Source organism: Ammospiza nelsoni, chromosome 3 (assembly GCF_027579445.1).
Source record: "Ammospiza nelsoni isolate bAmmNel1 chromosome 3, bAmmNel1.pri, whole genome shotgun sequence".
NCBI lineage: Eukaryota > Metazoa > Chordata > Aves > Passeriformes > Passerellidae > Ammospiza > Ammospiza nelsoni.
In genome coordinates, this window is record NC_080635.1 from 6020481 (window position 1) to 6158629 (window position 138149).

Here is a 138149-nt window from a genome sequence, read left to right on the forward strand (position 1 = left end):
GTGGTGTGAACACTGAGAAGGACTGTCCATTCAGTCGGATTCCTTTCCTTCCAATGTCACTCTCCTCCAGCTCCAGAAAATTCAGACCAGAATAAAAGTAATGCCATTAAATCAGCCAGGATATATTGGTTGCTCTGGTGTTTCTTTGGCTGCTAAAATCTAACTGTGTGATTTATCCAGGAAAGAAGGAGCAGCTCAGTTACAGGACTGGGGCCACCTCTCCAAGCACAGAGAATGTGCACCAGGAATGGCAGTACAAGCTGACAGCTGTCATGTGTTATCTTTAACCAAAAAAAAAAAAAACAACAAACAAACAAACAAACAAAAAAAAAAAGCTATGAAATGAGCAAGAAACTTTGCCCAACCTGTTACACCAGCTTTGTGAAAAACACCAATCACTTGTTTTTAAAATTTTAAAAGTTTAATAGTAATAAAATGGTTATAAAAATAGTAATACAATTAGAGTAATAACAATTTGGACAATTTGAATTAGGACAATATGAGACAATAAATACAAAAGTTACGGACAGTCCGGGTACCTCTTTCTGGGCAGCACGAAAACATTAACAGAGGATTAACCCTTAAAAGCAACAGCCTGTTGGATATTCATACACCTCATCCATGATGCATAAATTCCATTCAAACACAGGATTCTGTCTGGTCATCGTCAACTTCTTCCTCTGAATCCTGACAGCGCCTTCGAGGTGGGAAGAAGTTCATTTCTTCTGATAAGAGGGCACTAAATTCTTTTTCTCTGAAAGATTCAGGTGTCCTGTGGCTGCTATCTCGCTGTGAGTCCTTTCTTTAAAAAAAGTATCCTACACAGCATGGTTTCTATTTTAACATTTTTTATAACCTAAAACTCTATTTAACACAGTACTTAAGAGAATTAATACAGCGTTACTTTCTAACACAACACATATAATATTCATTTGAATATTTGCAAAAAGCCAATCATAAAATACATGCATTTTTCACAAGCATCAACCCAGAGGATTGGAAACACGAAGAGGCAGAATCACTAATTTCCTGCTGAGGGACTCCATCCTCTGCCTGTCCTGGCCGAGGAACTTCGCGCTGGCGGGGAGAAAGTCGTTCATCCAAATTATCTTTTTTTTTTTTTTATTCATGGGCCTTCCTTAACAGCAATGCTAAGAATAACAAATCCTGTGGGAGCAATGTAACTAATTCACGCGCGGATGTGCAAACGGGCAATTTGCAAACTGATTGCTCCTGCACAATGCTCCGCGCAGACAGGTTGTCCAAACACCGGCTCTGCGCACTCTTTGCCTGGCAAGAGGCGGTTGAAATACTTTCTGCGCAGACAATGGGCTTGCTCAAGTGTGCAACTATTTCGGAGGGAAGCTATCCCGCCCACCCTGGGTGGCGAAGGCTTGTTCTGCCTCCGTCCAGCTGCCGCCTTGTGCCAGCAAAATGCAGGGGCCATGTGCGGGACAAAACAGTTTTTGCCTTATTGCCTCTGCCAGCTTGGGAGGACGCAGGGAGTATCAGCAGCATATGGACCCCGGGGGATTTCGGCCATTTAACAAACATTATATGCTCCATAACAAAACAACAATATTTTGGTACTTGGATCGACCAAATAACTAAATTAGATTCTCTAGACGGTGAGGACTGGTATGCTAATTGGCTCGCCTTGTGGATTTTCTCTATGTGGCTCCCCAAGAAACAGCTTGGCCCATTTTTCAGGCAACTGATTGTTAATTGGAGTAATGAATAGCGGGCTGGAGGGTCCATCACTTGGCTTGGTAAATTCAAACCCCTGTTATTCATGGGGATAAGCGAGTGGTTTTCATGGGTGGTGGGCAAACGGCTGGCCCCAGGTCAGCTCCAATCGTTTCCCTTTACTCCAGGAGCACAAGGGGAAATTCAGCACTTGATTCCACCATCCCCAAGGGATGCTGTGCTCCCTTCAAACAGCTGAATTATCCCCAAGAAGGGCTGGCCCCTCTGGCTGCAGAAGGCCAGCCGGTGCATTTACTGAGCAGGTTTCTGCTGATCTCCTCTGGCAGTGCTCCCTAACACAAGCAAGCTCTGCTGCTTCTGGGAAAGTCCATGGTTTTGGTGTCCTCTGCTTCCCTGGTAGCTCTGATGTGACCCAGCCCTCAAGCCCACACCGGCAGGGATGAAGGCCTTGTTTCCCACCCCACTCACCCTCTCCAGTGTCTGCCTTTGATTACAAACAAAGTGTGGAAATGGTGAGCTCTCTCTGTTCTCACAAACTTTGCTGTAAGCCAGCCTCGCCCATCTCCCTGGGGCTGAGCAGGGCTCTCCAGACCAGCTCTGTGGCTGCACACAGGACACCTGCCTGCTCTGCTGGGCCACCTTCCCTGAAACTGCTTCCTGCACCACAACTCAACACACAGACTGCCTGAAAACCAACCATTCACCAAAGACAATGCTATGAACATTTCAGAAATGGTTCATTTCAACTACTATTCCACAACTGATGAGATTTACAATTTGTCAGCTGAACCAAAAAATAGCTTTTTTCAAATTTACAGAGATAGGCAACTAAAATATTTTAACTTGTTAAAACGCCACCTTTCCAGACAGCTATGGTTACACACTCTACTAAAAAGTAGAGATTGTTTTAGTTATTAATTTTTTAAAAATTGCTCAGTTTCTGTTTCATGTTGAGCATGAAGGTGGCTGAAACCAGCATATAGGTGACTGACATCAAAGTCTTTTCCTTCAGGAAAGAAATGGAAATCTTGCAACATAATTTTTCTGCATCACAGTGTCAAAGTAACTGAGCTCATCAGAGAGACTGAGATAACATTTTGCAAGAAAATACTTATTTTGATAAGTTATGATAGAAGACAGATGGGTTGCTACTCTAGGACACAAAATAATACAATGTGGACACACTGCTCTTTTTTAAGGTAAAAGGGACTTTTTAATTTTTGAATCTAACATTTATAGATTTCCAAAAGTGACAGTGGATTGGAGGGTGAAAGTGCCACCTCTCCAATGACACTGGACAAACCAACAGTTCATTAAATTCATTTTCTTTCATAAAAGAATGCAAAACAATAAGTTATTTACATAAAGTGTGTGAGAAAACTTATTATAAGAATGTAAACATCAGAAGGCTTAGAAAATCTTTAAAAAATCAGGGCGACAATGGGTGACACTATTTACTGAGAAAACAAATGTAGCACAATAGACTGCACTTTATATTCAAAAGAAATTAATGGATTTTGGTGTCTGCATTTCTGAGTGGATAGGGTGAGTGCTCCTAAAAGTGCAGTAAACATTTCCAATGTTTACTTCTCTGAGCATCATCACTGTTGCTTAATAAGCAACAAAGAAGAAAATGGATTATATACATAGGAGAGAATTGGCAGCCAGCTCTACTTCCCTATTTCCATTTCTACACGTATCTAGCAATGGAATATTATGAATATTAAGGAAAGACAGACACTTTCAGTTTTCTGTTTTTCATAATGACTTTAAATTGCTTCAGACATGCTTTACATAATAGTCATTGAAAATATCACAAGACTCACACAGAAAATTCACCATGAAACTAAACAGTGTGAAAACAAGTAATCATCTGAAAATGCAAATCGTTTCCAAAATCCCAGGACTACTGTCATAATTTAGTCATAATTTGGTGACAGCTGAATAATAAGAGAGGCTTTTCCCAGAGATCTTTAGTGGCAGCATGAGAAGTGAAGGTCACAAATTAGAACATGGCAAGTTCCTGTTAGGATCACACAACATATTTCACATTATGGGTGGTTCAGTCCTGGGACAGGGCCCCAGGAGTCTCCATTCTTAGAGGTACTAAACAGCTGACAAGACTTTGAGCAATCCAATCAAACATGAAATTTGGCCCTCCTTGAAACATGGGAACCTTAAGAAGTCAACTCAAAGCTAAATTATTTTGGGTGTCAGATATCATGTTCAAAAAGTTTGTTTGGGTTTTTTTTATCAGAGCATTTTTATCAAAAGCTGAACCTTAACATCATACATAAGCCAGTAATAGCTTTTAAAATCTCTGTAGAAGAGGTCACGATCAATCTTCTGCAGAGGAAGCAGAATGATAAGGCGAGAAATTACTTCCTTCTCCCTCAGAATATTCACAGTTGACTCCAAGATTATGACAAGATCATAAAAATCTTTCTTTACAAAAGCTTGTTCAAGCCATGTCTATTCCAACAGACAGACCTGTGCCACTCAACAACCACTCTACCAAATTAATAATATTTCAACAAACACTTTGCTCACCAACCCACTGGTAAAACATATATTTTTGACTGCCTGGAAATTCATCCCCAACATGAAACACAAGTTTCTGAAATTGCAAACAGTTAAAAATGGCAGCAATTCATTTTCACTTTTTTCATCCTCCCCACCCAATTTTTGCCTCCGAAACCATCTATTTGCAGTCAGCGCTATGTGCCAGCCCACAGATGGGTGCATTTATGACGAATTTGGAGAAGTTAAAACCACAGTGATAGCAGACACAAAACAAAAATCTGGGGAATTCTCCCTAATTAGATTACACTCAGCGCTCCCTGTCTGTCTGAACGGGGACAGGGCAGTGGAAAGGGCCTGGCAGCGTCGCTAACACAACCGAGGGGGTCTGTGGCAGCAGACATCTGCTTTAAACCCTGATCCAAATCTGCCCCTAGAGGCAAATCAGCCAGGCTCCGGATGTCAGTCTGAAACGTTAAAAGCAAAAATTCATCCTTGCTGCGAGCAGGTGCAGCTCCACTAAACTCACCACATTTCAATGGCACCCTGGGTTTCAGTCAGCTCCAGCAGTCTGCAAGAGAGGCACAAGCACAAAGAGAAATAGAAATAGAAATTTGTTCATTATAAAATGCTCAGCTGTCAGCAAAGTGTGGTAATGCTGCTTCCCAGCCTAGAAAGGTCTCCAAAAAGTGGCCAAAGTGCAAAGCACACTCAGCCCCTACCCACTGCCCTACAAATCAAGGGCTTCAAAATTTTGCTGTGTTGTGTTTTCTCCCTGATGCTTAATTTTCTTGCTTACAGACCTGTTGGAGGATCTTGCATACATCTCCTTACTTGGAAAAGCAATAAAAACAATTTTCCTTTTTTTTTTTCCCCTCTATTCATGGCTTATTACAACAGTCTGTGGTGCATGTTAAATATGGAGAGGCCAAGGAGGAAAATCTGGCAATGATCCTCCTGTGCATCATTTCAGACAGCAGGCACGCACCTCAGAATAAATAAATAACTGCTAAGCCATCCCCATTCATGTTTATAATTAGTGCAATCTATTTAACAAACAGACACATAATATAGGTCAATTATGTAGGTCATGATAAATTTATGAAGAACTTCAGCCTGTAGGGCACCAAAAAGACCACGTTGAGGCAGCATTTCCAAAGTTACAGTTCATTTCTGCACATGGTTTGTGAGCAGCAGTGAGGAACAGCAGAGACCTCCTCAGTTTTTCTGGTTTGTGGCACTGTAGCCACAACCATCAAGGAAAACATCAGCAGCATCCCCTGGGAGACACCCCCTATGATACAGAACTGCCCCTCCAAAATATTGAACCAGTTACTACTTTCAGCCGAAATTGCCAGGAGCATAAATGTCTCAATGGTGTTTAATTTATGGGACTTTGTCAAAAACTGATGGGTATCCAGAGGGGAGATAAGAAATATGCTTATTTCTCTATTTATTTCAATATTTATGCTTCCTCCATAGGAATGGATGGTAATTCAGCATTTGTCTGGTATGTTTGATCATGGCCCTCTCAACCAGGGACAGATGCAGCTGCAGAGAAGTTGCAGTACATGCCAAGTCCTGCCCTGCTAGGAGTTTTGGGAAGGAATGATGAAAGAACCACAGTGGAAGGTATCAGAGAGCAGCAGGTGCTGAGTGGGGTTTCAGGTAAGTGATGGAGCCTCAGGACTACCTGTCCTTCTCTGGAGAATGGGGAGGATGTGGTGATAGACAGACACAGAAAAAGCTACACATGAATGGTTTGCAGCAAGGAGACAAATTTAATGTTCAGGGTTCAATGAGCATCACACTTTTCTGCTACAGGTCAGCACGAGTATAATTTGTTCTTTGAGATGAAGGAACCTGAATGGAAATTTGAGCTACAGGTTTAGTTGTTGTTCCTTCTCCTTAGTATTTCCAAGTACTGCAGCAGACCAGCTCTTGCTGGGTACACATCAGCTGGTTGAACACCCCTGTGCCTCTCTGAGGATGCAGGGACATGGATCATTCAGTGGGATTTGGCACATGCTGCTACCTGGCATTCACAACATGCCAATCACATGCAGTTCGTGGGCACACTGTGCCGAAAACACTGACCTTGTACTTACAGCACAACATAATCTTGTTGCTGTTCACAAGTGTTGTCACCAAATTGGTGAGATAACCTTTTAATTGTACAGGTTCTTCTATCCCTACAATTTGCCTTTGATCCCTGTTTATTAATTCTCATTCAGACTTCCAAAACAATTATTCTTATAACATGGGAGTGATAGAGATAATACCCAAAATGGTTCCCAAACTCCTTCCCAATAATCTGCCTCAGGTTTGATATATATAATACACCAAGCTATGAGTTTAAATGTACAAGTAATATGATTTGTAGATATCATAATTGAAAATTTGTTACAAATCTCAGCCTGTGTGGCTTAAGTCTAACAATGACCAGAGTACTGTGTGTGACACAGTTTCAGAAATGGATCCAAAAATCTTTAAACCACCTACATTTAATCCCAGGTCCACAGCTGAGGGAAAAGGGTTTCCCCAAATAGCCTGAGAATTGTTCCCATGCACATAAGTAATGTTTTTCACAGGAGTGACGAAAAAAAAAACCCAACTCAATATTACATTCCCATTTCTTTGGAATCTCTAATCCTAACTGCAGCACTCTTTATGAGCATATATGCAAGATATTTCTATTTCAACTAAGAGAAATAAATACTGTACTATTTTGCCCTTGTCCCTGGGGAAATGGTGTTCCTAACAAAATGCTGCTCTCTGCTGGCCTTGACCTGCTTTTCCTCAAGGGCCTCAACTCCTGAGATCTGCTTTCCCTCGTGAAAAGGGAAAAAAACCTCTTTTGCTGACCTAGCAATCGGTGACAGGACCATTTCTTTATTTAGGATTGAAAAAAAAAAATATTTTGCTAAGGAAAACTATACTGGTATAACTGAAATCTTCTGTCTTGAAGAAAAAAGGCAAGTAGTCCTTCACCCTGAGTAACCCTCCAGAAGTATTCCTGTTTTCTTGCAACCTGGAGGAAGAAGAAGCAGGCTCTCTGTCGTGATGAGTTCAGATGACTGAGTGTTTCTAAACAGAAGGGACTCAAGTCCTGCTCTAGGTTTCAGGAAACTTGCTCCTAGGTGGGTTTTACTGATAAGAAATAATAAACACCTGAGTCTGAACATGAACTACTGTCTCAAGCGCCTTCAATGCAGACCCAGAGAAACGGATACCAGGCCATTATTTATACACAGATATTTAGTACTAGTAACCTCCCCAAGTACATCTTGAGGGCAACCCCAAATGTTACTGTATTCCATATCTTTCTGTGCCCCCAAAATTGTTATTACCTCTAAGACCCTGCAACCAGAGAAGAGAATCAAGGCGGGAAGTGTCACAGGCCCTTTTAAAGTCTTTGTTCATGAGAGATTACTAAGATTTAGCAATTCTGTTTCCAGTGGTTATTTACTGGTTTGTTTTAGATTTTTTTTTTATTATTTTTGCCTGTTGCTGTTTCACTTGTTGGTAAATTCATTTTTTTCACTTACATGTATTTCTATTCATTCCTTATTGGTGGAAGAGCATCAACTAAAACTAAAGGGAGATAAGTCATTTAGAGCATCCACCTCTTAAATTCTCTTAAACCTTTATTAGGACTGGTTAGTAATTATCATACAAACTATGTGACCCACATAACTTCCATACATGCTCAGGGGAAGGGTTTTCACCTGGCCAGCACCTCTTTGACGTACAGGTGTGCTTTTTTAGTACTATGTGAAAAATGCGTATTTTATGATTGGCTTTTTGCAAATGTTAAAATGAATATTATATGTTGTCAGAAAGTAATGCTGTATTCATTTTCTTAAGTAGTGTGTTAAATATAGTTTTAAGTTATAACAAAATGTTAAAATAGAAACTATGCTACGTAAGATACTTTTTTTCTAAAAAAAGGATTTGCACTGAGATAGCAGCCACAAGACACTTAAATCTTTCAGAGAAAGAGAATTTATTGTTCCATTGTCAGGAGAAATGAACTTCTTCTCGCTTTGCTTGGGCAGAATGACGCTGTCAAGATTATGAAGACATTGACGATTATGAAGAAGAAGTTGATGATGACCAGACAGAATCTTGTATTTGAATGGAATTTATGTATCATGTATGAAGTGTATGAATACGCAACTGGCTGTTGCTTTTAAGGGTTAATCCTCTGTTAATGTGGGTCCTTTTTCGGGCTTTGTTGCCCTGAAAAAGGTACTCGGATGTTCGTAACTCTTTGTATTTGTTGTCTCATATCGTCCTAATTGAAATTGTCCAAATTATTATTACTCTAATTGTATTACTATTTTTATAACACTTTTATTACTATTAAACTTTTAAAATTTTAAAAACAAGTGATTAGCGTTTTCCACAACTACAATGAACATATTTCAGCTACAGGATACATGGACCTTGAGTGTTTTGCCAAGCTGGCCATGGATACATCAACATCTCCATGATGTACCTCATCCTTAAAGCTTTGTAGCTCCACGGTGTCCTTGACCAAGTGGCGTTAACTGCTGTCACAGACATCTTTTATGAAAAATCCTTTCCTTAGGATTTTTCCTCCTGAGAAGCTGAGAGGCCTCAGGAACAAAATGCAAACATTGATTATCTGCTGCTGTGGAATGCAACAGGTGCATCTGTGATTGGCCCATGCTGGATGTTTGTAATTAATGGCCAATCACAGTCAGCTGGCTCGGACAGAGAACCGAGCCACAAACCTTTGTTATCATTCCTTCTTATTCTATTCTTAGCTGGTCTTCTGATGAAATCCTTTCGTCTATTCTTTTAGTATAGTTTTAATGTAATACATATCATAAAATAATAAATCAGCCTTCTGAAACATGGAGTCAGATCCTCGTCTCTTCCCTCAACCTAAGACCCCTGTGAACACGGTCACAAACTACCACCTGATACGAGACACTCCTGACACATCCCACATATTTTCCGGTACTGTTTCTTCACACCTTTCTGACCTTGCGGCATTTCACCTAATTTTATTTATTTTGTCTGTTTTTTAAGCACATTCCCACGGAGCCCCCGCGCACGGACGGGCTCGGCCGCTCGTGGGGCCGCCCCCTCACGGGGCTGCGTGCCCTTCCTGCGCCTGCGCCGAGCGGGCTGGGCCGCCATGGCGGGGCCGGCGAGGGCGGCGTGAGTTTGGGAGGGACGGAGAGAAGAGGGAGGGAAGAGGGAGCCGGGAGGAGGAAGAAGGAAGTGCAGGCGGCAGGACAGAGGGACAGAGGTCTGTGTGTCAGCAAGGGGCACCCTGCGGGGTGGGTTGGGCCGGGCTCCCGGCTGTATCCCGGCTCCCCGGCGCCAGCGGGGAGCTTCTCCCTTGCAGCAAACCGTGGCGTCCCCTGACAAAGGCGGGGAAGGGACGGTCGCGGTTCTCTCCGGGCAAGCGGGGTTAGCGCTGCCAGGCTGCTGAGAATCCTCATTTTTCCAGCCTGTTTCGTGTCCCCTGGAAGGATCCCCCGGTCCCTGCGGATTTCCTCCCCTTTGTGACATTTATCTCTGCTGTGGCCGCGGCCGAGGCCTTCCCGGCACCGACCTGCAGCGATTGGCATCTGCCTGCTGGTAGAAGACAGGAAAATTTTTAATTTACTTGCAATTAATCTATTTTTTTTACTTGCAATTTAATTTTTAATTTTCTTGCAATGCCATCTTCCTGATTTCTGTGTCATGACAATCTACAGTTCCCTTTCCCTTAAGCTGATCCGTTTTTTATGTGTATATGTGCCTGTGATTGTTTTCCTCCATTTGTAGGAAATGTTGTCTTACCTGTTTTTGGAAATACTCTGTAATCACTTTGATTTTAAGTTCCTCCCCTTCACACCTTCCCGAATTCTCATCAAGAGGTTACATATGTGTAAAAAACCTTGTTTAACTCGCCTTCATCAATTGTTTTCCTTTCACTTCATTACTCTATCAAAAAAGGAAAAAGTGTATGTAATTTTTCTCCCCATAAATTACCACTGAACTGCTTTTTAATCATCTGAATTATGCTGTGTGAGGCCTTGTAGATTTTGTGGGTTGTGGTTTCTTTCCTGGTGTTGGGGATAGGGGAGGAGGGCACTCAATTCCCTGGATCTTGCATCTTGCCGTTCAAAGTTAATTTTAAGTTGTCCTTGTCCAGTCTTCTGGGACCTCGCTCACCATCCAGGAACTAACAAAGATAACTGCCCAGAGAAGCTGTGGGACATTCATCCTCAGAGTTTTTCAAAATGCTCTTGTTCACATGGAGGATCCCAACAGCCGCCCCTGCTGTGAGCAGGATGTTGGATGAGGTCCCCTCGCACCTTGCTCACTGTATACAGCTTCTCTGAACCCTCCTTGTTTTGTGCCTTATTTGGCCTCTAGAAATGGGGGGAAAGAAGATTTGTGCTGCCCCATGCCTTAAGTGAGCTGTGGGGCTGGAAGAGGAGCTTGCTTTCCTTCTGTTCATTGGGAAAATAGCGTCCAGTGTCGTGGGCATCGTGCTTTTCGATCCCTCTGTCAGTTGGGAAAATAAAACAGATCCTTTCTCTTCTGTTGGATGTAGGAGTGATGTGGGAGCCAGCTGTTCTGCATGAAGGAGAAGGAACAGACCACCTGAGAAAGGGAAGAAACAAAACATCCCATTAAATGGAAGCCATGAAGATATCAAAGCGCTTCTTCGCTTTTGGCATTCTGGCATGCATAGCTGTTTATGTTGCATATGTGAAATGGCACTTGGGCTCCAAACCATTTGTGGGAGCCACAGAAGGAGTGGCTGAAAGCAGAGGAGATAAACTGACCCATCAGGCAGTGAGCACAGATCTCTCTGTCTTTTATGGAATTATGTTTGATGCAGGAAGCACAGGAACTCGCATCCATATATTTAAATTTGCTCAGCAGCCAAGAGGTATGTCCTGCTCATTGCATGACAGATTAATTCTTCCATAAATTGTGGAGGAGAATTTTGATGACAGTTTTCTAGGGTCTACTTGAACATACATGCTTCAGGTCTTTCTAGAGAGGAGGTATGAAATTATTCAGGCATGTGTATTTGGATGAAATTACGAAAATGTTCAACAAGGAGAAAATGCTGTAATGTCAGAATATGAAGTAAATAGCAGCTGTACTTTTAGAGTAGTGTCTTGAAGAAAAGCAGTTTTTCATCACACTGATGGAAGAGACAATTATAAATTCAAACTGCCTTATTTCCCCAAATTTTTTAGGTTGTTTGGTGTCTCCAGTTCCTGGCAATGAGCTGCTTCTCTCTACAGTGTCTGGTTTAGTGCATCCTTGGCTTCAGGGCTGGGTTTAAACTGCAAAAGAAAACAAAAATTGCAAATAGTTTGATTAAAATTGCTGTGTGTGGCATCAGGACAGAAACTGCTTTGGAGAATTGAGAACAAAGTGTACAAAAAAGCTCCAGCTTTCCTCTGCAGTAGTAAGCTTCATTTGTTTGTATGTTGTGAAACTCATAAGGATCAGAGAGCCACGTGTGGGTGCTGTTAGTAGGTGATCTAAAGGCTGTGTGGAGGATTAGCAGTGTGCTGTATGGTGTGATTGGCCCTTTAGGTTAAACAACAGTCCTTGGATTTCCTTCTTTCCCTGGATCTCCAAGTTTTTTGCTTCTTCCTTGCTGCTTCATTTGAAACACAATTTCAGAATGTATCACAGCAAATGGAGTGTAAGTGTTGCCTGCAGTGCTGGTTTATACAAGGCACTGAAGTCTGCATCCCTCTGCTGCCATTGAAAATAGGAGAAGAGCTTCCATTAGGTTTTGCTGGAATCAAGTTTAGCCAGAGCAGGGTAGGCTGAAACAAGAACTCTTTTTTGCAGGTGCAGTTTGGAAAGCTGCACATGGCAGGTGCAAGGCCTCAAAGAGAGCTTGCACCCATCTGGTGGCTGATGTGCATAGTGGACAGCAGCACCTGACAACCAGTCATGGCTTTAAAGGTGGTTTTCTCAGCTTCTAATTCCACATCCAGGGCTGTATTTAAAGGTCAGGTGGCTGATAATAGTTCACTAGACAGAGGCTTCAATTGACTTCTGTTAGCACATAATAATGGAATTTTTAAAATGGTTTTCTTTTTGTGCATGCAAAATTATTTGTGCCATTACTTATTTTGGAATGCTGCTTTTGAACAGAGACTCCCAGGTTAACCCATGAGACGTTTAAAGCACTGAAACCAGGTCTGTCTGCATATGCTGATGATGTTGAAAAGGTAATTTAAGTTACTTCTTCCCTGTCTCCCTTGCCTTCTGGTTTGCAGGGATTTAGGGACTCCTAAGAGCCAGACTTAGACCCAGCTCATAGTGTTTTACAAAAGCCTTTGCTTTCTGAGAATTTGTCATACTGCCCTTTGAGCTTTTTGTAGCCAAAAAATTTGGTGGCAGAGTTCTGTTTCCCTGTTTGAAAAAGTGACTTTGCTTTGCACCAGTTGTTCAATAATTCCCATTATATCCACTAGGCTTTATGCTGGTGAGACAGTGAGTCCTGCACCTTCTCTTGACCCCTTTTGATATTAATTTGTCTGTTTCACATTTACAATGAATCATAGCCCTGATCACCCTTTTGATCTTTCAAAAGAGTTTTTAACAGTTCTTTTATTGTTCTTTGCTCCCAGAGTGGCCAGGGAATAAAAGAGCTCCTGGAGGTGGCAAAGAAGGAAGTTCCTATGGAGCTGTGGAAGTTTACTCCTCTGGTCCTGAAAGCCACAGCTGGCCTACGGTTGCTGCCAGGAGAGAAAGCTCAGAAGTTGCTGGAAAAGGTATTATCTCTTGTCTTTCTGTTTTATTTCCAGAAAACATGCTCCTGTTAAAAATGCAGCACCCTGGCACATTCCTGCAAGCTAAGGTGTCCATCTCCTGCCTTTCCCATGTATCTATGATACCAATTCCAACAAAGCAAATGGGATTCACTTCCCTACCCATGTTCATCCCTTGTTAATGGCATTTCTGAGCAGTCTTCATGCTTGGAAACCCATCACATCCATCCCTGTTTCTGCACCAAACTGCAGGGCCAGCACATAAAGGCTGCTGAGTGTTGGACTCTTGAACTTCAAACACAGTGGTGAGCAGCAGTCAGGATCTGGCCCAAGCAGAGGAGTAGTAGTGTAAAATTGGGGTTTTAAAAAACTTGGAAAAGTATTTCTCTGAATGTGACTTCTATTTGTACTACAGGTGAAGGAGATTTTTCAGGCTTCCCCCTTCTTTGTAAGGGACAATTGTGTGTCAATAATGAATGGAACTGATGAAGGTAAGCAACTCTATGGAGACTCTTTCTGCAGTCCTGGAAATCCCTGCTGCACTGTGACAAGTCCCTGCCTGCTGTAGTAGGAGCAGGTTTGACAGAAGCAGAGTTTTTATGTAGCCATAGGCAGTGCCTGCCAAAGAAATCTTGTGTACTGTTTTCTAATTTGAAGTCCTGAGCTCTGTCCTGATCTTGGAAGCTCTTAGTGTTGAGCAGTTCCTGTAGGATCATCAGAAAGCCACTGTGCAGTCAGCACTTTTGGAGACATTTCTGAATATCTGCTTGTTGAAATGGTCTTCAACAATTGGGTTAGCCCACTCTGCTCTTGACAATGCTTATCAGAGCTCTCTGGAAGTACTTGATGATCATAATGTTAATTTTTCAAGTTCAATCTGAAAAAAAACATGTTATATAGGGAAGAAAATATATGCTGAAGTAAGTTCATGTTGATCCAAAAATGTTGAGGACAGAATGTCAAAATTCTAAGTAACTGAGTGTTGAAATGTGTTTTAAATCTGCTCAGAAACCAAGCTTTAAAATAGCTGAAGTTGTTTATGAGTTTCTGATTTTGCTGCTTAATGAGGAAATATATTCTTTTTCTTTTGTTTTAAAATCAGTAATTGCAGTGATAGCCTGGATTCAACCAAGGATTGAAGTAGGCCATGCTCTCTGGCATGCCTTGAGTTTTAACCACATGAATAAATATTTGAATTTGTTAACATAAGGTCACTGGTTCACCTCATTTATGGGGACCAGTTTATAAAACAAGAAGAGGACAAAAACAGCATAGCTCACAAAATTGCTTAGAGGAAAACAGGCAAAATTAGAACACTGAAAGATGAAAATTCTTAGTGTTCATAAAGATAAGTGGAATGACTGACAACAAACAAAAGCCAACAGTGGATGTTTTCCTAGAAAATGAACAATGTGAGTTTCAGTCTTCTCTTTGTCTTTTAGCTAAGGACTGAGGCCTTTGTGACTTCCTGCCTGAGTTTTTGACCTGTGAAATACAGAGTTCTCCAGGCATTTCATACATGGGGTATCTCTCCCAAATATCACAAAAGCTCTGATAGAGAAAGTCATTCTCTTTCTTCAAATAGCCTAATCTTGAGTTTGTCAGCCATTGCCATTTCTGGAGACCTTCTAATATGGCTTGACTTACTTGTTGCTGCAGTTAGATAAAATTAAATATTATGATCTAAGCATGTGTCTTCTGAATCTTTTCCTTATTAGGTATTTCAGCCTGGATCACAATAAATTTCTTAACAGGTATGTGTACATGAGCATGTGTATAAAGATATAACCAATGCTGTGAAATTCCTGCTCTTTTCTGCCCCTGTGTGGAATTTGCTCATTCGTTGGGGTGGAATGGGAGAAAGAAGGCTCTGAGAATAAGTCAGCAGTTTGTTTTTGGCTTGGCCTATTTAAGTCATTAGGATTTTGTCCATTTACTTGATGGAGTGAGGAGTTTAATCCTTTTTCCTAGATGTTTAATGTAGCTTTTCTTTCAGTTCCCTCTAGGTACCAGAGCATTTTATTCCTTTTTAGAGCCTGCTGTGACTCAGGCTAAATTTTTTGTGTGAGTATTCTAGATGTGCTTGGCAGCTGCAGAGAGTAAAAGAAAGTGCTGTGGTACTTCCTTACAGATTTATAACACAGAAATGCCAGGGTGTTTACACTGCTGAGTGAGAAAAGGGTAGCTGAAGAGTAGAGAGAAAACTGAGCTGAAGCTCTGCTGCATAAAGCACTCTGCCATCCAAGTGCTCTGTTCAGCACCCAGCCTGTGGGGCAATGTGCTCTGGAGCTTTTTGTGCTCCCAGGAAATACCAGAAAGGTCAGGGATCTTCAAACATCAGCTATCATGAGGTGTACTGAGGTACTTGGCACAAACTGTCCTTGTCAGAAGGATCTAACTGAAAAGAACTAGATCTAAATGAGAGCAGAGGTCTTGGCTGGCAGCAGGAAGAATTCCAAGAGAGCTGAGTCTCTCAGGCCAGCTCTTTTCAGTCTGTCATCCCTTTGGCCATAGGAATCTGCAAAATATTGCCAAGGGATCAGGGAGAGGTGGCCAAGACAACCACATTCCTCTGTGTTACAAAGTGGTTACCAGAGCAGAGTTTGCAAAAGGTCTTTGCATCCAAAATGTTTAGGAAAGTAATACCCAAAACTGCTGTGATTAGGGCAGGAACAGCCACTGAAGAAATAAGAGACTCTTGTCACTTTAGGATTTTCAGGTTTGATAAAGCCAAAATCAGTGCCCAGTGGAAAACAGTGTAATTTAGTGCTGTGTGAAAGCTGAGAGTGGAGTTAGATTGTTCTCTTTCCTTACCACTGTACTTCTGGTTTTGTTCCTAGCCAGTTTTTCCCAGTGCCCACCATGGCTTTCTCTGTTCTGTCACACATTTCAGGCAGGCTAGATGACCCCCAGAGGAGAAGTGTAGGGATGCTGGATTTGGGTGGTGGATCAACACAGATCACCTTCCTTCCACGTGCCAAGGTAACGTGAGCATGCACACTGTTGGGAAATGCTGCTGCAGGAATCTCTCACTGTGCTCAGGTTTCTTTCCCTTGGAAACAGAGCAAGAGTTTTGTCAGTGTGACATGAAGCCACACTTGTGACTTGGTCATATGTGCCTTTTTATAGTCAGTCCCAGAGGCATTCACAACTCTTTGTCCATCCTCCTCATCCAGCTCCATGGGTCAGTGGTGCTTGTGGTGAGCCTGCCAGGGCTGCTTTATCTCTGGAGGACACCATGTTCTGATTGTCTGAATCCTTGACTTTCAGTTTGCACAGCTTATAACAAAGAGCACAAAAAACCCAAGGCTGTTAATGAATTCAAATCCAGCATATGGCCTACACTGGGGTTTAACAACACAGTGAGGTGCCTTCTCAATCCTTGTTTCTGATTGTCCTGAGTTCCCTCAGTTGCAAATGAATGCCATTTTAGCTTCCTGGCATTTTTACAGCTGTTCTGTGAAGCCCTGTGGCTCTGGTATTTTAAGGCTCTGGCCTGAGCAGAGATAGTGCTCATAGTAAAGCTGCACAAAAGCAGAGGGAGTGTCCCAGTCTGGGATAATCAAAACATTGAACTGTTTCAGCAGAATGGCAAGGGATGTGAAGGGTCCAGGATGTGGAAATTCTGGAGATAGAGAAAAGATATGAGCAGCACTATGGCCAGAGCTTTGCTCCCCACAAACACTCTAGCTGAGCTGATGCACTTGGGGAACAGGCTGCCCTTTCATTCCTACAGACCACAGGCTGATCCTTGCTCTGTTCCTTGGCAAGCTCAGGGATGTGCTTTTCCCCTGGCTTGTGCAAGTTCACAGATGAATTCACTGGAGTAGGAAGTTAATGCGTGCCTGGCCTGCCTATTAGTTTGCACACAGCTCCTGTAGTAGGGATCATGTGAAGAGGCAGTTGCTTGAGCCTCTGGACAAAAGCAGTTAAGAGCTGGAGTAAGGATTCCATTTTAAATGAAAGTAACACTTTTGTGGACACAAATATAACAGTTTGAACCCTCTCATGTGAAGACACTCTTAGCTCCAGGTTTTGTGGCTGTCTTGTGCATCAGCAGTCAAATTGAAATCCTTGCAAATTCATCATTTCTCTCTGAATCATGCTAGGATTGTTTCACATTTTTCCTAATGTGTTGGAAGATTACCTTGTTGATGTTTGCTGCTGGCTGGCAGAAACCTGCCAGTGACATCTTTTTCTCCCTCCAGGCAACTCTCCAGACATCACCATCTGGCCACACAACTTCATTTCAGATGTTTAACCACACCTACAAGCTGTATTCATACAGGTTAGTTGTGGAAAAAAGAGCACAGTGCTCAGATGGAAGCTTTCTGTGAAGCCAAGGAGACTGAGGTGTTTTTCTGGAGTGGGGTCCTTTCAAATGAATGGTATGAAGAAGCAGAGAAACTTGAGCCATGTGATTTTGGTGGATTAACCTTGGCTGCCCACCAAGTCCCTCTATCACTCCCATTTTATTAACAGGAGGGGGAAAGAAAATAGGAGAAAAAGCTCATGGGTCAAGATGAGGACAGGGAGGTCACCAGTTATTGTCATGGGTGAAACAGAGTTGACTTTAATTTCATTTATTTAGTATTTAATTTATTGCCAATTAAACAGTAAGATAATAAGAACAAAATCAAAAAGGCTTTCCCTCCACTTCTGCCTCCTTCCCATGCTCAGCTTCACTTCCAACTTTTACACCTTCTCACCACTGAGCAGCACAGGAAGATGGAGAGTGGGGGTTGCAGTCAGTTCATAATGCTTTGCTATTTCTTCTGTTAGTTTTTCTTCCTCACTGTCTTCTCTGCTCTCAGTGTTTTGGGCCAGCAGCTTCTTCCCACCTGTGTTTGCTGTGGGGTGTGGTTGGGCCCAGAAAATGAGTTCTATATGCAAGTGTCTGTGCTGCCTTTGAGGAGGGCAGGAGTACCCAGTGAGGTACTAGGGGTAGAGGCAGAGAAATGCCATTGCCAGTTCTCCAAGAGCCAGATTACAACTGACAGCTATTGCCTGAGCTTTTTCAAAGATAAATTATCCTTCTGGATAAGGTAATATGAGAACAGGCTGTCACACTGTCCCACTCATGTGCATGAGCTGCTGACTTGAGCCACTTTAATTACCATGGCTGTCAGGAGGAGACTGGCATGTCCCAGCCAGGTTGTCAGTGGAGTACCAGAGGAAGGATGTCTGTTGCTCACAGAGGCTTTTCTCCCTTTGCAGTTACCTGGGACTTGGGCTGATGTCAGCAAGGCTTGCCATTTTGGGAGGAGTTGAGGGAAAACCCTGTAAGTTATGGGCAGTGTTCAGATCCTGGTTCTGAGCTCAGGGTGTGTAGTCCTGTGGTGGGGGGAGGAGCTGTGGATCCCCTTCCCACTGGGCTTGAGGTTCCTGAGTGGCATGTGGGCTCCTGTCACCATGGCTGGGTGCATTGGAGAGGAATGCAGGAGGTGACACTGACAGCTCCCAGGAGACCTGGATTCTTGCCAGCCCTAGGTTGGGGGTGGCATGGGACATCCAAACCATGGCTGGGCTGTGGAGGGGCCTTGCTGAAGCTGCAGGACAGTGTGGATAAGGGCTGGGGGTGAAGGATCTGAATTTACTCCTTATGTTTTTTCCTAACGTGGCTTTGTTTTACTTCTGCAGTAGGAGAAGGGGAGGAATTGATCAGCCCTTGTTTGCCACCTGGCTTCAAATCCGAATGGCAACACGCTGAGATAGTGTACAAAATTAAAGGACAGAAGGCAGGTATAGTGATTTATCACTCTTGCTATCTAGGTTAGCTGCTATTAGCACAGTAAATACACACTCATCCTCTTTCAAAGACACCAGACTCTGTTTACTGCTCTGTCTGGCTTCTCTTGATGTGCTGTCAAAGAGATCCTGCAGTTCCTTTGTCTTGTGCCATGATGTGTCTGTCCAGTCAGTAAAGCTGCCAGACATGATGCAGATGGAGTTGAGCAGTCCTTGAATAGGTCTTTCAAAACCCTTCTGCCTCAAATGATGTTGTGCATGTCTGATCTATCACATAAGTCCCAACATGAGGATGGTAGGTATGAGACTAGACACACTAGAAGAAGATTCAGATTTCAGTTCTCTGTGAAGAGTTTTGCTATTTTGCAAAAAGGTGCCTGTTTCCTGGCAGATGCTAAATAAAGTCTATATATATTTAATTCTCAGCCTGTAATATGATTTTTTTTGTCTTCTTTTAGGTGAGCCTCTATATGAGTCTTGTTCTAATAAAGTGGCAAAGATGCTCTACAAGAAAGTGCACAGAGCTGGGGAAGTGAAGGACCTGGACTTTTACATTTTCTCCTACTACTATGACTGTGCAGCAGAGGCTGGTCTCATAGGTATGTCTGCTTCTGAGTTGGTTTCATTTTAAATGGCAAGTTATGGAAATAGTGGGAACACTTACACACATGGAAATTAGTCTGTTAACATTGCTGTGCAGCACTGACTTGATATTATTGTCTATAATATACACAATATAGACAGTATCTTCTCTATTGTCTATAGAGAAGATACTGGGCCTGTGAAATAGGACCTACAGCCTTTGATAATAGTTTTTAAACAGCTTGCATTTCAGAAATGGTTGTTACCTAATTAGCTCTACAATCTGAAATAGAAAAAAACTTCATGATGATAAACAAATTTCTTGAGCAGTAAAGTAGTAAAAATTACCTGGGCTGTGTGTTTGCTCCACTGACCTTTTGATGGAATGAAGATTTTCAGATATTTCCACATGCATTCAGAATTAATCACATCTCTTTTTCCAGTGGGGTGCTTGTGTACAAAAGGCTGGCATATTCAGTGGTAAAAAGCAGATAATGAGATCTCAAGTTAGTTTGGACAAACACACCTCCCTTTTCAGCTACTCTCTTTTTACAAAGAATTTCAGATTTAATGTGTTGCAGAGCACTGATGCCCTGTCCGATCTGGTCACAGGTGCTCACTGTCCAGGGCAGTGCAGAAATGGGCATCAGCTGAGGTGGTCTGTAAGCTCTGTTTCTGCAGGAAACAAGGCTAAAGGTTCTTCATAAACCAAGGCTTTTGAATCTATATTGAGAATTTTTGAAGGTTCTTTTACCTTTAAAACCTGAATTTTGTCTGAATTTTGACATTGATTTCAGTGACGTTGATTTCTGAATTTTGACATTGATTTCAGTGGCTCAAGGTTTAATTTCTAAACAACTTTTATGATTTGAGTCTACAATTGCCTTTATACAAAGACTGTAAAAAATTGGGTTTTTTTTCTTTTAGATAAAGAAAAAGGAGGAAGCTTAACTGTTAGTGACTTTGAAATTGCAGCTAAATATGGTGAGTAAAATACAAACACACACTAGTAATTGGGTGTAAATTCATTCCAGGTGGCAAATGTGAGACACACTAAGAAGCCTGATGCTAAGTAAATATTGAGTCCCTCTAAATAGCATCTAACCAACATTTCTGCTTATTTCTTAAAATCTCACCTATTTTTATATTAACTTCTGCTTTTGCAGTGGGTTTTATTTTGAGTTTTTCTTTTTCTTTTATGTTGTTGGGCTTTTTTTAATTTGGTTTTGTCAACATTTGTTAAGTTGGTGCTCAAGAAAGATAACACACCTGTGGTTGCTCAGATATTCAAAGACTTGAAGAGGATAGAAGAAAGGCTCTTTTCCTGGAGGATACAAGAAACTGCTGTTAGGGGAGAGACAGAATGTCTTGACTTCCTTACAAAGTTTATGTGCCTATCCTAATGTGTGTATGTCATTTCAGCCCCATTATAACAGGTTCCATCACTGACAGCTGTTTTGTGGATTCATTTGAGGTTTTTCACAGTGGGGCTGTTGTTAGACCTGAGCCCACAGTGTGCATTCAGACACTGTTTTCTTTCTTCTCAGTTTGTAAGACCATGGAAATCAGCCCTGGGAACAACCCTTTTCTCTGCATGGACCTCACATACATCACCTTCCTGCTGCAGGAACTGGGCTTTCCAAAGAGCCAAGGCTTTAAGGTGAAGCTCAAAGAGAATTTCTGGGGAGAGTGGGCAGGAGGGTGCCAAGGCAGGACTCATCCTGCCAGGAGCTTGGTTCTTGATTTACCTTTTGCTACAACACATGGTGGGTGCAGCAACACGCTCCCCACAATGCTGGTAACTTTGTCATAATCTTCAGCACTGTATCAGCACTTGCATGCTTCAGATTCTCCCCAGAAAAATGAGGTTTAACTTTTCTGCCTTTTTTTTTTTTTTTTTTTGCCCAGCTTGCCCGGAAAATTGACAACGTTGAAACGAGCTGGGCATTGGGAGCCACTTTCCATTACATCGACTCACTGAACAGACTGCAGTACTAACACTCCTAGAAGGTGACCTTTTGGAATTCCCTTTTTTTGGGAGCCCAGCATGGGAGACCCTGTGGAAGGGTGTGCTTTTGGCTTCCAGAGTCCTTTGGAAGATCACCATGAACTACACTACCTTCCTCCCAGCCCCTGCCAAGCCCCCACCATCGCTAGCTCTTTTTTACAGTGCAGAGTGTAAAGGAAAAGCCTTGATTTGACAGCATGTGCCATCAGCTTAATGTAAAACTTGATCCTTTTGGAAGGAAAACCAGGACTCTGCAGGACATCTATGATCTCTATGAGAAAAACACAACTTTTTTGGAATATGCCTGTACTATGTGCTTGCTGTGTGCTGAAGTTGCTGAACGGTCACTCCAGAAGGAACTCTTTACTGTCCTGATTTCAGGGTGTTTTTTCCTGTTTGTCAGCAGTTTTCAGTGATGATTTTTATTTTACTACTCCTGTGTTCGAAGGTAAACTTGTGTGTGTGCATTTACACATTATGCTGCTGACAGGCAGCAGCTTTGAAATGCAGCATGGAAGTCACAGCTCTGTGTTCCAGTTGCCAAAGCAGAAAAGCTCAGGAAGACCCTAGAACTGGATATAGGCTTGGAAGCATGAGTTGGAGCCTGTGTACCTGTAGGGTCAAAGGCTAATGTTGATTCCCTGGCTGTTGGGAGGTGGATAATGGAAGGCAACATTAGATTTGCTGAATGAGCAAGGCTTGGGAGCTGGGTACAAGGATAATGATGGATTTGACAGTTCTAGAGCTGATCAGAGGAAGATGGAGCAACAAGATGCAGCCACAAAAATAAACCCTGAGCATGGCTTACTGGACATTGCAGGGCTGGGGATTGATGCATTTGCATGGTATTTTGGGTGAGTTTTCCTGCAGACACATCTGTGCTACATGAATGTATTGTGGTTGCAGTGAGCCAGGGCAGGGTAGCTGATGTGCTCCACTCCAGCAGTGCCTGGTATGCAGGCAGGGAGTGATCACAGGGGCTGGAGGAGATATGCTGTGTTATTTGTAATCTAACTGTGAATTTGTGATGTATTTAATGAATGTATAGAGAAGGCCCGAGTGGTCTTTTGGGGGTGCAGAAGAGCCCAGCATCCCCTAGAGCCCTGACTCACGGGCTTAGGGCAGCAGTACATGACACAGTGACCTGCTGCGTGGGGACACTTGAACCTCGCCGTGCCGACAATAAACCCCCAATTTGAAATCAGAACGTTGTGGTGGGGAGCCTTTTAGCGCCAGAGCGCGCACGGGGGGCGGGATGGAACTCCCTGCCCTGCCGCCATCAGTTCCGCCGGTCACTCCGCCATCCGAGCGCTCCGGTGCCGCCCCATCCCCCGTGGCCCTCCCGGTGCCCTCGGCCCGCCCCGGCCGCGTTGCCGGCCCCGCCTCGCCGCGGGCGGGGGAGGCGCAGGCGCGGCGGCCCCGGCCCTGCCCCAGCCCGGCTGCGGCGGAGGCAGCGGCGGAGGCAGCGGGATGGCGGCGCCGCTGAGCGATGGGGACCGTCGGAAGCAGATCAGCGTGCGGGGCATCGCGGGGCTGGGGGACGTGGCCGAGGTGCGCAAGAGCTTCAATCGCCACCTGCACTTCACCCTCGTCAAGGACCGCAACGTCGCCACCCCCCGCGATTACTACTTCGCGCTGGCGCACACGGTGCGCGACCACCTGGTGGGGCGCTGGATCCGCACCCAGCAGCACTACTACGAGCGGGACCCCAAGGTGAGCCCCGGCGGGACGAGGGACGGGGGAGGGCGGCTGTGCCTTCACCAAGGGTGTTTCCGTGTCTACCTGCCAGGTGTCACTGTGGGTGTGACCCCTGGAACTTGTCCCTTGCGTGCACCTGCCTGTAGGGCGCCTTGCCATGGCCGTGATTTCTTCCCTGCGGGCATCGTGACACCTGTATCCCTCACACACACCCCGCTGTTGCTGTGTGCCTTGTACACAGCTCAGCATGGCTGTGTCCCCATGAGCCTTGCCTCATCTGTGTCCCTCACGCACATCTTGCCATGCCTTTGTCCCCACAGATATCACCACAGCCATGTCCCTTGTGCAGTTTGCCGTGACTGTGTCTCCACAAACTCTTCTGCAGCCCTGTTCCACTGAACCTTGCTGCAGCACTGTCCCCCCTCGGACACCCTCATAACTGTGTCCCCCTGCACCTTGTCACAGCCACGTCCCACTCTGAGCAGGTCCTTGCTGCTGCCAGCTCCTCTGCAGGCTCCACCACAGTCATGTCCTGCACTCACACTGCTGCTGTGTGGTGTCCCCTGTGGGCATCATCACCTCCATGGCTCAGCACAGCTGTGTCCTGACTTCACTCCTGCAGAGCACACAGGCAGCTCAGCTTTGAGGCTGGAGAGGAGTTTCTTGCCTTGTGAAAGCCAGATAAGCTCTCCCAGGTCACCAAACCCAGGGGTTCACTTGCCAAGTCAGAACAGTGATGCTGGAGGTGTTGGGAGGTGCAAGACGTAATTCAGACTTAATCCTTTTGAATTAAGACCCAATCCAGCGCTTGACTGGAGAGCCACAGAGAGCAGGTGTGCACAGAGAAAGGCACATACCTTCCCAGGGTGCAGGCAGGCAGCCACCTCCCTGAGTCAGCTCTTTTCCCAAGATGATGAATATTGTCTTGACACAAGAAACAAAGTGCACTTTCACCACAGAATGGCTGCATGTGTACTGAGAATTACACTGATGCATGGGACTCTCCCTTTTGTCCCAACTCACACAAATGTGCCCTGATCTGTATTGCAGCACCAACAGAAGGGGTTGCACAGATCCCATAAAGGCTCAGAGGAGCCTGGAGTGAGTTTGCTTACTGTCCTCCACACTTAGATTTTCACTAGAAGTGTGCCTCTGTGGGAGACTGAAAGGAGCAGATCATTTGTGTGCAATGATTCCTGTCTTTCTGATGAGCCCTAGGGAACAGACTGACCCTTTCAGACTCCCAGCAGAGATGGCAGAGTGGGGAATGCTCTGTGGATCTTTCCCTGCTGCTTAGCAGGGGAAGATCCACACTACAGTGGAAAGAGAGTCACAGGAAAGCACAATTTGAAGTCAGGTAATTGCTCCGTTAAGAATTCTGGTTTATTTATAAAAATATCCATAGTGATGAATCTGAGTGAGGGCAAAAGTTTGCACAGCCTGCTTCTCATCCCACAAAGAGGCTTTCCTTAGCATTTGCAGCACATACACAACTCCTCTCAAACTTGGAAGGTCACTGCACAGTTGTGCCAGGAACCCTGCCACCTATGGGACAATTTACTTGTTCAACAGGGTGAAACAGGAGTGAAACTCACTCCTGTGTGGGGTGAGCAGGAGGACCCATGAGATGGGAGTGCTGGAAAATTCCTCCCAGGAAGGTGCTGGCCCTCAGCCCAGCCAGCCTGCAGGGGCAGGGGGCTTGCTCTGGCTTTTGGGAGACCGGATCAGCTCAGCCTAGGAAAACTTTAAAAGCCCAGCGTAAACATCACCTCAGCTGAGCCTGACAGTGTATAAATATATCATTCAGCATCCTAGATGATAATAGTTGCCCTGAGTTAATTAGGGAAACACTTAACAGGCAGCGAGATTTTTCTATAGAAGGCTGTTGGCAGGGAGATGCGTGGTGGAGGCTTGGCCGGCGTCCCGCTCGAAATTCTTCTGACAAACAACTCTGGTGCGTGGTGTTCAGGAGCAGGCGCCAAAAGCCAGTCTGGGAAGACATCCCTGCTCTGGGAAATGCTTGGGTCTGCTCTTGTTTTGAAGCAGCTTCAGTGGAAGCAAAGTGCTGTGCTGTGTGTAAGCGTCTCGCTTTGCCTCCCCAGCGCATTTACTACCTGTCCCTGGAGTTCTACATGGGCCGCACTCTGCAGAACACCATGGTGAACCTGGGCCTGCAGAATGCCTGTGATGAAGCCATTTACCAGGTAAAGTCTTGGGGATACCAGGGTCCCCCTGAGGCTAAACTTTTCCACACAAATGGCTGAGCATCTTTATTTCTCAGGGCTTTACCTGAGGAGGTTGTTATTTGGACTACACTAAATGAAGCTTGGCTCCATCTTAGTGTTTTTCATTCCCCAGAGAGGACAATGGGGGAGCCTTGGGGTTCCTTGGAGTTGGAGTACATTTTTCCAAACCACCATTGGAGTTGGAGTACATTTTCCAAACTACCCTGTAGTGAATGGGAGAACCCAAAAGTGCATACTGAAAACAACACCCAGTATCCTAAATGACATGAGAGTCACAGGCTGCAAAGAGCTTTCCATTAGTGGGAGAAATGATGGTTTATCACAGGAGATGTAGTGTAATGGGAGAAACTGGGACTTGAGCAGCAAAACACCAAATTGCAGTTCATACATTGAGGTACACAAGACACAGCAGCAGTGCTGGCAGATAGAAGTTAATTGGTGGGAAAGGAGAAAGGAGGGAAATCATTGCTGGAAATAAAATGTCCTCAGATGATTTCCATCTTGAAAAAAACACAGCTGGGTATCACCAAGGCAATCACTAATGTGAGGCCATTGTTACTTACTTATATGGTTATTTGCAGGCACCTCTGCAACAGCACAGTGACCTTTTCTGACTGAATGAGGTTTTTGGCTTTCTCACCCAAACCCTTTATTTCTCCCAGCTTCCCCTCTGATCCATGTTACACTTTGTAGCAGAAGTTGGGCAATTCACTGTCTCTCTACATGAGGTGCTACAGTTGCTGCTGGAACATCCTGGCATGCACTTTCACTGGCAAGAGACCGAAAGGGATTTCCAGGGAGGCACCTGTTTCCTCTCTGAGGAGGAAACAGAGAGAGAGCAGGCTGGCTTTTTTCAGGAACATCCTCTACATTCTTTTGCAAGACACTTTCCAAGTGCAGATTTGGCCCAACATGCCAAGGCTTCCCTTGCTGCAGCCTCCAGCCTGGGGAGTTCATCATGGCCCGTGGCCAGGTTGCTTCAAAGGTCTCACATCCAGCGTGGCTCTGTCACTGAGAGAATTTGTCTCTGTGTTTGTGTTCCCATCACTCTGTGCATGAGGCTTTCCCATCTTGTGGTTGCAGACCACTGAAGTGCTGGGAAAACAGTTTGGGGAGCAGCTGTACGGGCTTGACACCGTGCTGTCCCCCCTGGCACCAGGGTGAGCTGCTGCTGCTGCCCCCTGGACTCCTGGAGAGTCCTTGCTGCTGGCAGCCTCAGCCTTCATCTGGCAGGGGCCCCCAGACCATAGAACAAATGGCTCAAGAGATGCAGGCAACCACTTCCAGCCACAGACTGCAGCCAAGGAGCTCGGGGGCAGGATGTGGGAAGCACAGGGAGTGGTGGTGAATGCTGCAGTCACTGCTGCCAGCCTGGCCATGCCCTTCCTCAAGGACTCAGTGCACGAGCAGAGGGATGATCTCCCCTGCCCAGGCTTGGGGGTCCCTTGCACACTGGCTTGACCATTCCCCCCATACTGTCTCCAATGCCAAGTTTGGTCACAGGGCATCCTCACCTGAGGGGCTGCTAGGGCATGAGAGTTTTGTCTGAATTCTCTAAGGAAACCTTCTTCATGGGAAAGCAACATCTGGTGATGGGCTAAATTGTTTTCCAATCAGTTGGGCTGCCCAAGGACTAGGTGCTGATGAGATGCTTTGTGGGGAGGGAATCGGAGACCTTGTGGGTTTAATCTCCTTCAGTGTGGGTGGTTTTGGGATGTGTTTGTCCTCCTTGGAGAGCAGCTCAGGACACATGGGATTTGTTTGGTGACATGTTCTGCTGTGGTTCTTCTCCAATAGCTGGGTTTGGACTTGGAGGAGCTGGAAGAAATTGAAGAAGATGCTGGACTGGGAAATGGAGGCCTGGGCCGCCTGGCAGGTAATACAGGGCGAGGGGAGTTCCCTCCTCATGCAGAGTGCATGGGGACCAAGGGTGGTGTGGCTGTCACACCCTCACCACTGCCATCTGCCAGTGGGACCCTCCTGCCTGCTCCTGGCTGGCCAGAAACACCAGAGACAGCAGCCCAGAGCTGTAGGTGTGTGTTCTGCAGTGCAGCAGGCAGGGCTGTGGCTGGAAGAGGCTGTCTGGAGCCTTTCTCCTCACCTCCCTGAGAAATCTCTCACTTCCCAGAGGCACTCAACAGCTCTCACACAGGCAGATTGCTGGCTGCTATTTTGGTCTGCCTGTCCCATGGGACAGCTGGAGATGAGAGCTCCCCAGCACAGAGTAAATGCTGGGGCTGATCTTTACCAGAACTGCCTGGATTGAGGGCTGAAAGGGTTTCCTTTGGAAGCAATAATAGTTAAGGAGCTGGTGGTGCAGCAGGTCAGGGTCAGAAGCTCTGTTTTACTGGGCAGACAGGCTTAGAGGAAGGCAAATTTAGAAGAGCTCTCACTGCAACAAAGCTGGATTTGGGGTTTTGGTGATCTGTCCTTGTCACCAGCAATTTTGGGGGTTTGTGGTTGCTCAGAAGGACATGCACAGAGTCCTGCTGCCGACTGCCTCCTTGTCTCCCTTTTGCACATGGGTTTCCTCTGAGTAATAAACATTTCCAGCAGCACTGTTGTGGCAGCTCCTCATCTCCATGCACAGCACATGCAGCAAGCGAGGAGTGAGGTTCCTTGCAGAGTGCCCATGCTCTGCTCCTACAGCCTGTTTCCTTCACCCTTTTCAGCCTGTTTCCTTCACCCTTTGGGCCTGTTTCCTTCACCCTTTTCAGCCTGTTTCCTTCACCCTTTGGGCCTGTTTCCTTCACCCTTTTCAGCCTGTTTCCTTCACCCTTTGAGCCTGTTTCCTTCACCCTTTCAGCCTGTTTCCTGGACTCCATGGCCACGCTGGGGCTGGCAGCATACGGTTACGGCATCCGCTACGAGTTTGGGATCTTCAACCAGAAGATTGTCGATGGCTGGCAGGTACTTGGAAAACTCAGGTCCCTCTTTCTTGCTCTCTTTCATGCTGTGGACAAGGCCTGGATGTAAAAGGCACTGCAGTGCCTTGAGCTGCTCTTAAACTGGGCATTTGAGTCCATCACTGGGTGAGATGATGTGGGAGTTGAGCCCCAGGACATGGCTGAGACCAGAGGTTTGCCTGCCTGGGTCTCCACAGTGCAGCTGCAGCAGCCCCAGAGTGCCATCCAGCTTGGCTGTGAGTCAGCAAAGCAGTCAGACTAAAGATGGAGATGTGCCTAAGTACCTCAGGAAGGTGTCTGGCAAGGGATGTGTTTGATCATTATGGAATATAGGCAAGTGTCTGGTGTGATTGCTGCTCCTGTGGGTTCCCTGATCAGTGGCAGACAGGGATTAAACAGGAATTTTCCTGTAGCATTAGTGATCATGCTATTTTCCAGTGAAAATAGGCTAAAAAAACTGCCTCAGCTGGCAGTTTTCCTTAGTGTGTGTCTGGAAATGGTTTTCATTAGGAGACTCACCTTGCTTTGGAGTATAAAGTATCTTTTTCTCCATAAAATGCCACTCTGTAGGTCAGGGACCATGAGAGGTTTGAAAGTTGTTTTTTTCCTGCTTCTCCACAAAGAAGCTGCAATGCCAGGCCCCATAAATGGTAAAAACAGGGAGGAGAAAACTTCCCCTGTATTTGACTTCATGTTTCTTAAAAAAGAACAGGGGTGGTGGCATGCTGGGCTGTGGCCCTCCCCCTGCCTTGCCCCTCCTTGTCCCACTATCTCCCCCTTCCTTTAAGTCCCTCCCCTCACAGCAGAGAAATGCATGGAGGCACAAAACATCTCTGGATGCCTGGGTGGCTCTGATGGATTCACTTTGCTCCCAGTGCCACAGCTGTGAGCTGAGGGGAGAAACCCGCTCTGGCAGAGGGCACAGCAGTTAACAAGAGTTGGCTTACAGGGTGTGGACTGTGGCCAGGAGCATCTCCACGGGGTGCCACATCCCACATATTCCACAGTATCCACAGTCAAACTGGATGTGGAGGCCTGGAGACAGACTGATAGCAGTGGTCTGTGCAGTTTGCCATGGCTTAAACCTTAACAGAGATCCATAGAGGCTGATTTATTTATTTATACCAGCTGGGATGCATCATCCAAGCTTTGCAAAGCCCGGTGCGAAAAGTGCCAGTAGCTTGCTTTTAAAATTTTATAAGTTTAATAATAATAAAATGGTTATAAAAATAGTAATACAATTAGAGTAATAATAATTTGGACAAATTGAATTAGGACAATATGAGACAATAAAAACAAAGAGTTAGGGACATTCCGGGTACCTTTTTCTGGGCAGCACAAGCCTGAAAAAGGACCCACGTTAACAGAGGATTAACCCTTAAAAGCAACAGCCTGTTGCATATTCATACACCTCATCCATGATGCATAAATTCCATTCAAACACAGGATTCTGTCTGGTCAGTGTCAGCTTCTTCCTCTGAATCCTAACAGCGCCTTTGAGGCAGGAAGAAGTTGGTTTATTCTGATAATGGAGCAATAAATTCTTTTTCTCTGAAAGATTGAGGTGTCCTGTGGCTGCTATCTCACTGCAAGTCTTTTCTTTGAAAGAAGTATCTTACATAGCACAGTTTCTATTTTAACATTTTTTATAACCTAAAACTATATTTAACACAGTACTTAAGAGAATTAAAACAGCATTACTTCCTAACACAACACATATAATATTCATTTCAATATTTGCAAAAAGCCAATCATAAAATACATGCATTTTTCACACCCGGCTATCCTCTAGAGGCCTCTGCACATCCATTTTTAAAGCCAGCTTGCTGAAGCTTTACTTTTAAACCAGTCTCCCTGTGAGGAGCCACGTTCAGCCTTCTCGTGGAGCCACAAGCTCTCCTTGATCCAAGGCTCTCCTTGATCCCGTGTCCCTGCAGGTGGAGGAGGCTGACGACTGGCTGCGCTACGGGAACCCGTGGGAGAAGGCTCGCCCCGAGTACATGCTGCCCGTGCACTTCTACGGCCGCGTGGAGCACACTGCCGACGGCGTGAAGTGGATCGACACCCAGGTACCACCGTCAGTCTCCCCCTGCTGGGCTGGGGAAGGCAGACAGGGTCACCCTGGGGCTGCCTGAGGTCTTCAGGCTCTGCTTCCCTCCCAGACTGGCCAAACTTCAGCTTCCCAAGGTGACTTGGGAGCCTATGGGGTTGGAGGAGATAAAAGCTTTTGTTGAATTGTTACAGCAGGATTTGAGATAAAAGAGACATCTGTTGATCTCCAGGGCAAAGCTGCACAGTCTTACATGGATTTATGCTGGAGGAGAATTGTAGGCTTCTTCCATGCTGTTGGCCATTCACACTCTGTGGATTTTCAGCTGGTTCTGATGCTGCTGCTGTGCAGAGGCATGGAACAATGCCATGGGTGTTTAACTCTTGTTGTGAGAGCAAGTTCCTCTTCCCCAGAGCAGCCCAATGGGCAGGGTGCTGTCCGGGGAGGCTGAAGGTGTGGGTTCCAGTCTCCAGTATGCCTGGAGGCCTTGTTTTGTGGCATCATGGAGCACCAACCCTCCTTCAGCCTGTCCCACAGTTGAGGACATAATGCTGTACTTCAGGGGCTCATGCTTGTTCAGGCTGCTGCATCATAGGTGCATCCCCATTTTGCTGCTAACAAAGACATAGGTGAATCTAAGATGCTTCAGCCTCTCCTCTGTAAGCACTGCTCAGGGTGGAGGAAGGAAGGACAATGAATTTCTCTGTGATTCAGGGGGATGACCTAGCTTTGTTCCCATAATGTTCAGCGGTCTCTCAGCCCAATGAACCAGCTCAGTTAACCAAGGAGCTCACAGCCACAGAGCTCAGCCCTTCTCTTCAGCACCAAGAGCTGAAGCTCAGTTACAGAGTCACCTGGGCCTGCTCAGAGGACAAATAAACCATTTTATCTCTGGTTGTCAGAGGCTGTGAAGTGACCCAGGTGATTGCCATGTTAACAGTGCAAGGATTCAACACCAGAGCTCCAGCACAGGGAATATCTTGGGAGCACTGTGCCAGAGCTCTCTGGGCCCCAGGTGTAGCAGGCGTCCATCTGGGGACCAAGTGTCATTGCATTTCAACATGTCTCTCTTCTGATCCTGCTGCTAGTCTGGGGTTTCAGGGATCCCAAACACTGCTTCCTACAAGGAGGTGACTTTTCAGATAGTGCTGCTAAAGGAACAAGTTGGAAAGGTTCAAAAAAGCCAAAGATGCAGCCTCCAAATATAGCATAGCTGAGTTCATGTGCTGTGTGCCCCAGTCAGTGCCCGGGCAGGCTCCCTGCCTGCTTCCATGTTCAGAGCTGCTAACAGCAGCTTGGAGAGCCTGAGCTCCTGCTGGTTGTCCCCAGAGGGGAGCTGTTGCCCATGCCAGCACAAGGAGGCTGCTCATGACCCACATGCTGACCTGCCCAGGTTTTCCCTGCTGTGTGAACTGGGAGGTCCAGGGTTACTCCCTGTAGCCTCCTGAGGCTTAAGCATCATCTGCAAACTGCACAAGGAGATTCACACTCATGTTCAGTTCAGGTGCTGGAGATCTCAGTGGAGTTATCCAGGCAGGTTCAAAAAACCCTGAATATTGGGTGGATGGCTCTGGAAATGGTGCTGCAGTTATAGGGTTTGGTCCTGGCAGGTTGCAGAAGGGTAATGGGCAGGATTCAGGCTGTGGAGTTAATCCCAGATGGAAACACAGAAGTCCAAACTGCCCTGGCTTTTCCCCAGCACAGACAGAATCCCTGTGGGCAGCTGAGGGTGCTTTCAGTGCTCTGATAGGTACCCCAGTTAATACAGGAAGGTCAGCAGGTTTCTTGTTTCAGTAGAGCTCCAGACAGCTCTGGTTCTCCTATGAATGCTTCCCATTAGGTGGTGGAAGTGCCCATGATAGAGGTGAGATTCCTTCCACAGCCAGGACTTGTCTTTGTCCTCTGGATTCTTTTTGCAGAGGTTTCAGCCACTGTCCCACATTCTCCAGGTCACTGTGCTGTAACCAGGGGGGACACTGTCCTTTTCAGGTTGTCCTTGCCATGCCTTACGACACCCCAGTGCCTGGATACAAGAACAACACTGTGAACACCATGAGGCTCTGGTCTGCCAAGGCTCCAAACGACTTCAACCTCCAGGAGTGTAAGTGCTGTCCCTCCAGTGCCTCTCCTCTGGCCAGGTGGGACACAGCTGTGCCTTTGTGCATGGTGCAGCACTTCACATCTGCCCTGCTTTGTGTTTATTCCATCCATTTGTATTGTCTCCAAACCACAGCACTGTGTGCACATCCATGGATCACACTACTCCCAGACACCCACCCATCTCCTCCTGCCACTCCAGTGCCTTTCACACATGTACATTCCCATCCTGTTCCATTAGTACCAGCCTGAATATTCCTGTTACAAAACCTCTCTGCAAGAGAAGATGGAAAAGTGTGGTGTCAGGGATCTGCCTGAATCCCTCCAGCTGCTGCAGTGCTGTGTGTGTTTCTCTCCCTGCAGTCAATATGGGTGACTACATCGAGGCAGTGTTGGACAGAAACCTGGCAGAGAACATATCCAGAGTCCTGTACCCCAATGATAACGTGAGTGACCTGCTTGCCTCTCTTCCCTGTTGCTCAGAATCATCCTTCCTGCAGTTGTGTCTCCTTGTTTGCCAACACTGGAAGGTCGTGAGCATCTGATGCTTGTTGCTTTGCTTTAATACAGTAGGTTGTCCCTGTAATACAGTATAGGTTGTCCCTATAATTCCCAGTGAACAGGAATGGCTCTGCTGGCTCCAGAGGGCTGATTGGCAGCCAAGAGTCTGGCCCATAAGGTGTAGCTGCTCTGTTCCATACTGTATGGAGAGGAAGACATTACTCCTTCAACTTTAAGGCACAGTTTACACAGAGGGGACTCATTTCCATCCCCAGTTCAAGGGATTTCTTACTGCAAGTGCTGTCCCAGGCTAAGCACTCACTGGGCTCTGGGTCCAAAAGGGAAGAGCCCTCATATCCAGCCATGGATTGGCATCTGTTCTGGAAAGTGCAAATCCCCTGCACTTTTCCCCACACCCTATCAAACCTGCTGGTATTTTAAAACAGACCAGCAGAAAGCACAGTGTGTGTGTGTGAGGCAGCTGCTGTGTCCAGAGACACTCCTGGCTGTTGCAGAAAGCCCAAAATCCTTCGCCAAAAAACCCTGCAAAGGATTTTGCCACGAGGGAGGGATCTGTGCTGGCTCTGTGGGAGTAGCATGGATGGGGCAGGCTGTCTCTCTCTGGAAGCAGCTGTTTGGGATGCCAAGCCCCTTTGTGAGTCCCTACAGCTGCTGTCCACATCAGAGACATTTGAGAAACATCCACATTTGCTCTGGTGAGGAGCCAGACGTGTGAAGCCTGTTGGGAAGCCCCTGAGGGTGGAGAGGAGAATCTCCAGGGCTTTGGCTGCCAGGTGGGGATGGCAGCTGCAGCTCCAATGCATGTGCTGCCCCCTCTTGCAGTTCTTTGAAGGCAAGGAGCTGCGGCTGAAGCAGGAGTACTTTGTGGTGGCTGCCACCCTCCAGGACATCATCCGCCGCTTCAAGTCCTCCAAGTTCGGCTGCCGAGACCCTGTGAGAACGTGCTTTGAAACCTTCCCAGACAAGGTGAGGCTGTGGGCAGAGGCACTGGGGAAATTTCAGCCAGACCTGCCTCTCTTGAGAGAGAGCAGGAAGCTCAGGACTAAATGGGGCATTTACACAAACACCCTGGCAAGTTGGGTTGTAAAACAGATGATCTCCGGGCCTGTTTTCCCAGGGAAAAAATTGTAATTTGGAGCAAAACTTGAAAAGTTTGAATAGCTCCATTACTGAGAGGTCTGTTTCTGGGTTGTGAGTCATAAGAAGAGCCTTGGGGCTGACCCTTAGCCAACCCCATGCATGCAGGGCACTGTCACAGTCTGACACTGCCAGAACTGAGATCAGCAAGTCTGTGTTGCAGGTGGCTATTCAGCTCAATGACACCCACCCTGCCCTGTCCATACCAGAGCTCATGCGAATCCTGGTGGATGTGGAGAAGGTGGACTGGGACAAGGTGAGCATTGCTGAGAGGACCGTGCTGAACCTCACAGGGGAAGGAGCTGTGGGATTTCCTTTTCCTGCCTGGCCTGGGTGCACGTGCACTAACCTGCTGTCTGTGATGCAGGCCTGGGAGATCACAAAGAGGACGTGTGCCTACACCAACCACACTGTGCTGCCCGAAGCCCTGGAGCGCTGGCCGGTCTCCATGTTTGAGAAGCTGCTGCCGCGGCACCTGGAGATCATTTACGCCCTCAACCAAATGCACCTGGATGTAAGGGACCGGCGCCAGGCTGCGGGGACTCTGGGGACCTTGGTGTGACCACCGTGAGGATGGGAGTGCTCCCAGGTGCTGTGGCCGTGTCACTCATGTCCCTGTCCCTGCCTGCAGCGCGTGGCAGCTCTGTACCCGGGGGACATCGACCGCCTGCGCAGGATGTCGGTGATCGAGGAGGGCGACTGCAAGAGGATCAACATGGCGCACCTCTGCGTCATCGGCTCGCACGCCGTCAACGGCGTGGCCCGCATCCACTCCGACATCGTGAAGAACTCGGTGTGAGTTGGAACACAGCCAGGGGTGGGCTCCCTCCCCTCCCTGGGCTTTGCCTGCCAGCTGGGAAGGGTTAGCTGGGGCAGCTGGGTGTCCAGCTCTGCTTTGGATGTCTCCTTTGGAGCGGGTGAAACTCCTGGCAGTACGGCTGAGGAAGGGGGTGAGAGGCAGCAAAGAGTGATGGAGCCTGCCCTGAGTCAGGAGCACACACTGGGGGGGGCTCACTGCAGCTCGGGTGGTGATGGGTGGCTCAGAGCTCCGTGGTGTTCCAGGTTCAAGGATTTCTATGAGCTGGAGCCAGAAAAGTTTCAGAACAAGACCAATGGGATCACGCCGAGGCGCTGGCTCCTGCTGTGCAACCCAGGACTGGCGGACATTATTGCTGAGGTGAGTGGTGATCGTGGGAAGTGAGGAGCTCAGTGTCATCCCTTTGGTCACCTCTTCCTGTGGTCTGGTCAGCCCTGAAGGTGACTGTGGTGGTCCCAGGAGAGGGAAGAGATGAGAATCTTGACTCCATGTTCCAGAAGGTTGATTTATTATTTTATGATATATATTATATTAAAGAAAATTATATACTAAAACTATACTAAAGAATAGAAGAAAGGATTTCATCAGAAGGCTTGAAAGGAATAGAAAGGAATGATAATAAAATCTTGTGACTGCTCACAGCCTCAACAAAGGTGGCTGTCGTTGGTCATCAAGTAAAAAACAACTCACATGAGATCAAATGCACCTGTTGCATTCCAGAGCAGCAGATAATTATTGGTTTTCTTTTCCTGTGAGGCTTCTCAGGAGAAAAACCCTAGCAAAAGTATTTTTCAGAAAATATGTCCATGGCGGCTCTGTGGGGACAGCCTGGGAGGACAATGCTGTGGCACCTGTAGGTGTGAGATTGGCTGGGCTCTAAAGTTGATGATGAAAAGTTGGCCAAAAAAAGCTGCAGAAATCTAAATCTGGTCCCTGCCCTTGTGTGGACTGCACACAGGCACAACCATAGGGTGTCTGGACAAGTGTTCAGCCTCATAGGCACAAAGGAGCTCCTCCCATGGAGGCCCAGCTCCAGTTCTGTCCCTTGTATTTCCCAGGCCCTTGAGGGCAGCTTTTTACATCACACTGCAACCTGCCATGACTGAATATCATCCTGTAGTTAAATGAATCTTCATGTCCTGCCCATTGGTTTCTCCAGCTGCCAGGAGGCCATGGCACATGTGCACACATCTCCCTTTTCTTGAGAAAGGGGGGCTTGTCTGAATTTTTGCAAGTGCCCTGTTTCCATTGGGCTTCTTTGTGATGCAGAGAAATAATCTCATAATAAAAAACTGTGCCTCTTTCCCTATGTGCCCCTTTTCCAATGTGGCACACTGCCTCTTCCAGTTCCCAAGGGGACTGTGGCACCTCTGCTGGGAAGGGGCAGTTGAGGACTGGGTGAAGTCTCTCATGACATTCCTGATTTGTTGTTTTAGAAAATTGGGGAAGGCTTCATCACAGATCTGAGCCAGCTGAAGAAGCTCCTGGAGTTCATAGATAATGAGACTTTTATCAGGGATGTGGCAAAAGTCAAGCAGGTAATGTGCCCTGGGGGAAGAACATCCAGGAACATCCCAGCAGCAAGTGCTCACTTCTGATGCAAGCCCTGCCAACTCATGCCTGTTCCTCAAATATTTTTCTGCCAGGAGAACAAGCTGAAGTTTGCAGCCTACCTGGAGGAGCACTACAAGGTGAAGATCAACCCAATGTCCATGTTTGATGTCCAGGTGAAGCGAATCCATGAGTACAAGCGGCAGCTGCTGAACTGCCTGCACGCCATCACCCTCTACAACCGTAAGTCCCCTGGCCTCTCACTGCCAGGGCTTCCCTCCAGGAGGGAAGGCAGAGTGGCTGAAGGCTCATACAGAGCTCTGGGGAAAAGCTCACAGCCCAAATCTCCAGCCCAGGTAGCCTCCACACCTGTTCTGCAGCTGTCAAGAGTGACCTGGTGCAAGTTAAGGCCCCATTTCCCATTGTATACTTGGGGCCCCTGCCCATTCCCAAAGGGAGGCAAGTCATTGGAGTCAAGTCTGCATTGTTCTGCCTTGAGGAGTTCTCCAAGGATCTGAATCCCCAAGGATTCTGTGGCTGTTTTTTGCCCACCACAGCTCCAGCAGATGTCTGGTTGGGCTCAGGGTCCTGCAAGGTCCTTGTGACATGGGCTGAGATCCAAGCCTGCCTCTGATCAGGCACTAAACTCTGCCCAGCTTATCTTCAGTTCTGAAGATTTTTAATTTTTTGGGTTTATTTAGGATCAAATTTGAGCTTTCAAATTTGAAACAATTTTGAAGAAAGATCCCTGCTCTTTCAGGCATCAGATGTAATCCATCCAAATCCTTTGTGCCCAGGACCATTATGATTGGAGGAAAGGTAACCTGCATTCCAGACTCCGTACATGCGTGGCTGGGGGGTGGATGGGGAAGGTACTGTCCCCTTTCTGTGGCTTTGCTGGGCCTGCTGTGGATTAGCCAGCAGCAGGGACACCTCCATGAACTAACTGGACTGAGCAAGGCTCCATCACTATTACCCAATAAGGTGTTTTACCTAATTCATGATTTAGAGAGGGAGGATTTAGGGAGAATTAGAATTGTTCAGGCTCTGGGGAGACTTTATTGTAGCCTTGAAGTGCTTGAAGTGGGCCTTTTAAGAAAGATGGGGAAAAATGTTTTAGCAGGACCTGTTGTGCTAGGACAAGGGATAGTGGTTTTAAATTGAAGAAGAGTTAATTTAGATTAGATCTAAGGTGGAAATTTTTTCAGTCAGTGTGGTGACCCACTGGAACAGGTTGCCCTGAGGTGATACATGCTCCATCTCTGGAAACATTCAAGATAAGTTGGATGGGGCTCTCAGCAACCTGGTCTAGTTGAAGATGTCCCTGCTTATTGCAGGGGGGTTGGACTAGATATCTTTCCAAGGTCCTTTCCAACCCAAACCATGCTGTGATTCCATGTGACCAGCAGAAGTCAGGCTCAGACTCGCTGCAGTGAGAACCCCACACTGTCATCTCTTATGCTCTCCCTTCCTTAAAAGCCTTCCCCATTTCTGGACTGCTCTTCTTCAGGCAGCCCCTGGCTACCACATGGCCAAGATGATCATCAAACTCATCACATCCATTGGTGAGGTCATCAACAACGACCCCTATGTGGGGGACAAGCTCAAGGTCATCTTCCTGGAGAACTACCGGGTGTCCTTGGCTGAGAAGGGTATGTCTGGTCTTCTGTAAGCGCCTGTCACAAGTTGGGCACGTCCCAGCTGGGCCCAGGAACGGGCTGGCCTGAGAGGCAGTTGTGGCAGGACACCTGGCTGTCCCTTAGGAAGAGCCTGAAGGCTCCACACAGGGCAGGAAGCCAGCTTCATTCATGCAGGAGTGGCAGCAGCTGCTTGGGATCATGGCAAAGCTGAGCCTGGCCCCAGAGTTGTGCTGTTTGGGCTGAGGGCGAGGTCAGAAGGGCCAGTCCTGGTTGTGGGGAGCTGCGATGTGCCAAGGATTAACTCCCACTTCTCTTGCACCTGGCAGTGATCCCAGCAGCGGATCTCTCCCAGCAGATCTCCACAGCTGGCACAGAGGCCTCGGGCACTGGCAACATGAAGTTCATGGTGAACGGGGCCCTCACCATCGGGACCATGGACGGGGCCAACGTGGAGATGGCTGAGGAGGCGGGCGAAGAAAATCTCTTCATATTTGGCATGAGGGTGGAGGACGTGGAGGCCCTGGATCGGAAAGGGTTGGTGAACGCCAGGGCTTGTCAGATGGGCTCAGCTCTGATGGGGAGAGCCATGTTCTCTGGGAGGGACACTTTCTTCTCTGGGCAGCTCTGGAGCAGGGGGCTAGAGGCAGTCTTTGCCTTGGGCTGCAAGGATTCAGCAGTGGGACATGGTATGAGGTATCAGACACTGCTGCTGGTGTGAGCCACGAGCAGGGTGCTCTGATGGGCACAGGCCCTCATTCAGGAGCTGTCCCACCTCCCTGCCTGCCCTCCCTGCCCCAACACAGGGAGGAGCAGCAGTGCCTGAGGCTGTCTCTGCTGGCACAGGTACAACGCCCGCGAGTTCTACGAGCGCCTGCCCGAGCTGCGCCAGGCCATCGACCAGATCACCAGCGGCTTCTTCTCCCCTCGGGACCCCGGCTGCTTCAAGGATGTGGTGAACATGCTCATGTACCACGACAGGTGAGTCCTGGGAGCATCCCTGTGCAGGGGGGCACTGCCTGCTCATGGAAGGGAAGGTGTCTGTCCTGCCCAGAAGGCAAACCCCAGCCAGACTGTGCTTTGGGTTTCAGGTTTAAGGTGTTTGCAGACTATGAGGCCTACATTAAGTGCCAAGGGCAAGTGGACCAGCTGTTCATGGTAAGGTTTGCCCACTGCTGAGTGGGAACACTGAGGATAACTGGGATGAGTGTGCTCCAGTGGAGTCTTTCTCATGGACACTGCAGCATGTGGGTGCCCTGGGGCAGGGTGAGGCAGATTTGGCTGCTTCAGCCAAATCTGGGGTTTTAAACCAGCCAGTGCCCTGAAAGCCTGCAAGCCAGGACAGAGCTGGGTGAGCAGCTGAGTATTGACACTGCCTCTCTTCTTGCCAGGATCCCCGTGAATGGACGAGGAAAGTGATCAGGAACATTGCGTGCTCGGGCAAGTTCTCCAGTGACAGAACCATCACGGAGTATGCCCGTGAGATCTGGGGGGTGGAGCCTTCTGCCACAGCCATCCCCCCGCCCAACCTGCCCCGAAACTGATGTGAGCACCAAGGGAAGGAAGGAGGGATGTGCTCCCATCGCAGGAGTCCTCACCTGCATTTCACCATCAGTCAGATGGGCTCAGCTCTGCAGAAACAAGGCCTTTCCCTCAGAGGGATAGAAGATGCTCTGAGGAGGAGCCCTGACCAAGGAACAAGAGCTGGAGGGCAGGAGAAAGGACCTTGTGTTTGCACCTACCTAGCCTGCCTGCACGTGCTGCATAGTGCTTTTAGTGAGATGGCCATGGATAAGTCTTCCACAGCTGTGCTCCATGCTTAACAAGGGCTTTCCAAGTAAACCTTCCCCTGCCCCTGTGTGCAAGGGCCTGGCCTCCTTGACCCTGCCCCACAAGTAGGACTAGCCAACACAGAGTGTCTTTCTCCTGCAGGGTCTGCCAGGCCCAAAGCTGGGGGAGGCAGAGGCCAAACCCTGCCCATCCCCTTCCCCAGTATCACCTAAAGAAGGGGGGCTGGCTGTTAAAGCTGCTGGCCCCAGGGCAGGCACCAACACTGTGCCATAAGCAGGAGAGCCTCGGATCAGCCACTTCCTTGCCACAGACCTTACTGTAGTCTCCTCCCACACCTCTTCCCTAACTAAAGGCCCAGTAACCAAGCCACTCCAGGGATTTTTAGCCTCCATCTCTGCACAGGGAGGGCTGTACCTGCTGGCTCTTGGCTCTGCAGATACAGCTCTGTGTGTGTGCTGCTTAGGGGGTGAACATGGATCACAGCCCTGGCACTCTTCCTTAGCAGGGTCATGCTGCTCCACATGTCCCTCCCAGTGCTGGGGTCACACTTTAACACCCATAGTGCTGTGTAGTGCACCAGTACTGCCCTGTTTGACACCAACTCATTAAAACAACCCAAACACCTGCTGGTTTGACTTCAGACTCATGACTACTCCACCCCTTTGGGTTCAGGTTGCAACAAGTTCAGGCCACAATGCCTGAACAATGCCAAGTTCAGGTCACAGCAATCACTGCTGTCCTTGCCCAGCTGTGGCTTTGTGGTTTGTAGTCCCTTGCAGCTGACAGGGTGCTGGCCCCACCATGGGGGGACAACGTGCCCATGACAGCTGACTCCATGCACTGGGGTGGGGGTTTGTGTTGGGTTTGCCCTGCAAATGGCACACAGGGCTCCTGAGCCAGAAGTCACACAAGCAATTCCCATCTCCCCCATTCCCAGGGGAGAAGCATTGCCTCAGCTGCAGCCAAAATAAAGGCACAGACCCTCTGGGCTCCAGATGAGCTCCTCTAGAGCTGACAGCAGCCACAAAGATTTGCCCATTCCCAGCTGCACAGCCCTACTGCAGCCCAGCCCCACACCCAGCTGACCTGCTCAGCATGGAGAAAACGTCCCAAAAACTGCCAGGTAAGACTGGTAAAGCTAAAGTGATCAGCAGTCAATGCCTTTATTAAAACTACACCACTTTTAGATAAACATTTCAGTTCAAATTTCCAAGCACATCACTGGGCTGCCAACAGGAATGGTGGTGCTGGGACCACCCAGAGCAGCAGCTCTCGTGCTGGACTCCCAGCTCTGTCCCAGCAGGAGGAAGGCAGCCAGCCAGGCCCCACTCAGGCTGCACTTTGCCCCAAGCCAGCTGCCAGCAGCAGCACTGACTGGAATGTGTGTTACTCTCCAGAGCCAGGTAAGTGTTTCTCATCTGTCAGTGTGATAAATCAAGGTTGCTGCACTTGTATTGTAGTGGCACAGCTACTTCATGAGTATCAGGGTCAGAAACCTCGGGGACAACTGCACTAATGGCAGAAGAATCTTGGTACAAGAACAAGCTACTGTCTCTTTTGCAGCTAGGATGAGCCTGCAGCTATAACTCTGATGCATGCTGAGCAGTTTATTACTATGCTGTACACCCCTGACCGGATCCTTGGGGCAGCACAATTCCCTTTGAGCACTAGTGACTAAACCTACAGCACCTGGAACTGTCTGTGTGGACTGACAAGGGGCAGGACCCCAGCAAGGCAGTGTCACTGACTCCTCTTTCAGTGGCATAAACCAGTCCCACTTCTAGCCCCAAGCAGGGCAAGGACACCCCCAGCACCTCTTCCTGTGGGAAAGGCTCATTTCCACTTCTGCCTCCTGAACAATGGCTGTCGGAGGGGCTAAGATGTGCTACTGGAAGTGCACAGAAGGCGGGGGGGAGAGATGGGGAATGGCACCCCAGACTTATTTGTGCATCAAAAACTGTATCACTGCCTGCTTTTAACTACAGTGGAACAGCACTGCCACCAGGAACAGGAAAACCTGACCCAAGGAGTTAAAAAGTAGTTGAGGAAAAAAAACAGCTTGACCTTCTCACCTAAAAGCAGCACATGGCTGTCTGGGTTTGAACAGGGGTAATGGAAGACATCCATTCCAGCAGCCTGGGCACACACTGTCCATGGAAGAGGAGATCAAGGAAAAAGTAATCTCACAGTTTCTGGCTTAAACGCCCACATCTGCAGTTTATATACATGTGTCATTCCAATCCTAATAGGAATACTTGTGAAGAAGGGGAGGAGCTCCACAGAGAATAGCAGGGATGAGAGCAAAAAATAATGTTCAGAAGGAAAAAGGTGGAGAAAGATAAAAGGGCACTAGCCTTGCCCATTACATAGATGTTTCAAAAGGAAGAACAAAAAAAAAAAAAATCTTTCATTTTATTTCCAAATCTGTGCAATTACCCCAACACTCGCAGCACATTGTGACTGAAGAGCTAAATAAAAATACCTCTCACTACCTGGATCCTCCATGTATTTGCAATTACAGCCACTGATCAAAGAGGAAAGGCAAAACATGTATTTTCTAGAAAGAGAACACCTCAAACTCAAGCAAGACACCTGTGGTAAGGAGATGTGCCAAAAGCCATTTGTCTACAAATGTATCTCTACATGATCCAAAAACAGCAGCAAGTGTTTAAAAATGAAAGGAACATCCTTGGTCATGACACAGTGTCCTAGGAACATCTGTCCTCAGCGGTACCACGAGGGATGGGCGAGGCTTTGCTGTGATTACATTTTTCATGGTTTGGTACTGGCTCCTGGGCTGTCGCCACCCCTCTGTCCAAGTCCAAAAAGAAGCCAAGAACTTCTTCCTTTTGCTGTCACAGATGCTGACGCCAGAAGCTGGAGTTGCCAAGGGTACACATCAGGACTGGAACGGGAATCCCTGACCTCCTCTAGTGCCAGGGATGGAAGAATGGCAGACTGACCCACAGGGAGCGGGGAGGAAAAAGAGAGAGGAAGGAAATGAAAATCTCTGTGCTGACAAGCAGACAGTCTTCAGTGATGATGCTCATGTTCAGATTTTCCCAGGAATTCCCTAGAAAAGGAAATGACAAAGCAGTGACTCTCCTATACTCTGGTGTGTGCTACAGCCTGCAGGTCTTCCCATTCCCCTGGCAAGCACTCAGCATTTGCAGCTACAGGGAACAGCACTGAGCTCTGCTCTCACACCATCAGAGGCTCCCACTGAAAGAGCCAAACTGAAGCAACCACTCTGCAAACAGCCTCTCCACAGCATCCAGCTCACAGCAGAGATGAGCCAGAAAGTGCTCCCAGATTTCTGTGGCTCCCCTTCCCAAAACCTGCTTTGCAGGGATGTGGAGAGCTCTGACTCCTGTGCTAAGCCAGCCCCGGTGTAGCAGGCACAGGGTCTGCAAGGCCTCCCTGGCAGTAATGTGCCTAAGATAAGAAATGCCTAGTCATGATGACTAGAGCTAACAAGCCCTCTCCTGCCCTCAGACCCTTGTTATCTCTCTGTAAGACAATAAGTCACTTTCACCTCCACCCTTACTAGTAGGGTGTTTCCCAAAATTCCTGTACCCTATATAAACCCCTACTTCTGCCCAGTTCAGGGCAAGAGCTGTCTCTGAGACCCTTGGCAGAAGCTGCCAATAAAGACATCTCTGCAGAACCTCATACAGTGATTTTCCTCTCTCTCCCTGCATCTGCTGCTGAGGCACTTGGCAAGCAAACAGCTGAAAATCACCAAAGAGCTGATCTCACTAAGATTACCTCTGGGCTCTAGAGCCTGCCTAAGGGGCCCAGACATGTAGGGGGACACAGTATGGGTAAATGAAGGTGGTATAGAATGTAATCTTATCTCCCAAAGAGGTGCAGCTGGACCAATTACTAAAGATTAGGAGCAGGCCTGATCTTAACAAGCCACACCTGTAGCCAATAAGCACAGTGGTATAAATAAGAACAGTGGTATAAAAGAGTGGATTGGTGGAATATGGAGTCAGATGGTTATTGCAGGGACCAGGAACAGTCAGTGCTCAGAGGAACTGCCTACAAGAAGCATTGGGGAGGTACGAAACTCTGGTGACATGGAATCCTTGCACCATAATGATAATAGAACACTTGATATATAAGACAACACAGACAGGTTGTGCTTAACTAAACTTTGCAGTCTGGGACACCCACAGCACTTATTTTTGGGGAGATCCCAAAAACCCCAGAGCCACATCAGCCTGGTATGTCCCCCTCTGTGGAGAGCACAGGGTGCCCGGCCCGGCCCCGGGAGCGCGGTTACCGCAGTATCCGAGGTAGCTCTGGACTCCTGTAGATGTACTTGTGCCGGTAGCCCAGGTCTGTGTGGAAGGGCACAAACTGCACCTTGTAGTCCCGGAAGCTCCGCGACGTCGCCGCGATGTTGTAAAGCTGCACCCAAGGGGAGGCAGGTGAGGGATTGGTGTCACCCCAACCCAGCTCCCCCTGCCAAACCCACCGCCCCCTCAGGCACGGCTTTGGTAGCTTTGGTAGCTTCAGCCTCATTGCCCCACTGATTTGCCACACTGCAGGACCTGCAGTCCCTCTGGGCTATGTGTTTTACCCCTTTCCATTACTGACTTCTTGCCTGGCTGAGATGTTCTATCCACACCAGCTCCTCCCACCAGATCAGTTTGCAGAGCCACGTGTGTACCTTTTTTCCCAGATGAAATGGTACCACTGGATCATCCTCAGCATGAAGGATAAGCAGGGAGCAGGAAATGTATTTCACACTGTAAAACGAAAAACAATGTCACAAAGGCTCAGAGCAATCCCATCATTTCTCCAACACCAACACATGTACATTTTAAAGAAAACTGTAATGACAAGCATGTCCTGTGGGTTATTAACTACAATTTAAAACCTTATCTAGGCACCATTGATTTGGTCTGTAGAAAATTTACTAGTGGAAGACATGCTTATAAAATTTTCTTGCTGCTTAGACCAGAGAAATGTGGCTCACTCCACTGTAAATCATCACCTCCTCTCCCCCCAGGTCTGGTTTGGTTTCAATACTGGAAGTTCACAAATGCTCTGGTCCTTCAATGAAAGACTCAGTGAAATGAGTCAATGTGATTACAGGCAAGGTGGCTCAGGCAAATACACAGCAAAGAAATCTTCCCAAACCTTCCTGCCATGTTGCAATGCTACTGTTTAACGTGGAAGGTACACTTGAAAAGCATAAATGGCATGAACCGAATCAGGATATCCCTGAGGAGTCTTTGTTCTCTCTGTTGCATCTGTCCTTACTATGAACAATTTAAAAAAACAGAGCTCCACTGTGCTGCTCTCAGGGCTGTGAGAGTAATTGAAATCACTCCAGTAAGAGCAATGCAGCAACGAAAAAAAGCCAGAGTGCAGTCTCATGTCTGTCCTCATTGATGCTTGCCATGGCTTACTGCAGCCACAGCTGAAACCCCAGCAAAGAGGAAACTCACTTCTCATCGTTTGCAAATTTAATTCCACTTGTTGTGATGGGGTCAAGGAAGAACCAGTCAAATCCAGGGAAGTATCTGTATATCTGAGAGGAAAGATGTGCATTAGTGGCAGGCACCAGCAGTCCATTGATACAAAGAGCACTAACAGGGCAGGCCACTGCCATCCCATGACATCCCCTGGCTGCTGACCATGCTCTTTGCAGTTACACTGCCCCTGTTTCCACCAGCATTATTTTTCCTCCCCTGTTTCAGGCCTATCTTACCAGCCTGCTCAGGAGCAGGCCCTGTGGGTGCTGGCATGGTCAAAGTCCCCAGGTATCATGCAGGACTGTGGGCAGTTCTTCCTAGAAGAGCTTTATTCCAGGGCAGCTCCTCACCAGCTTGGCTGTATGCAAGGCCTGGCCTGGGTGTGTGCTCAGTTCAGAGCCAGCTCATTCCCATGCTGGACACACAGCTCTGGCTCTGCTCATTGTGAGCAGCTGTCTCCAGTGCAGCTCTTTACCCCCAATGTTTACAGACACCACAGTTAGCTCAGCTCCAGCACTTCTGAAGGTTCATTTCCATGCTCACAATTCCATGCCAGCAGTGAGAGTGTCACTGTGTACTTGCCACAGAAAAGGGATGGCTCCGCGCCTCCTCCCGTATGTTGGTGAATGGAGATTCCAGGATCAGGGCATCCGGGGGCGTTTCTGAAAAGCCAAAGGCAATGTGCTGAAATGCAGGGCTGCAGCCAGCCAGCAAGGTCAGGCTCTGCCTCATGGGAGCAGCTGCCACCACGGTGCACCAAGGACAGCTCTGTCAGCTCCCCAAATGTCTGTGGGAATCTGGGACAGCAGCAGGCTGCTGGAAATGCATCCACGGGTCACACTCACCTCTCTCGCAGAGGCGCCGCACCAGGTTTGTTGCAACTCTGGAAAGAAGAAGGAACATTGAGTTGGCACATGCCCTCTACAAAGAAAAGCAAGGCACAATTCTTCCCAAGAATATTCTTATCTCTTTTGCTGTGTCTGTGTTTGTGCAAAAGGGGAATGCAACATGGAGACTGTTTACCCAAAGTGATGGTGTTTTGTTTCCTTGTGTGTGTGTTGGGACAGTCAGCTGACAGTCACAAGGTTCTCTTGGCAGATTCAGTTTAGATGTAATGCAATATAAGATAGAATAATGTAGTATAATAAAGTCAATAATTAGCCTTCTGATAAGATGGAGTCAGATGCATCACTCTCTCCCCTGGCTGGGGGATCCCTGTAAATTCCCTACAACCCCACAGCCACAAGGTCCATCCCGCACAGCGCTCGAGGTCTGGCAGCTGGCCCACAGTGACCTGTGTCCTCATGCACCCAGCTGCCCCAAGTGACACCAGGGGCCTGTGTTTAATGAACAAGTCCAAGGAAGAAACACACCAGGCAGCCCCTTGGATAGACTCCTTTCAGGTGGCTCCCAGCACATCCAAGCAGGGTGACACAGCCTCCTGCCTCCAGACCACAAGGGCTGAGCAAGCAAGAGGGGAGTGCAGGGGAGTAGGCAGAGGGGGGCTGTGTTCCAGGCAGCTGGAGTGCAGCATCCCAGGGCTACACTGCAAGGAGCTTCCCTAACTGGCACAGAAAGCAGCAAGGTCTCCCCTGTGCATCACCCTAATGGGATAGGGATATTTCCAAAGCTGCCAAGTTCTCCAAGCACAGAGCATTTCACAAACCCTGAACTCCAGACTGGCTGTGGTCACTAGAGAACTCAGCTGGGGACCAGTCTCAGGACACTCTGACTGCAGTGCTGGGAAACATCACAAACGTGCTCTGACCCAGAAAGGGATTCTGAGCAGTGCAAAAAATATAGAGGACGAGCCAAGAAAAAGTCTTTGTCTTCTCTCAAACTAAGCAAGGTGTATAGTGTCACAGCAATGAAGAGCCACTTCCCTGAAATACCTCCCTGTCCCAGCATGTGTTTCACAGCCTTGTGGTCTCACAGTTTATCTGTACACAGCTCAACTCAAAGGTAACTCTTGTGTTTGCCCTCTGCTCTTCCACAATCACAAGGGTAAGAACAAGTGGTGCTGAACATGACTTGCCTCCAGACAACCATGGAAAGGGAGGAAGCAGGAAATGAAAGTTAAAAACATGAAGGCAAAGGCACTTGACGCCTTGAACTTCCCTGTGCCAGGCATAATCATGCAAATGTCAGAGGTGGCCAGCAGCATAGTCATGCAAGCATCTGCCCAAGCCCTGATTACACACAGCATGTTCATCAGGACAGGAGGAAATCTTTTGAAAGCACAAGGCACATGCAAGCGTGGCTGGTCTGAGACACTTTCAGAAAACCAGACAAGTCTGATGCTCTGCTCTGAAAGACAATCTACAATCTATAATTCTAAGTGTCTTTCTAGTGTGAGCCCTGTGGACAATGAAGGTTCAAGATCCATTGCTGCAGTCATTCACTGCAGCCCTTCTCACTCTGTACAGCACAAATGGGGAAGCCACCCTCCAGAAATTATGCCACATGCCAAGCCAAGCCAGCCCAGGGATTATTGCAAAACAGCACCTTCATCCAAGGTCAGTGCTTAATGTTCTTTAGAAGCTGCTTCTTTAGAAGTGCCACTAAGATTAGATGCTTACCCTGTGCCCAGGGAGTGTCCCCAAATATAGACGGGGTTGTCTCCGCTGCGGGCTTTTATCCAGTCGAAGACATGAAGGGCATCGTAGGTCATTCCCCTCTCTGAAGGGCTGCCTATGGAGTCACCCCAGCCTGGAACACAAAGAGTCCTGCTGAGAATCGCTCAAACTGCTCAGCAGAATCAGCCAGCTCCTCCCCTGCAGCCCACCTGCAACTGCAAAGGGGCCTGGGACACGGGCACTTGCTGTTCACCTCACTGTGCACCTCTACAAATTGGGGCTGAAAGCCCTGGTTGACTCACAGTCATCCAATCCAGGTGACTGCTGTTTGCCAAGGAGGTTTTGTGGATTTAGTCAACAACAAAACCAAAGATTGCATCTCAAACACTGCCACAACAGCATTCTTGCACGTACCCACCTGCAACAGCTCAGCTCCCAAACCTTCCCTGCTTCTCCATGCATGTAACCAATTTGTAAGTGCAGCCTCTGACAGCACAGGATTGGATGCTTAGGGCCAAAACCCAACCGTGCCTCTCTGAGCTGTTGTAACATCAGTTTGTCTGTGCTGTTCAATCACTGCCCTCCAGCAACTTTCCATCCTCCTGACTGTTCTGGCTCCATCACTATTGCAGCACATCCACACATTGTATGCTCTTAGCAGCCAGCACCCCACATCCCTTCTGATTCCCAGTGAGCAGCCAGAGAAGCAGCTGCCAGCAGGACTGAAAAACAGGGCAAGCTCCTACCAATAAGCTTCTCCCAGGTGTCTTCTTGATAAAAATGCAATGGATTAATTTCTTTCTGGTATCTGCAGTGGCATTACACTGCAGCCATGGCTTAAATACTAAGAAGGTAAAAAAGGAGCAGCAGATGCCTGACTGCTGGTGCAGAGGTGCAAAGCAGTTGTGGCTTCTGCCAAGTATTGCTAGCAAATCATTTAATCTGCCTTATCTCAGCTTTTGGAAGGAAGTGCAAGTTCAGTTCCCTGTGTGACCTTAGGAAAGTCAACCAGATCTTATCCAGAAGGATTACACCCAGGCAAGCCCCCAGCTCCCATGTGTGCACCTGGGGAGTGCCTGAAGTGGATGCTGTGACAGCCTGGCTCACTCTCTGCTCCTCAGCTCCCAAATCAACAAGCTCAGTGCATGAGGACAGACAGGAGCCACAGCCCACCCAGCTGGACATCAGGAAAAAGAAATTGCTGGAAATTCTCTAGAGAGCCATGAGGGGGAAAAAGAGAAGCAATCAGCACAGCTAATGAGCTGGCAGCAAGGGTTGGCAGAAGAATAAACCACATACCTCGATAGTCAAACGTCACCACGTGGTACCCCAGGGAGCTGAGGACCTGCAAGGCAGAGAAACACAGAACCCATTACAGAGTCCTGCACACCAGCCATGCTCCTGCATCAGGCCAAGGTGCAGGCATTCATTTTATAAAATTATTGACATGCTAAATGGCCAATTTACAGCTTTTCAATGTAGCAGGCACAGAGCTTTCCAAGCACTAATCTCAGCCCACTGGTTTTACTCCATTTGTTTCCTGGACCTCATATCAGGCTACCTAAGATGTTGATTATTCCTTTAACAGCTTTGACCTTAAGATCTGCAAATATCCTACTGTTTCCCCTACAAAGACTTTCATGTTTTCCAGTGAAAGAGTACAACTGTTTCAATTACGTTACTCAAATTGGCATAAATATAAGAACAACATACAGGAACCCGTGGCAGAAGGCTTAAATGTATAACTTAAAAATGTGCAGTTGCTCTATTATAAATATTCATGTTATAGCCAATGGTAGTCCTAAAAGTAAGGATTTACTTACTTAAAAGTACGTAAAACCACTCAATGTTAGACCAACTTGCTTGGAAAAAGTGCCTTGGTAAAAACAATACAAGCATTCCAAGCTACCATTGTTTGATAGGAACCTAAAAGCTCTGTGGTAGACAAAAAAATCAACAAAAAGTTACAAAATTATTAAAATGTTTCTCTTGTGGTCTATGTATGATACATGATTTTTTAGAAAGCAACATTAGTATTATGCTATACTCTAAAGAGGAAATATAAAACCAACACCCTTTCTAGTGGTACTGGGAGTATTGTAGTCTACAAATGAAATTACACCTGTCAGCTGAGCATTACTTATAGCACAGTTTTAAGAGATTACATGTATTGGGTAGATTTATAAACAATTAAACATTTCCCAACCACTTTGAGGCACACAGTATCAAGTGGAGCTCACACAGACAAATGACTGGAAAGGGACAGAGCACTTCCATTGTCCCACCAGACAAATCAGCTGTTTCCAATGGAATCACTAAATGACATTTTTATAAATTCACTCACACATTGAATTCCCTGAAGATGAAGTTTCTTCCTGAAAAGTTTTTGTTTTTTTTTTTTTTTTTAAGCTTTACAATGTGATTTTACTGCTAAGATATCATATACAATCTCACCTTTTCCAGGCCATTAAAAATTATTTAATCTGTTGAGAGTTCACCTGTCTTCTATACATGCTTTATGTGTTGGCTGCATTGAAGGCCTATTAAAAGCACCAGCAAAAAGGACAGCATCCCAAAGCTGGTTCATTCTGCTGGAATAAACACAAACCTGGAGTTTCTGGAGTGGTTCTGCTAAGCCCACGTGTGTGTTCACTGACTGAAAAAGGCAAACCAAGCAGCTTGTCTGGATGTTCTCAGAAGCAAAGAATAGCAGACCCAGGAACAGAAACCTTGGGGTTTGGGAAACTGTGTTCTCTGTCTATGTACACAGAAACACACCAAGTCTGTGTATTCTGAAGTACTCCTACTCTTGTCCATCAAAATCAAAACCAACTCCTCTGCCTGTCTTGGCCAGCACAAAATGCATCACAGCACAGGCTGGTTCCAAGAAAAATGACAAAATAAATCATACATGACAGTCTCCTCAACCAATTTTCTGAAAATTAGCTAATCTTTTTTTTATTCTTAAAGGAAATGAAGTATCACCTGCCTTCTTGGGGTTGCTAAACACTATTTTCTAAGCCATCTGAATTTAAAAGATTTTGCAGCAGGGGATCTTGCATTGAATTGCAATATAGCTTCATGAGTGCCAACATTGACACAAATAAAGAGAAGAACAGACTCAGACCTCTCTGAAATGAACCAACAAAAACAATTATGTCTCTCTTAGAAACATGTGATTTGAGACCAAGAAACTGTGTGGGGGAATTTCAGCCAAAAGAGAGTTTAATAAAGTAAATTACCCCAAAAATCATTAGACAAAACACTCAAAGCAGCTGTGTTCTCATATAACTCACACCATAGTGCTACACCTGGGGAATTCATTGGGTTTTCTACAAAACCTTCTGCACTTGAAATGGCACCACTGATACAAATGCACTGTGCCTTGAGGAAAGGGGAAATCCAGGCTGAATGCTCTTAAATGGTACCTTAAATTAGTACACTAATCAATCAAATTGGGGCTGTAATTAAATAAAACTCTTGATTTTTCCCAGAAACTGTCTTGGTTAGCCTAGCTGGAGCTGGCAGTTAACAACAGCAAATAAAAAACCTTTCAAAGATCTTTGAAGATGGGAGGAGTGTGCTTGCTCACAACTTACAGAGCCTTTTCCCTTACAGGCTTCCCTTGGAGGGACACTGAGAGCCCCAAGGGCTGTGCCTGTGGGCTGTTTGAGCACTCTCCTCAGCTCTGTGCACACCTGAGGTGTTAATGCAGCTGTCACCCACTCTCCAGCTCTTTGGAAAGCTGTTTTTTAATGTAGCTCTTTGGACAACCTCCTTTTACAAGGCAGCCTCTTACCTTGTAAAGCTCCACCCGGTGATCCCCTCCTCTATCGATGAAGAAAAAAGGAGAGAAAAAAGAAACATTAAACAACCAAACAAAAAGAAACAAACACATTAAAAAAACCCCAAACCAACCACATTTGAGTGTTTAAGTTTCCAGAAACATATTTCCCAATTGCCTCAGGCAATCTAACAAAAACATGCCCAACATAAGAAACACCATAAATGCTTTGTCACAGGCTTCAAGGAGACAGCCAGGCTCTGTTGAGCTATGCAGGACACAATTCTGAAGTCAACTTCTCCATGTAAATCTTGCCTCACAGCAGGTAAAAATGAACTTTTCAACCCACCCTGCTGTCTGCCTTTTCCAAAGCCTGTAATACATCCAGAACAGCCTGTCCCTTTTTGCTCTGCCTACCCTGATCTCTTGCCACAAGTGCTGCCCCAGCCAGTAGCCCTGATTCTCATAAAGTTTGATGCTGCCACCAGAAATAATGACATTAAGCCAAGCAGGTGGATTTTACATTTCCTCACCTGGCTCCAAGCAGAGGGAAAGAAAGGACATGTGCAAAAAAGTGAGCAGAGAAAAGCAGAACTGAAAACTGTAAAGTCCAGGGGAAGAATCTGCTTTTATTTATAAATATAAACTGAAACCTAGACAACAGAAAGGAATATGAGTGTGCCATTACACACCTTAAAATACATGCACAACATGACATGGCTAATCCACACTCAAACTTCAGTCTAGTATTGGTATTATAGTAAATGTACACTTGCATTTATGAAAACTCTAGAAATTTCATACTGTGACTGGCTTGGTCAGTGTAGACTCTAAACCAAAATTTAGAACACATGCACTTGCCTACCTACCAAAGCTGTCAGCTCCAACCATGCTAGAAAACACCTAATCCAGTCAAAAACACTGTGGGCAAAATGCAAGGGGTTGCTTGTAAGTAATTTTGAATCATACAAGCCTGAAGATGATGATCCACTTGCTTGAAAAGTCACTTTCCACATGCACACCTTTGTGCTTTTCCATGCTTTCCTTGAAGTGTAACAGAGGAATTTTCTTAAAGGGATTGAGTACACAACATTTCTGCCTCAGCCCCAGATTACTCAAGCCAAACCAGGAGGCCAAGGCAGTGCGTTTCACTCATGGTTAATGCAGCCTGCAGCAGGAAAGCAACCCTGGGACAAGCAACTGAATGTGCAGCACAAAAACAAACATACAGCAGCACACATTAAATCTGAAATGGCAAAGCCAAGAACACCTCCAGAGCACAGAGTGAAATGGGAAATATGTAACTGAGCCCTAGCTCAGTCCTTTATCCCAGCAGCACTTGGGGGAGTTGAGAAGGAAATTTAATCAATACACAAAAAGATACTGGCCCCAAACAGCCACCATTAAGCTGCAGGAAGTTTCCCTTAAGCTTCCCTTAGTATCATTTGCTACACCCAATCAAGGCAAAAAATAAAAAATGAAGAAATGTCTGAAAAACAATGCAACAATTTGATTAAACCTTGCAATGCATCAGCACAAGAAGGCAAGGGCAGTTTGCAAAATAACCCCATCTGTTAATGCATTTCCTGGGTTGCAGCACACACCTTCCACACTGTGCCCTTGTGCCAAGAAAAGCACAGTGCTGAGACAAGAATTGGTGTGAAAAATGTTCTTGTGATGTAGAGGTTAGCAAACCTTCACTAGCAGCACAGCTAAAAGTGTTTCCTTACATCATGGAGCTTGTTTTCTTGCAATGTTGCTGCTCTTGCAAAGTATCTATGGGCAGACATCATCTTCAAAAGAAGATGCAACCAAGAAAAAACATCCCACTCAAAATCCAGCAGGGGATTGATACTCTTTTGTAAAATGCATAGCTTTAGGAGAAGAGACCATGTTCAAAGAAACAAACAAAAGCACTGTAACATGTGGAGAGGTGGCAGGAAGAACATGATCCTGAGAAATATCTTCACACTGCATTAATGGTTTTTAGCATCCAGCAACAAAGTACAGAGAACTGATCTACTACTTTAGCCAATAAACAGTCAACTATAAAATTACAAGTTTTAGAAGTGCTCCTGGTCCAGACAAATGTCCTGGACAGATGCAATAATGAAACAAGATCAGCATATAACCTTCCTCTTTCCTTCTGATTTTCCTTCCTCAGAATGTGTTAATTACTACAATAAACTCACAAAAGGAACTGGAAGGTTTATTTAATGCCTGTGAGTCACATATGCAGAAGCACTAATACCATCCTCTGTCTCAATTCAGAAAATTTCTGTATTATACAGAAAAGAAGACTTTCCAAGACCTGATTCAGGAAGGGTCTCAGCCTCCTGGCTTCTAGCAGAGGATACAAGGTAAACTATAATATCAGATATCTCTGATAACTGCAATAAATCCATTCCCACATTCAATACTGGAGAGGGATCATTCCATAAAACGTATGTGCCTTCTTTTAAAAGGAGAAGCACCAAATTAATTTTAGATTTTATTTTGGTTTTAATCATAGAATAGTTTGGGCTGGAGGAGACCTTCAAAGGCCATCCAGTCCAATCCCCTGCAACAAGCAGGGACATCTTCAACTAGATCAGTTTGCTCAGATCTCCATCCAGCCTGACCTTGAATGTTTCCAGGGGTGGTGCCTCTGCCACCTCTCTGGACAAGCTGTTCCAGTGTTTGACCACCACCCTCATTGTGAACAATTTAACAATTTCTTCCCTGTATGTGATGTAAATCAACCCTCTTTTAATTTAAAATTATTATCCCTTGTCCTGTCACTACAGCCCCTAAGGAGTTTTTCTTGTCTTTCTGAAGGTGCTGAAGCTGTGACGAGCCAGGAAAACACATCCTGAACCAAAGCCAGCAGTGTTTTGTGCCTCACCTTGTCCCTGCATTGCCGTGCAGGTAAAGGATCACAGGGTGGGTGGAGCCCAAAGCCTCTTCAAACCAGGGCTGGTCCTTCCCTCGGGCATTCTTCCACAAGGCTGCAGGGACTGTGTGCCTGTGGACAGAAGGAAAATCTGCACTGTCCTGCTGCTCCTCACAACCCCCGTGTCTGCCACTAGAACTCTGAGATTTTCTGTTCAACTCCTTCACTCAGGACTACACACCTCACACACACTGTTCATAAAACTGTCCTGATTAGCTGAAAAATTAGCTTTTCAAATTGAAAAAGGCAGTGGCTACACTTATTTCTACATTTTCACCTCCACCATCACTGCCTTCAAAATGCAGAGCTGTCTGTGCAAGGCATCAAACTTCAAAGGCACAATTACTGAACTTTCTGCTGCTCTGGCAAAATAATCACAGTTCCTCAGCTTTTATGGCACTTAATCACTTCAATTAACATAACTTATATACCATAAACAAGATTCGCTGCTAGGTCAGCAGATGTACAGAGTAATCAAAGCCAGTTGGGCTTGGAAAGAATGTTCAGTGATTAAGAAGCATATCTGCCTTTACAGGCAATCTGAGGAAAAGGAGGAGCCCAGGCTCTGAGGAGAAGATAAAATGTTTTCAGGCACAAGGTTCTTGAAGGTGTAACATTTTAGCTGCAAAAGTTACAATCTACAAGAGGCAGGAATTTAACTCACAGCAGTTCTTCTGCAGATAATGTACCTATGTGGCCTGTGAGAAAGAATTCAACACTGGAGGAACAGAAAGAGGAATGACAGACTGAATAGAAGGTAGGTAATTAAACTTGATAATTAAAATACAAACACAAAGCAAGGACGTGCCCACAACCATGTGAGTTGTTGAGAAGGGGGCTGGCTTAGAGCCATCAGAAGTGACTTAAACACTCTCATGCCTTTTTACCTGAAAGGCAGACAAGCTTGCACCTACCACAGCAATCCTCCCCAGATGTAAAGCTCAGAGCACACAGAGGAAAACAATGTAAAAAGTCAATTTGCTTGCATGCAGCCAGCAGACACCAAGGTCTTGAAGAGGTAAAAAGCCTCAGTAACTGTGAGACTCAAAAATTCAACTGTTCTGCCCCAAGACTTTTGCAAACTTAGAAACAAAGCAGGCTGAGGACTTTGTTTCACAAATGTACCAAACACGAGACCTTGCACTGGCTTTTAAAAGCAAGGTTCCAAACTTTTGTGAAAATCTTCCATAAATATCCAGATAAATGACAGCCTCTGAATTGCCACCACAAGCTGGAAGTTCTGTTTTAGCAAAGATAGAATTTTAATTGTCCAAGTGAAGAATCAAAGCACTACTTATCAGCCTATCCTGGAAAGACTGAAGTTTTCAAGTTTCTAAACATACCTTTCACTAAAATTTACTTAAAGGAAAGAAAATGTCCTAATGACAATAATAAGAATATCTCTATCCCATTTAAAGGTTATGTACCTTTATCTCTATCCCATTTAAAGGTTATGTACCTATGCTGAAGAGAAAATCTCTACTGCATTAAAGGACTCATTTAAGTTGCACACACAGCTGAAAACTCCAAATCCTGCCCTTCACAGACTGAACATCACTGTCTGTATCAAGGGAACAACCCCTCCCTCCATACCTGACACAATCCAGGGTAACAAGGTGCTAAAATGAATTGTCCTTACCTGGGCCCAGAAAATCATCACTGAGAGAAAGAAATGACAAATGAGCTCTGACACTGTCACTTGTTTTGTGAAGAGTGTAAACTGTGTGTTCCGTTCTCACCCACTCTCCAAATCTTACATATGTTTTATGAGCAGAATTTTCTTCCTCCTACTCTGAACACTTTGATCTGTTTTCCTATCTTCCCCCACATGTATTTTGCAAAACAAAACACAGAATCAGAGTTGAATGACAAAACATCTAACTCCATGGGTCTGGTCTGATCTGGAGGCAGGATCTTTGTGGTGATGCAGACCTGTAAACTTTAGAATTCCAAATTTTGATGTTTCTCTGAATGCCCAGGTTGTCTGACTGTGTTTTGTGCATTGCTGATCCCAGGTCAGATGAGCCCCAGAGATTTGCATACTTTTCAACATGGACTCGGTCACTTGGCAGAGGAAAATACAAACATCCACAAATGAGAGCATGCACAGCAAAAAGACTGAATAGGCAGCATCTAGAACAAAGAGAAGGATAAAGATGCATAGCACATACTGCACAGAACTGCATTCCTTACCAGACTCCAATGGTTACATCCTCCTCTGGCTGCAAATAATAATTACAGGTGTGGTTTAAACCTTGATCCTGTGGCCTTTTCAAGTCAATGAAATATGGGACCCTCACTGAAATGAAGAGAGAAAGAAAGAAAAAGAAAAAAAGAAGCATTTTAATTTTATTTTCTCACAAAACTGCTTAACCAAAGCACTGGAGGGTTGTACTAGCTGGGAAGACCTTTTTGTGTAAAAGGAATAATTTGTTACAGCTGTGATTTAAAAATGAACAGCAAAGAGAGCAACATAAGAAGACACAGGCAACCACCAAAAACACAGGGAACAGGCTAAAATTAAGAGAAGGCGGGGAAGACAAAGCTTCCTTTGACAAGCATTTAACCATCTCTGTCCAGTCTGCTTTATAGATCTCTGCTGCTGATTTGGATTCAGTCTTTTCCCATAAAATGGAGCTCCACTACAGCAGAACCAGGAACTCTGTCTCCCTGAGATTTAGTGGTACAGCAATTAACACACCAAAGCTTTTGTTCTACTGACACAAAAGCAATACTGCTAATGGTGACAGCCAAATCTCACTTCACTTACCCTCTCAAAAACTGTTAAACATCCCACAGACATAAAAACCAATGCAGACAAGAGCCAATGTTAACCTGACAAATGTGGGCCCTCAGACTGCAAATCTTTATCTGTGCAAGTGTCTGCTCTCATGCAAAAGCAGATGGGAGAGTCCCAGACAAGCCATGCAGGGCACCACCACCTGCTGCATCCCATGAGGGCTGTGGATCCTCCAAGAAGACAGCAGCTTGTGCAGTCAAGGTCTGGACAGGCACCCAAGTCACTCCCACCAGTGCTCTGGGAACGTCATGCAACTTCTCTGTGCCTTTGTGGTGGTCTAACATCAGCCAGAAATTCAGATCCTTTGTGTCCCCAACTCCAGAACCCCAGGGGTTGTCCTCGAGTCTCTCCAGGTGCCTTTTGCTGGAGACTCCAAAAAGGACCATTTTCTCCCACTCTCCATGCTACTCATGACTATCCACCTCCAGGGCAGGTTTCTGGACAATTTCCCTAGAAATCTCTGTCCTGACTCTAAACACATTGTAGACCATACTGGGGAAATCTGGCAAGCACAGCAACAAGAACATGCTACAGGACAATTATTTTGGTCACTTGTCAATAAGCAGAAGCAGGAACTTCAGTGAGACCTAACAAAGCTCTGTAAAAGCAAAATCACTGGAGTCTGCACTATTCAGGTTATGTGGCTGTCAGTTCTGACAATCAAAGCATAAGAGCTGCCCTGCACATGTGCACACTTCACAGCAACCACGGCCCAAGGTGTGAGAACATGCAAAGCATGCAGTCAAAATAAGACAAGTTATGTAAAATACAATGTATCCATAGTTGGTCCTTCTAGCTTTGACAGAGAGGAAGATATTTTTCAAAATTTCATTATAAAATACAAGTAAGGTTAAGTGCAAATTTAGATTGCTGGGTTTAATTTCAATTCCTTGCTGTCTACTCATGCAACTGTGAGGAACCCCTCAGAGAAACACAGCTGACATCTTTTGGCTGAAAACTGGCTTTGGTTTGGTCACTCTATTTATATAAAGACATGCTACACCAACCACACAGAATGCTTTCCAAACCACAGTCTGGGGAGGTTTACAACCTGTGAAAGTTCATGTCCTTCACAAGCTGCTCAGATGCAGGGTGAAAGTGAAGGCAAACTCCCCTTGTCCCCTCAGCCACTGAGTCACTTACCAAAGTTTAGGAAGACCAGCTTTGCCTGAATAGCAGGGCAAAGTTTCACTAGAAATGGGATGGCTATGTACACTCCCAGCAGCCAGAGTATCACCTTCCTCAATCGAAACCATAATCCGTATCGCCTGGATAAAAGAAAAATAAAATATAGAAAGACAGAGCTGAATACAGCAAAATTTTTATGGAGCAATTTTCGCAATGATCTGTGCTTGGTGGTTTTGAAAATCTGGTCATTTACACTTTAAACAAAAGCTAATTTCAAACAGTTTGTGTAGCCTCAGTCGTTTGAGAGAAGCAGAAGTAACCAAAATACCAGCTGATGACATGCAGCTTAGAAAAAGGGAATAGAAACTCCCTACTGATTACATTTTAAAAGACTCTGTAACAAGAGCTTTTCTTCCTGCTAACTTAACAGATTTCAGAATCTCTAGAATGCATATCACATGTTCATCTCCAAAAAGCAGCCCAATCATACTTACATTTACATCACTATCAGATTTTGTTCAGTTCGATTTTCACATATTTTGAGGAAATAATGTGTAATGAGACTGATAAAGTTACACATTATCTCATGTGGACTGAGCAGACATTCTGCTTTGTCCAGCTAAAAGGATTACCTCTCAATGCCCTAAAAAGCAAACCCTTCTAAGTTATAAAATATAATACATTTCATAAACTGCAGCATTATTCTCTAAGAATTGCCCCACTCAATTTTCTCTAGAGTATTCTTATTAGGAAGAATAAGCTACAAAAAAAAAAAAAAAAAAAAAAAAAAAAAAAGAGAGAAAAATCCTAACCAACAACAAAAAAAAAAACCAAAAAAAAAATCAAGTAACACACAGCAGCTAGTCAAGTGACATATCTCAAAATTCCCTTTATTGTATCAGAATAACTACCAAATGCACATTCATATGTGTGTTTATATATGCACATATGTTTACATAAAGGCTTATGTGTAATGATTTAGTTGACCAACATTTCATGTGCACTGAGGTTTCTCAACCAGCCCTGCAATCAAGAACTAAAATCCATGGGAAGCCTTCAGGCAACACAATTTCTGTTCCTTTTCAGCAGACAGTCTTTTGCAAGAATCATGTTCCATGCCAGTGAGCAAACAGTTCTCAGTGTTGGGAACTGCAGGCTACTGAAATCAGAGAACAATCTTTCCAAAAGCCATGAAATTATTCATCTCCCATTTGGCAATTCTTGGAGCTGACAAGCTAAACTTGCTCTAGACTTGAGCCAAGAGGGTTTAGCCACTGTCAAATAGAGAACCTAAAGACCTGGTTTTTACACATTTGTACAAGAAAAATGAGTGTAGAGATAGAACTGGGTTGGAAATAGTTTAATCATGTACCAAAATTTTCCAAATCTCGATAGCCTTTGTGGTCCAAAAGCCAAGACTTTCAGGAACACTTTTTCAGCACAGCAAAAATGGAGATGTTCCAATCTCCCCCTAAGTTTTTGGCATGACTGCTAAGGTGCTCACAGGGAAGAAGATATCCTGTTATTCATCCAAAATCTGCCTTCACCACCCTACCACATGCCTACAAGTGCCTGTGTGCCTCCTCTCACCCTGGAACCACATTCTGGACTTCAGAAACACGTGCTACCAAAATTAAAGCCCTTTTCCTCACAAGCTAAAACAATTGTTATTTTTCCAAAGGGGGAAAAATATATTACTAAGTCACTGTCACCCAGCTGTGGCTGCAACAAGCCCACGTTGAAAAGTTCAACAGATTTTTATACTTCCCACAGCAAATTTGACAATGAAGAGGTAAAGAACTCCATCAAGGCTTCCAGTGACATTTCCACACCTCAAGCCCAGTTTCCTAAAGTAAGAAAAGCAAAACCAGCAAAGGACTAGCAGAGAAAATGATACAAAATGGGATTTAGAAGAACAGAAGTGAGTACCCAAGCCTCAGACCAACCCACCTATGCCCACAACTTTGGGAAAAAAACCCACACAACATTTTGTTTGGGCTAATCACTGAGCTGACCAATGCTCCCTACTCTCAGATTAAACCCAGCTTTCCACTACATCAGCACTTACCACCTATTTTCATAGCTGGAATGGATTTGTGGAAGACAAAGGGAGATCACTAAAGGATAACTGACACTTAACTGCTGAGCAACTGAAATGTAACTCAGCTCTCTTCATTGAGAAAAGTGTGAGATTTTGTTAAAACACTTTGTCTAGTTATTTTTTCACTTAGATCTACTCCCATTTATCTCTCCTTATTGGCAAAAAGGGGAGTGGTTAAAGTTAAAAGGGGAGGAAACTCATTTTGGAGTGTCCATCAAATGCCTTAAACCAAGGCACTGTGTCCTCACCAGCTTCCCAGAGTACAGGTGAGCAGCCAGGCAGGATGGGGCTTCCCAGCAAGTTTTCCTGCCTGGGGTTCAGATCCTGCAGCAGCCAAAAGAGCTGTGCCAGGGGAATTTTGCATATGCCAGGATTTCATTCCTACAGAATAAAACCCCCACTCGCTTAGGAAGACAACAGAGCCAGGTCTTAACTCCTGCAGGCACAACCAGAGCACATCAAAACAGGGGCAAAGCACTTCCCAGAGCCCAGGCACAAGCTGGAACCAGGAACAGAAAACACTCAGGAGAACATTTGTCCAGGTAACACTGTCAGAGCTCAGGAATTATTCCAGTTTCTCCTTTTTTGGAGCCTGAACTGAGGCATCCCTTTCTTTGCTCCCATGGCCCATGTCAGATGCTAATCAGCAATGTGACATTTACACCTCATCTCCAGGGAGATGTCTACTTACAATGTAACCAGGGCAAAGCTTCCATCCACCAGACAGCTTTTCTCCTGATAAATCCAAGAATATATGCTGAAGTACAGACATTATAAAATTATCAGGTAAATCTTCAGTGAGTTATTTAGCTAAATTAAACTCCTATTGCTTGGTAGAAAAGCTATTTCAGGAAATATTTGTCCTGCAAAAGGAAATTTTGGTGTGCTCAGGCAAAAGCAACATACTTGTCACCACCTTTTCACCAGAAAACTCAGCAGGTCTTAGTTGGAAAATACAAGTGATGTAGAAAATAAAAAGCTGCAAACTGAAGATATTTAAGAATATCAGAAATTTATTTCCTGGAACAATAAAAATGTGTAAAAGAACCTCAAAACAACAAAACATCTCACAGAACACCCAACAATAAAACAAAATCCCCATCATCACATTTTGCCCCCTGCATTTACCAAAGTTTTTTTCCCAACATCTGGGTTCTGTCCAAACACAGAGAAAACATGAAGTGGTTTTTGCTTCATGCATTTTCCTGAAGTGAACATGGAAAAGCACATTCCCTCTCCAGACATACCTCAGTCTGACAGAAGGAAATCTTCCCTGGAAGTGAGACATCAGAATCAGAAGGTTTTCCTCATAGCTTCCACCTGGATGAAGGTCCCACATTCACCCAGAACAAGCACATTCTGTATTTGGGCTGGCAAGGAGAAGCTGGGGGTCCTCTCATGACAGCTGCCCCTGAGTGCAGCCCCCTCCTCTCCAGCAAACCTGGGAGGTTTCATGAACAATGTCCAATCACCAGAATCCTGTGCCATGCTCTGGCATCCAGATTCAGATGGAAATAATTTCTGCTGCAGATCATCTCAATCATTTCTACACTGGGAGTGCTTCCATTAGCATCTCCTGATCAGATGTGCTAGCAGGGTGAAAGGGCAGGCCAAGGGTGAAACAAGAGACTAAAACTGATCCTGTAGCAGAGCAAGGACAACATTTATCAGAAACACACACAGGCTGTGCTTGCAGTCCCTAAAGGATCTACAGATAAATGCACCCACAGCCCACCGTGCCCTTTGTGATCTGCCTGGGACAGGAGTGAAACAAAACTGCTGCAGACACCAGAGCACGAGGCTCTGCTTGTTCAGTAGTGACAGGGAATGCTGTCACTCTGGAGTCCCTCATGTCCCCAGCTCTCCAAACTGCAAACAGCAGAGCTCTCCCAGCAGGAACCCAGAGCACAGGATGTGGAAAGCAAAGACCTTGAGCACACAAGTAACAGAAGTGACTTTATGGGCGGTAGAGGAAAAAACCAAAATACATGGCATAACAAGAACTGTCGCAGACAACTTTTATGAAAAATCCTTTCTTTAAAATGTTTCCTCCTGAGAAGCTAAGAAGCCTCAGGAACAAAATGTAAACAATAGTTATCTGCTGCTGTGGAATGCAACAGGTGCATCTGTGATTGGTCTCGTAGAGTTGTTTATAATTAATGGCCAATCACAGCCCAGCTGGCTTGGACTCTCTGTCCGAGACAGAAACTTTTGTTAGCATTCTTTGCTACTCTATTCTTAGCTGGCCTTCTGATGAAACCTTTTCTTCTATTCTTTTAGTGTAGTTTTAATGTAATATATATCATAAAATAATAAATCAGCCTTCTGAAACATGGAGTCAGATTCTGCTGTCATCACTGTAGCATCTAAAATGTTCATCACTTGATTTAAAATAAGCATTTTAAATCAGAGACTGTTTTAGTCATGTTACAGATACATGGAGAGCAAAGAGGCTACAGAAGATCCCAAGAAGTCACCCTGTCCCTTCTCCTCCTCCTAGCAAAGACAGACTACCTTACACAGCTGTCCCCTTAATTCCTCCCACAAACACTTGGCAAACTGTGACAGCCCACGCTTCACAACCTCCCTCTGGTGACCCAGAGCCGAGCTGAATGGGCTAAAATTTGCCAGGTTCAGGCAACAAATCAGACTGGCTGCATTCTCACTGAGCAGTGATTTCTCACAGAAAATAAGAAGGCTCCCAGAAGACAAACAAAGCTGAATGATTTGCCCACTAGGCAGAAACAGAAAAAGCTACCCAAACATCCCAATCTGGCTAAAGCTGCTAAATGCTCCTATTTACATCAATGGAAAAGAGGGAGAGAGGGGGGAATAAAACACTAAGCAAGCCTTCTTAAATATTTGCTTTAAAAACTAGGATGATGCAAAGTATTCAAAGCCCCCATCAGCAGAGACCCAACCCTGGAAAAGCTACAGCACTCCATAGTCTGACTGTACCCAGAAGCAAAGATTTGGGATGTTCTGCTATTCCTCTTTAAATTAAAAGACAAATTAAAGGAATAATTGGCTTAATAAGGTGGGGGAAAGGCAACAAATGTAAAGCCTATGGGTTTTCATTAAAAAATAACCAAAAAGACAAAAGAAAAGCAAGCTGAGCTTTTTGATAATCTCTTTAAACATGCAAGCTCTACCTTCAAGTTTCTCACAATATTGTGACAACTTATTTTGTCAACAGACACACCACCATCAGTGATGGAAAGTAAAGGTGTCCTAACAGAGGAAAAACTTCAAAACCAAGAAATGACAAGATGTCAATACACCCATAAAACTTTGAATTTCCTGTCAAATGATAACAAACAATTCTAACAATAAAAAACACTGCTGGCTACTGAAGTCTATTCTTCTTTGCTACTATTATAGAAAAGACTGTAAATCAAAGAACTACAATCAATCAAAGAAAAGACTATCAATCAAAGACTACAATTAAAAGACTACTGATGCTGCTTTCAGTTAGGCCCTCTGGAACTTCTATCATCTTTAAAAATCCCCCCACATCACCTGCAGTCAGAGAAATCACCTCAGTTCACTTGACAAGCTCTCCATGAGTAAACTATGCAGTTTACCCCACCTTCCATTCACTCCCACACCTATGCAGCCTGAAGCTGGCACTGGTTAGTGGGGCCACAAAGAGAAGTTCATTGTAGAAAAGACCAAACCCTGTATCTGCATTGTAACAGATAAATGCAAACACACATAAAATTAGCCTTTTAAATAGGTAAATTTGTGGAGATGGATGTGGTAGAAATACCTAAGAAGGTTCCAAAGAAGGAGCCCTCAGGACCAGCTTACAGAGATTGTACAACTGCTGCCTCAGACACATTCCTTTCCCTCCTTTATTGCAAACTATCTATTCCCACAAAGCCTACGAACCATCTCCTTTTGGCTGGGCTAACATCTTCACTGTTGTTCCGCCCACCTGAATGCAGGTGAGGTTGGAAACTTTAAGCTCCCAAATTCCCCCACTTCACTACCTCATTCCCCTCTTACAACCCAGATTATCACAGACTGCTTTTCTGTGCCTCATTCTGATTAATATCAAGTGGTTAAGCATTAACTTAAAACACTAAACAGCAAGAAGGAAGCCATCTAGCCAGTCATGAATTTAGCTCTGTTCCTCCAAGAGATATAAGTGCAAAGTAAAGGAAAGCATTTCAATTAATTTTTTTCAGGAGGGGACACCATGCTCCAGCTATTGAGACCCTCACAACCACATTTCAGCTTGGAGAAGAAAAGATCAGGGTAGGACCTGAAAGACTCAAAATTCTGATGCATCAAGTGGGGGGAAATGTGGCATCAGCACTCAGGGTGAGAGGAAAGCTCTGCTGAGCAGGTCGATAGCACTGAAATGCCAGCAAAGGTTATGCCAGGACTCAGAGCGCTGCAGGAAAAAACAGAAACAAAAACAAGCCCATGAAGGGAGGGAAAGGCAAGTGTACAGCATTAATGAGCAGAAATAACAGAGCAGCTTGCAGGTAATGTATGGGTCTTTGTCCATGGAACACACTTGCAAAAAGCAGAATAAATTAAGCAAGGGAGGGAAAGGCTCTCACAAGCATTTAACAGGACAGGGATATGGGACATCTAACTTTTCCCCCATCAGCACCCCATCCCTTCCCAATGCCAGGGCTTGGGTTCTCCTCCTCACAACCACTGTCTAAGCTGACTACCCTAAATGCAGTAATAACACAGCTTGTCTGATTAAATCACTATGCATTGGCACATCCTTTGAAGTACAGGAGCTCAGAACATCAGTCTTGATAACTCAACATTCCAATTGCATGAAATCTACATGTTTCACAGAGCAGGAGACAAGAATGGGCTGAACATTTGGCAACACAGCACCAATTTATTTTAAATGTATGCTGACAGCATGGCCTAAGCAGCAACTATGTTATTTCTCAATGCTTGGGTACAGTGGTATTACCATTAGCGTGAACTGCATGTGACAAGATTAACCTGAAAGCTACATTTTAAAAAGGAAGGGGCAGATGCTACTGTCATTTTAAGTACGTAGCAAACAACAAATAATTAAACCCTCAGCAACAGAACAATTGATTTTTGGGACAGAAAAGCAGGCTTGGGGATTCGGGTTTTAAGGTTGTTGACTTTTCCTGAATGCATTTTCTGCAACAGCCACTTAGTCTGTGCCCAAACCTTTCTGGTATGAGCCCTTGTTGAAATTCTAAGGACATGCTTTCTCCAGAGCTCACCAGCAATGCTGCTGACACTAATCAAATCTGAAGTCACCCACATTAGATTTTAGTCGAGCTTGGCATTGAGATACAACAAGTAAACTCCCTCCACAGTGTTTACCAGATTCTTAAGTTTTTTACTCATTTCACAGCTGACAGCTGGTTTATACTGAAGGCACAGCCCTCTCACTACTCTGTGAGCTGAGGATCTCATTAGTTGTCTGCTAATGAAAGAGGAAAAACCAGAACATAAACACCAAACGACTGAAACAGAACTGGAAGTGGAAAACAGAAGCTTGAGAGCAGCCGAGTCTGGAAATTCTCATTTCTCCCAAGCACACTCACCTCCATGGGGAGGAGAATCAAGGTGCACAAGCAGAGTTCAAGAGCAGAACTGGTTCAGACACATAATGCTCCAGCACAGCTCCTAACCTGCATTTAAAGCCATTTGCCTGCTGAATGCATATCATAATTGAGGCAGCACACAGTACAGCCAAGCCAATTCCCCCACCACCAATTACCCATTGTTAAAGTGCTCTAAACCCCACAGACCTGCATGAGTGTGTTAACCTTGCAGCAAGAACAAGAACTCAGGTTCACTCTTTGTTCTTGTGGATACATCTGAGGGAACAGATCTGTATTTCCAAGCAGCACAACTTGGTAAGCATGAAATCACATTTTCACATAGCAGTTCTTGTGAGGCAGCCACACAGCCTGAGAATTACCACTAGCAGCAGGCTCTGTGGCTCTGGCTTTCATCTAAATCACCTGAGCAAAAGATTCATTTGTGTATTGTAGACATTTTTCCTTCCAAACACATGAAAATGGTCATCTTATACTTTACAGCTGAAAAAAAAGCTCTACTTTTGCTGGCAGAGATCAGAAGCCATTCCTTCTGAGAAGCCTGAAGAAAAAGAATGTTTTTGTGTTAGCAGTGATACTGCCACCTTTTAGATTCAGAACACATCGTTAGCAATACATTTTGATTACAATAGACCAACTGTTCCCCGTTGGAAGCATACAAGCAAACAAGAACATTAAACAATGCCAAAACATTACATATGCTGACTGTCAGCCCAGCACAGTTACATTCAGCTGGTAGTCACAGTGTCCTCTGTAATTGTGACCCGTTTAAAAAGGGAGGCTTAACAAACACTGCATGGCCATAAAACAACAGCCAGAGTTAAAGAACAGATGTATGAGCAGATATAGAACTGCTGTTGGCCCTGACATACTTTGAACAGGGGGCATTTTGCATATAGGCAGGCAGAATAATCTCTGTTCATCTGTGCTTTATTCAGCTCTAGCTATTATCTTGTGGGGGAAAGAACTCCCAAATGACAAAGGCTTAAAAAAATTAAGGACAATTAAAACTAAAGCCATTGCTAACACTACAAAACCTTCAAGAATCAACCCAGAAAACACAAACTCCAAGGTGAAGACCAGGTGTTGGAGTTTTTACGTAACTGCAGGGAAACAAAACAGTTCCACAGAATATTCCCAGTATCATCAAGTCCAACTCCTGAGCAAATGGCCCACAGAGGGACTGAACCCTCTGTCATTAGCACCATGCTCTGACCAGCTGTGCTAAGCAGCACTTGCACATCAGCCTGCCAAAGTTTAAAATGAAATGTGGTCCCTACTCTGGTAGTGAAAGGGGAAAATAATGTTTTATAAGAGACAGCACAAGACTATTGGAAACTGAAAGCAAAGGTCAGTCACTGCATTTCTGCTGGGTTTGCAAGAACAAGAGAAAGGGCTATTTCCAATGACTGTGTGCAATTCACAGTTTTCACATTCAGCAGTATAAAACTTGCATTGTCAGCTTTATTCCTGCTTCCTGAAGCTGCTCTGAAACTAATCAAAACTTTACAAAAAGTGAAATCAGACTGCTTTAAGAGAGAAAAGAGTGCCAGGCTTCCCTTTCTGAGCATTGTAAGAAGTCTTAACATCTATTCAGTTCTCCAACACCTTGAACACACTTTGCTCCACAAGCAAGGATGCTGCAGCCTGGGAGCCCTGACTCCAAGTTTCCAGTTTACATCATCCTCATTAGTGCAGGCTCCTCTGTCTCAGAATAGTCACCCCAGGGGAAACTTTACTGCCAGGGGAAGGGAAACCAGGCTCTGGAGAGGGTAAATGCATTTTCTGTACTCTGCTCTGAGCTTGCACAATGCCACTGAAGAGTACCCTTCCAAAAGGGTTTCTTCAGTTATTCACATATTCTTCGGTTTATTCATTTCTTCAGCTATGCCACATGAAATCCTTTATTCTGCACACTTTTAGTAAAAAGGGAGAGGAGACTTCATGTGACCTTATGGCCCTTATTACTCAACACTAATCTCTTTTTCAAGAGGAATTAACAACCACTTTAAGTGGGTACAAATTGGACATATAGTTTTGAAGAAGGGCAGCCATGGGACTTATCTCAAATATTTTCAAGTGTTTGTGTTTTAAAGTTAATCTTCTAGTCTAACAATCTTTTCTATTGCTCTATTTCTCAGTTAGAGTTACACTCTTGAAATAAATCTGGGTTAAATAAACACTTTGATTTGGAAAGCAAATAGTCATGGTTCCTGTTAGCTCAGTGAATGATCAAGGCATGTGATAGAGTCTAAAATTAGGAAATTCTGTTTGAAAGTTTGAATTGCCTTCAATGTGAAAGAGGCAGATTTCTGGAGCCAAGTGTTGCACTAGAGAGAGAGAGAAGGAAGGAGATGTGTGCCAGGAAGGCAAAAGTGCACAGCCTAGGTGGCAGCCTCCCTGTCTGGCTAAGGGATATTCAGGGACACATGACAGCTTGCAGAGGTGACTTACCTAGCACAGCTTCACCCTCTGCCACCATTCCTATCCCTGTCACAACCCCTACCCTCTCTCCCCACCATCCTGCCAGCTTTGCTTGTGTCCTGGTGACCTTTTCACTATTTGGCTATCTGCTCTGAACTGCTGACTTCCCCATCCATCAGCCCTCATCAATCCTCTCCTCCTCCCATGTTTATCAATAGTAACTGATAACCAACTCATCCTTGGGATGATTATATACAAAATTACACACCTTTGAACTCAAGGATCAATCCCACTCCAATTTCCCAGTTGTTTCTCTCTCCATTGAGCCAATTTTCAATAGAGATATCACGCTTTCCATTAGCCGTGCAAGCAATGTCAATAAAACTACAGTACAAAGTCAAGTGCTCTGGAGAAACAATTTTACTGCTGATACTTTGATCAACCAGGTTGTAATCTTGACAAACCTGTTGCATTTTACAGTGTCCTTCCACAGGACAGATCTACTTTCATTAGTATATATATATTTAGCTGTTAAATCTTCTTCCACTGAATTTCAAATTAACTCTTGCAATTTAAATTGCACTGACTCCACCTCAGGCTAATGGCTTTAAAGTCTCCTAGGTCTCCTGTTACCCTTTTAATACAGCTGAAGCACTTTCTTTTAATCTTCTTGTGGTACTGATTCAGTCACAGCTACATTAACATAGTGCTCTCACATTACATCCTTAGTAAACTTCCCTTGCTTGCAGTCTCTCACTCACTCCCCATGCCAGAAGCCAGCTGCTGCTGGAGCTCCAACAGGACACAGCACAGCTACCCAATGAGCTCACAAAACCCCAGGTTTTATAGGGAAATTGCTGTAGAATGCACTAATTTCACATCCTGATATGATTTACCAAAATAATCTGCCCTGCCCTTCATGCCCAGGAGGATAAAGTAACTTGGCTGCAGCCTCCTAAGCAGGCACTGCTCCTTTCCAAGGAGCCCAGACCCAGCTGGCAGCACTCTTCAAATACAGCAAAAGTCCTGCTGGGGTACACCAGGCCCTTGAACATGGAGCAGAAAGGGGATTCTGGAGAGGAAATGATGTCACCATCATTAGTTTTAATAAAAACACCCCAACATTGTTTTCACCAAAAATAAATGCATCTACGTTGCACCCTGGAGAGAACCTACAGATCCACTGCAGCGACCTGTGACTGCCTCTGCAGAGAACTTGATTTCTGGCACAGCAGCCACATTCCAGAAAGGACAGAAGAGAAGGTGACAATGCTGGGAAGACCCTGATGTCCACAGGCACCTTCACTCCAGAGATGACAGGGAAGCCCTGTTGGTCCCAGGAGTTACCAAACCCGAGGGAAGTTTAGGGATACTCAGACAAGTAGAGGCAATTCATACATCTCCCAAGCAGAAAGCAAAGTAGCAGCAATTAGCAATACCATGGTAATTATTAATTCAGACACAAGCCATCAAAGCAGAGCAACTGAACCCAGGGGCAAGGATGATGTCAGAAATATTGCACTGCAAGGAAATCAGGAGTTTAGGGAGACCAACACCAAACCAGAGGGCAAACTCTCTTCAGCCTGAACATTCCTGCTTGAGCAGAGGTCTCTGAGGAAACTGCCCAGACACAACAGAGCAGATGCAGCAAAAAAAATGCTGTGCTCTATTACAGAAAATCCAGAGAGGCTCATGGTACACTGGATGCAAAGACAGAAATTTTAGGTCATACAGAGAGACCTGCAGGAGGATGCTGAGTCTCAAGGGATGTTTAAGAGAGTAAACCACACCTAGTTAACACTAAAAAAAAAACCTCCCAAGTCAGTGATGAAAATGGTGAAAAAAAGATAGGCTGTAACAGTAACACACTGAGGCACAGAACTGCTACATGTCAACATTATAACTTCACAAATCTTTAAATTAAAAAATATATGAAATTAAAACAACCCACAATAATAAAACAAATAATTCCCCACATTGCAGGGAATATTGCTATTTTTGCCAAATGACTAATGTGTCATTGAGAAAGAGTGAGGAGAAGATGAGCACAAGGAAAGAGAATTATAATGGCTGGAAAAGATGAGCAAACTGGGAAGATGCTGCAGAGAATGAATACCTAATGCCCCAGATTGGTAACCTGGGAGAAATTCAGAGGCATTCCCCAGCCTTAAGCTGCCAAAATGGCTGACAATGCACAGGACAAAACAGGAGGCAGAGCTACTGTGATACCCTTCAAATAAATAATTAAAAAAAAAAAAAAAGAAGACATAAAGGTGGAAAAAGTTACACAATCCTATTTTTGACATATCTGAGCAAAATATTACAGTGCATGCTCTTCAAGAGAACTGCAACAAAAAAAAAAAGGCAAACAAAAAACCCCAACACAACCAAAACCAAAAAAGAGCCCCACACACTAAAAAAAATCCTCACACAAAGGAAACTGTTTTTTCATATTTTACCCATTGGAGGGACTGTGATTCAACCTGTATTTACTATGAAAGAAAGAACAGGCAAGCAACTGGAAACCATTTCACAGCTCCTTTGTGAACTCTGCTCAAGAAAAACTGAAATAGAGGCAGTTACCAGTAGGAAGGTGGAGTTGGTGGAAAAGCAGCATGATTGATGAAATATCTCTATGCAGGCAGCCTCCTTCCTCTTTTGAAAGCCCTGACAAGTAACTGGTTTAACCTGAACACAGTAATTAAGAGAGACAATAGCATAAAATTCACTTGAGGAAAAAAAACCCTTAAATATATTGATGAAAACTTGCAGGAGAACAATTCAAGTATTTGTCATCTGTGCTACAATGGAACAGACTGGAATAATCATAAAAGACTCTGCAAATGCTTCTAAAAAAGTAACATCAGGAGAAAGGGGGCTAGGTGTAGAGATGTAAGGATGGGGCACAGAGAGGACAGAGGGGCAGATATTGGAGATGGCCAAGCTTTCTGTCAGAGGGAAGGTACCACTGGTTAAATCCAAGGAGCCATGGGAATACATGAAGCACTTCAGCTGCTGGGGCAGGATGGCACCAAGGGTCACCACACATCGCATTTGTCACACTCGAGCACACTCGGTGTTCCAGGGAAATTCAGCTGCATCAGAGGGGACGAGCAGAGAGCCTACTGCACCCTCTTCCCTTCAGCACCTCCCTGCATGCTCACAAAACACCCAGGAAATGCTCCACAACAGACAGGAACAAGGCTGACTGCAGTGGAACTGAAACTACATCCAACTGCAGTGTCAGCCCAAAAATACCCAGCTTGTGGGGTGCACAGGCTGGACAGGCACTGGAAGGGTCCCAAAACTTCCCCTGGCAGGGACTTGTGCCAGCATCAGGGGTGTAAAGGTACCAGGGACAGCTGAAGGGACAGCAGCTTCTCCAGCTATCAAGGAACAAAGCTCACACACATGGGATTTGGAGCACTTCACTGCTCCACAGCATGGAGAGAGACAGGAACAAGTTCTAACATTGGTAGCAAATCTAGAATAACTGTAGAATAATGGCAAAATTCACACCTCAAGTCTATAGTCTGACTATTGATTGGGATTGAATGAGGATCAGATAACCATGAGGTCACAGAAGGGAAGGGTAACATGCATGTGACCTTTTATCACCAGGATCAGGGTTCAGCAGAAATGAGATAGGAGAATTTGCTCTGGTATCTAATGTCAGTATTAAGCTCATTTGATTTTCTCTATTCTCTGTACTCCCACATAAAGGTTTTCCACATCCATGGCTGCTCAAACACATTTCCTCAGAACATCACAGCCACCAAGCACAAAAATGAGTCACAGCAAGTACCCAAAACACAATGCCACCCTAATATCCATCTAGCACTTCCAACACTGGCACCTGGAAAATGCCTCACAACAGAAATATTAGAGGAATGGCCATCCACACAAAACATACATACCAGGAAAAGCAAGCACTGCTTATTATTAAAACCAATAATGCAGTAAATAAAGAAATCATTTCAGACAAAACAGCTCCTTTAAAAAGACAATCATGCACTTTTAAAGGCACAACTTGTAAAGTGCTTAGGTAAACATCATAGTAGATATTATTGCTATCTATAGAAGAAAATGGAAATACCTGTATTTGTTAATTTCTGGTTGTAAACCACTTAAGGAAAGCCACACTGACTGCACTATGCACTAGCCAAAGCCACATAAATTTTATTTATCAGATATCCATCTCCATTACACTCTGAAGCCCATGCACACACTTTCTGTAACAGAGCAGTTGCCAGTCAAAATGCACAGCCACCTCTTTAGAATGAGTTTCAGCTCCTGGATGAATGAGCACATTGTGATGCTATGACTGAACAAAAAACTGAGGGGCAAACACAGTGCTGGTAAAAGTTCAAAAATACTGCTGTAAGAACAAACTGCTGCTGGTACCGAGCCAGCTCTGTATCCCATAAACATCACCTGGGGTGCTGTTTAGCCTTTGCTGAGGAGCTGGATGTGAGCAGGAGAAGGGCACACAGCAGCAGCCTCCTGGTCACTGCTGCAGTTGCAGGCACAGCTGCCTCTGCAGCTCCCTCTCCCCGTGCTCCTGACCCATGGAATATGGCACAGGATCAGCCCTTGGCTGCACAACCACACAGCCACTGGGCACTGGTTTGCCTTCCCAGCCAGGGGCTTGTATGGTTCACAAATAAGAGGTGGAAACCCACAGGATGAAGCCAGACATATGTGCTGCTTCCCCAAGCCAGCAGCACGAAATGCAGCCAGCCCAACTTCCCCTTTAACACAGCATCCATGAGTTGATTTTAACTCTTTCATCAAGGAGCAAGCTAAGAACAGTCTGGTACAAATCCCCAATTTCAGATGTTATGGCACCTCCACCTCAGGAACCTTGCAGCTGAATTTTCACCTCACAGCTTGGGCAAGCTGGGGAGTAAAATTGATATAACCCATTGAAAACAACAACCAAGGACTACTTGACTGCTTTTATTCCCAGCAGTATAAGGAATGCTGCAATAACAGCATGACCTTGCATATTAAAATATAATGATCTAGATGGTGTAACAGCAACTTGTTGGCCACATAACTGACCACAACTGCCCTGGGGAGGTCACTGCATGCATTGCCCCATGTTCTTCCTTAAACACTCCCTGCTGTCCACCAAAGGTGGGATATGGAGCTAAAGGCTGTCTGACCTGACTCAGGGTGATTGTTCTGGATAAGAACCTTATCTCTGGGCATCATAACTTCTTCTGCCTGGACCTCCCCTTCCTGCATGCTCAGATTCAGCAGTGTGTTTGTTGTCCCATAAAAAACACTGCTGGAAGGTACTGGCAGACAGAGACACTTTGCCTGCAAGCCACTGTCTGAAGGCTCACAAGGTGAGGAAAGTCAGAGAAGGGCCACTGAAAGTCAGTAAGGAAGGTAGGCAACACAGGACAGCATGAAAGGAAAAAAAACAAAACATCACAGATATTTGAAAATGTGGAAAAGGAAAAGCCAGCTTCAAACAAGATTCTCCTACAATGTCACGAGTTTGAGAAACACTGCTGTGTGGAATATAGAATATAGAATACCTGACCCAAAAAGGACAGGGGGAGGTGGGAAGCAGGGAGGAAGGGCCAGAATCCATGTAGGACTTCAGGAATTAGTGAAACAGGCTTCAAAAGTGGAAAATGGAGAAAACCGAGGAAAGCTTGACTGCTGACCGCTTTCAAACGTGTAAATGGAGAAATAAACGCAAGAGTGTTTCTCGCAGACAGGATGTGCTTCCCCTATTTTGAGCTTGGCCCTCCCAGTACAGCTGTGCTGTGTCTGGGATCCACAAAGCACCTGCCTGCCTGCCAGACCAAGCCAACAGCCTGCACTCGGAGCTCTCAGGGCTTGCTCACCACCCACAGAGCATTTCCATTGAGTGAAAGGTGCCCGAGTGCCATTCACAATGCTGAAGAGCCAGCAAGCCATCACTCCAGTGCCACTGGTCTAGGAAACATCCACTTGGACAAGGAGAATAGATGTGCCAAATTTCAAAATGTTATAAAAGCCGAGCACTGTCGCAGTTGGATCCACTGCACAGTCATGGAAACTGAGAGATCAACTCAGCGCCATTTTCAACTACCAAAAGCTTGTCAGAACATGTACAGAGCAGTGACAGCATCCCAAAGGTTTACCTCCAGGGCACAAAATTAAATAGCTATTACCCAATATGAGAAATCACATTTTAAAGCCTCTGTCTTTGAACATGACAAGTGTCCACAGCTCTTTTCAAATGCTAATTTTGTCTATGAGAACAGAAAAAAAAAAATCTCAGAAAATTTAGCAGAGAAATATCCACAACAGCTCATTTACTAGAAATGCACTGATAAGCACCTTTAAACAAAACACAAAAATTGGCTGATGTATTGCTGAAGCACAGCGATTTGATTTCAGCTACCCAAACCACATAGCTGTTCTACACATTCTCCACACTTTCAAAACACAAAGAACACCACCATACTGATTTAGAGGAAATTAAAGCTTGTATCTTGACTCGCAGCTGCAGAGGGCCAGGGAGGCAGTTCTGATCGTGTATTGCATCCCCCCAAAAATCTTGCACGATGAAGGGTCCAGGTGATAAGCACCTTCTATTGTTACAGTCTTTTTAGAAAGGCACACAAACATTTCCCCACTATAAATACATTTAAAACGTTCACATACCTGGCAAAAAGCCACGGCTAAACTCCTTCCAACAGTCACGCATGTCAGCTTCTCCTAGTGACCCCTAAATCTGATTCATTTACGGCAAAGAGATCACTTTGACAGCCACCAGCTTCTCCCAAAAACGCACGCATCCTACCTGCAGGGCCCCGCCGCTCCACATACGCTCTCTGACGGAAGGATTCCGGGCTAGCCATTTTTATTTTTGTTTTTCTGGGAGAACGCCTGCCTGCTCCAAAGGGGGATGGAGGCGGCAGCGCCCAGGTACGAGCACCGAGCACCAAACCCCTCCCATCCTTGGCTGGTCCCGTTACCGCCCCGCTCTCCGGCCAGTCCTTTGCCCCGAGAACGGAAAGCACCGCGGGGCCGGTACCTGGCACACCGGGAAAACCGGGAAAAACAGGGAAAACCAGGGAAACCGGGGAGCGGGGCTGAGCTGGGCACCATCCCGGGCCCGCGTACCTGTCCGTCCCGCCGGCTCCTCGGCCCGTCCTCTCTGCTCGCCAAACCCAGCCCCGCTGCCGTCCCGCTCCCCGGCAGGCTCTCGGTGCCCCCCAGACGGTGACACGGGGATAACAAAGCCCGGCGGAGCGACGGCGGCGCTCACCTGCCCAGCGGTCGCTTCATGCCCTCGGCGGCGGCGGAGGAAGGCAGGCGCAGGCTTCGCCTCAGGCTGCAGCCCTTGTCGAGGGGCCCGGGCACGGCGGCAGCGGCGGCGGCGGCGCGCTCATGCTCCACCGTGACCGACTCGTTGCGTTTCCTCATGCCGGGGCGGGGGCGGCAGCGGCGGCGGCGGCGGAGTCGGAGGCAGCGGAGCGGGGCCGCGCTCACTCGCCGCGCGCCCTGCCCGGCACTGCCCGGCCCCGCCCCCCAGGCGCGCCCGCCAATCCCCGCCCCCGGCCGCGCCCCTCGCCCCGCCCCTCCACCGCCCCCGCCAATCCCCGCCTCGGAGAGGCCGCGGCGCCATCTCTACTGCGGGCACGAGCCCGGCCGCCATTTCGCTGTGGGACGGGGCGGTGAGGGGGCGGCGCTGCTGAGGGCGGGAGCTCTGCGGGCCCGTGAAAGAGCCCCTTGTGAAAAACGCCAGTCGCTTGTTTTTAAAATTTTAAAAGTTTAATAGTAATAAAATGGTTATAAAAATAGTCATACAATTAGAGTAATAATAATTTGGACAATTTGGATTTAGGGCAATATGAGACAATAGAAACAAAGAGTTACGGATGTCCGGGTACCTCTTTCTGGGCAACATAAGCCCGAAAAAGGGCTCACGTTAACAAAGGATTAACCCTTAAAAGCAATAGCCTGTTGCATATTCATACATCTCATCCATGATGCATAAATTCCATTCAAACACAGGATTCTGTCTGGTCAGTGTCAGCTCCTTCCTCTGAATCCTGACAGCATCTTCAGGGCTGAGCGAGGCGGGAAGAAGTTCATTTCTCCTGATAATGGAGCAATAAATTCCCTTTCTCTGAAAGATTTAGGTGTCCTGGGGCTGCTATCTGGTGCGAGTACCTTATTCCTTTCTTAAAAAAATATCTCACATACATAATTTCTATTTTAACATGTTATAACCTAAAACTACATTTAACACACTACCTAAAAAAATTAATACAGCATAACTTTCTAACATAACACACATAATATTCATTTTAATATTTGCCAAAAGCCAATCGTAAAATACGCATTTTTCACACGGCACAGCTGGTTCAGGGATGTGAGGAGAGTCAGAGCCAAGCTACTGATGGAATTGCCAGTGGGAACAGGGACGGGGAAAAAGGCTCTTTGATGGCCAGAAGTGTTATGATACCACAGTGGAAAGTAGGTCTTCATTTGACTTATTCCTAAAGAGGAACCACACAGGCAAGGCAAGGAAGTTACAGAGCTTCCCTGGCTTTGTGCTGTGAAAAATGCATATTTTAGGTTTGGCTTTTTGCAAATATTAAAATGAATATTATATGTGTTGTGTTATTAATTCTCTTAAGTAGTGTGTTAAATATAGTTTTAGGTTGTAACAAAATGTTAAAATAGAAACTATGCTATGTAGGATACTTCTTTTCTACAGAAAGGACTTGCACTGAGATAGCAGCCACAGGACACCTAAATCTTCCAGAGAAAGAGAATTTATTCCTCCATTATCAGGAGAAACAAACTTCTTCCTGCCTGGCTTGGGTAGGACGATGCTGTCAGGATTCAGAGGAAAAAGACACTGACCAGACAGAATCCTGTGTTTGAATGGAATTTATGCATCATGTATGAAATGTATGAATATGCAGCAGGCTATGGCATTTAAGGGTTAATCCTTTGTTAGTGTAACTTTCTGTGAGTTATCCTCAAAAATTACCACACACACCCCAGAAATCAATGCACAAGATCCATTCTGAATTGCAAATTAACCCCCATGGTGGAATTCTGGTCGACTTGAGGGATTGTTGAGGCCATAGTCCATTACAAACCTTATTTCTGCTGCTGTTATAAGCAACCCAGGGTGAAATTCTGCCATCTCTGCTCAACAAATACTGGATCTGAACAATGCAAAACAGCTGAGGAAATGTGCTGACACAGGATTTCTTACCAGCCAGAATTTCTACAAAACATGTACAGGAAGAACAGGAAAATCGAGTCAGAGTAAAGGTTGGGAAAGAATTTGGGATTTCTTAGCTCAAGGCATGAACAAAGATTACAACAGAGCAATAGTAGAAACTATTGCTATGGGCAAGGGCACATTCCAGAGAGTTTCTGTGTGTGTGGAGTGACCCCAAAGGGGTCTGGAGACAGACCATGGGGCAAGGACACAGCCTGCTGGGCTATTCCAGTGTCAGCCTCCTTCCCATCCTGTATTCTTCAGAGGCAGCTGCACCTGGATTTACCAGCCTGATCTGGAGATGAGGAAGCCTGATGGGAAGCAAAGGACAGCAAATGAGCACTGATCCTAAGCAACACTCTCAAGAGAAGGAATGAGAGCTGTGTGTGGCTGTGGATGAGCTCAAACAAATCTCCTCAAAAGACAGAAACCAGAGCAGGAGATACCAAAGGGATCTGGAAAGACCAGGGGAAAGTTCTGGTTAGGAAACCACTGTGAGAAAAGTCTCTGGAGAGCATAAGGATATTCAAAGCAGCAGAGAAACCAGAAAAGGGGCAGAGCCATCTTGAGATGGTGCTTGAGAATGGAACGAAAGGTAAGGAGAGGTGAATTGAGGCAGGGCAGACACTGCAACGTCCTGCTAAAGGCAGCCTCTGGAAATGCAGAGAGGCCTGCTAGGAGGAGAGATTTCTGCTCCTCAGCACCATGGGCTTCTTCATCTGCTTGCCCAACTGTCTCCTAGCTGGACCATGCAGAGAAAACTATGAAGAGCTCAGATGGAAGGTGGAGCCATCCTTTAATGCTGAATTCATCCTTCCTGAAGGCAGGGCAATCTCCCAGCCCCTCACCTTGCAGTCCTAGCTCAGGGGCTGACTTTGTGGCAAGACAGGACTGCTGGGTCTGGCACAGCAGGTGCTGCAGGTTGGTGGCATAACAAGGCTTGTAGCCCCAGAGCAGGGTGCAGAAGGTGAGCTCAGGACTCCATGTGTTTGCCAGGAGGAGGTCACAGGGCTTCTCCTGCTGGATATCAGTACATGCAGAAGCACAGGATTGGATTGGCAGCAGCTCTGGCTCAGTGATACCTTGGTGGGCAGTCCCTGATGTTTGAGACCCCAAAAGACTCCCCACTGACATCCTCCTCACTTTCCACCCTTCTGGAAAATTTGGAGATGGGGACCCTCATGTTTTCCTCACTGTCTAGGAAAATGTTTTCCAGGTTTAACCCTCTGCAGGGTGCTGTGGGCAGGCAGGTGCAGAATGAAGGTCTGGGGCCAGGCAGGTCAGGAAGCAAGGAAGGAGCTGTGGGTAAATGAGGGACCAGAGCAGGGAGGAGAGCTGGGACTGGTAAGAGCAGTCAGAGATGTGGAGATGGAGAGAAGCTTCCAGGGAGTCCTTCACTCCCTGGGCTGGGGAACATGATTCCCCAGCTGGGAGCATCCCTGCTCTAGGATGTTCCCCGAGGAGATAAAAGCTGTCCGCATGCCGTGGCTCAGCGGGATGAGCCCTTCGGGACACATGGGCTTGGCATGGGACGGCCCTGCCCCCCGCTGGCTCCCCTTTGCCTTGCACCCCATCCCCTTTGCCCACCGCTGCTCCCCCGACCCTCGTCAGTCCCCCAAGGAGTGCCCACCACGCCTCCATCCTCCCAAAGCTCCAAGAACCCCCTGTCCCTCAGAACTCCTGCCCTTTGCCTCACAGTGCCCAAGGACTCCCCCAAGCACTCCTGTTCCTTTGAACCCCAAACACCCCTGCCCCACTGAGCCATCCAGCAGCACTGCTGCCCATGGAGCTCCCCAAAGGGTGCTCCCAATTCTCCCTTAGCCTCGGGAGACCCTCAGATGTGCCCCCTGCCCTGCAGATGCTCAGGGGCTGCTCCTGCTGCCCCTGATAATGCCACCTTCTCACCCTGCCTGCATCCAGTGGGACAGGAATTTCCCAAGGTTTTCTTCCATTTCTGCCTTCTTTTTGGAGATGACCTTGATGGCCACCTTGTGCCACAGTGTCAGAAGTTAGGCACAAACATCAGTCACTTGACACCAGGACAAAGTCAGGGGCCAAATACAGTTTGGTGAAGCTGAGTTTCACCAACCTCCAGGACCAAGGAAAGCCAATCCAGAATTCCATGTGACAGCTTTTGACAGGGAATTATGATAACTACAAACTCCTCAAGCAAGTGGCTTTTGCCTGCTCACAGTGGCAGGGTTTCCAGCTCACAAACACCCAGATGGTTGTGCTGGGGCTGTGGCCACTTGTGCATGACATAGAGGAAGAACAACAGAAACCAGGACCTTGCTCTGCCCCTGGGGATCAGGTCAATGAAGATGATAAGATCAATAAGCTGATGCACTGATCTTTCAAAACACTCTTAGGGAACTTCTTCCCCACATGCCACAACTGTGCTCCTGCTGAAGCACCTCTGACACTACCCAGAGCTTTTTGCCTACCTGCACCACCGCCTTGAGGGTGACACATGCAGGCTGTTGGACACATCCTCCCCTGTAAGGATGCAGAACCACCTGCCAATGAGCTAACCGGGCAGCCCCATGTGAGCAGGGACCCCCTGTCCCAGGGACTGCCTTCTCCCTATCAGCAGCTACAAAGCTCCGGCTGTGCTGGGCCTCGCAGCGCTCACAGGCACATTGTCACCCTTGGATCCACCAGCTTCACTCGCCCCCTTGTTCCCACCGGCAGCTCCCCCAGAATTGTGTATGGGAGCACTAACGAGGCCCGCAAATATGGGGTGCAGCCCCGGGGACCAGCTCAGCCTCTTGGGGCTCCTCCTTCTCGAGCGATGCAGAGGAGAGCCGGAAGGCAGGACAAGGAGCCCCCTGTAGGCTCTTGCCGTGTCCCGGGGGCCCCGCAGGCCCCGCGTCCCTCCCGCGGGAAGGAGCCGGGCCCGAACCCGCGCCGGCGCCTCTGCCCCGGAAGAGCCGCTCCCGCAGCCCCGCCCCCTAGGGCGTGCCCGGCGCCCGCGCTCCCCGTGGCCAATCAGAAAAATCGGCCGCCCTGCGTCAGCGGCACGCGGCAGCGGCGGAGGCTGTTGCTAGGCAGGCCGGCGCGCCTGGCCCAATGGGAGCGGAGCGCTGCGGCCGGGCCCGGGCGCAGGCGGCGGCGGCGGCGGCGGGCGCGGAGCGGTTGGGGGCCGGCGCTCACCATGCCCTACAAGCTGAAGAAGGAGAAGGTGCGGCCCCGGGGGCGGCGGCGGCGCCGGGGGAGCTCCCGCGCGCGGCGCGGCGGCCGACGGCTCGCTCCCGCCGCCCCTCCCCGGCGCGGCCTTGCCTGGGCTCAGCCCTCGGGCGGGGGCGCGCACGGGGCTGTGGCCGGCAGGGGGCGGGGGCGCGGGCGCGCGCCCGCGGCGGGCGGGTCGGGTGGCGCAGGAGGGCGGCGGGGGCGCGCGCGGGCCCGGGGGAGGCGGGCGGGAGGGCGCGAGGGGCGGCCGGCGGTGCCTCCGTGAGAGCCCGGCCCGGCCCGGCCCGGCCCGGCCCGCCCTGCGCGCTCCGCCGGCCGCGGGGATGCTCCCGGTGGGGGAGGTACGGCCGCACCCACGCCCCGGCCCCGCTGCTCCCGCCGCCGGCGGGGTGAGGGCCCCGATCCGCCGCCGCCGCCGCCCAGGGCGGCTGGGCCGGGGCTGTGGGCGCCTGGCACCGCGTATCTGCGATGAGGCCGCGCCCCGGGGAAGGGCTGGGTGGGCACCGGGCCCTGTCACCGGCCGGGGTCAGCCCGCGGTGACCGGGCCGGGAGATGCCAGCATCGCTCCGGGCTCGGAGCTTGGCCTCGCCCTGGGCGCCAGCGCCGCGGGAGCCGCTCGGGATGGGAGAAAGGGCTGGGAGGGGATGTCCGGAGCAGGGCGTGCTCTCTGGCTGCTCACACCTGAGCTCTGCAGAGAGATGCTGACATTCTGAGCAAGGTGGAGTTTTCTCTGATTGTGTTCTCATCCTTTCAGGAGTCTCCAAAGTCTACCAAAAGCACCACAAAGCCTGGCAGCAGCAGCAGCAGCAGCAGTAGCGGGAAGGATGGTGGGGCTGAGAATTCAGAAGAGGTAAGACTTTCACCTTGGGTACAGCAGTGTGCATGTGCAAGCTTTGGGGAGGAATAAAATCTTTCATGTTAGCTGCTTCAAGCTGTTCCACCAGATAACACATGTCACAGGGATCTTAAGAAGTCGGAGAAGCAAAATTGGCCCAAAGGGAACAATGACTATGGATGAGACCAGCTGATGAGTCTCATACCCTACAGAGCTGCAAAAAGACATTTGGCACAAAGCTGAAGGCGAGTGGTGCTCACAGAGGTGGGCAGGGCATGGCAAAGTTGGCTGCAGAAAGGGACATGCCATGATTATCAAGGAGGTGGAAGCCTGGCAGATGGGAGCAGCTCCTTGCTCCTGTCAGAGCAAAGTGCCATCAACTCTGTTGTCACTTTGTGTCAGAGTGGGAGAGTAGTGAGAAGCAATGGGAAAAGATCTGTTCTTCTGAGGCGTTTTCTGGAGGAGTGAGATTAGGAAGTAATGGATAGGAACACTTGAAAGAATGAACTGCTAGAGATGAAATGGTTCTCCTGTGGTATAACAGCCTTGTGCTGAATGCAGCATTCCTCACAAGAAGGCACAGTCTGTATTCCCAGATGTGCAGTCTCACTCTCAGTTTGGATGTTGCCAGGGTAGATACATTAGAATGGCCTCAGCAGAATATGATAGTATGATAAGCTGTCCTTAGGGTTAGCACAAAGGTGTGTTCAGTGGAACTTTTCTGGTAGTTCTCGCAGTTCTGAGTCTGCCTGGCATTCAGGCAGTGGTTGTGGAATTTGAGAACCGTCTCAGAAGAATGTTATACACATCTGAGGAAGCATGCGTGTATGTGTGGTTTATTTGTTTTAATGCTACAATTTGGCAAACAAGCTGTGCCACTTCTACATCCATAGAAGCTTGTGTGCTCTGGTCTTGTCTGGGACACATTGCACTTGTCATTTGGAGGGTTGGGCATGGGAGAGATGTAAGGCCAATCAAGACTAGGAAGAAATGTGTAGTACAGTGGCATGGCTGTAGTCAATGTTATTTTAGACTCCAAAGCACAGATCTGCATTGCAGAGCCTCAGAAAATAAACCCACTAAAAGCCACTCAGTTTTGTGCTCATGCCTAACCTGCCATGTGGCCAGCAAGGAATCATTCTTACTTTGTGTGCCTTGGAGCAGGCAGCAGTTTTGTAGATCCCCCATCCTGGCCTTTGCCTCTGTCTGTTTTATTCTGTGTATGCAGCTGAAAACAGCTTGGTGGGAGAGCTGCCTGCAGACTCCAAGGGAGTGAGAGAACTCCTGTGTTGGCATTATGGGGTCAGACTTACCTTTTATTTATGTGGGACTCTTTGCTGAGTTCACAGCTCTGGAAAGGTGTAGGAAAGTCTGGGTCTTGCAATGGATAGCCAGCAAAGCAGGTCACTCTGAAGAAGGGAAAAATGTCACAAGTGACAGGCTTCCTTTTGTGACCTGAAATGGCATGTAATATTTGCCTGGGTGCAGGAGAAACTTAGGAGTGATGTGTCTGAAATTCCCTCCCACAAAACATAGCTAGCCACTTCCTCATACTCCAGACAAAATCCAGCCCTCCTTTAAGATGGAAAGCTGCCTCTCCTTTGATCATAGGAACAGAGAGCAGAGCAGAAAGGAGACACCTCTGCAGTGTGTGCTGCCACAGGTCTCTTCTTCCTTTCCCTGTTGAGTCTGCAGTGAAGTTTGTTCCTTCTTGGTGCTTTCCTGTCTCTGGAGTACTCTGCTGCAGAATGGAAGAGAGCTCTTTGCTTGATAAGAAGAAATGTATACCAGTTTGAATGCGATTTTCTTGCTCTTCAGGAAACACAGAAAGGTATTTTGACTTTCACAATGGGTGAGGAATTAGGTAATGTGTGCTGGGAGCAAAACTCCTTCCTCATGTCAGAAGCAAGAGGTGGTTTGACTTGTGAAACGCTGGGAGTGGAGTTGTCTGGTGGGATTGATGGGCTGAGCCCAACCTGGATACCTCTGCTGCCATTGTGGGAGTTTCATGCCCTGTGAATTCTCCTGTGGAGCTATGCTTGGTTGGTTGCCTGTTCTAGGGTGAAAATTGGGTGCACTAAAAAAACATCTTTCCTTTTTCTTCATCTCTCAGTAGATGTTTAATGGACTTGCAGCAGGGGAGCAGCCATGTGGGCAGCCCTCTTGCAGTTTGTGCTTTTCTCTCTCACACCATGCTCCATGGAGCAGGGAAAAGAATCAACTTTAATTTATCCTGGTACCAGAAAGTTATGATTTGTTTTGCAGGCAACTTGTCTAGCTGGTGGGATGAGTAAAGCTTGTTGCAGAGCAGCTCTGTTTTGATGGATCTGGGCAAATGCAGTGGACAAAGAGCTCCTGTGGGGATCTGTGTGGAGGGAGATGAAGAGGGTAGGAGCCAGTCCAGAGCCCCCTAGGTAAAGTGCTTTGTTCTGTGCAGCAAAGGAGCTGATCTGGAAGGGCAGATATGTTGAAAAGCAGGCACATCCACAAGGGAAGGAGAGTGTTGGATTCTCTCTTAAGTCCAGGGGTACTGCAGTGCTCTCAGTTTTACTCCAAGATGAGCACCTCTCTGATGTGAATAGCCAACACAGCCCCTGGCTTTGTGGGGGCAGTTTGCTGTGGAAGAGACAAGGAGCAGTGGAGTAAAACATGAGAGCGGGGAGTGGGAAATGAAAGGTATGTTTAATTCAGTCCTTCTGGAACATGATGAGTATGTGAATGCAGAGAATTTCTGGGTAGCTATTTAAGGAGAAAAAAAATAATGTCAGAGACCAAGGCAGCATTGAATGAGAGGATGAGAAAGAGTTACTCCTCCTGGCCAGAATGACTGGGAGAGGCAGCTGGGTGGGGAAAAGAGTTAATGACCTGGAAGTGGGAGCAGGCATTAGCAGCAGTAAAGATGGGAGTTGCTCTGCAGCCTCAAGGGCAGCTTGGAGCCTTGCTGATGAGATTTGCAGCTCTGGGAGAGGCTGTACCTTTTCAGTGAGCTGCTGTATTTTCATGTTTTGCACATATCTCCATGGGGCTTGTTACTGCAGTACCTGGAGTTCATTATTCAGAGCCAGCATTACAGTGTGTTCGTGCTACTTCTGAGGCACAGAGCCTCATTTTAATAGGGAAGCTGTGTAACAGCAGACAAAGAGAGCAGGTACTGACTTGAGGGAAGGGAAGGGAAGAGTCATCTGAGGAGGAGGAGGAGCTGAGAGCAGATCTGGGCTGGGAAGCTTAGCAAGCAGGGGATGCTCAAGGGAGCAGTGAGGCAGAAAGGGCTTCCCGAGTGGCGGTGCACCCAGCTGCAGCAGGAGTGCCTGCAGAGGTGAGGTCATGCACGGCTGGGGGAGAGCAGGAGGAGCCAGCACAGCTCAGGGGGGCTGGGGGAACAGGATCTCTGCTTTCTGGGGTGAGGAGGAATGGCACAGAGCAGGCTCAGGGCCTGGGGTTCATTGGCTTGTGCAGGCAAGTTCCTAACTGGGAGGAGAGGTGGTGGGAACCAGCAGGGAGGAGGTGAACTGGAGGCAGGGAGATTGTGTGCAGGAGTTCTAATTCAGTTTCATTTAGGGGTGAATGAAATTAAACCCCTAAATTTCATGTCCTGTTGGCACAAGGAGCTGCTCCACTGCAGTGGGGAAAGTGGGGCTACCCCACTGTGCTTGGTGCAAACACCTTGTGCTATTCTCTGGTCACTTCAGCATGTTCAGTGTGACAGGCACAGCAAACAGTGTCCCCCAGGCTGTTGGCTTTGTCACAGTGTGTGAGCCCTGCTTGTCAGGAGGGGCTGAGCCTGCTCAGGGAGGGAGAGGGAGGTGCCTGCAGCCATGGAGCTGGTGTTGGTATCAGGGAAAGAAAGACAAAAGCTTTCAGGTTCAGTAGTCTGCTGTGTTTGCAGGGATGGAAACTTCAGGGAAGAAAGTGTTAGGAAACTTAAAATAAGCCTCTACTGATTCATGTGGCCAAGGTAGGAGGTGTTGAAGGCAGCAGGACAGCAGGCCTGCCACAGGAAGCACCTCCTGAAAGCAGGGATTCAACTTGATCCCAGAAAGTGCCTGTACAAGCAGCCCATCATAAACCCTGCAGCATATGAGTGTACCTCACCTCTCCAGCCATCAGGTTTTCCCTAGCAATCTCAGCTGTGGGACTTCTGCATGTGCATGGCTGTTTCTTAAATAGCTGGCAGCTAAACCTGAAACTATGTTTTGTCTCTCTTTGTGCAAGATGTTGGAGACTGTGGACTGTTGGAGACTGATGGACTTTTCCAGCCCCGTGATGCAGCCTGTTCACATGCAGTAACCACACCATGCTCTGAGCATTTGCCTGTGGGGTTTTTGGGTGGGTGAGGAGTACACAGACATGTCCTATCAGCTAGGAGGGCCCATGTGTCCTCCTTCCTTCAGTGTTACCTGGGAGGCCCCCAGTGCATCTTCTGCTTCTCTCTCTACCATCTTTGCTCTGTGGTGGCTCAGCATTCAGATTTTTTTCCCTTCTTCCCTGTGGAAAGACAGTGATGCAGAGGTGAGGATTCCCAAAGGCATCTGGACAATATTTTGAGTGGTTCACACTGCCCTGATACCCAAATATTCAGGGTGAGGAATGAACTTTTCAGTCTTGGAGGCTGGCCAGCAAGGCTTTGTCCTGGCTTAACTGAGCAGAGACTACTCTTTAGGATAAGTTGCCTCCAGTTTGTAGTCTGGGCCTGCTTTGTTTGGCAGACACTGCAGCTTTTATCACAAGCTCATCTGGCTCCCTCCTCTCATCATGGGACAGCATTGCTCTATGAAGAGAATTGAAACAAATGTAAACTGTAGAGTGTTCAAATCTTGTTGTCTTCCCCCCACCTTGGCTTGGAGCTGAGCTTGAAACAGAACCACTCAAGATTTTCTTCAAACAGAGCCAGACCAGAACAAAAATTTTTCTGATTTCTCATTCAAAGTAATGGCTTGACAAAAAAAATTGATGTTTCACCTTGTGTCCTCTTGTCCATGAGGAGTCTTTACACTTGCTCCAAAGATCCCAATCTGTAGAGCAGCATCTCCTTGTAGGCACCTTTCCCTGTTCCTAGTTGCTGCCTTCCCACGTGCTGCAGGTACAGTAACTCTTGCTCTTGCACTGCAGTGCTGTGCTGCACCTCTCTGGAAACCAGGGAAAGGAGTGTGCAGAGTAGCTGCAGCTCAGCCAGGAGGAGACTGGCCATCTGGAGGGTGGTGAGCTCTGCTGAGCTCCTGCACTCCCTTAAAACACTGCTGGTCACTGTCCTGGTGAGGTCTGCATTCCTACCACTGTGCTCTATGAGAATTATGGGGAGAGAAGGAGGTGATGTCCAAGAATTCCACTCACCTCTGCTCACCATCCATTGTGCTGTTCTTGCTGTATCCTAAACATGTTCATGCTGCAGCTCCTTGGCTTCATGTAGCAGCAGGAAGGAGGTGGCTCATGCAGCACAGCCAGGGCAGGCTGGGTGCTGGTTCCAGCTAATCCCTCTCTCTGCTTCCTGGCAGGATGTTGCCCTCTTTTGTCTGAGTTTTCCACAGGTTGGGTCAGTGTGAAATTAAAGGGTCAGTTATTGAGTCATTATGGCCCAAGTGGGACTTGAACCAAGAGAGCTTCAGCAAGGTCAGAAGAGAGCTGAGCTGAGCAAACACTGGCTTGAGTTTCTGGTCACATGCTAAACATGAGAAAGTGCCTCTGTAAGTGCAGTGGGAGAGGAGAATGCAGGCAGAGAGTTTGTGTGGCTGAAAGGAGAGATGTGGGAAAAGCCCATCTACAGAAGTCCTGACAGCAGTGAGGCAGAGATGGGAGAGAGCAGCCAGGATGGGCTGGGACAGCCCACAGCCTGGGATCTGAGGTTCTGTATGTTTGTGTATATGATCCATGTGGTTTATAGGGGCTCCTGGACCATGAGTGCAGCAATGATTGTCGTGGTCTTCACTATTGCCTTTCCAAGGCCTTTATGTCTGCTCTGTACTACATGCTTTGCTCTTTCACAAGTGATTCCCTGCACAGGGACAAGGAAGCAAATTGCTGCTTTTCTAAGCTTGCTTGTGTGTGTTGTACAGAGTGCTGCAGGGACAGCAGCACGCTGAGATTTCTGTTTGGAGCACAGAAAGTTTTTATTTCTGCTCCATGTAATTTGTCACAAGATGTGACTTTTGCTTTGCTGCTTTCCACATCCATAGCACTGGCTGTGCTGAGAGGCTCCAGTGTCTTTGTGGTACCTTGCAGACACGAGTAAAACTGATGTTTACTTTGCAGATATGCTGCAGAGGCAACCAGCAGCTTTAGAGCTGGTGAGATGCACTCAACTGCAAGTGCAACAGTGAAAAACCTGCCAGGTTTCTTCATTCCAAGAAGATGCTGATGGGCATCTGCTTATGAGGCTTGTAGCTAAAAGCTTCTGAGTTGTTGTTTTCTCCCTCTCCAGGCCCAGCAGCCTCAGCAGCAGCCTCAGCAGGCCCAGCAGCAGCCACAGCAGCAGCCAACCTCAAACAAGCGGCCCAGCAACAGCGCTCCCCCCCCAACCCAGCTGAACAAAATCAAGTACTCAGGGGGACCCCAGATTGTGAAGAAGGAGCGCCGGCACAGCTCTTCCCGCTTCAACCTGAGCAAAAACCGCGAGCTGCAAAAGCTCCCAGCCCTCAAAGGTAAACAGGCAGTGGGGTGGAAGTGACCTGCATGGCAAGCTGCAGTTTGTCCAGCCAGTTACATGGAAAGGTGCTTGGCTTGTTAGCACATAGAGAATCAATGGATGGTCTAAAATAATCAGAGTATTCTCAATGCAAACTTCATACCTACCTTCCCGGTTGAGGTATTTAAACCTGCTTCTGTGTACTGAGGATTGCCTCAGATTCTTCAGCAGGCTGTGCAGGAAGGTGGTAAAGTGCAGAGACCTTGGTGCAGGCTGTGCTTGGTTCCTACATCCACCCATTCCTGGGGAAGGACCAGGCTTCCTCCTCATTGTGTTTCCATTGCAAATTATGATAGTGCAATTGAACCTGTCCACATTAGGGCAGCTTGGTATTAGCACTTAGTGTACATTATATTGCAATTAAACATGAATATGGACAAGGAGAAAGCATTTTCAGCAGTCATTGAGGCAGAGCCATTTCTTGATGCTGCTCACAGACACAGACAAGCCTTTGGGGAAGGCCAAGGCAGTGTGTAGTTTCCAGTTGTATCAAAAAGAGAATCTGTTAATGTATAGCTCCTGGCCCTGTTGTCTGGCAGTAGGGTTAGGCTGCAGTGTGTGCTGCTCAGCTCCCTTTGTGTTTCTGGGGTGCAGGACATGGTTGCCACTGCTCTCCTTTTTCAGTGTACTCTGTACACAGAAGAGGTCAATGCTTATCAGGTTAGAAACTGCTACCACATTTGAAATCCCCTCATGGGATTTCTCTGCCTCCCTTGTCCCATGTCCATAGCAGGGATAGTGCCTCAGTTCAAGGGCAATGTGACAGGGGAGGGGGAAGCCACAGGGAGCAAAGCACAGTGCTACCTGGGTAAAGCAGGAAGGTGAGGTGCCTGTCTGCAAGGACAGATGTCCCTGCTTTGTCTGACAGATGCTCCTCCCCACGAACGAGAAGAGCTTTTCATCCAGAAGCTGCGGCAGTGCTGCGTTCTTTTTGACTTCATCTCTGACCCCCTCAGTGACCTGAAGTTCAAGGAGGTGAAGCGAGCAGGTCTCAATGAGATGGTGGAGTACATCACACACAACCGGGATGTTGTCACCGAGGCCATCTACCCTGAAGCTGTCATCATGGTAGGGCACAGAGCCAGTGTTTGTGTGGCTTTTGTGCCAAAGAAACAGGGAAGTGTGGGAGGAGGAGGGGATGGGGATTTGTCAGAGAGGAGTGTGACCCCAGTGCTACCCATTCCTTATCTCCCCACCTTCAGGAAGAGAAGTGTGTGTGGGGGTGGTGGTGGTGACAGTGCCTGCTGTGGGGAGAGGTGGCAGCTCTTGTCTCTGTCACAGACTTCACTTGTGCAGAGTGTAGCCCTGCAGCCTGCAGGAAGGGATCAGCCTGTGGGCACAGCTGTGACAAATCACACTGCAGTGAAGAATTTGCTCTATGGAGGACCATCATGAGGTGTCACAGTGTCATTCATGCAATTTTTTCACTCACCTCAGTTTTCAGTGAACCTCTTCCGGACACTCCCACCATCGTCCAATCCCACAGGAGCAGAATTTGACCCTGAAGAAGATGAGCCTACATTAGAAGCTGCCTGGCCACACCTTCAGGTGAGGAGCAGTGGGGGATATAAATCTGGTGAATTTATCTCCCAGAAGTTAAGAGTCCATGTAGAGGCTGCCAGCTCTGCCACTGCTGCTTCACCAGCCTGCAAGGGTTGCTGAGGAAAGACCAGGCCTGCCACCCAGGGGTCAGAGGTGGCTTTTAGGTAGTGCAGGAGGCACGGGTGTCCTGGGAACTGGCTGATGACTCTGTGCAACATTCACCTGCAGATGGCTTTAGACAGACTAGATAAAAAGGGTTAGGAAAGTGACAAGTGAGCGTGGTTTAGCAGAGCTCAGCAGTGGAAGTCAGGAGGAAAGCTCGAGGCACTGGCACAGGGATGTGTTGTCAAGCAGACAAAGGCAGAAAAAGAGGCAGGTACTGCAGAATGAAGCAGAAAATACAGAGAAGAAATAAGGTGTCATTCTGCAGCAGTGGTTAATCACTTCTCACTGCTGCAGTTGACATAGGGATGTGAGCGTTGATGGAAATAGCGTGTCCTCAGCACCAGAGTGCTGTGAATGCTAGGCAGCATTTGTTTCTCAGAATTGAGTCAGCAGCAGCCAGCATGGATTTCTGGCAACTGAATGCTGAGCTTTTTAGTCAGCACCTCAGTTTTTTCTTTACTGCTGTCCTTGGCAGCCAGGCCCTACCTGTAGATGCATGGTCCTATCATTCCTTCAATTCCAAAGTCAGACCTTTCAAATGCATTGATCTTGTTTGGCCTAGTGGCCCCTCAGGACCACTAGGAGAAATGAGAGTGGATTCAGTCCTCTCAGAGAACAGCAGGCCCAGAATTTGATGTTTCAGCACTGACAGCCTTCTTAAAGCAAGCTGCCCTTTGTTTTCCAAGTGGGACACAGCATGCAGCTCTCCTGGCTTAGTGAGGCCAAGCCAACCTTGAGTCAGTACCCAGGAGGCAGAGGACACTGCATGTTTTTCTGGGGTCTGTTTCATTTCTCTGCTCTTCTGCTATTCCTTGGATGTCTCAAGGGCATCCAATGAATCTGAGCCTTTGACATCTCTGGAGATTTCTGATCTCTGTAGGGATGTGTGCTGAAGATGGGAGAAGAGTTTCCCAAGCCTAATGTGTTAATCTGAGGAGGTGGGTGTTATCTTTGGGAGACCTGAGGTGATGAGATCTCAGGCAGATTTGTGCAGCTTTTTGCCATCAGAGACTCTTTCCCATTAAAGCAAGGGCAGCTGAGTTGATCCCACTGGGTAAGGAAACACTGGCCTTTATGCTCCTGTTTGGGCTTCCCAGCCTTTCCCTGAATCCTTAAAGAGAAGGAAAACATAAAATGTGAAGTAAACACTGGTGAGAGGACAGGGAGATTTCTAAGTAATCTCTCCTTTTCCCCCAACAGCTGGTGTACGAGTTCTTCCTCAGGTTCCTGGAGTCACCTGACTTTCAACCAAATGTAGCCAAGAAATACATTGACCAGAAGTTTGTGCTATCTGTAAGTAATTGCTGCCCCTGCCACTGTGCACCACCTTTATGGAGGAGCTGCAGCAGATTTTGGTGCTTGATGATGTGACTTTTCTTTATTTGTCCTGAATGAGCAGACAGAATTTTCTGTGCAGGGCAAGAGTGTGTGTGAGCTGTACTCACTGGAACTCATAACTCATTGTACAGATGGAGGGGGGCACAGGGGCCTTGCAGGGGAAATCTGGGGATGTGCAGCTCTGTAGGCCATCACTGTGCTTCTGAAGGTGAAAGAAATGATGATGGTTCTAGCTTGTGACTAGGAGGTCACATGTTTCAGGGAAATGACCACTGTGCTCAGGGTGTTGAAGGCATCACTCAGCTGAAGGAGCTGTTTTTGCCAAACAGGAGCAGTGCCCAGTGTTGCTGCTAGCTTTGCCCAGACAGGCAGTGTGCAGGCACTGACTGAGTTTCTCTCCCCACAGCTGCTGGATCTCTTTGACAGTGAAGACCCCAGAGAAAGAGATTTCCTAAAAACTATTCTGCACAGGATCTATGGGAAGTTCCTGGGCCTGAGAGCATATGTGAGGAGGCAGATCAATAATATATTTTACAGGTGAGGTCTTTCTTACTACCATGTAGACTCCCTGTCTCCAGCATTTTTCCTTCCTCTTGCTTATGAAACTGTATCCAGCATTTGGCAATGACTTCTCATCCTTCTCTTTAGGTTCATCTATGAAACAGAACACCACAATGGGATTGCAGAGCTACTGGAGATCCTGGGAAGGTAAGGGCACTTTTGGGAGTCCCAGAGGGCCCATAGTGAGAGGGGCCTCCAGCCCAGTGTGCTGTGTGAAAAGGCAGTGCCTTCCTTCAGCAGTCCTTGCAGGAGGCACCTCTTGCAGAGAATCTGTCTGACAGAGCATGAAGTACTCCCAGTGTGCTGATAAGTACAGTGGTAGCCTTCTCCTCCCCAGAACTGTGTCCTGTTCTTTATTGAGTCCAGTCACACTTGCTGTCTTGCCTCAGCAGGCAGTGAGAGAGCAGAGCTCCTCACAGCTCTGAGAAGCCCTAGCAATGGGCAGCCTTCTCCCAGGTTTCAGCTTCCCTTCTGTTTGTGGCCCTCTTGTGCTGCCACCCTCCTGTTCTGTAATGCACAAGTGTGACAGTGTTCACAGGGGTCTTATGTTGGAGGAAGAGACAGAGATCTGACTCCATATTTCAGAAGGCTTGATTTATTATTTTATTATATATATTACATTAAAACTATACTAAAAGAATAAAAGAAAATGTTTCATCTCAGAAGGCCAGCTAAGCTAAGAACAGAAAGGAATGATAACAAAGGTTTGTGGCTCAGACAGAGAGTCTGAGCCAGCTGACTGTAATTGGCCATTAATTCCAAACATCCACATGAGACCAATCACAGATCCACCTGTTGCATTCCACAGCAGCAGATAATGATTGTTTACATTTTGTTCCTGAGGCCTCTAAGCTTCTCAGGAGGAAAAATCCTAAGGAAAGGATTTTAATGAAAAGTTGTCTGGAACACACAAGGCTCAAGCATTGAGCTGCTTCAGTGCTGGTCTTCCCCAGAGGTTCTGCTTGAGTGTGTGTGGGGCTGAGCCTGGCAGGGACAGAGCAGAGCCCAGGCTCCATCAAAGGCATTTCCCTGTGGTACCTGCCAAGAGCACTCACTGAGCTCAGTGTGAAGGCTGGGGTGCAGTGACCACACTTTTGGGGGGTGCTTCCTCAAGGGGCTGGTGAGAGTCACTGTATTTCTGCTGGGTCAAAATTTGAACAAGACTCTTGTTTCTTCTCAGCATAATCAATGGGTTTGCTTTGCCTCTGAAGGAAGAGCACAAGATGTTCCTCATCAGAGTCTTGTTACCACTGCACAAAGTGAAGTCTCTCAGTGTGTACCATCCACAGGTGAGAAGTGCTTCAAGTTCAAGGGCAGATTGGGATTTTGCAAGAGCTTATAGCTGTTAAAATCTCTCTATATTTATATTAATTTATAAGCTAATTGTTTACAGCTATCCACCAGGCCACATTGTACAAGTTCTTGCTGTGTGATGTTCTGGGCTCTGTCCCATACTATAGTGGTTATTCCATTCTTGTGCTGTCTGGGCCTGTGCCACTGGGTTATAGGAGAGTATCCTGACATTTCCTAGTGTCCTAATGCTGTGGCTTGCTTTGTCTTTCTGTGCTGGAAGCTTGTGAAATATTGGGGGCCTGCTGAAACCAGAGAGGTAAATTTCCTAGCTGCAGTCATCAGCCAGTGCATGTGGTGTATCAGATATTAGTCACTACTGAGATATGTGGAGAAGTTGGCTTGCTAGACTGCTAGATTGGTTTAGAGATTAATTTCTTCCAATTTTGAGTACATAACAGAAGAATAGAGAAGATGAGAGCTTGGGATAGGAAGTGAAAAAATATGGGTACTAAGTAAAGATGTCTGTTCTCTCAGCCCTGTTTCTGTGGGGCAGGGCTTTGTGTCAGTCAGGTTTGTTCTTCCCCAGCACTGAGTGTGCAGCTGTGCTTTCATCTCAATGTATTGGCTGTGGACTGGTCTGAAGTTTTGTCCTTTAAATTGCACAAATGTCCTGAGCTCAGGCCCTGCCTGCTTGGTCTTAAAGTCTTCACTTGCCATCAGTAAACTGGATTTGTTTAGAGGTGCAACATAATGGGCATGGTGTTACTGCCAGCCTAGGAGGTGGTAGCACTTGGGTACACTTGAGGAAGCTCTAATCTTGCCATGTTTTTTTCCTGCAGCTGGCATACTGTGTTGTACAGTTCTTGGAGAAAGACAGCAGCTTGACAGAGCCAGTGAGTAATTTTGCTTCACTTCTGTGTGACAGTCAAGTCCCAAAAAGCTTCACAGCTTCCTCAGAGCAGCCCTTTCTCACCCTTGCTGTAAGGAGGCTGGGATTCACTGGTATTGTTTGCTGGGTTTGCCTGGCTCCCTGGGGGTAGAAGGGGCTGTACTGCTCATGTGCAAGCCTTTAGCAATCTCTCCTGCAAGTTTCAGGAAGGTGGGCTGCAGTCTTCCTCTGTGCTTCAGATCTTGGTGTAGCAGAAGGAACAGGATACCAAGCTGTTCTCCCAGGGCAGAGCTTCTGGCTAATGAGGGATACTGCAGAGACAAAATACATGACCATCTGATGGAACCAGAGCTTGTGGGGGCCCTGAAATAGTAAGAGTTCCTCCAGACTGCTGGAATTGGCTGCAGAATTGTGGGGATGAGGTTAGGAACCTGGGACACAACATCTACTTAGGCATGCCACTGTTCCTTCATGAAAGTATTCTCCTTCCAGCTTTAGCATCAGTTTGCTACTTTTGTAGAGGTAAGTGACATTGTAGACACATTTACCTTCAGGATATGGTGCTGGGAAACAGCAGGTTCTAAAATGTGAGCAGTGTAAGTGGTGACCTCACATATTCTAGTTACTGTCTGCACAAACCTGCAGTGTTAACCAGGCTAAATGCCAGCTTGGCAGAGGGTGCAAGAAGGAGACAAGTGTTTCTCCACCCACTGCAGGCCAGGAAATGTCTTCCACAGAGCTGAGCTTCACAGGCTCAAAACAGCAGATGGGCAGAGAACACACACTTCTGTCAGTGTAGCAGGGAGCACCAAAAGTGTGAGTGCTTTAATGAGTAATGCTGGCTGAGGTCGTTCTGTTCCCTGCCTCAAATGTGTGTGCTCATGGTGAGCCTGCCTGTGCTGGGTAGAAGCTGGTCAGCTGCTGTCATCTTTCTGGCTCCACAGCTCTGACACCAGCAGTGCTGAAACAGACCTCCTAGCTTTTCCTTTAAACCTGGCTCCTCCATTTCCTATGTTCCCAGAAGCCTGCTCTGAAACAAACCACTTGAAGTAGCTTCCTGACCGTGCTGAGTACTTCCTGTGGCTGACATCCAGTCCTACAGCCTCCTGCCAAAGCACCTCAAAGGTTGAGGGAGAAGAGAGAAATAGAAATCTGTCAATATTTCACTTTGCAGCTTATTCAGACTGTAAGCTCTGTAGCTCATCACTTATTTCTGGATAACTGTTCAGTGGCCCCTGGATTACAGACCCAGGTGGAAGGCAGTGGAATGACCCAATTTCACCACCTTCAGTGCATGTTGTGTTGTGTTTCAACCAGGACCATAGTGCCACAACTTGGGTTCTGTTGAAGTACCTTGCTTGTGAAGGTTTTGAATAGACTCCCCTGGTATTACTGAAGTATGGAAGAATTACAGGGCTTGTGCATCATCAAGAGTCTGAATGCACAGGGAGATGTTACCAGCAGTGCTGGAAAGAGGCCAGATTACTCCCTGGGTCCACACTTGCCTCAAATGGCCCCCCCAGAAGCTTGCTCAGCAAGGCTTGACGTGGTAGCTCTTGTCTCAACAGCAGTCAGGTGAACGAGGCCTCAGATGTGCTCAGGAATAGCAAACACAGACTCCAGACACCTCATGCCACCTTAGTTTGTAGGTGAAATTACTTCTGAGTCATTGAAGCTAACTCTTGCCTGAATGGCAGACATGAATAGCGACAAACATTGAGAATAATGGACTGCTGGTTTTGAAGCCTTGAGTTGGCAGAAACATAATGCTCAGATAGCTCTAATCCTCTTGTTGCAATGCCCACTCCCGTCCCTCTGCTGCTCTGAACTTCCTCTCAAGTGCCAACTTCAGGATCAGGTAGCTGAAGTGTAGAGGTTTGAAAGGGCAGCTCAGCTGTGTGTGCCTCTGGTGTCCACAGAGTAAGCATCTCTTCTTCCAACAGAGTGAAGGTCTCCAGCATCTTGGATCCTGCCTTTATAGTGTCTAGAAGCAGATGGTAGGACAGGAAGCAGTATTAAAAATAAAAAAATAAAATCTAGTGAGATACAGTCCTTCCCTGTTCATGTCAGCAATAGTTTTACTCAGCCAGAAGTTGCATCTGCATTGTCATATTTAATTATAACCATTAGGTGTAAACTCCATAAACTTGTCTGTTCCATTCTGGAGTCTGTTTCAACTTTGAATCTCTACAAAGTCTTGCAAGAATGAGTCCCATAATCCAGTTACTTTTGTGTGAAGCAGTATTTCCCTTCCTTGTCCCAAACCCATGCATTGCTTTATTTATTCAGTGCTCCCCAGTATTCAAGCTCTGCAGTGTTTTGAATAATGACCCTTCAGAGACCTTCTCTATAGCATTTCCAATTTGATTAGTTGAACTTCTGTGGTTGCTTTGCACTGTCTGCCAGCTGCTGCCCACTCCAGTTTCACGCTTCTGTGCTAAGCTGTGGTGGGGGATAAGAAATTATTGTAAACTTTGTACTTGTAATAAATCATAGCAGCCTAGGGAGAGCTGCCCCATGAGTGTAACTTTGAAGAGTTTGGGCTTTTTGTCTTCTTTCTTCACTGACCACCCACCCAGACTCACTGAGAAAGTTTATTCTGTTACTTCCTCCCCTCTTGCTGTTGTGACCACGTGCTTAAAAATTTATTTTGCAGTTGGTGTTGACTTTGAGCTTCTAACTAACTGTCTCTGTACTCTTCCCACTCAGGTGATTGTGGGCTTGCTGAAGTTCTGGCCAAAAACTCACAGTCCCAAAGAGGTGATGTTCTTAAATGAGCTGGAGGAGATCCTGGATGTGATTGAGCCATCTGAGTTTGTGAAAGTTATGGAGCCCTTATTCAGGCAGTTGGCCAAATGTGTCTCCAGCCCACACTTCCAGGTAGGTTGCAGCTCAGGGAGGAGATGGAGCATTGACTTGTAACCCACTTGGCATTTGAGGGTGGCACCACAGTTTTGGGCATGTGGGGGTGTGACCAGGGCGAGTATTGGGGTGACACTTGGTGGGAAGCAGTGAGAACCTCAGCACAGCCACAGCCTGAGCCCATCCAAAGAGAGCACAGAGCAGATCTGTGCAGCCTCTCCTGCTGCTCTGTGCTGCTCAGCACTGGGTACTGCAGAGGCTGGGGCTGCAGCACAGGTGCTCTGCCACCTCCTGTTCTGGCTAGCAAGGACAGAGGACATCCATCCAGGGTCACCTGCTGAAGTAAAACTGAGCACTCTGCAGCGTTGGAGAGAGGCCAACCAAACACACTGTGCTGGGAAAGTCCTTTGTTTTATTCTGGCACAGGTAGTAAAGAGTGAGGTGTACTGGAGAAGTGCTGGAGCCTGTTTCTTCCTTGTTTCCACTGAAGGGAAACTGGCTGTAGTAGCTGGCTAATATCTCTGTGGATGGTTTAAAATGTACAGGGTGGTGGGACCTGCTAGTAGCTCCTAGCAGGTGTTCTTCACTCACTCGTGGCAGTTTTAGACTGCCATGAGGAGTGCCCAGGAAGAAGAGAGCTTGCTGGTCAAACACATGGTTGAGCTAGGTTTAGGTGGAGTGTTAAAGAAGAAATGACTCAGCCATCTCCCAGTGAGACTGAGTGCACAGTGAGGCATGCTGGCTTCAGTTTGTCTTTGGGTATAGAGAGGTACAAAGTCATGTGTTTACAAGGCAAAAATAAGGTCAGTCTAGGTCACGCATGTATGTAAAAATCAGTTTTGTGTAAAGGTCTAGGGGAGCATGATGGAAACCAGCTGGACATGGATTCCTGGTGTGGTGGTGGGGAACCAAAGGAGTAATGTGACCTTTGGGTGTGGAGGCAGCTACCAGAAGGAACTAAGGAGCTTGGATTAAGTAGGGTAAAGGCTGAAGGAGAGACATCCTGTACTTGATAGCAGCCCTCATCTGCTGCCAAACTCTGAAGAACAATGCTGAGAAACCTGGAGAAGGTGCAAACACTTCAGAGCCTAAGAGAATTAACCCCAAAGGTGTCCCATACAGTCAGGCTGAACAGTCTACAGCTTGTCTGAAGAGCAAAATTAGGAATTGACTTCTTGGTGAGTCTGAGCACCTTGGTGAGAATCAGTTTTCTCTGAGTGGATTGTGTGTTAATCTAGCAGAAAAAAGCTTAACCAGATCTTGAAAACCAAAAGCTAGGTAAGTGGACACAAAATGAGTTTCATTTCATTTACTTGTGTGGAATATTAAGGGGATATAGCAAGTTCTGCATTATCTGAAATGCAAAACTGAGTCTGGATGTCTCTTTTTCTAGGTTTTTAAACCATTCTCAAGCTGGCACTAAATGCAGAAATTAGCCTGCATTGTCTGTCACTGTGTGGAAACTTGCTTGACTTGTTTGTCTTGTTAGAGCAGGATGGCTGCCCCAAGATTTTCCATATTTTCACCTTTACTAAATCAGGGGGTTGAATTGTGGGACTGGTGACTGAAGCATGCTTCAAAGCCCTGAGAGACTCTGTTGTGGGAAAGCCAGGGAGGAGTGGAACAGAGGACAGTCTGAGGAAATGAAGAAGGCTTGGAGCTAACCTGAATTGGGACCTGTAGTAGATGACATTACTGTCCTTAAGTGTTGGAATCATGGGTATATTGACTTGTCTATTCAAGAACATGAGGTTTGTCCCAGAAAAGTGAGAATTGGGACATGTAGTAGATGACATTACTGTCCCTAAATGTTGTGTAAAGGGTGTTGGAATCATGGGTATGTTGACTTGTCTATTCAAGAACATGAGGTGTGTCCCAGAAAAATGAGAAGTGTCTAGCAGAGGCTGAGGCAAAGGAAGGATGGATGGCCTCAGAGAAGCTCATGAAGGTCAGCCCTGTGCTGTGGGGAAGCATGTGGGTTCCTTGGCTGGGTGGTGGCACCACAGGAGTTCCTGGAAGGAGCCTCTTCAAGGATGCCTTTGTCTCCTGCTGCAGGTGGCAGAGCGAGCACTGTACTACTGGAACAATGAATATATCATGAGCCTGATCAGCGATAATGCAGCCAAAATCCTCCCAATCATGTTCCCAGCACTCTACAAGAACTCCAAGAGTCACTGGAACAAGTAGGTCTTTCCCTCATGCTCTGACACTTGCTGGGTTGTTTGATCCACTGGCAGTCTTGGGACATGCTGCTGCAGTATCAGCATGTATCATGGAAAAAGATTTCCTGAACCCTCTGAGTTTTCTGTCAGCACCCCAGGAAAAGCAAAACCCTTGTGCCCAAGCAGTCTGTCAGTGTCCTGTTAAACCCTTCATTGGACTGTCCTGCTGGGTCAGTTTAACTGACTTATTCAGGGAAATATGCCAGCAGCATAAGAGAAACCACTCAGCAGGTCTTCCATTTTATTTGGTTATGTTCCCTGTTGCTGGTGACTGCCAGTGCCTGGGAAGGACTTACACTGACAGTTCATGGAGTAACATTCCTTACAAACATAAAATTGTGACAGGTTAAGATTCAGGGACTGCCAGTGAAAGCATCTGACTGCAAAAACATATTCAAAGCAATTCAGAGAAGCTCTAATTCCCAGTAAAAGTATCCAGTGTGTAGAGTACATTTCTTACTCACAGGGGAAGAAGATGGGTTCAGCCTGGTGACTGATCCCAGTAGTTACAATGCAGTCTTCCCTAACTCACTCCTATTCTCAGCTTACTTTTGTGCTATTTCTTTAGTTGGAGCTCGAGTGACTCTTAGTCATACATGCCTTTGTTACTGTTTGGTGTAAAATCCTCTCACTTTGCTCAGAGGTGTTGTCAGTAAAGCACAGAGCACGTGCCCTGTGAGGGGTGATCACACTCTGGGGTGGGGATTTTGGGAAGGGCATGTGTGTTAATAATTTGTGTTATGGTGAACTGAGCTCATCCAAGGAAGGAGATGTTTGGAAGGAGATGTGTGTTAGTACAATTGTGTTGTAATTAAAAAAGCTTATCCAAGGAGGGTGATTTTGGGAAAGGGATGTGTGTTAGTACAATTGTGTTATGGTGAACCAAGCTCACCCAAGGAGGGTGATTTTGAGAAGGGGATGTGTGTTAGTACAGTTCTGTTATGGTGAACCAAGCTCACCCAAGGAGGGTGATTTCACCCCAGTTCTGGCTCAGCCACAGGACAGCTCCTATCTCCCATGGCTGACAGGCCCTGTGCAGTTTATCAGCTGCACAGCACCATGGAGATCCCCTCCCTGCCAGGACTCCAAGGGAGCTTGGGTGAGGTGTTTCCACTCTGCTCCACCCTCTGTTCCATCCCCTCAGCAAGGGGCTGTGGCTGCAGGTTGTGTCTGTGGAGAACCATCCTGGAGCAGGCTTGGAGCACACCAACAGCATTCCAACCAGGGAGCAGCAGCTGCATTTTACCCTGTAAATCCTGTACTGTTACAGCTTCTGTTAGGATGTGAATATAAGTTCTCAGTGTGCTTTAATTTTGCCCCCAGCCATCTCTGCACAGCATGGAAAGGGCCACAGCAGAGCTTCTGCAAGGGTTGGGGCACCTGCATTTGCCAGCCTTGGGCCCTTGAGTCTGCACACAGTTTGATACCTGCCTATCACTAAGGCTGCCAGAAGTGTGCAGTAGATTTTCCATCTGACTTCTGGCTGCTTGTTAACTAATGTCCCACCCTTATGTTCTCTGTGACCAGAGAAGTTGGCTAATACAGTGTCTGAGTCCTTGATACAGGAAAAACAGAGAAAGCAGAACTAACTGGGCAGCTGTCCATGTCAAATATTGTCCTCTGTGTCTGATTCCTAGATGCTACTCTGTTTTATGGTTCTCTTATCAACTTCCTTTCTTCTGACTTCTTCGTTTAATTCCTTACCTAGTTAATTCAAGTTTAATTAATTTGATTTAACACACTTCCTTTAGTGAATTAGCTAAAAATTAATTCTAGGGAGGCTGGACAAGTCCAGAGCTCAGAAAAGAACTTCATGTTCTTGTCTGAAACCTTTCACCAGTTCCATGTCCCTGCAGCAGCCAAGATTCATGATTCTGCTGTTCCTGTCTTTTCTGGTCTGCTTCCCAGTGGTATTGCAGAAGAAGTTCTGCAAATGAAAGTCTTTTTCTCTTATTTCTCCTTGTCTTTGAGCAACATCCCCATCTTCTCAGGGCAGGTTGAGTCCCCCAGATTTTCCTCTTCCTTCACATGATTCATCTGTTTGGTCAGACAGCCTGCTTAAGTCCAGCAGGGTTGCATCTCTCTTCAATATTCCATTTGCAGAGCTGGTAGAGACACAGAGTTTAGTCTGCTGAATCTCATCTCTTGCCTCTGGGTCAGGTATTTCAGAGACAGCTTCAACACTTGTTTTCATTCCCTAGGAGAGATTTTTGTCCCACAGGGAGTTCACACACAGTGCAAGCCATCCATAAATCACTGGCACAGAGCTGACTTTCCTTCTGTGATATTCTGTGTGCTGGTTCCCATCTCTTCAGGGCTGCTGCCTGGCTGTGTTTTGGGCAGCTCAGCAGAAAAGCTCATGACCAAATACTGGCAGCCCAAACCAGTCATTGTGTATGTGTGGTGTGAACAGTGGGAGGCACTAAAGCCCCCTTGAAAACAGCCTTGAACAGGCCCCTAGCAGCCTTCATTTCCCACTTGTAACTGCAAGAAATGAACACATGAATGTGTATTTCTGCACTCATTAATCTGGCCGCAGCAGGCCTGTCCCAGGATCTTCTCTTCCTTCTCCATCTCTTTCCCCCTGTTGTACAGTTCCTGCTGTGTTTATGGAAGGGATTTTGCCTTGGTAAGAGCTGGGATTGTGTGAGAGTCTTTTGTCACCTCACTGCAGAATGAGTTGCTGCTGCTGTTACCTCCTGTCTGTGCTGCTGGTGCCAGCTCAGCTGGAAGAACCTGCCCACCACGACTTGTTCTCCTTTCCTCCTTCCTTTGCAGGACAATTCATGGGCTGATCTACAATGCACTGAAGCTCTTCATGGAGATGAACCAAAAGCTTTTTGATGACTGCACACAGCAATACAAGGCAGAGAAGCAGAAGTGAGTAAGAGGTTTTTTGCCAAGTAACTTGAACTCATCCTAAAGTCTCCTTGGGGTACAGTAACAGATGGTAGATGGCAGTAGGCAGAGGGGAAATGGAAAGGTGGTAAGTAATTCTGTCAAAAAGTAGGATTCCTTAGCCATAACTATGAGTAGGGATGAGGTGTGCCCTGATAAAAACCCTTTCAGTCCTGCTGAAGCAGGTGGCCTAGGAAAGGTTGACAGAGTTTGCTGAGTCATGAGCAAATAGATTGCCACATAGAGAATACTCAGCTTTGTTCTGCCTTGGAAATACTCACCAGTTCATAAATGTTGTAGTGATGTCAGTAGAATCTATTACTTTAGCAAGGCTTTTCTGAAGAGTTTTGCTGCAGTGGGCATAATGCATCTCTCATGCCACAGGATGCTTTCAATTTTCCAGTGATAAAGATGGAATAATTCCTGCAGTTTCAAAGAGTGAATGGTGGGGATAAAATCTGTGCTCAGCAAGTACCTGTGCCATGATGCTGTAAAGAGGAAAGAACTCCACTTTTTCTGCTGCCTTGTGCTGATTTTGGTGCTTCTGTGGCTTGCCTTGGTGAGCTGAGTCAGTCCAGTAAGCAAGAAGGATTTTTTTTTTTTTTGTTTTGGATCTATTTTCTGCTGACTTAGTGAAATAAAATAGTAAAACAATGCTCCTCATTCCTGGATGAGCCAGGGCTGCTGGTGGGGAGAGCAGAGCTGATCCTTGCTGGGAGTGTGGAACTCTGGGGTACATTCTGTTTTGTGAAATAGGAGTAAGTAACTCAATAGTAAGTAATAAGTTGATTTATGAATCAGACCTTCAGATGAGTAACCTGTTTATGGAGAAATTAAGTTTTTCTTAGGATCTAAAATGGGAGATGAAGGTTTTTTAGGATCTAAAATGGGAGCAAGCAAGTTTTCTTTTTTTCCCATTCTAGGGAGTTTATGAAGCCTGCCAATATTTTCACATATATTTTAAGTGACAGTACATTTCCTACAAGATTTACCTGGTGTTTCTATCAGGAGTTTTCTCTCCCTTGTTTAGCTGCTGGCCTGCTGATGGTGGCTGTTCCCAGCACTGCTGTGTGACTGATGGAGAATTGTTCTGAAAAAGCTCAACAAAACAGCTCAGTGCTGTCCAATAAAAGTATGGGTAGTGCTGCAGTTTTCTGCTCATGTTAGGATGAATTTTTATTTTTTTTTGTCTAGTGCCTCTGTGCTTAATTAGGCTTCAGAAAACCTTGTACTGTGAACTAGAAAACAACATGTGTGGGAAGGATTGCATGTGCAAACAAACTGAGTAAATAGGAAAGAGAGTTGTATGTTCACTGTTAGGCTGCAGCCAGATGTTGAGAGGTCAGATTATGGCTTAGCCTCATTTTTAATTAGGTAACATGTCTACAAGTGCCATGCCAGCTCAGGCCTGGTGGTCATGAAGGACAGACTCTGCAGGAACATGTGGAGAGGCTGTCTCTCAGTGCAAATGGGCTGACTGCACCTTTCCAGTCTCCCCAGACACCTTTAAACTGTTTGGATTATGAGAATCCTTTAGAAAACCAGTGAGGAAGTTGGGGCAGGTGGTGTCTTGTCCTGGATGGGTTATTCATTTGGGGTGTTTTGGGGTTGGTTTGTTGGAGGTGTTTTTGTGAGCCTGTGTTTTCTGGTGGAGCAATCTGCTGCTTGGCAGCTTCATTCTCATTCTAAGCCTACATGACTCTGAAGAGTGTGATGCCATTACAGAGTATAAGAACATCCTTAACATGGGTACATAGGGCACTAGAAAGACTAGTAGCTGGGATGAAAGTCATGTAGTTAATGGAAATAAAGCTGAGATTTTAGTGCAGCTGTTTAAAGTGTAGAAGAGAATAACAAGGGGTGGTGGATGCTCACCTCTGTTTGCAGTGAGCATTCACTGTCCTGTGATTTATGAGTGACCCTGCTGTGTGCCAAAATCTGTGCCAAGGTCAAGAGCTGTGCCTGGGCTGTTCAGGCAGCTCTGTGCTGTGTTATGGCTAGAGAGAGATGGAGCAGTGGGGCAGTGGAGCCCCAGTTCTGTTGGAAAACAGAGTTTGTCCCTCTGCATCTGGGGAGCACCAGGAAAGTGTGTGTTTGAAATCCAGACTGGTGTCATGGCATTACCCCAGACACTCTGGCATTAAACAAGACACTCTGCTCTACTCCTGGCAGCACAAAGCCAGGCCAGAAGTGCCTGTGCACCCCAGTGTTGCCACCCTGTGCTCTGAGGTGAGCGAGGAGCATGCCTGCCTACCCTCTGCTAGCCATAGTGTGTCCCCTCTTCTTGCTTCATCTCACCTGTAGATTTAGGTAGAATTAGGGGTTTCTGAATGACAGAGCTGCACTTCCCCTTGCCTGCACTTTTCTGCTGTCTCTTGCTTTTATCATGCTGTGAATGAAAGCTGGGCTTTCCCCAGGAGTTCACACTTGCTCTCGCTCTCTCTGTGCAGGGGAAGGTTCAGGATGAAGGAACGAGAAGAAATGTGGCAGAAAATAGAGGAGTTGGCTCGACTGAACCCCCAGGTGAGTGACAACAGCACCTAGGATGAATGGGACAAGAATGTGCTGGGGGTCTTGTCCTGCTTCCTCAGCCCATGAAAGCAGGTTTTAATATCTGATCTCAGCTCTGTGGACACTGCTGCAGCAGTGGTGTGTCCCAAAAAACAGCATCCTGGGAATGTGGCAGTGATTTATCAGGCTGTCCCTCTGCAGCACTGACCTCTAAGTACTGCCCTATAGAGAGCGTGTGTGTGTTTATGGGCCACACTGTGAACAGCAGTGTGCTGGGAGTCAGAGGGCACAGGGGAGGGGAGGATACCCTTCCCTGCCTGTGTCCCCACTGCTGCCTTCCTGGGGGCCAGAGAAGGAGCTGGAAGACTGTGCCATGCTGTGTTATCATGCTGGGGGAGGAGGTGTGGTGTTGGATGGAGTGCTGACTCTCCAGCTGTCTGTGTTGCCTGCAGTACCCCATGTATTATGCACCTCTACCCTTGCCTTCTGTGTGCTGTATGGAGACAGAGACCCCGACTGCAGAGGACATTCAGCTCCTGAAGAAAACGGTGGAGACGGAGGCTGTGCAGGTGCGTAGGGGACTCGAGTCCTTTCACACTTGCTCCCAGTCCAGCCAGCAACTCAGCATAGCCACAACTGGCTCTTTCCAAATATTCTGAAGGTAAATGCCACTACTCTCACCCCTCATCATTAAGAGATCAATCTGTAGTCTGAAGAGTGGAGTTTTTCTATCCTTCTCACTCTGGAAAAAGTGCCAGTGGGACTTGCTTGTGTCCTTTTGGTCTGTGTTTGGCTCTCAGCCTGTTCTGAAGCATGCTGCAGTGCCACCCAGCATAACTTAGAGCAGCTGGAGTCAGAGGCTGAATGCATGAAGGGGTTTGCTGCTGATTCCTGACTCCTTTGATTTGTTTGTAGATGCTGAAAGACATTAAGAAGGACAAAGTTTTGCTGCGCCGGAAGTCTGAGCTTCCGCAGGACGTCTACACTATAAAAGCCTTGGAGGCCCACAAGAGAGCAGAAGAGTTTCTCACCTCAAGCCAGGAGGCTCTCTGACGGGCTCAGGGGCTGGCCCAGGAAGCTCTGCCCCATCCCTTTCCTCCAGGGGTCATGGAAATGCACTCGGTTCTCATGTATAAGTAAGGAATGAACATGGTGAGCTGTGCCTGTCCTCCACTCCATCTGCATACCTCCAGGGTAGATCTGGTTTTATGTTAGAACTTGTATCTCACCACTGTCCTGTCCTCCTGCTTTTTCTTCGTCCTCCTGCTTTCCCACCTTGGCTCTGCAGGCATTAGGGGAGCCTGCCTGACCTCTGCTTTTATCAGCCCAGGCAGGACTCACTTCACTGTGAGCTGCCACCTGATTTTACTCTGCCAGGCAGCCAGAGCCTCGCTCAGGGCTCTGTGTTGGGCAGAGCCTGCCGTGCGTGGCTCAGTGTGCTGCTTTAAACTCCAAGTGCCCATCTCCTCCACACCTGCCCCTGTGCAGCCTGTGCAGGTGAGCCCTGCCATGGTCAGAGGCCAGGCGAAGCTTGGGGCAGAAGCAGAGTTTGGAAGGCTCTGCTGTCTCTCCAGCCTGCCTTGGGGTGCAGCTCCACAGCTGAAGGGTCTTAATGTACAGCAGAGGAAATGTTTACTTCCACCTTTCTTTTGCTACCAGCCCCTTGTTTGATTCCCCTGTCAGTGGAGTGGGGGTTCAGTGCTTTGCCACCCCCAGTTAAGCTGGGTGCAAGCACTACATACTATTGCAGTCCTCCCTTTAGAGCATCCTTAGAAGCTCTCTTGTGAGAAAGTGAATTCCTTCTGCTGTTTGTGTTGGTCCGTGCTGACTCATTTCCTTCCCGATGGCTCGGGTTAATTGTGGGCCCAGAATTAACTTCCCGCTTTGTAGCAGGTGTCAGCCACTGACTTCTACTTTCTTCCTCTACCTGCTCAATTAAAATACTCCTGCAGCTCTCCCTTTGTCTCTGTATCCCATCCTTAGCTCTTCAGGGCCAGGGTTTCTAGGAAGCTTGTGCTGCTAGTCATTTCTGCAAGCTAGTGGAAGCAATGGCTGCACCTCCTGGGGCGTGGCCGAGTTTGAGTGTTCACTTGTCTCCTCATTATTATCAATGGCTAAGCACTAGTGCTGAATCGCTGCTTCCGTGGGTGCTCTGAGCAAAGTTCACCTGTCCTGTCACGTGTGCACCTGCTGTGCCCGAGGCCCTTGTTAGTTATCACCTGGTGCATCAGGGCCCGTGCTAACTTAGCATTTAGAAACACTTGCTGATAGCCCAGGGGCTTGTGCAGCGCTTGGGTGCTCCTGTGATCCAGCTTTCACCCGTGTTGTTTGTGGTGCAGACTCAGTGCCAGGCCGAGGTGCCACATGGTTTGTCATAGAGAGGGAGTCCTTGCTTCTTACCTGCTGTGCCTGCTTTCTTGACACATGAGCTTCAAAGTGGGTTTGCAGTGGTGCAGGGAGCTGTGGGGTTGGTGCTAGCCTGGCACTGCTTTGCAGCAGCACGGGATGTTGTAGAAGGTTCTGGTGTATCTGCTTGTCCTCACCAGGAAACCATTTCCAGGTCAGAGCATCACCCCCTCTAATCTTTGTGCTGGTGTGCAGCACATCTTCCCTCCACCCCAGCGAGGCTGTTCTGACCCGTGTACCTGCATCCCTGCCCCGTGTAGCTCCCTCCTCCCGGCTCAGCCCTTATCAGGAATGCCGCCATCTCTTGGGAGGAGCTGGCGGGTGCATGTGCGAGATCCCCCAGTCACGCCGGGCCCCACCTCCCCTCCGCCTCACGCAACGGGCCAGTTCTAGTGTCAGGAGACTTCAGAAACACCTCAGGGAGGTTATTGCTTATTTTGAACATTAGTCTGAGCTCATGATCAGCTGCCAATCGATTACCTCACGCCTGGCACAGCATGTGGACGTGCACCCGGTGGTGCCAGAGCAGCACAGCTCTGGAAATGAGGGCTGCCAGGCTCGGGCTGGGCAGGAGGCTCCTTCCTGTCTCAGCACAGGCTCTCCAACTGCCTGCTTAGCTTTGTGCTGTAAGCCAAGACCTCATTTTGAGATTGCTACAGCATGGTATGCCCTCACTTGAGCCTGCTTGCTGCTGGGCAGTGGCTGCCTTTCCCCGCTGTGGGCTGCTCTGCCTGCAGAGGGAACAGAACCTTGTGGTGTGCAGGGGCTGGCACTGTCCTGCAGATGATCTGTCTCTGCTGGCAGCCCCTGACCCTGGCCAGAGGAATGCTGCTGGGGTTGTGCCATGTGCAGGGGCAGGATTGTAACACATCATGATTATGTGCTGTACAGCTTTGATGTTCCCATAGCTTTTTGTGTCTTGTTTTGGGTCAGGGAACTTAGGCTTAGTACCTTCACACCATCCTTTGTTTGCTGCCTATTCATTCCAGTGTCCTGGACACGTCAGAAGGGGACCATGTGAGACAGGGGGGAGCGTGCTCACCCTCTCACCACATGTACTGCTCATAGGCAGACCTGCATCTGCCACGCTACAGCTGCCCCTCGCTCAATACTTGGTTTCTAGCATTAGTGCTGCTCATTTCTGCCTATGCCTTTCCCCACATCAGCCAAATGGACAGAACTGGAGCTGCCTCTTCCACTCCACCTGGCTTGCTCCTCCCAAGGGAAAAAGCAAAACTACTGCATTCACACCCTGGACACAAGTATTAAGCTGCTTACAGTTCATATGTACATATGGTGTACTTTATTTTCAGTAGAGCATTACATAGTATGAAAGTGTTGGATTTTGTACAGATGTCCCTGTATGTACAGAACTAAATAAAACCAATCTCTTGGAATGACACATCTTGCTCCACCTGTGATATTCCCAACACACAGACCCTATCCTGAGAGGAGGGGCCCTAGCCTGGAGAATGACTTCTCTGGTACTGTCAGCATGGGGCCAAGTCCAGTGTTTGTCCTGAGGGAATCTGGGCAAAGCCAGCCAAGCCCCATCGCCCCATATGCATCCAGGCATGGAAACCAATCTGCTTCCTCAGAGGTAGAGGAAGCCAACACAACGTTATCACACTGACTTATGCACCAGCCAGAACCCAGAAAAAGGAGTGGGAAGGAAAACCAGACAATGTCAGTGGGACAAACTGGGAGGTTGATACTGGCAAGTCCTGTCAGCACCTGGCTCGGAGGCAGTGGGTGCTTCCAGGGTAGAGGGAGGGCTGGGGTTTGCAGCCCCTGTGCCGCAGCGCTGCCCTCAGTTCCACTGAGGCCGGGGGCCGCCGAGGCTCTGCCGGGCCTGCAGCGTGCGCTGCACCACGTCCTTCCACTGCTCCTCCGAGATCTGGTTGGCCCAGGCGGGGATGCCCAGGGTGGGCAGCTTCACGCTGGCCATCGTTCTCTTCACCAGCTCCACATGCTCTGGGAACAGAGAGGCCGTGAGACCGCGGCAGAGCCCCGGGCGGGTCCTGCCGGAGACGCGGTTACCTGCATCCATGGGGATGGAGCTGTGGCTGCTCTGAGCCGCGGCGCCTCCCGCTGCCTCCTCCTCATTCTCCTCCTCGCTGTCCACCGGCGGGTCGGGCAGGTGCAGCCTCAGCATCTGCGGAGAAAGGCGGGCAGCGGGGGTCGGGACCTCGGGTGCCGCCACCCCCGGCCCGGCGGGAGGCGCTGGGCGGTACCTGCAGCCGCTCCTGCAGGCCGGGGCCCGCGTCGCCGAGGCCCTGCTCCGGTTCCTGGCTCAGCGGTTGATACAAATACCCGCCGCTCTCCTCCTCTTCCTCCTCCTCCTCCTCCTCATCGCCGCTCCACCCGGCCGCGCCGTCAGGGCCCTCCGGCGGCCCGGGCTCCCGGGGACAGACGCGCTCGGGGCCCATGCTCCGCACCACCGCCATACACCGGGCGCGGCGCCGAGGAGGTGCCGCCGTCGCCGCCCGGAACCGCCGCGGCCGCCGCGGGGCACTCTGGGTGTTGTAGTCCCGGAGCGGGCCCTGGGCGCGGTGGGCGGTGCCGCCGGCACGCGCCGCCGGTGCCGTCGCGCGTCGCCATCGAGTGTCGCCATCTCGGTCTGGGCCGGGGCCGGAGCAGCGCGCCGGGGCCGGGCCCGGGCGGGGCGGGGAACCCAGGGAGCCGCCCCTGAGGGGGGCCGGGGCCCGGCACCGCGGAAGGGCCTGTCAGGGCCGCGCCGCTCCGGCGGGGGGGCGCCCGCGGACCCGGGCGGGGCCACGCCGCACTACAAGTCCCAGGGAGCGGCGGGAGCTCCTGTCGGAGCGGGGCTGTCGGCGCTCCTTGTACGGGCACAGGTACGGGGCTGGGGCCGGGGCCGCAGGGGCGGGGGGAGCCGGCGGGGCCATGCCGGGGCTGGGGGAGGCTGAGGCCGGCGGGCCCCGCCGAGCCCCTCCGTGAGGGCCGGGGGCGCGGGGCCGCCGCCCTGCCCGGGTGCTCTCGGCCGGGCCCGCGGGCGGCGGGTGGGGGCGCGGGGCGCACGGAGGGGCTCGGGCGGGGAGCGGCGGGCAACGGTGCTGGAGCGTGTCCGGAGCTGGGCAGAGGAGCTGCTGAAGGGTGCAGAGAGGGAGTCCTGTGAGGAGCGGCTGAGAGAGCTGAGGGTGCTCAGCCCGGAGGAAAGGCAGCTCAGGGGAGACCCTGTCACTCTCTACAGCTGCCCGAAAGGAGATTGTCACCAGCTGGGGGCCGGCCTCTTCTCCCAGGTAACAACTAACAGGCAGGTCAAGGGAAATAGCTTCAAACTGCACCAGGGAAGGCTTAGATTGGATATTAGGAAAAACTCCTTCACGAGAAGGGTAGTATGGCGTTGGAACAGGCTGCCCAGGAAAATGGTCGAATCACCATCCCTGGAAGTATTAAAAATGTGGCACTTTCAGGACATGTGTTAGTGGTGGGCCTGGCAGCGTTGGGTTAATGGCTGGGATCTGTGATCTTGGTGGTGTTCTCATCCTTAAAGCATTCTGTGACCACACACATCTCTATCCTCCCAGACAGGTCTGTGTTAGGGATGCTGCCCTTCTGCCCTGGCATGACCTCTGCTGTGCCTTCCCTCTCCATCCCGTGGGCTCATGTGGTTTCAGACCCTTTATTCTCTCACCCAGTCGTGGCTGGTGTGGGGCTGCATGCCACTCCCATGTGCCAGGCAGAGGGAAGGGAAGGCTGGCACCTGTGAGCACCACCTTGCCCGGGGATCAGTGTCAGTGCAGCAGAGAGGCTGAGGAACAAACTGATGTAGCCCTGTGTAAAGCTGTCACCTCGGCTTTCCTGAGCCTGCTTCCCAAGCCAAGGGCTGCCCTTGGCCTGGCACAAACAGCTTGACAGGCTGGGCCAAATTCCTGATGGGGAACTCAAGCAGTGACTCCAAAGCTTAGGCACACTCCGTAGAGAAGCTGGGGTTTGGGAAGCAAGGTGAAGAATAGAAGCCAGCTGAGTAGGTGCAGAATCCAAATACTAAGCAAAAGTAAGTGAGCAAAGTATTTGGTGAAAAACAAGGAGATGGTGAGGCTGGCTGTGGGGATAGCACTGGGATAAATTTGTGCCTGAGCAGTGTGGCCTGTGGTTCCCATGGCTAACATGAGCTTCCAGAGCAGGCTCAGTGCACGAGCTCCAGGGCTGTTCTAGCACCATCTAATTTACTGGGGCTGGAATTGCATTGTGAGTGTCTGAGCTGTTGAATGTGCAAGCTTGCAGTTTCACACTGCCTTAGCACAAATGCTCCAAGCATTAGATAAATGTCAAGCACAAGTGAAGAAAGCAGGTTGTTCTCATGTTATCTCTAACAGTATGTTGGATGTGCTTGAAATAGAACAGTCTATATGGACTGCTGTGAACTGGCTGGGCTATTTTAAGGGTTACTAAACCTTGTGGCTGGTGTCTTTTGGGAGACAGGACTGAGGCAGCCACACGGTAGGATTTGCTCTCTGGGGCAGCTTTGCAGGGTAGGCTGCTCTTCTTGGGGTGCTGCTGTGATTCTGGGGTGGCAGAATGAGTCCTTGACAATCCAGGTTGCTGGGTTTGTCCCCCTTGCTTTGGGCATTGGATGCAGCAAGGCTGATCTGAGCAGGTTTTAGGAATGGCTCTAGGTTTCCTTCTGTGTGCATAGAGGAGTGAGAGAGCCCAGGGAGCTCCCTTTGAGCAAAGTGGATCCAAGGATATATGGGTTTGCTTTAAGATCATCACCTGGCTGCTGTACTTGGAGATGCTCAGTAGCTTTCTATCTTGAATTAATTATTTTCATACCTAATTGTAGGGTTTGGAAATACTAAGCCTAAAGCCAGTAGAACAAACGAGTGAAAAATCTGACTAAAACCTGCTTTGGTTTTTTTTGTTGTTGTTTTGGGGATTTTTTTCTAGCTGTGCCACAGTGCTCAAGTCAGCACAACAGTTTTGGAGGATGTGCTAGTGAGAGGTTATTGAGTGATATTTGTGTTGATCTCAGGTGTCCATGTGCTGTGTTGTTAGGCTCTTGTTAGGTGTAAGCTGGGGCAGTTGGGATGAAGGTTCTTGCAGGCATTAAGTGCATCTTGAGGCAGCAGCACAAGCAGAGATATGGGAGTGCTTTCTGTAGGTGCTGTGTTGGAAGAATGTAGAGCTGAATTAAATCTGATTGTTCCCTGGCTTAGCAGTGAAATGCTCCAGGTGCTTTGTGGCAGAGGAACAGCACACTGCTGTTGTCACTTAATTTCCAGCATCACCAACATCATGTGAAGCATGTCCTGATTTTTGGATGTGCTCTTATTCCATAATGACAGGACATACCAGGGGTTTCAACATTTTTCTGCATCCTCTGTGCTTTACTGTATTTCTGGCTAGATCATGGCAGACCAGGGAAATGGGAGGTTGTGAAGATTACATGGTTGGAAGTCAGAGATCTGTTCATTTTTGGAGATGAAAGTGAGGATTTAGTGTGAGTCAGTGGAAGCAAGGATGGCTTGAACAGAAGCTGTGATTCTGTGTGCCTCATCCTGCAGTGCCCTCCCAGTTCTCTAATACAATTTGCCTCTGTCTTATCAATATTTTTGTGTTTTACAGCCTACATCACTCTTGTTGGTGTCCTAAATGAGAAACCACAGAATGTACTTTGCATAATCTAATATTGTACAATTGGGGGAAATTGTTAGTAAATTGTTTCTTATCAATTTTGCTTTTTCCCCTCTCTCCTTGGCTGTGTCCTCTGTGATCTGTAAAGAAATCTAAGCTGTAGCTTAATGTCAAGTGCTGCACTTCTCCTACTAAGAAATCCTCATAAGAATGGGACTGAAAAGTAGTTTATTTATGTCCTCATTTATCTCATAAAAATTAGCATTGGAAATCAAACTTGAATGGAATTCAAGAGTGTCCATAGTTGTAGGACAGAAAATATAGGTTTTTCTCAAAATATGTGTCTACCTCTTATTTGCAGATAGTGCACAGAGGGAGCTCAGAGGAGGAAAATGCTTTGAGACGGAAGATTGGTCTAAAGAAATTATTGTAAATAAGGCAGGCAAGGAGAATCTGGAGCTGGGCATAGACAGCATGGGGTGAAACAGGGGAGGCATCCTCAGGAGATAGGGCTGTGCAGGGAGGAGGGGAAGCCAGGCCTGTGTGGGGCTGAAAAGGGCAAACAAATCCTGGTGATGGCAGGAAGATGTGGTAGTTCCAGGGTAGGGTTGTGGCCAGTGGCAGAAGAGGAAGATGAGAGTTTGCACGGGTGCTTTTGTTACAGGGTACAGAAGAGCTCTTGGGTTTGGAAAATCCCTGCCAGCTTGTTAAAACCTGTGTTTCCCCATGACCTGTAAAGATTACTTCACACCTCTGGTCATTCTGTCTTGGTGAAGTGTTCAGATGAGTGTTTGCTTTTCTTGGCTCTGAGGAGGGGCAGCAGGAGGCTGTGCTGGCAGAGCTCTGTGTTTGCTCTAAAGGGGTATCCCTGCACAGAGCCAAGGCAGAGCACAGCCAACTTCCATCCCATTGCCCTCTCCACCACTCCACACCTGCCAGTCACCTGGGGAAAACCTTTCCCAGCAATTGTAGGAAACAGCATTCCAACATTGTTGCTTCAACCTCAGCATCTTTCTCGTAGTGCCTGGAGCTTCTCAGTGGACCAGATTTAACCTCTTGGGGTGACTGCCTTCTGATGGGAATGGCAGAACTGCTGGGGCAGGGTAGCCAGCTCCTGTGGCAGTGACAGGACCAGCATCCTTGCACCTGGCTCAAGGGAAGCCCCAAGGGTGAGGAAGTGTTCCCAGCTTTACTGATAAAAAAGGCAGGGGCCTTGGTACAGTGCAGAGAACTTGGAAATAAGATTCATCCTCTTGGTCCTCCTGGATTGGGCTCAGTCTGAAGGGTATTGAAAATATTGATGGTGGTGATAAAGACCAGTTGAGCTCCTTGAGGAGAATTTTACAGAATCACTTAAACAAGAAGAGATTATGAGGGAAACATTGGTTAAATTTTTCAGGAATAACTTGTGACTGAGGCAGGAAACAGATTTAGATATATGAAGCCTTCAAAATAGCTTGGAAGGTGCCTTTGGTGGGTTCCATGGAAACTCATCTGTTCTGTAGCTTTGCAGAAGACTTATGCAAGAGTGCTGCCTGGCTTAAAAAAAAAAAAAAAAAAAAAAAAAAAAAAAAAAAAAAAAAGATGCTTAAGGAAAAAAAGCTGTTAGATCTGAAATTGAAGCATGGCCTGTGGAAGACGGGGGCTGTTCTGGGCCCTTCTGGAGCACCCCTGCTGGAGCAAAGCTTGCTGCAGCTTTCTGGGTTCCTGACTGCAGTTTAGGTTAGGGTGGTTGCTGCAGGAACAGGCAGGTTTGCAGGAGAGACTCCTGTTGCAATAAGGCTGCAGGATGGTCTCTGTTTGGGCTTTGCATGTGTTCTGTCACATTCATGTACAGAGCATGAAAACAACTGAAAAAATAAATAACTTTTAAAATAAGCTACTCAAATTTTAATGACATTTGGGAGTTCTGGAATGGGGTGAGTGGTTACTGAATGGTTTTGAGCTGCCTGTGGAGTCAGTGGATGAAGCTGGAAGCCTAAGCTCTGCTTCATGCCAGGAGCTCCCTGTTGGTGGCATCTCTTATTCTTCTGCAGGAGGGATAAAATGTGAGTGTGAGGGTGTGCTGGGCCCTGGGGTGGCCAGGCTGCTGATGGGCCTCGTGGTGAGCAGTGATTCCACTTGACTGAGGGGCTGGGGGTGGCCAGATGGAGCAGAGCAGCACAGCACTGCCCCTCTTGCTGCCCTCCAGCCAATTCAGAAACCTCAAACACGAGGGAAGTCCTCCTTGCCAAAATTCACTACTTTCCAAAATGAAATGGGGCAGAGCGTAGGAATTTTGTGTAGGAATTTAGTCCTTGTTCAAAGGCATCCCCAAATTTCTTTGGATTCTGCAAAGGCTGAAACTGATTGTGAGATGGGAGCATGCTGACTGAACCTTTCAATAACCTAGAAACAAGAAATGAAATAAGACAATTTTATTTGTGCTGTCTGAAACACTGACATCTCTTCTAATGGCTGTTTTCAGTTAGGAGAAAACTGTTAAAAATCAAACTGAGCTGCTGTTTCAGAAGCACCTGGGCAGGACTCTCCTCTTTGTTCTTAGATCCAAAGGAGAATCTCTGCAAGAATCAGCTGTGGTCACTTCTTAAGATATGACCTAAGCCATCTGTTTGAGGAATGAAGGATATCAGTTGCTTAACAAGATGTGATGCTACAGAATTTTCTTAGTTATGCTTGGGTTTGCTATGGGAGGAAAAAAGCTTTTCTGAGCATTACCAAAGTGCTTTCTACCTAGATTAGGGGGTTTCTGCTCTCTTGTGTTAATTAGCTTGAACCCTAGTGCTCAAATCAATGAGTCCAAATGCTAATGTTGTCACCCACCCCTATAACAGTGTGAAAAACGCCAATCACTTGTTTTTAAAATTTTAGAAGTTTAATAGTAATAAAATGGTTATAAAAATAGTAATACAATTAGAGTAATAACAATTTGGACAGTTTGAATTAGGACAATATGAGACAATAGAGACAAAGAGTTATGGACATCTGGGTACCTTTTTCTGGGCAGCTAAAGCCTGAAAAAGGACCCACGTTCACAGAGGATTAACCCTTAAAAGCAACAGCCTGTTGCATATTCATACACCTCATCCATGATGCATAAATTCCATTCAAACACAGGATTCTGTCTGGTCAGTGTCAGCTTCTTCCTCTGAATCCTGACAGCGCCTTTGAGGCGGGAAGAAGTTCATTTCTTCTGATAAGAGGGCAATAAATTCTTTTTCTCTGAAAGATTTGGGTGTCCTGTGGCTGCTATCTTGCTGCAAGTCCTTTTCTTAAAGAAAGTATCCTACATAGCATCGTTTCTATTTTAACATTTTTTATAACCTAAAACTATATTTACCACACTACTTAAGAGAATTAATACAGCATAACTTTCTAACACAACACATGTAATATTCATTTTAATATTTGTGAAAAGTCAATCATAAAATACATGCATTTTTCACAAAGGGAAGTTGGTTGCTTTATGTAGGGGTGGTTCTTTGGAGTTATTTTGTTGGGTGTTTTGTTTTTAATCTTTTCCTCTGCTGTTTCTCAGACCTGATCCAAAGAGCACGCTCTTCCCTCTGGGTTTGTTCTTTTCACCTTCACCGCTGGCTCTCGCTGTGTGTTTTCATCCATGCACACAAATGGCTCTGACATGACCGTGACGTGTGCGTGCCCAGGCCGAAGGTGTTTGGCTGGGGCTGCCTGTGCAGCCACCCTGAGGGGTTTTGTGTGCAAGGGCACCTCTGCTTGCTCCTCTGAGCCCAAGAGGAACATTCCCAGCTGGGAGGCAGGTGAATGAGGGCACACCGAGGTAACCTTTGCAGCAGGCATTCAGGGAAGGGTGGATGTTGTTATTTTGGCCTTGTGTGTGTGTTGCAGCCCTCGCAGCGGCCTCGGAAGCATGCGGCTGTGGCACTGGGGGCCCTGAAGAGCGCCTGGCTGGCAGAGGAATGCTCCGCTGGGCAGTGCACTTGGAAGGGGGCCCACGCAGGGTGAACCACGCGGCCGTGGCTGTGGGCCACAAGGTCTATTCCTTCGGCGGCTACTGCTCGGGAGAGGACTATGAGACCCTGCGGCAGATCGACGTGCACGTGTTCAACGCAGGTAAACCTGTCCTTGGATAGGAGTCCCTGTAAAATCTATGTGCTGTATAAGTGGCCTTGCCCCAGTCCTAGTTGTTCTAAATGAGCTACAGCTGTGAAGTCCTTAGTTGGGCAGCAGCTGTGGCTTGTGAAGGCAACTAGGATAAAAAAGGGGTGCGTTGAGAGCTTTGGAGGAGCCCTGATGGAGCCACAAGGAACAACACTGCTGAGAAGAGCTGCATGTGAGAAAACCAGCCAGAAGGTACGGACTCTAGAAATATAATAGCAACAATATGATTACAACATGTCCTCGTGGGCACAAAGGGCTTGGCTTGCTGGGCTCACTTAGTGCTTTTCTCACCTGCTGGTGCCTGGCATGTTATACCTTGTAACATGCTGTCTGACTCTTACATTTCCAGAAAATGTTATCAGAGTAGGTAGGAGCCTCTTTCTTAGTGCAGCCTTGCATTTTCAGCTTGAGGGGCTCTAGTTCATGTCACTGCTAGGATAAGGACTCACTGAAATAGTCACATAGCTAATGGTTTGGTTTGACCTTGTTCTCTGCAAACTCAAAGTCAGCCAGGTGCAAAGAGGTGATACAGAGCTAGCTCAGGTCCCCCCTCATGGCAGCATGTCCATGTTCAGCTGCCCATAGGGTGGAAGGAGCACGGTGTGAGACAGTGCACTCACTAAAGATTCCAGGTGTAGACATCTGAGCTGTTTCCCTGTGGGGGCAGCTGACAACTGGAGTCAGTAGGGGCATGTGGCTAGGAGGGAGGCCTTCCCTTTTTGGTAACAGCTATCGTGCAGATTCACAGCATAGCTTAGAAAAGCATCTGCAACTGGAGCCATTTGTGTAGGGTAACCAGTACCTGTCATGAGGCCGAGTTGGAGCCATGGTTGTGCTGGCACAGGCTGTATTTCTTGATTGAGTGCTCCTTGAACTAAAGAGGTTACTGAGCTGGTCCCTTAAGCATTTCCCTGTAATTAGGCAGGTGATTAAAAAACTGCACAGATGCTTGGGTGGCTCCTGCTAAACAGGGCCAAGAACAGAGAACCAATGACCAGTTTTGGAGACTGGACAGCGTGCTGAATGCTCTGTGAGCACCCACCCACATGTAGACAAACCGAGCTTGTCTGTAAAATGCAGTGAATTCACTCCTTTAAGACTGATGTGCAGCAGGGATAAAAGCATTGGTTACAGAGGGCTGCCAAGGTGACCTGCTGTCAGGGTAGAGGGGGTGTAGCTCAGGATCCTGTGAACAGTGACATTCACCTCTGTCCAGAGGGACTGGGCTTTTATACTCAACACAGCTGAATGTTGTAGAACGTGCCAAGGACAGCAGCAATCTTCTGGGGAAGCATAATGACTGTGCCCAAAGGAATGCTCTTGTGTTGTCTTTGCCTCTTACCACTCCCAAGTATTAAAGTGTCAGAATGCTGCAGCCACCACATGGGAAGTGACAGTGGCTTCCCAAGCCCTTGCTCAGCTAGCACTGTCAGGTGGCAGTGCTAAAGCCAAGATACCAGATTTTGAATGAGTTTTCCAAAGATGAAAACTATGTTTTAGGTAGGAAGCATCCAGTCTAGCTTGACTTTAGCATTGCATGTGCTTCCTTAGTGCCCTTTCTGCCTGTGGGGTAGATGCCCACCTTTTGAGATGCCTGACTTTTCCCTTTCCCTATGTTAGTATTTCAGAGGAGCTGCAGACTGTTTTCTGCTATATTTTGTATCAGCTCTGTGTAGAAAACAAACCTGGAGGCTGTATGTGGTGGAAGGAGGGTGACTGGTGCTGTTATGTAACACTTGCTGTGGCTCTTGCACTGTCATTAAACCTTGTAATACCTGTTGACTGTTCTGGCTGCTGCTGGACATGACACACAGGAAGAGGAACCTGTAATCCCAAGGAACTCCTATTAGTAATGCAAGGCTAGCAGGGAGAACTTGAATACAGATGGGGTAAAGGGGGCAGACAGCCACCTCATCTGTAGCTTGAAAACCAAAACAAAAGCAAACCCAGTTCCTACCAAACTACTGGGTTACTTTACTTAAACTGTGCTTCTGCAAGTCCAAGTGATGCCTTCAGGTGTTCCCTTGCATTTTACTGCAGTGAGTTATTCCTGTGCTGCCCATTCTCCCAGCTTTGAGTCTCTTCAGCAATCTCACTGGCTTGAAGTAGTGTCTGTATTCATGGTCCCCTCTGTACTTCTTCATTTTTCTTTCCCTATTTGTTTGTGTGTGTGCTGTAGCTTTCACTCACAGTCTAGGATGAGCCAGAGTGGAAACCTTCTCAATGAATTGTTGTAGAACAGAGCCTGGTTTTGTCTTCTATATTTCTTAACTAGCTGCTACTCGAGGTCAGACACAGCTTTGTCTTGTTTACTCACCTGCTTCTGCCCCTTGTCACGGGGTAAAAAGCAACACACAGGATGGGTTATGACCTGTCAGCAATGGGCTCAAACTTGTGTTTCCAGTGTCTCTACGCTGGATCAAGCTGCCTCCAGTGTGGACAAACAGCCGAGACCACGTGAGGGAGGTGCCCTACATGAGGTATGGGCACTCGGCCGTGCTCATCGACGACACCGTCTACATCTGGGGCGGCCGCAACGACACCGAGGGAGCCTGCAACGTGCTCTATGCCTTTGATGTCAGTAAGTTCCAGCTTCTCACTGCTCCTTGGCACAGCTGGTCTTGATCACACCTCCTCTCTGCTCCCCAACTTGTTTTCTTGTCCCTCAGTGACAGTCTGGAGGAAATGGTGTCACTCTCTGTTTCAGCAGTTTTGGAAGTGGAGTATGGTGGACATTGTGCTTACAAGCCTTTGGGCAGAGATTGCTGATCTTTTCTAACAATGAAAATGGTTTTAATTTTTCTATCAGCTTTGTGTGCTCTCTCTGATAGTAGCTAGAATTGAAGCGTCTCTCTATGTGATATAGTATTCCTTAATTGTGGCTCTTGATGATTGTGGTTCCTCTTCAGTGTGGTTCTTCTTTCTGAAGGTGTGAAGGAGAGTGAGGAACAAAACACAGGAGTACTCCAGGACAGGATGGCAAAATCAGGGGAGACATGAGTCAAGTTAGATAAACCTGAAAAATAAACTCCTTGAGCCTTTTAGTTGGCTTCTCCATAGCGCTGCTGGAGCACCTCTGGAGAAAAGGCACCATCAGGAACTGCATGGACACAAGTGTCAGGAAAGAAAAGGAGTGTATCTGGATTCTGGATGCAAGTCCATCTAAATACTGGCTAGTAACTATCTTACAGAGCTTGCAAGGAAACTGTTTGCTCTGGTGCTTGGTCCATGGATCTCTTCTTTATCAGGAAGAATCTTACAGCTTATGGCACAGGGTTTCCCCCTTCCTTCCCCTGACACATGCAGCTGAGAAGCCACCAGTAAAGCTCTGCCTACACAGAGGCTTTATAGTGGACCTGCCCAGTCTCCCTGGCAGCTCCAGTGCTTTAGCATTAAGGGAAAATTAACAGAAAGTCCTGCTCCAAACCCTCTGCAGCTGTCTGTACACACAGGCCTGCCATTCCTGGAAAGTGTGGCTGGCAGTCACAGTGCCATGTCTGCAGTGTAAGTTCCACTGTAGGAGTCACATCAGGCTAAATAAAGTCCTGTCTGAGTGCAGTTTTGTCCCTGCAGTGTTGAGCAGATCCCAAATTGAGTTTTTTTCCATGTTGCAATTGGGTGAGCTTTTGCTGATACAATGTGACTGAGTTTGGAAGCAGCCCCAGGGAGAGAAGGAACTCGATAGCCCTGGGATGTCACACTAGAGGCTCCCCAGGGATTCTGCTGACCTTGCAAGACCCTTTGTGTGGTGCCAGCTGGAGCATAGGTGGACACTTGTGTCCACAGGCCAAGTTCAGGGAAGTCATCCTTGTGCTTTGGCTCCACAACTCTCTGAAATAAGCACTGTTCTTGGCAGCCAAGGGCTGTTAGGGAGGGGGGGAATGTCTCCTGCAGCCTCAGGGCTTATCTGTGCCTCTGGGAGCTCTTGGGGCAGGTGCCTGTTAGCAATTGGCACCCAGTCCTGGCCTGGCTCTGTGCTGCCCTGGCATGGAGAGCAGCTCTGCCTGGATTTAAGTCATCTTCTAAATCAAGCCAGCCCCTGAGTGTGCAGGCTGAGGGGCTGAATGTGTTTGGTGCAGCTCACAGGGGGCATTGTGAAGGGTGGAAAGTGAGCAAGAGGAAAGTGAGAGAATGTAACAGGTGGAGCAGATAAGACAGGGAGAGCTGCACTGCAGAGGTTGAGATATGCACAACAGCTAACATGGAGAACTTGTGATTAAGTGATTTGTATCTGGGTTTGAGAGCTGTTTTCCCTCAGTCATGCTCAGTTACTGAGCATCTCCACGCCTTGAGGTCAGTTGTGCCACTTAGCATTATTGCTTCATTGTTATAGAAAGTGTGAATGCAGAGTTGATAAGTGACTCACGAGTACACTCTGCAAGAGATTCTGTAAAAGTAACATTGTTCAAGCCCTACTGTACTACTCACACTTCAAATGTGAGCTCTTTGTCAGGTCTGGCACTCAGTGGCCATGCCAAGAGGCTGAGGATTCTGTCACTGTGTCCCTCTGTGGGGGCTCAGGCAGGTAGCCTTGCCCAAAGAAGCTTGCAGCCTCTCTGGCAGGGCATGTGCTTTGTGAGAAAACAAGAATTATTTTTGCCTTAGAAATTTAAGAACAGCAGTAATAGAACTATCCCACCCCAAGTCCTACTGTGTTTTCTCAGCATTGCCTCTTGTTTTGTTTCAGACACACACAAGTGGTTCACACCAAAGGTCTCTGGAATGGTCCCAGGGGCAAGAGATGGGCACTCAGCCTGTGTCCTGGCAAAGAGCATGTTTATCTTTGGAGGCTATGAACAGCTGGTGAGTGATCTCTGTAACTGTTAATTGGTGAGCCCTTGGGAAAGAGGGTGTTGATACCCAGGACACTGATAGAGGCAGGACACGGGGGTGTGTTTGTATTCCAAGTCACTGTCATTTTGTAACTTAGCAAAGTTATGGCATTAGTGCCCAGGTTATGCTAATTATTTTAGGAGAAGATGGTTGGAAAAGCAAGTCCAAAAAAGTGTTAAATTTTTTTTGAATTTCACAAAACATATTTACCACAAAGAGGTAAAAATTTAATTTTTTTTCTGGCTCATTTCTCAGCCAAATGTAGATACATAAATACACAACATTTTTAATAAGTATATATTGATCTACATTTATTTTAATTTGGCTCAGAAGTGAGCCAGAAAAATCACTTTCTGCAGTGTTGCTGTGAGGTTTTGTCCTAGTCTGGTGTATGTTCCCTGCAGTCTCCACCTCCTCTGACATCTTGGTGATCCCTTTCAGCAAACATTTGGTTACCTTCCCATTAGGAATACCCTGAGCCAAAGTTCATCCTGCAATAGCTGTCAGTGTACCTAATGCTCTTTTTAGCAAATCCTCATGATGTAATCTTAAAAAGTGGGTAAATAAAAATTATCACCAGATTTCAGGACAGATGTGCAAAGTCATGTCTGTTTGTTTGGAAGAAAGTTTGAGCTCTGTTACAGAAATTTCTGGGTTATTCCTTCTTTTCTGAGGGTGATAGGCCAAATCCATTATATTGATTACAGCAGCAGGAGGGGTTCAGATGTCTTTTTTTTTTTTTTTTTTTTAAACCAAGACCAAATAAACCTCTGGCTGTCTTGCTGCTCTCTACCTTGCCTGGAGGAGCAGGAGTCCACATTGTTTGTGTGAATGCAGTCTCCTCCAGGCAGCCAGCTGGGTTTTGTGGGGCCTCAGAACCTGGAGTGTATTTGCTCCTGGATGTAATCCTGGCTTCTGCATCTCGTTAGGCAGCCTTAGCAGAGCCACTCTGACTGTCCTGCTAATGCCTCTTTTACCTGCTGCTACATGGAGAGGAGGCAGGCTCCTGCCATGAATGTACTGTGTGCAGGACAGCCTTTGGGGGAGGAACTGAGCACCAAATAAATGGGAAAGCTGCAGGAAGAGACAGGACACCTTTGGGAAGAAAAGGGCTTTGCTTTCCTCTTGTTAAGTGATAAGTGCTGCCTGAGCAAGCACCTTGTTCCTTAGGAAGTACTGAATCCAAAGGGATGCTCCAGCTCTGCAGGGCAGCATCCTTCTGGGGCTGGATGTGACCAGACTTCTCAGTCCCTTTGTGACCAAGCTGTTCATGTGTCTTCCAGGCTGACTGCTTTTCAAATGATATCCATAAATTGGACACCACAAACATGACGTGGACCTTAATCTCTGCCAAGGTCAGTGTCTGTTTTTCCCTCTGGTTTGTGGAGGAAGTTTTGCATCTGCCATCCTCTGGGGTAGCTGCCCACACTTGTCTCACAGCTTCTGGCTGATGTGGCTGGGCTCTACAGGATGGGAAGTTCTCCAGGAGAAGGCAGCCACCTAACTTCCCCATCAAGATGTGTTATTTCCCTGGCTGATCTGCACTCTTTCTTTTGTTTTTATTTTCTATTCTGTCCCTCAGGGTACTCCAGCTCGCTGGAGAGACTTTCATTCAGCTACCATCATTGGAACAAAGATGTACGTGTTTGGGGGCAGAGCTGATCGCTTTGGGCCCTTTCACTCTAACAATGAGATCTACTGTAACAGAATCAAAGTGTTTGATACAGAAACCAACTGCTGGCTGGACTCCCCTCACACCCCCGTGCTCCCTGAGGGCAGGAGGAGCCATTCAGCCTGTGAGTGGGGGTCTGCTGAGGGTGGAGCATGGTGGAGGGGAGTTTCTGCCTGCCTTAGGAGGGGTGTTTGCTCTGCTGGGTGGGGCTGTGGGTTAGAAAGGGTTGCACAAAGCCCAGTTTCTGTGGAAAGCTGCTGCCCTCCAAAAAGCCTTGCACTCCCCACTGCACATGAAGGTGATGTAAGGAGAGGTGGGCAGCCAGCACCACATTGGTTTGTGTTTGGTGTTGGGTCAGGGACATGCTGGGTGCCCTCTGATGTCTGTGCTTACTCCCTACAGTCAGCTACAACGGGGAGCTCTATGTATTTGGTGGCTACAATGCACGCCTGAACAGACACTTCCATGACCTCTGGAAATTCAATCCAGGTATTTATGCTTTTAACTTGCTGCAGTGATAGTGCTCCAGGCCCTCAGGCATGTGAGTGCTCAGAAGAACATACTGTCCAAGGAGTGCTGCTTGGGGGGGAATGGCTCTTGGCTCTTCTGACAGCAAATCACTCCTGTGTCTGTTCCTCCTCGGGATGTTTCCAGATCTCAGTTATAAAATAGAAAATGAGGTGTTGCTAAAAGACATATTTCATTGGAAAAACTTTGTCTTGTTCTCAAATGTGCAAAAGTATTGACAGAAGAGAAGATATGGGAAAGAAATAGGTTTTAGGGAAGAGAGAGACTATAGCTGGAGAAACCATTCAACCTGAGCTGCAGGATCACCATCTCTTGGTAGCAGCTCAAACTGTGCTGCAGAAGGGGGGTTCTTCAGCTGGTACCCTGAATACCACTCAGCTGTGAACCGGTTTGGGGGTCCTCAGGCACGTTTGACTGTCTAGACTAATTTTGTTTGCTAATTGCTTTCTAGTAAAGTTACCTGAGAGCAGCCAACCAGCTGCTCCCCAAGCTGACTGTGAGCTGGCAGAGCTCCTGCAGGTTTCAGTCCTGTGCTTTGTCGCCCCCAAGCATCCTTGGTGCAGAGAGCAGCAAGAACAAAGGCTGCTGTCTCCACCTGGCCCAGTTCTCCACGCCCTCCTCCCGCAGCCGAGCTGTCCCAGCGGCTGAGGCACCTCTGCCCGGGTGCTCTGCGATCGCAGCCTGCCAGCAGATGGAGCTGGTTCCTGGATCTTCCTCCTCCAAATCCCGACCGCAGCAGGCTCTGGGGAAGGGAGGCTGCCTTTCTGTCCCTGCAGCTCTGCCCAGTACAGCTCCCTGTGATGTTGGACCCGCTGCCATGGCAGTCTGTGGGTCCTGGTGCTCAGGCTTTGCAAGTGAAAGGCCTTGACGGGGCCCTGAGCAACCTGGTGTAGTGCAAGGTGTCCCTGCCCATGGCAGGTGGTTGGGACAAGATGGTCTTTAAGGTGCCTTCCAACCTAAACCATTCTATGATATGACCTGCAAGTCCTGTCTCAGCAGGCAGAGCTCCAGGACTGTGACTGGCATCTAAGTGGCACTTCATGGAAGTGCATGATTGGCCATTAATGAGGAGGTCAGGGGGGAGGCTGGATATTGGCTAGCTGGTGTCTGTGGGGTACTGGGCCTCTGCTTTCCCTGTGATCTGTTAACATTCATGACCTGCTTATAGCTGGTCTTGGCCAGGCTCTTGTGACAAGTTTTCTCTCTTTTCCTCCTGTTAGTTTCTCTTTCCTGGAGGAAGATTGAGCCCAAGGGGAAGGGGCCGTGTCCCCGGCGCCGGCAGTGCTGCTGCAGAGTGGGGGACAGAATCATCCTCTTTGGAGGTACCAGGTGAGCTGTGTGAGGTGGCTCCTCCAGAGGCTTTGCCAGTCCCTTCAGCACAGTGTCCCTTCACACTCAGACCCATCAGATGGACTTCAAAGGCACGTGGCAAGTGTCAGCCTATCTGACAAGTGTAGGTAATCATGGACATCAGGGTCCCCTGCAGAAAGGCCGTGGAAGAGATTGAAGTGTCATGTAAGCTTGTAAAGCATCTGGTGACAACCATCTTGTACATGTAGAGACAGAAGGGTGTAACAGGCTGCTCAGGAGGGGCTGTGCAGTGCTCAAGCTTTCTGGTCAAGAGGTTGTGGGGATAAGAGAAGAGATCCTGCGGTCAGAAGGACATGTATCTCAGTCTGTTGTGCCAGAGCAGACCTCAAACTGACTTATCTTCACCTACATGCTGCCCTGCTTCTCCCACCAGAGCTTCTTTCTTCCATTGGCAAGTGTGGGTTCTGCTGCCAGGCTGCAGTGGGATGTCAGCTCAGCTGGGAGCTGTTTGAGGAGCCTACACACATGACAAGACAATGTTGCCTTCTGCCAGTGTTCCTTAGCAACATTCCCATTCACAACAGGGACCTGGTGTTATGGATTTAGCTGTCAAACACTGGAAGTGATACTGTCAGGGTGCAGGGCAGCTGGATGTGGCCAAGAGCCTTAACAGCTGCTAAAAGAAAGGAAGTGGCCTATCACCAGGACACACTCTATGCTGTCTGGAGTGACAAATTGCAGCTCTGGAGCACAGTCCTGCTTGCCAGTATCTACCTTGCAGAGACATCTTAAATATTTTCAGCTCTGCACATGGTTGGGAAAGCTTTGGGGCTCTCTCTGGGTTCTTGACAGTAGCTTTTTGGGGATGCTTCTGAAGCAAACTTGGGGCACAGAACCAAGGGTGACCTGACCATACCAGTGTGTGATGGGGTGAAGGGGGAGTGTGCTTAGCTGTAGGATGTCCATGTGACTTTGAGGGAGTGCTTAGTGCAGGTGAGGTATGCAGAGGTGCTGAGTTTATCCAGTCTCCTCAAAAGATACTGGTTGCTGCTCAGTACAGCAGAAGGTAGGGCTTGGCAGGGCTTTAGGGGAGTTTTAGGGGTCCCAGATGCTGTGCTGTGTAGATTTGTGTTGCAGCAGCAGCTGAACTTTGATGTTAAACCCTGGCACTCCTGGGAAATGCTAGCAAACCACAACAAAATTGACACCAGCTTTTTGGAGTTTGGTTCACCCTTGCCAGGCAATGCAGCAGTGCCTTGTCTTCTCCATGAACCACTTCAGAATTCAGCTTGTTTCTTAGGTCAGGCTCAACCCCAGTACAGGCACATTCATCAGCACTAGTGTGGGCTGGGAAGATGTGCTGGCAGCCAGGAATGCAGCCTGCTTGAGCTGGAGGGAGGGTCTTGGGGAAGTGGGAGGTGGGGGTGGGCCGTGCTGGCTTCCTGTAACAGTTATCAGGTGTATTCTGGAGCTGCCTGGAGAGATAAGAAATTTTCCAGGAAGTCGTTGTAATGGAGAACTCCCATGGGTCTGCCTGCTGACCTGTGTTCCCTGGGCTGGCCAGGGGGAGGGGTGGGGCTGTCCTGCAGGGATCCTCAGAGGATGAGCCGGCAGGCTCAGCTTTCTAGGGAACAGCTCTGGGGGATGGGCAGCAAAGCCCCTTTGTGTCTGCCTTTCCAGGATTCACACTTCCTGCTGAAGAGGCGCTTCTGCAGGCTGCTTGCTCCTCGGGCATCCAAAAGCTTTGTTTCTTTGGTAGTCCTGGCCAGAGCTTGGTGGTTTTGCCCCACTGTGGCCAGGAACAATCCTTCACTTGTGTCCCATTTAAGGGACCAAGAAGCTTGGTGTTCCCATTAGGTGTGTCACAGTTGTGGCCCTGGTCTGGTTTCTTCCCAAACCCACCAGCAATTCAGTGTGCAGAGACCATCCACAAGGAAGAAGTGGGGGGAGAAGGAATGCTATAAAACAGTTTAGCTGAAGAGATGCTGGTCCAGATTTGGCTTGAGACTGTGTTTTCCCTGACAGGGCTTAGGAATCCTGGCTCTGGTGAGGGAGTAGGGGCTGTCACTGAGTCACTGAAGGGTGAGTCGTTTTGCAGCTGCAATGAGCAGTTTTGCTGGGCTCTGGCTGGCAAAGGTGTGCCCTGCATGCTGCTGTGCTGCCTGGGAGTTGCAGGGGGTTGCCTGGTCTTGAACTCCAGGCTCACCTTGCTACTTTCCTTTTGGTGATTAAAGGCACAGACGTGGTGCCTGCTGGCTTTCCTTTGATAGATAAGGGATGGCCTGGGGTTTCCTGTGACGTGGATGTGAGATTAGATTGTGGTGTGGTGAGCACACGAGGTGGAGTTAAAGGGGCTCCTGCCTGTATCCGGGCAGATGGGTCCCATCAGCCACAGGTCTGTGCCAGCACTGAGCTGTGCTCTCAGCTTGGCCTGAGGTTGTGGGGACCTGGGGGAGCAGGTACTGCCTCATGTCCCGTGAGTGTGAAGCTTGGTGGGGAAGCAAGAGACACTGGGGCAAGGAGTCACTGCATGAGGTCAGTCCCAGCTAAGTGGTGAGGGCACACTAAGTTGTTTTGTCACAGACCAAAGCAGGACTTAAAACATTTTTCCTTTCTTTCTTTTAAATTCTCCAAACAACCATCAGCCAAGGCAGTATTTTCCCCTGTTTCAGCACAGGCTGATTTGTCTGTGCAAGGAGATGTAGTGTCCAGTCTCTCAGGTGCTTTGGTTGTTCCATCAAGACCACTGTGGCAGGAAACCATAGGTGAGGCTGGCTGTTCCCTAGAAATGCCTGGTGCTGTAGTTCCTCATCAGCATTCCCGGACCAACATCAAATGGGAGTATCAGCAAATTGGAATTGGTTTAAACTGACTGCTGCATTGCTCAGTGCTCAGCTACAATCTTCTGAAATGCCATCCCCATTTTGGCACAACCACTCCAGCTGTGGCTGGAGTCCAAAGTGATTTCTCAGTCATACTGAGAAATGTCTGTGCTTGCCCTGCCATGCAGATGTTTAGATGTTTTCTAGCTGCTTTCTCTACACTCCTCTCACAGCATCTGAGGGGCCAAGCTGCAATAAATGCAGTAGATCTTAAATACATGAGAACAGGAGTGATGGACAGGTGAGGTGAGGGGGAGGCTCATGGTGGAATCATCATGGTCATCCATGAAAAGGAGGCAGATCTCCCATGCCCTGCAGAGGAAATTGTGTGGGTTTCTGCTCCCTGGCTCCTGTGCAGCTCTGCCTACTCTGCAAGGAGCTGAGAAAGTGATGACTTTGAGTGCTCCTTGGGACTTCAGAGGGCCAGGAGGGATCACAGGGCCCCTGCCTGGGACAGGGACGCCAGGGACATTCCTGGGCTTCCTCAGCCCTTGGTGAGCTGGTGCATAAGAATTTTGGCACTGACTGACACACTGTGCTTGGTTTCTGCAGCCCATCTCCAGAGGAGGGAATGGGTGATGAATTTGACCTGATGGATCACTCGGATCTCTACATCCTCGACTTCAGTACGTGAGCACTTCCTGCCCAGCTTGTACCTCTTACCACAAGGTGCCCTGTGAGCAGGCCCTGCTGTGAAGCACCTCACTGTGCTCTCTGTGGCTGCAGGTGCCATGTCCTGGAGCCAGACAGCTGTGTCTGACCAGTGTGCTTGGCTCAAGGCAGGGCAGCCAGAGCTGCAGCCATGCTTTGTGCACTCCTGCATGCAAGGCCTCTTGTGGGAGCACCCCAGCCTGTCCCTGGTGTCACTCTGTCTTGTCCCTCAGACAAGGCTCTGCCCTGTTTCCTGTGGCACTGACTGCATGATGCTGGGGCCTCCATGGTGTCCAGTCAAAGGCTGCTGTAGCTAAACTGCTCTCTTTTCCCAGGCCCCAGTCTGAAGACACTGTGTAAGCTAGCAGTGATTCAGTACAGCCTGGACCAGTCCTGCCTTCCCCACGACATCAGGTATTGTGTGCCTTGCTGGGACCTCACCCTGGGGTGCTCCAGCCCTGCTTGATGGCTGCCCAAGGCTCTGGACACATTTGTGGGCTGGGCTGGAGACTGTAGCTGAGGCTGGTATGAAACAAAGCTGCTCTAGCCCTGGGCACTGTGTTTGTGCTTTCTCTGAGTGTGTATCCTCTTGGTGTGTTACAGATGGGAGCTCTCAGCCATGACAACCAACAGCACCATCAGCCGCCCCATTGTCTCCAACCAGGGCTGAAGAGAACTCGTCCTTCCACCACCCTGCCCTCACCCCTCCACATGCTGACCTCTTGCTCCACTGCCTGCATGAATTTTTAGCCCTTTCAAGCAAGGAATGTGTGAGCTCGGTTTGTCTTGCCCTAGCTAGGCCTCCCTCTGCCCTTGTCATGCTTTGGGCAGCACAAGGGGGCAGGCAGAGCTGGCCACTGAGGGAAAAACTGTCTGGCCCCAGCAGCACAGCTGTGACCCCTCTCCTCACTGGTGGTTCTAGAGCTTCCTTTCCCTTTGCCTGTGGAACTGCAGCTGTGCTGTCCGGTGTGCAGCCACTTTCCAAGGGCCTGAATCAACTCTTACCACCAGCCACGGCCCTGGGGTTGATGTCAGGGTCCACCTGAACTGTTCCTGCATTGCTTCAAGAGAGCAGGAACCTCCACACCTGCTCCTGCCAGCACTGACAGCTTCCTGGCACTGAAGGGCAGGCCCCAGCTCCAAGCTGAGCACAGTGTGGGGGCCTGGGCCCAGCTGGACACTGCCCAGCTCCCATTGTAAAACAGCAACTGGGGGAAGTTTTATAAATGGTGAGGCAGATGTGGTTTCTGTGTGTCCTAGCAGATGAACTGGGGGAGAAAAAAGGCTTGAGAGGGGAGAGACTGAACCAGGTGCTTTTCCCTGCAGCTGCAGGCCAGTGGTGGCTTGTGGAGCAGCAGGCAGTGGCTGATGTGAGCCACAGCCCTGCCTGGGGTGGGCAAGGGAAGCTGGGCCCCCTCCAGCAGCACTGCTGTGGGGTACCTGCCTACTGCCCAGAGTTGTGCTGTCCTGCAAGAGGACAGAAGGAAAATGGTGTCTGTCTCCTTTAGCTGCACTGCCTCAGGTAAGTGGGTGCTCTGGAGCTTCCTGCTTCAGGGCTGGAGGTGGAGGGATGCCTGGGACAGCCTTCCTGGCTGGCACAGAGGGCTGTGCTCAAACCCTTTCTCACCAACATGAGGCATCTGATGTGAAGAGGAGCTCCAGTGGCAACTGCAGTGGGGCTATTGCAGAGAAAGCTAAGGAAGCACTCAGGGCTTGTCCTGGGATGTAAAGTCACAGGGGCTGCTGAGATGGTGGTGGCTGCATGCCAGGAACATGGGTGGCAGAGGGCCCGGGCTGTCTGCCCTGCCCTGAAGGCTGGCACATGGCCAGGGACAAGTGCTCATCCAGCAGCACGTGGAGCAGTCTGGAGTGGTGTGACAGCAGTGAAACCCCGTGGCAAGAGAACAGAAGGCCCCTAATGGTGACAAGAGCTTGTTCTTCACACACTGACAGCACCTCCCTGTGAAGGTGATGAGCATCATTGGCCTGGAGGGAAACGGGGTGAGCTGTGACAGCACATCTCGCTGAGGGGGAGCAGCTCCAGCATCCTTTGTGGTCCTTGGCACCTGCAGGTTACCAAGAGGACTTAGGTGAACGTCTCCCACGTGTTGTCCAGCAGCTCTAACTCCCTCCCTCCATCAGCTGCCTCAGCCACAGGCACTCTCTCAAGCTGTGAAATAAATGGTGGAGTTTTTTTGCTGTGCACTAAAGCACCAAGCTGACTCTCCTTGCAGGCTGCCAGGCACTAGGAAATGCCCCCTAACACCCAGAGTCCCTGTGCTGGGCTGTGTGGTGCTGAGCACAGAGGCTCCTCAGTTCTGTCACTGGGAGGAATCTCAGTCTCTGGGGCAGTGAGTGGAGTCAATCGCCCCCAGAAAGGCTCAGCACCCCATGCCAGCTGCCTCCAGGAGAGCAAACCTTTGTGGAGGACAGATCTCCTCTGGGAAGGAAAGGGGCTCATCAGGGAGAGGAGTCACTGACACTCCTCTCCTCTTAAAGGTTCAGGGGTGCTGTGGCTCTAACCTGCCTCTGCCAGGAACCTATTGCAGGCCTGGGCATGGCACACTGCTCACCACCTTGGTCCTGGTGTTTCCCCCTCTGTTTTCTTTCTTATCAGCTCCTTCTCCCAGCACCCAGGTCAGTCATCAGTGGTACTGGAGAGCAGCTCCCAGTCAGGCAGACTTGACACAGGATGTTCTGCAGGGCTGGCAGGAGCTGGGCAGATGTGTGCCCCACAGGGAGATCCCTGCTGCCTTTGTCACTGCCCCCTCCTGAGCGGCAGGTTTGCTTTAAAGACCCTGGCTTCCTTTTATTACTTCCCCTCTCAAATTTCAACTGCTTGCAAGGGCTATTTTTAGCAGCCTGCCTTCTAAAAATAGCCCCGAGCTGTTTGGAGTTGCGTCACAAGAGGTAATTCTCGCCCCTGAGTGGCTTGGCCTCTGCACCCCGGGAGGCTACAAAAGGAGGCCAGGAGCAGCAGGGTCAGCAGGTTCAGCCACAGCCGCAGGCGAAGGAGGCAGCGGTTCCCTGCCAGCCCCAGGCATCCCAGCCCCGGCAGCATGACCATCTTCTGCAGCCACTGCCACCGGCCACTGCAGGCAGAGATGAGCTGCCTGCCCGCCAGGGCCAAGCAGGCGCCCAGCGCCCCGAGGCCCTTCAGGTGAGCTCTCTCCCACCTCCTGCCCTCCCTCAGGGCTGGGATGGCCTCCCAGAACCCCGGGATAGCTGGTGCAGGCTCTGATGGCCCTTGCAAGGTGCTGACAGCAGCCTGCAACAGCGGGACTGCCAGCCAGTGCCTGGGGAGGAGGTACAAGAATTTGGAGGGACAGAGGTATTTTAGGTAGTTTAGGAGGAAAGGCAGATTGTACTGGGCTGGGGTGCACATTCCAGCACTGGATGTACTTTCCATCCTGGTGGGGAGGTTGTCTCACATGGGCTCAAGTCATTGTCCAGCCTGATGCCCAGCAGGAGAGGCACCAGCCATACCAGCAGCATGTGCCCCTGGGTAGGCTGGAGCACCTCTGCCTGTGCCCACAAGGTTTGCTCTCCTAGAGGCAGCAGCTGGCATGGGTGCTGAGCATCTCCATATCCCCAAGCTGGCAATTCTGCCCACAATGACAGGCAGGGAATGCTGTCCCTTGTCCTCCCTGGACAGGTGTCCCAGATGGTTGGCTTTGCAGGTCAACCAAGAGCGCTTCCAAGGCTCGCCGAGACCAGATCAATGCGGAGCTGCAGGCACTGCGCTCCCTGCTGCCCATCTCTGCCCAGGAGAAGGAGCGGCTCTCCTACCTGCACACCATGGCCCTGGTGTGCCTCCGCCTGCGGGGGGCTCAGCTCTTCCCTCCAGGTACCCTCAGCACCGCTGTTCTCCACGCTCCCTTGGCTCTGTGTGGGGCACTGCCCCTGCCTCATCCAAGACAAGTCTTCGCCCTCATCCCCCTGCAGGCTTGGCTCCTCCTACGGGACCGGCCCTTGGCACAGAGCTACTCTCCCTGCTCCCGGGGTTTCTGCTTGTGCTCTCAGCAGACAGCAAGCTGGTCTACATCTCAGAGAACGTGGCTCAGGTCCTGGGCCTCTCTGTGGTAAGGCCTGCTCACTGGGCATTTGCAGTCACCATCCCCGTACCCATCCTGGTGTCTTTAGTGCCTGCACAGCACGCTGCCCCAGCAGACGCTGGGTTGTGGCTGAAGCAGGCTGTGCACCCACGGTGGCAGCCAGGGCCCACTGAGACAGGCACAGTCTCTGAGGGCAGCCCTCTGTTTGTCAGGTGGAGCTGCTCGCCCAGGGGGACACGGTCTTTGACATCCTGGATGGGCGAGTGGGAGAGGATGTGCACAAGAAGCTCCTCCTTGCCCGGGAGGAGCCTGGCAGGGGTAAGGGAGGCCTCGGCTGGCATCTCATGGATCTTGCCATCCTGCTCTGGCCCTTGGCTGTGATTTGAGAGTAGGGCCAGCCCTGCTTGGAGCAGTGAGGCAGCTCCTGACCCACTCTGAACGGTGTGTTTCCCTGCAGAAGTCACTTTTGTCAGCGAGATGCGCACATCCAAGGCCTTCCGGCTGCAGCACGGGGGCAATCGGGTGGTGGCAGTGTGCGGGCGCTTTGTGGCCCTGCACTGGCCACCCTCCCCCTCCACCACAGCCTTCCTGGCTCTCTGCACACCCCTTGTGCAGTCACCCACAGATGGCGAAGCTGCTTCCCAGGATGACGTGTTCCAGAGCATGCATCTCCTGGACATGACATTTATTGATGTCACGGAGAGGTGAGGGGGTGCCTGCTCGCACACAGCCCCAGCTGTACATCTCGGGCAGCAAGAATAATTCCCTTCACCCAGCCTGTGTATGGGATGCAGGCTCCGTACAGCACTCAGTCCCCACTCCCCTTGTCTTCCCCAGTGTCACCTACCACCTTGGCTACCACCGGGAGGAGCTGGTCGGTCAGTCGTGGTACAGCCTCCTGCACCCTGAGGATGCTGAGCTGGCAGCTGCCCAGCACAGGGCCCTGGGTGAGTGTCACACCCAGGAACATGTGTGCTGTCCCCTGGCTCCAGGGCTTGGTTATGCCTGAAACGTGGCTATCCAGGACAGCAGCGACAAAGCGAATTCAGCCCTCCCTGTTGTGACTCCCTGCTCCAAAAAGGGTGAAGTAGGGAAGTGATTACACGCCCCATACACTGTCTATAAGTAGTTTCCAAGCTGGGGGTGGGCAATCCTGCTTTGCCACGGTATAAAAAGGGACAAGCCCACCTGAGCCCCATCTCTGTGTTGCTTCTGTCCTGCTGGGGCCGGCGGCAGAGCCCACCGGGGCAGCCTGCGGGGCTATCCCGGCACCCTGGGGCCGTGCCCTGCTGTGGCTCACGCAGTCCCTTCCCTTGCCCGCAGCGCTGGGTGCCGGGGCCGGGCCGGCAGCGGGGACCGCCGTGCTGCGAGTGCTGCGCAGGGACCGCGCCTGGAGCTGGCTGCGAGTGTGGGCGCGGCGGGACGGCGGCTGCATCACCTGCACCTGCCGCTGCCTCAGGTGAGCGGGATCCCGGGGGGTGGTTCTGCATCACCTGCACCTGCCGCTGCCTCAGGTGAGCGGGGAGTGGGGGGGCTGCATCACCTGCCGCTGCCTCAGGTGAGCGGGAACTCTGGGGAGGGGCTGTATCACCTGCAGCTGCTGCCTCAGGTGAGCGGGATCCCGGGGAGGGAGTGGGAGCTGCATCACCTGCAGCTGGCGCTCAGCCAGGGTCCCCAGGCTGTCGCTTACCCCGTGTCCCCGCAGGGAGGAGGAGGCGGCCCACCTGCGCTCCCGGCAGCCCCGCGCCGCCGCGCCGCCCGCGGGCCGGGATGTGGCCCGGCTGGCCGAGCAGCTCCGCGCCCTGGCCGACAGCCTCTCGCCGCCCGCTCCGCCCTGCCGCTGGCCCCGTCCCGAGGAAGCCGAGGACGATGCCTCTGTCTGCTTTGGGAACTCTCTGCTGCACCACCCTCCTGCCCAGTTCCTTCGGCTTCCCTTCGAGCAGAAAATAGGGTGCGACATTCCAAGTGTGCTCCCACAGGTGTGGAGTGCTCAGAGGTGCTGACACCCCTTGGTCTGCTGGCTGTACCTGCCCTAATGCAGGCCGCTGTGTGTAACCACATTTCAGCCTGCTGGTCACTTCTGACAGCTGCAGGTGATCCAGCGGGAGGCCATGGCAAACCTTCGTTTAAACTTGGTGCTCGCATTAGAAACTTAGTCCGGCCTGCGATAAACCCGCCATCAGGACGGCTCAGTCCCGCAGCGCAAAGATTTTGCACTTAAAAACACTTACTGACTACTTAGTTGGATATCGCCAGGGCCTTTGTGTACATAACCGTTCCTCAGAAAAGAAGGATTTTTTTCTTAAAAAAAAAAAAAAAAAAAAAAAAAAAAAAAAAAGACAATAAACGCCTCTCCCCCACGTGACCGCCTCTGCTCCGCTTCCGGTTCCGCCGGTGCCGCGCGGGCCGTTCCGGGGGCGATGGGGCCGCGCCGTGAGGGACCGGGATGGGGACGGGGACAAGGACGGGGACGAGCCGCCGCCGCCGCCCTCACAGAGAGCGAGGAAGAGGCGGCCGCGGAGCAGGCGCTCGGGAGGAGGCTGGAGCCGGCGGAGGAGAGCTCTGGCTCCAGCGACGAGAGCGACGACGGCGGGAGCGTGGCGGGGGCTGACGGGAAAGGTGAGGGAGCCCGGCGGGAGCGACTCCGGGAAAGGCGGCACCTCGGCTCGGTTTGGTGGGAAAGGAGCTGCCAAAGAGCTCGGTGCCCTCTCGTATCCCAGCTCCTGCCCAGCTGAGCAGCTCGGGATCAGCAGCGGGGTTGGGTGAGAGGTCCCTGGAACAAACTCGTGTAGGGGCCGCTTGTCCCCAGTGCGGGGAATCACAGAACCATAAAATGGTTTGCTTGGAAGGGGTCTTAAAGCTCACCCATTTAACTCCACCCAAGTTGCTGTGGGAGATGTCACACGTCTCGGGGACAATGCTGGGCGCCGGTTCAGATGTGAGGAGCTGGAGAGGCCCTCCCAGCACAGCAGAGGGGAAGGAGCGGGCGATGCCCGGCTGCGTGGGCTGAGGGTCTGGGGGTTCTCATCCACTGCAGCAAACACAGTTTGGTTTCCCCGTCTCAGAACGATCCGAGTGAGAATGAAAACCTTACAAAAAATACAACAAAAGCCTTTGAAGGGAATCGTGAGGGAGTGGGCATTGGTGTTAGCTGCAGGGCGCAGCACAGCGTTTCACGGGTGTGAGGAGTCTCTGGTTCCTTGTGAAAAGTCTCCGGGGTGTGTCTGTGGGGGAGGCACATCTCTGCAGGTGACATTTTGGCAGTGGGGTTCAGAGGTGGGCAAGGTGCCTCGCCATCTGTTGTAGGCATTTTGTTTTTCTCTGGTGAGTAAAGCTCAGAGAGAGGATCACTGGCAGGCACTCTGTCCTTCCCACAGCTGGATGGGAATGGGAATGGGAACAGCAGCTTTGCTTTTGCCATCTGTCAGGGCACGCTGTGATCTTGTTTCTGGAGCAGGAGGAGTCCAGCCCTGATTTTGTCTCAGCAGGGAAGGACTGGGCAGATATCAGGCATTTCTTTAGGCCATCTGTGTGCTCTGCAGGTTGTATAGCTCCCTGCAGGTTCAGCTGAGGAAGGCATAAGGTGTCCATGTGCCACAGGAGTCTGTGGGAGGAGAGGAAACACAGGAGGCTGTGCTTGAGAGCAGGAAATACCCCTGTTATCTGCAGGTAACATTAGCTTATCAAGAGGTGTAAAAAGAAGGAAACAATCCACAAAATAATGGATGAAGGGGAAAAGTGGCAGGAGGGAAAATTAAATGGACAACAAAGACAGCAGAGAACAGGTAAGTTATATACTAAGGGGAAAAAAGGAATGAAAAAATTGGGAAATTAAGTCCTCAAGCAAGAATGCAAGGTACAAGGAAAATAAGCTAATCCTGCCTTTTTAACCAGAACCTTTTCACACACACAGTTGCCAAATCTGCTGCCCAGCAGTGAATGCCTGCTGGGACCATTCACTTCTGCTCCAGAAGAGGCTTCTTTTTTTTTTATAGTGATGTTTTTATCACTGTGAGTGGTTAATTCCTAGAAACAGGCAGTAGTATGTATTTTGTGGACTGATAGTACCATGTGGAAATAATTTTCCCTATCAGGTTTTAGGTAGTCAGGTTTGGTCTCCTGTACCAGCGATGAAATACTTTATCATGGAAAATCTGCATGCCTTTGTTTTGTCTGATTTATACCAAATCTCCTTTTGGCATCATTTTATATGGTGTCTTTATCTCATTTTCATTGAAGTCTTTGCTGTGTAAACAGCATTGTTTTGGAATTTCAGCCAAGTGGAATATTGGAGTGCAAGTGATGGTGCCTTGTCTTCATCAAGTGCTGAGAGTATCTTCCACTTCATAATTCCTTTATTTTAATGCTTTATTTGTCATTTTGGCTGTCCTTGTTCAGGATTTGGATGGGGTGGGTGTTTAGGGGAATGAAATCATGCTGTATTCACATTTCCTTTGTCCCTTGTGCAGCAGACTGGATAGTCCCTGCTCCTGTACCCCACTTCAGAGCACTAATGAGCATCATCAGAGCAGAGTTCCTGAGCATTCAGAGCAAGCAAAATGAAAACATTTACTGAGGCAGCTCCTGGCTGTGCCCATGATGTTTTCTGGATGATGAGAGTTGTTTCTGAAGGTCCTGGTTATTGCCAGGATGAGAGTGCTTGGGATGAGTCCATGCTCTGAGCCAGTGTGACTGACTGACCTCATGTTCCTTCCTGGATTTGGCAGGGCACACACAAACCTCGCTCGTGGGACAGGGTTTTGTGTGTGTGTGGGAAGGGTTTGGGAGTGAGTGGGCTACAAGAGCAGCTTGTGGGGCACCTGGTATCCAGCCAAGGTATCACAGACAGGCTGTGATGGTCCCTGTTGGGCCACACTTGGTGTGTTTTGTATTGCAAAGGCTCAGAAAGACCATGTGTCTGTCACTGCTCAGGGGTGCTGAGCAGGCAAACACCGCCTCAGTCAGTTTGCCAAGGCTTTCTGTCGCAGAAAGGATCTTTCCGTAGGATCTTTCATGGAAAATCCTTTCCTTAGGATTTTTTCTCCTGAGAAATGAGAGGCCTCAGGAACAAAATGTAAACATTGATTATTTCTGCTGTGGAATGCAGCAGGTGCATCTGTGATTGGTCCATGTTGGATGTTTGTAATTAATGGCCAATCACAGTGAGCTGGCTCGGACAGAGAGCCGAGCCACAAACCTTCGTTATCATTCCTTCCTATTCTATTCTTA

General features: G+C 48.1%; 8 protein-coding genes across 13 annotated transcripts in view; 6 read left to right on the top strand and 2 right to left on the bottom strand.

Moving 5' to 3' along the window:
* Positions 1-9399: 9399 nt before the first annotated feature.
* ENTPD6 (ectonucleoside triphosphate diphosphohydrolase 6) lies at positions 9400-22552 on the top strand. 2 transcript variants are annotated; one of them, XM_059467413.1, is made up of 14 exons: positions 9400-9420; positions 10811-11152; positions 12388-12464; positions 12867-13010; positions 13423-13498; positions 14726-14761; positions 15901-15989; positions 17216-17295; positions 18225-18289; positions 18648-18749; positions 19214-19354; positions 20265-20321; positions 20885-20997; positions 21246-22552. In XM_059467413.1, the coding sequence occupies exons 2-14, from the start codon at positions 10894-10896 to the stop codon at positions 21333-21335; spliced, it is 1329 nt and encodes a 442-aa protein (XP_059323396.1). In that variant the 5' UTR covers positions 9400-9420; positions 10811-10893; the 3' UTR covers positions 21336-22552. The 2 variants fall into 2 exon arrangements, with proteins under 2 accessions (XP_059323396.1, XP_059323395.1); XM_059467412.1 differs by having other exon boundaries at positions 9401-9511.
* Positions 22553-22778: 226 nt separating this feature from the next.
* PYGB (glycogen phosphorylase B) lies at positions 22779-40423 on the top strand. Its single transcript, XM_059467411.1, has 20 exons — positions 22779-23058; positions 25146-25247; positions 27087-27165; positions 28096-28199; positions 30133-30264; positions 32235-32346; positions 32706-32788; positions 33687-33830; positions 34165-34257; positions 34369-34515; positions 34633-34796; positions 35064-35178; positions 36255-36356; positions 36465-36612; positions 37130-37188; positions 37880-38021; positions 38336-38543; positions 38853-38987; positions 39098-39164; positions 39398-40423. Exons 1-20 carry the CDS (start codon positions 22816-22818, stop codon positions 39548-39550), a joined length of 2532 nt encoding a protein of 843 aa, XP_059323394.1. The 5' UTR covers positions 22779-22815; the 3' UTR covers positions 39551-40423.
* Positions 40424-40930: 507 nt separating this feature from the next.
* On the bottom strand, positions 40931-76119 carry ABHD12 (abhydrolase domain containing 12, lysophospholipase). Its single transcript, XM_059469249.1, has 13 exons — positions 75884-76119; positions 58522-58646; positions 56772-56877; positions 54531-54650; positions 51662-51692; positions 49162-49207; positions 47866-47995; positions 46132-46169; positions 45869-45948; positions 45260-45342; positions 44476-44554; positions 44086-44213; positions 40931-42870 (listed from the first exon to the last, which is right to left on the bottom strand). Exons 1-13 carry the CDS (start codon positions 76039-76041, stop codon positions 42831-42833), a joined length of 1164 nt encoding a protein of 387 aa, XP_059325232.1. The 5' UTR covers positions 76042-76119; the 3' UTR covers positions 40931-42830.
* Positions 76120-80971: 4852 nt separating this feature from the next.
* On the top strand, positions 80972-108652 carry PPP2R5D (protein phosphatase 2 regulatory subunit B'delta). The gene is made up of 16 exons (XM_059468771.1): positions 80972-81041; positions 81804-81899; positions 88300-88519; positions 89432-89631; positions 90001-90111; positions 91471-91563; positions 92015-92145; positions 92257-92316; positions 93350-93458; positions 94302-94355; positions 97061-97231; positions 99269-99396; positions 102214-102315; positions 104784-104856; positions 105297-105413; positions 105760-108652. The coding sequence occupies exons 1-16, from the start codon at positions 81015-81017 to the stop codon at positions 105895-105897; spliced, it is 1830 nt and encodes a 609-aa protein (XP_059324754.1). The 5' UTR covers positions 80972-81014; the 3' UTR covers positions 105898-108652.
* On the bottom strand, positions 108525-109851 carry MEA1 (male-enhanced antigen 1). The gene is given in 4 exon segments (XM_059468772.1): positions 108525-109224; positions 109291-109405; positions 109485-109793; positions 109795-109851. Coding segments are annotated over 4 exon segments (645 nt in total). The 3' UTR covers positions 108525-109060.
* A 38-nt stretch (positions 109852-109889) lies between these two features.
* KLHDC3 (kelch domain containing 3) lies at positions 109890-130109 on the top strand. Of its 5 annotated transcripts, none has more exons than XM_059468774.1 (11): positions 109890-110105; positions 116716-116940; positions 119393-119569; positions 121676-121791; positions 123105-123176; positions 123404-123617; positions 123896-123982; positions 125242-125350; positions 128767-128840; positions 129201-129279; positions 129469-130109. In XM_059468774.1, exons 2-11 carry the CDS (start codon positions 116787-116789, stop codon positions 129533-129535), a joined length of 1149 nt encoding a protein of 382 aa, XP_059324757.1. In that variant the 5' UTR covers positions 109890-110105; positions 116716-116786; the 3' UTR covers positions 129536-130109. The 5 variants fall into 5 exon arrangements, with proteins under 5 accessions (XP_059324757.1, XP_059324758.1, XP_059324760.1 ...); XM_059468775.1 differs by lacking the exon at positions 109890-110105 and adding an exon at positions 110299-110510; XM_059468777.1 differs by lacking the exon at positions 109890-110105 and adding an exon at positions 111699-111714.
* Positions 130110-130343: 234 nt separating this feature from the next.
* Positions 130344-135267, top strand: NPAS4 (neuronal PAS domain protein 4). Its single transcript, XM_059468779.1, has 8 exons — positions 130344-132025; positions 132546-132712; positions 132811-132947; positions 133133-133238; positions 133378-133624; positions 133758-133867; positions 134244-134379; positions 134626-135267. The coding sequence occupies exons 1-8, from the start codon at positions 131925-131927 to the stop codon at positions 134921-134923; spliced, it is 1302 nt and encodes a 433-aa protein (XP_059324762.1). The 5' UTR covers positions 130344-131924; the 3' UTR covers positions 134924-135267.
* Positions 135268-135340: 73 nt separating this feature from the next.
* The window catches only part of RRP36 (ribosomal RNA processing 36), an 8161-nt gene continuing 5352 nt past the window's right edge, over positions 135341-138149 (top strand). Inside the window, exon 1 of the mRNA XM_059469696.1 lies at positions 135341-135539. Within this exon, the coding sequence (XP_059325679.1) occupies positions 135341-135539 (199 nt within the window). The remainder of the gene's footprint in view (positions 135540-138149) is intronic.

What these genes read in the sequence shown, in the direction of transcription:
- KLHDC3 (XM_059468773.1), top strand. Translation starts at nt 116,468, where the DNA reads ATGCACACAAATGGCTCTGACATGACCGTGACGTGTGCGTGCCCAGGC. An exon ending in CATTCCCAGCTGGGAGGCAG is followed by an intron (nt 116,628 to 116,715) that starts GTGAATGAGGGC and finishes TGTGTGTTGCAG; the next exon opens with CCCTCGCAGCGGCCTCGGAA. An exon ending in CAGGAGGAGCCATTCAGCCT is followed by an intron (nt 123,618 to 123,895) that starts GTGAGTGGGGGT and finishes TACTCCCTACAG; the next exon opens with TCAGCTACAACGGGGAGCTC.
- PPP2R5D (XM_059468771.1), top strand. Translation starts at nt 81,015, where the DNA reads ATGCCCTACAAGCTGAAGAAGGAGAAG. An exon ending in GGGCTGAGAATTCAGAAGAG is followed by an intron (nt 81,900 to 88,299) that starts GTAAGACTTTCA and finishes CTCCCTCTCCAG; the next exon opens with GCCCAGCAGCCTCAGCAGCA. An exon ending in CTGCCTGGCCACACCTTCAG is followed by an intron (nt 90,112 to 91,470) that starts GTGAGGAGCAGT and finishes TTCCCCCAACAG; the next exon opens with CTGGTGTACGAGTTCTTCCT.
- ENTPD6 (XM_059467413.1), top strand. Translation starts at nt 10,894, where the DNA reads ATGGAAGCCATGAAGATATCAAAGCGCTTCTTCGCTTTTGGCATTCTG. An exon ending in AATTAAAGGACAGAAGGCAG is followed by an intron (nt 18,750 to 19,213) that starts GTATAGTGATTT and finishes GTCTTCTTTTAG; the next exon opens with GTGAGCCTCTATATGAGTCT. An exon ending in CAAAGAGCCAAGGCTTTAAG is followed by an intron (nt 20,998 to 21,245) that starts GTGAAGCTCAAA and finishes TTTTTTGCCCAG; the next exon opens with CTTGCCCGGAAAATTGACAA.
- ABHD12 (XM_059469249.1), bottom strand. Translation starts at nt 76,041, where the DNA reads ATGAGGAAACGCAACGAGTCGGTCACGGTGGAGCATGAGCGCGCCGCC. An exon ending in GCTGGTCTTCCTAAACTTTG is followed by an intron (nt 56,878 to 58,521) that starts GTAAGTGACTCA and finishes TCTTCATTTCAG; the next exon opens with TGAGGGTCCCATATTTCATT. An exon ending in ACCGGGTGGAGCTTTACAAG is followed by an intron (nt 49,208 to 51,661) that starts GTAAGAGGCTGC and finishes TCTGCCTTGCAG; the next exon opens with GTCCTCAGCTCCCTGGGGTA.
- PYGB (XM_059467411.1), top strand. Translation starts at nt 22,816, where the DNA reads ATGGCGGCGCCGCTGAGCGATGGGGACCGTCGGAAGCAGATCAGCGTG. An exon ending in GTGATGAAGCCATTTACCAG is followed by an intron (nt 25,248 to 27,086) that starts GTAAAGTCTTGG and finishes CTTCTCCAATAG; the next exon opens with CTGGGTTTGGACTTGGAGGA. An exon ending in GGTGTCCTTGGCTGAGAAGG is followed by an intron (nt 38,022 to 38,335) that starts GTATGTCTGGTC and finishes TGCACCTGGCAG; the next exon opens with TGATCCCAGCAGCGGATCTC.
- NPAS4 (XM_059468779.1), top strand. Translation starts at nt 131,925, where the DNA reads ATGACCATCTTCTGCAGCCACTGCCACCGGCCACTGCAGGCAGAGATG. An exon ending in GGCTCAGCTCTTCCCTCCAG is followed by an intron (nt 132,713 to 132,810) that starts GTACCCTCAGCA and finishes ATCCCCCTGCAG; the next exon opens with GCTTGGCTCCTCCTACGGGA. An exon ending in TTTATTGATGTCACGGAGAG is followed by an intron (nt 133,625 to 133,757) that starts GTGAGGGGGTGC and finishes TGTCTTCCCCAG; the next exon opens with TGTCACCTACCACCTTGGCT.